General features: G+C 47.7%; 4 protein-coding genes and 1 pseudogene across 4 annotated transcripts; 1 reads left to right on the top strand and 4 right to left on the bottom strand.

Annotated features, from left to right (window-relative positions):
* Nucleotides 1-25,423: 25,423 nt before the first annotated feature.
* LOC121291794 (zinc finger protein 271-like) lies at nucleotides 25,424-33,407 on the bottom strand. The gene is made up of 2 exons (XM_041213367.1): nucleotides 33,373-33,407; nucleotides 25,424-29,267 (listed from the first exon to the last, which is right to left on the bottom strand). The coding sequence occupies exon 2, from the start codon at nucleotides 28,786-28,788 to the stop codon at nucleotides 28,021-28,023; it is 768 nt and encodes a 255-aa protein (XP_041069301.1). The 5' UTR covers nucleotides 28,789-29,267; nucleotides 33,373-33,407; the 3' UTR covers nucleotides 25,424-28,020.
* Nucleotides 33,408-48,408: 15,001 nt separating this feature from the next.
* On the bottom strand, nucleotides 48,409-105,091 carry LOC121291242 (annotated as a pseudogene).
* LOC121291786 (zinc finger protein 271-like) lies at nucleotides 57,245-64,253 on the top strand. The gene is made up of 2 exons (XM_041213349.1): nucleotides 57,245-57,288; nucleotides 60,548-64,253. Exon 2 carries the CDS (start codon nucleotides 60,640-60,642, stop codon nucleotides 61,573-61,575), a length of 936 nt encoding a protein of 311 aa, XP_041069283.1. The 5' UTR covers nucleotides 57,245-57,288; nucleotides 60,548-60,639; the 3' UTR covers nucleotides 61,576-64,253.
* LOC121291793 (zinc finger protein 235-like) lies at nucleotides 104,774-106,245 on the bottom strand. The gene has a single exon (XM_041213365.1). The coding sequence runs from the start codon at nucleotides 105,899-105,901 to the stop codon at nucleotides 105,104-105,106; it is 798 nt and encodes a 265-aa protein (XP_041069299.1). The 5' UTR covers nucleotides 105,902-106,245; the 3' UTR covers nucleotides 104,774-105,103.
* Nucleotides 106,246-122,651: 16,406 nt separating this feature from the next.
* Nucleotides 122,652-127,457, bottom strand: LOC121291779 (zinc finger protein 271-like). Its single transcript, XM_041213328.1, has 2 exons — nucleotides 127,303-127,457; nucleotides 122,652-125,218 (listed from the first exon to the last, which is right to left on the bottom strand). The coding sequence occupies exon 2, from the start codon at nucleotides 124,745-124,747 to the stop codon at nucleotides 123,392-123,394; it is 1,356 nt and encodes a 451-aa protein (XP_041069262.1). The 5' UTR covers nucleotides 124,748-125,218; nucleotides 127,303-127,457; the 3' UTR covers nucleotides 122,652-123,391.
* Between the last annotated feature and the right edge of the window lie 16,274 nt (nucleotides 127,458-143,731).

Raw genomic sequence — 143,731 nt, 5'->3', positions numbered from 1 at the left:
TTCTTTCCTGCTGTTCCCGTTTGTGAGCTACTTCCTCCTGCAAGCGAGAGTGAAGTGTGTCAGTCAGTGACCTGAAATACATTAGGGTGATGAGGCCATCATGGTTGAATAGTTGCCATTGTGTGATTTGTGGCTATGTGGCTTGCAACAACGCTAAGTGTGTGAGTTTAAGGTTATGAATGATAGGATTGAGTAGTGATTGATAGAAATTGTTGGCCAGTGGATGATGGGTGTATATCTTATACTTTATTTGAATCTATATGGATCATTAGTCGTGAGCAGTAACTGTAAATGGATGTTGTGGCGTTGGTCACCTGCTATACACCCCTGCTTGATACTCAGGTCAAGTGATGCACCGCCCAAACTGAATTTCTACCCCAACCCTGCTTCCTCTGGTTTTTAACAATGAGAACTTGTGACTTGAACTGGAAAGTCCCAAGAAGTGAAACCAGGCATCAAGACATGGAAACCATTCACCACATGGAACACTTGCAGTCTCTCTGCCAATATTCATCCAATCACACACTGAGTCTCTTGGGTATCATCAGTCGCCGGGTGAACAGAGCTGGTCCAGAGTGGAAAATTCTCAGTTGATGTAGAGTGACCCCTATAGGGTTGTGGTGCGACTGCAGAAAATCCCTCACTCCCTTATCCAAGTTGATTCAATCACTTGCTCTGTGCATATGGTGCAATGGATAGAGCACAGCTCGATGTGGCGGATAATTCAGTGACTTAATATATTTTATTTTAATTCATCCACAGATTATGTATAAGTACACTGAAAAGAACATAACACCATAAGAAATAGAAGCAGAATGGACCATCTGGCCCGTCATACCTGCCCCACCATCAATATGATCCTGTTCCACTCCTCCGCCAGCAATTCAAACCATAACCTGACCATTCCCAACAGTCCCTTTCTAACATATTATGGCTTGTCCGGCAGTCAACAGTGAGTGACATCAGATACAAACCTAGACTGGAGAAACTGGCACTTTCCCCGTAGAGGAGGCTGAGAGGGGATTTGATTGAGGTACTCAAAATCATGAGGGGTCTAGACAGAGTAGATAGAGAGGGATTGTTCCCAATGGTGGAAGGTTTGGAGAACCAGAGGACACTGATTTACAGTGACTGTCAAAAGAAATAATATTGACATGAGGAAAATGTTTTTCACGCAGCAAGTGGTTCAGAAGTGGAATGCACTGCCTGACAGGCAGGAATTCACCGTGGCTCCTTCAGCAGCCCCTTCCAAACTCACAACCACTACCATCTAGAAGGACAAGGGCGGTAGACACATGGGAACACCACCGCCTGGAAGTTCCCCTCCAAGCCACTCACCATCCTGATTTGGAAATATATCACCATTCCTTCACAGTCGCTGGGTCAAAATCCTGGAGCTTCCTCCCTAACAGCACTGTGGGTGTACCTATACACATGGACTGCAGCGGTTGAAGAAGGCAGCTCACCACCCCCTTCTCAAGGGCAATTAGGGATGGGCAATAAATGCTGACCTAGCCAGCGAAACCCACATACATGAATGCATAAAAAAAAAGGGAAGATTAAGTTTGTTGGTAGCCTAAATTTCAATCTTCAGTGTTGCCATGGACCACTGCCCATCCCATAAGTCTTCTGCAGGCGGTGGGGCTAAAACATTTAGGCTGGTTTGTCCTCCTCCAGCTCTTTTCTGCTGTTCCCATTTGTGAGCTACTTCCTCCTGCAAGCGAGAGTGAAGTGTGTCAGTCAGTGTCCTGAAATATGTTAGGGTGATGAGGCCATCATGGTTGAATAGTTGCCATTGTGTGATTTGTGGCTATGTGGCTTGCAACAACACTAAGTGTGTGAGTTAAAGATTATGAATGATAGGAGTGAGTAGTGATTGATAGAAATTGTTGGCCAGTGGGTGATGGGTGTATATCTTATACTTTATTTGAATCTATATGGATCATTAGTCGTGAGCAATAACTGTAAATGGATGTTGTGGCGTTGGTCACCTGCTATACACCCCTGCTTGATACTCAGGTCAAGTGATGCACCGCCCAAACTGAATTTCTACCCCAACCCTGCTTCCTCTGGTTTTTAACAATGAGAACTTGTGACTTGAACTGGAAAGTCCCAAGAAGTGAAACCAGGCACCGAGACATGGAAACCATTCACCACATGGAACACTTGCAGTCTCTCTGCCAATATTCATCCAATCACACTCTGAGTCTCTTGGGCATCATCAGTCGCCGGGTGAACAGAGCTGGTCTAAAGTGGAAAATTCTCAGTTGATGTAGAGTGACCCCTATAGGGTTGTGGTGCGACTGCAGAAAATCCCTCACTCCCCTATCCATGTTGATTCAATCACTCGCTCTGTGCATATGGTGCAATGGATAGGGCACAGCTCAATGTGGCGGATAATTCAGTGACCTAATATATTTTATTTTAATTCATCCACAGACTATGTATAAGCACATTGAAAAGAACATAACACCATAAGAAATAGGAGCAAAATGGACCATCTGGCACGTCATACCTGCCCCACCATCAATATGATCCTGTTCCACTCCTCCGCCAGCAATTCAAACCATAACCTGACCATTCCCAACAGTCCCTTTCTAACGTATTATGGCTTGTCCAGCAGTCAACAGTGAGTGACATCAGATACAAGCCTAGACTGGAGAAACTGGCACTGTCCTCCGTAGAGGAGGCTGAGAGGGGATTTGATTGAGGTACTCAAAATCATGAGGGGTCTAGACAGAGTAGATAGAGAGAGACTGTTCCCAATGGTGGAAGGTTTGGAGAACCAGAGGACACTGATTTACAGTGACTGTCAAAAGAAATAATATTGACATGAGGAAAATGTTTTTCACACAGCGAGTGGTTCAGATGTGGAATGCACTGCCTGACAGGCAGGAATTCACCGTGGCTCCTTCAGCAGCACCTTCCAAACTCACAACCACCAACATCTAGAAGGACAAGGGCAGCAGACACATGGAAACACCACCGCCTGGAAGTTCCCCTCCAAGCCACTCACCATTCCGATTTGGAAATATATCACCATTCCTTCACTGTCACTGTCAAAATCCTGGCACTCCGTCCCTAACAGCACTGTGGGTGTACCTACACACATGGACTGCAGCGGTTGAAGAAGGCAGCTCACCACCCCCTTCTCAAGGACAATTAGGGATGGGCAACAAATGCTGGCCAAGCCAGCGATACCCACATCTATGAAGGAATAAAAGAAAAGAGAGGAAGGATTAAGTATGTGGATACCCTAAATTTCAATCTTCAGTGTTGCCATGGACCACTGCCCGTCCCATAAGTCTTCTCCAGGGGGGTTAAAATATGTAGGCTGGTTTGTCCTCCTCCAGTTCTTTCCTGCTGTTCCCATTTGTGAGCTACTTCCTCCTGCAGGCGAGAGTGAAGTGTGTCAGTCAGTGTCCTGAAATACATTAGGGTGATGAGGCCATCATGGTTGAATAGTTGCCATTGTGTGAGTTGTGGCTGTGTGGCTTGCAACAACACTAAGTGTGTGAGTTAAAGATTATGAATGATAGGAGTGCGTAGTGATTGATAGAAATTGTTGGCCAGTGGGTGATGGGTGAATATCTTATACTTTATTTGAATCTATATGGATCATTAGCCTTGAGCAGTAACTGTAAATGGATAAAAGCAAAAAACTGCAGATGCTGGAAATCTAGAACAAAAACAAAAATACCTGGAAAAACTCAGCAGTTCTGACAGCATCTGCAAAGAGGAGCACAGTTAACGTTTCGAGTCTGTATGACTCTTCATCAGAACTAAGGAAACATAGAAGAGAGGTGAAATATAAGCTGGTTTAAGGGGGGGTGGGACAGGTAGAGCTGGATAGAGGGCCAGTGATGGGTGGAGATAGCCAAAAGATGTCACAGACAAAATGACAAAGGGGTGTTGATGGTGGTGATATTATCTAAGGAATGTGCTAATGGGGACATTAAGGGTAGAAAGCAGGACGAGCAAGGTAGGGGTGGGGTGGGGTGGCGGGGGAGGTGGGGGATCAAAATAGGCTAAAAGGTAGTGATAAAACAATGGTTAGAAATACATTTAAATCACTGACACTTCCCTTCCCTTCCTTGACCTCTCTGTCTCAATTTCTGGTAATAGACTGTCCACCGATATCCATTACAAGCCTACCGACTCCCACAGCTACCTTGATTACAGCTCCTCACACCCCGCTTCCTGTAAGGACTCCATCCCATTCTCTCAGTTCCTTCACCTCCGTCGCATCTGTTCTGATGATGCCACGTTCAAAAACAGTTCCTCTGACATGTCTTCCTTAAGTGAGAACACTTGAGTAAGAACCCTTAAGTGCATCGACGGGCAGAGGGATCTGGGTGTACAGGTCTACAGGTCACTGAAAGTGGCAATGCAGGTGGATAAGGTAGTCAGGAAGGCATATGGCATGCTTGCCTTCATTGGCAGGGGTATTGAGTATAAAAGCTAAGAAGTCATGCTGCAGCTGTATGGAACCTTGGCTAGGCCACACTTGGAATATTGCATGCAATTCTGGTCGCCACATTACCAGAAGGATATGGAGGCATTGGAGAGGGTGCAGAGGAGGTTTACCAGGATGCTGCCTGGTCTGGAGGGTATTAGCTATGAGGAGATTTTGCAGAAACTCGGATTTTCTCACTAGAGCGATGGAGATTGAGTTGATAGAAGTTTACAAAATTATGAGTGGCATGGACAGAGTAGATAGTCAGAAGCTTTTTCCCAGGGTGGAAGAGTCAATTACTAGGGGACATAGATTTAAGGTGAGAGGAGAAAACTATAGAGGAGATGTGCAGGGCAAGTTTTTTGCGCAAAGGGTGGTGAGTGTCTGGAATTCGCTGCCAGAGGAGGTGGTGGAAGCAGGTACGATAGTGGTGTTTAAGAGGCAGTTTGACAAATACATGAATAGGATGGAAATAGAGGGATATGGACACCGGAAGTGCAAAATGTTTTAGTTAACGGGCAATATGATCGGCGCAGGCTTGGAGGGCCGAAGGGCCTGTTCCTGTGCTGTACTTTACTTTGTTCTTTGTTCTTTCTTAGCCGAGGTTTTCCACCCACGGTAGTTGACAGGGCCCTCAACCATATCCTGCCCATCTCCCACGCATCCGCCCTCACACCTTCCTCTCCCTCCCAGAACCAATGATAGGGTCCCCCTTGTCCTCAATTATCACCCCACCAGCCTCTGCATTCAAAGGATCATCCTCCGCCATTTCTGCCAACTCCAGCATGATGCCTCCACCTAACACATCTTATTATCACCACCTCCCGACGGCATTCCGCAGGGATCGTTCCCTCTGGGACACCCTGGTTCACTCCTCCATCACCCTCTGCAGCTCAACCCCCTCCCACGGCACCTTCCCATACAACCGCAGAAGGTGCAACACCTGCCCCTTTACTTCCCCCCTCCTCGCATCCAAGGGCCCAACACTCCTTTCAAGTGTAGCAGCATTTCACTTACACTTCCCTCAATTTAGTCTACTGCATTCGCTGCTCCCAATGCAGTTTCCTCTACATTGGAAAGACCAAACGCAGACTGGGTGACCGCTTTGTGGAACACCTTCAGTCTGTCCGCAAGCATGACCCAGACCTCCCTGTCGCTTGCCATTTCAACACACCACCCTGCTCTCATGCCCACATGTCCATCCTTGGCCTGCTGCAATGTTCCAGTGAAGCTCAACGCAAACTGGAGGAACAGCACCTCATCTTCCGACTAGGCACTTTACAACCTTCCAGACTGAATATTGAGTTCAACAACTTCAGATCATGACATGTCTCCTCCATCCTCACCCCCATTCCAATATCTCTTTTTCCAATAATTAATATATATTTTTCTTTTCCTGCCTATTTCCATTATTTTTAAATGTATTTCCATCCATTGTTTTATCTCTACCTTTTAGCCTATTTCGATCCCCCACACCCCACCCCCACTTAGGGCTATCGTCCCTTGCTCGTCCTGCTTTCTATCCTTAATGTCACCAATTAGTACATTTTTTAGCTAATATCACCACTGTCAACATCCCTTTGTCCTTTTGTCTATGACATCTTTTGGCAATCTCCACCTATCACTGGCCCTCTATCCAGCTCTACCTGTCCCATCACCCCCCCCCCCACCCCCTTAACCCAGCTTCTATTTCACCTCTTTTCTATTTTTCCTTAGTTCTGATGAACTGTAAATGGATGTTGTGGCGTTGGTCACCTGCTATACACCCCTGCTTGATACTCAGATCAAGTGATGCACCGCCCAAACTGAATTTCTACCCCAACCCTGCTTCCTCTGGTTTTTAACAATGAGAACTTGTGACTTGAACTGGAAAGTCCCAAGAAGTGAAACCAGGCACCGAGACATGGAAACCATTCACCACATGGAACACTTGCAGTCTCTCTGCCAATATTCATCCAATCACATTCTGAGTCTCTTGGGCATCATCAGTCGCCGGGTGAACAGAGCTGGTCTAAAGTGGAAAATTCTCAGTTGATGTAGAGTGACCCCTATAGGGTTGTGGTGCGACTGCAGAAAATCCCTCACTCCCCTATCCATGTTGATTCAATCACTCGCTCTGTGCATATGGTGCAATGGATAGGGCACAGCTCAATGTGGCGGATAATTCAGTGACCTAAGATATTTTATTTTAATTCATCCACAGATTATGTATAAGTACACTGAAAAGAACATAACACCATAAGAAATAGGAGCAGAATGGACCATCTGGCACGTCATGCCTGCCCCACCATCAATATGATCCTGTTCCACTCCTCCGCCAGCAATTCAAACCATAACCTGACCATTCCCAACAGTCCCTTTCTAACATGTTATGGCTTGTCCGGCAGTCAACAGTGAGTGACATCAGATACAAGCCTAGACTGGAGAAACTGGCAAGAAGTGAATCCTCCGTAGAGGAGGCTGAGAGGGGATTTGATTGAGGTATTCAAAATCATGAGGGGTCTAGACAGAGTAGATAGAGAGAGACTGTTCCCAATGGTGGAAGGTTTGGAGAACCAGAGGACACTGATTTACAGTGACTGTCAAAAGAAATAATGTTGACATGAGGAAAATGTTTTTCACACAGCGAGTGGTTCAGATGTGGAATGCACTGCCTGACAGGCAGGAATTCACCGTGGCTCCTTCAGCAGCACCTTCCAAACTCACAACCACTACCATCTAGAAGGACAAGGGCAGCAGACACATGGGAACACCACCGCCTGGAAGTTCCTCTCCAAGCCACTCACTATCCTGATTTGGAAATATATCACCATTCCTTCACAGTCGCTGGGTCAAAATCCTGGAACTTCCTCCCTAACAGCACTGTGGGTGTACCTACACACATGGACTGCAGCGGTTGAAGAAGGCAGCTCACCACCCCCTTCTCAAGGGCAATTAGGGATGGGCAATAAATGCTGGCCAAGCCAGCGAAGCCCACATCCATGAAGGAATTTTTTTAAAAAGTGGAGGCAGATTGAGTCATTGCTTTCAAAAGAGAATTGGGTAATTATCAGTTCAGAAGAAATTTGCAGGGCCCTGGAAATGGTGGGGGAGTGGAATGGGGCATGCTGCTCTTCCAGAGAGCCAGCACGGGTACAACAGGCCACATGGTCTCCTGCATGCTGTAACTGTTCTATAATTCTATGAATTTAAAAGATAATGTGAAGAATCTCAGTGTTAAATTATATGGTAAATGGAAGAAATCCATGGACCAGCACTCCTGTGGCTATTGATTGTGGCCCAACCAACTGTGGTGTGTCAAGAGTGGGTAGAGAAGGTCAGTGTAACACAGTGCTAGAGCTAGCAGTGCTCCCTTTGACATTGTCTTACTGTCCCACCTTCACACTGTATCTGCAGGCCAGCATCACTCCATCTTCTATTGTCCATGTGTTTCTGCAGCCCCCAGACTGTGAGTGCACTTTACTCAAATTATCATAAAGAGGGAGTCCATTACTGTATGAATATTGACATATCAGTGTGAAACTGTGTATGGATTAGGTAGTAGAGTCACTGTGGGGAATAAAAGTGATCCTATATAAGCTCAACACATCATGTATAAAGTGAACCTTTAGGAAATGAAGAAAATTATCTCGTTACATTTTTGGGCTTTTTTTTACCATTTTAATAATATTTGCCATCCATTTTGCAGTCAACTCACCTAAATTTAACCATTGCTTCATACATCCTCCTAAGTCCTCTCATTTACCTTTATAACTCCCTACATTTGGCAACGTGCCCTTTGTGACTTTCTCCACGGTGTTTCAGATAGTTCACTATTCATGTGAAGGGTGTTCCAAGCAGTGGTTGGGAGCGGGGGTGCAACGTGGTGGGGATGAGGGTAGTGGTGGTTTGAACTGTGTGGGGGAAACCTGGAAGTCAAGTCAGCGGGTCAGAACCTGCAATCACAGCTTAATTGAAATATCTAATGCTGAATTCCTGTTTTGGCGTCTCCAAGCGACGCAGCAAGCCTGGTGCGTATCGGTATGACGAAACCTCTGTTGCATTTAAAGGGACAGTGCACGAATAGAAATTGGAGGTGTTTAGGATGAATGGTAGACATGGAGCAAGCACAATATCCAGATTTAATAATGCCTCAGTGGAACTGCTGCTGAGTGCAGTGAGGAGAAGGAGGAGGGACAAACCTTTCCCCAGGAATGGGAGAAAGAAAGCTGCTGCCCTCACCAAGAAGGTAGCTGAGGAGACGATCATCACAAGTTCTCTGCTACCCTGATCTTAGTTGCAGAGCAGGGGGTGGTTTAAGATCCTAACCAGGTCAGGTCTATTGAGTATGTGTGCTAATACAATATATCCTGTGGGCCAAGCTGTATCGCTGAGTCTTGCCAAGTGTTCACATCACATCACTCTTCACACCCACACAACTTTCAGCAGCTCCCAGACTCCACTGCCTGTATACTATGGGGGTAAAAACAGTAAAAACTGGGAAATAGGAGTACCGGCCCAAAGGGGTCTTGTGTATCTTAAAATGGAACACCAAATCCCTCCTCCTGTGTCCCATTCTCCTGTCCCCTCTCTTCTTTTCCCTCCCCACCTGTGTTGCTCTCCCCTGTGCCCCGCTCTCCTTGTCCCTCTCTCTTGTGTCCCATTCTCCTGTGTCCCCCTCTTCTTTTCCCTCCCCACCTGTGTTGCTCTCCCCTGTGCCCCACTCTCCTTGTCCCTCTCTCTTGTGTCCCTTTCTCCTGTGTCCCTCCCTTCTCTGTCTGGGACATTGTCTGTCAGATATGAATTTGTGGTTATGACTATGTCAATCTAGATTGACTGGGCAGAATATGCTACTGTCATAAGCATTATCTAGATCAAGGCTGAGTGGTCCATTCGCTTTTATTCTGATCTGACTTTCTGCCGTGGTCTGGAGTACTGGAGTAGGCCAGACCAGGTAAGGATGGCAGATTTCCTTCCTTTAAGGACATTAGTGAACCAGATGGGTTTTTATGACAATCCAAAAGTTTCACAATCACCATTTCTAAATTCTGGCATTTTATTCCAGGTGTAATAATTAAGTGAATTTAATCAGCTGTCATGGTGGGATTAGAACTCACATCTCCAGAACATTTATCCAGGCCACTGGATTACTATTTATTCTTGGGATGTGAGCATCAGTAGCAAGGCCAGCATTTATTGTTCTTCTCTACTTGCCCTTGCGAAGGTGGTGGTGAGCTGCCTTCTTGAACGGCTGCAGTTCATGTGGTGTAGGTACACACACAGTGCTGTTAGGGAGGGAGTTCCAGGATTTTGACCTAGCGACAGTGAATGAACAGCGATATATTTCCAAGTAAGGATGGTGAGTGACTTGGAGGGGAACATCCAGGTGTCTACTGCCCTTGTTCTTCCAGGTGGTAGAAGTCGTGGGTTATGGCTGTCGAAGGAGCTTTGGTGATTTGTTGCTGCAGTGCTTCTTATCGATAGTGCACATTGCTGCCACTACTCACTGATAGGAGAAGGAGTAAATGGTGGATGGAGTGTCGATCAAGGGGCTGCTTTGCCCTGGATTGTGTCAAGCTTGTTGAGTGTTGTTGGAGCCACACTTCCAGGGAATTTGAGAATTCCATGCATTCCTGACTTGTGTCTTTTGATGGTGGGCAGGCTTTGGGGAGTCAGGAGGTGAATTAATCACTGCAGAATTTCTAGCCTCTGACTTGCTCTTGTAGCCACAGAATTTATATGGCTAGTCCGGTTCAGTTTCTGGTCAATGGTAATCCCCAGGATAATGATAATGGGAGTTTCAGTGATGGTAATGCCACTGAATGTCAAGGGGCAATGGTTAGATCCTCACTTATTGGGGTTGGTCATTGTCTGGCATTTGTGTGGCTTGAATCTTCCTTTCCACTAATCAGCCCAAGTCTGAATAACGCCCAGGTCTTCCTGATACTGATTCAGTATCTAAGGAGTTTTGAATGGTGCTGGACATTGTGCAATCATCAGTGAACATCCCCACTTCTTACCATATGTTGGAAGGAAGCTGAAGTTGGTAGCACAATACCCAGCTCCACAGAGTACTGCTTGGAAGAGTGCTTAACTTGGGGAATTTGGTGAGTGTGGGAATTCTGTGCAGTGAGGGGAGAGGTGCTGTTCTGCTTTTTTTAGAATACAATAAGTGGACTATGTGAGGGTGTGGGACACAGTGTGAGACCTGAGAGCTGAAATCCAGAGGCATTAATAAGGTGAATAGAGGGTGTTTATCTATATTAGCGTCACATTGGAAGCAGCAGTGGCGGTGGAGTCTGAGCATTTAAGGAGTTAAAAGGGGAACTAAGGGGAACAGAGAGACAGCCCAGAGACTCACAGGCATCAGTGGACCTGGATAGAGACTGAGAGCAGTGATCAATGAGTTAAAACAGGGGAGCAAGCTTCCAGAGCAATCACCTAACGACAAAAGCAACAACTGTAAAACAGCTATAGTGATACCTCAAACATGGAAGGAGCCAATTGTTGAGTAGCTATGAAGTGTTTCTAGATAATAGTCTGGAAGGTAAAGGTATGGCAGGGTACCTCAGCCCCATGGAATGCACATCCTGTCCCATGTGAAAAATCCTGGATACTTTCCTTGGCATGGAAGCCCACATATCCAGGAGGTGTTGCCAGTTTGAGCAGCTCAAGCTCTAGGTTTCTGAGCTTGTGTCACCTGGAGTCATTAACGGCATCCACAAAGCTGAGAACTTTGCAGATAGTGAGTTTCTGGGATGGTCACTCTGCAGCTTAAACATTTGCAGGGGCAGTTAAATCATGAGGGTCTGGAGTCACATAAAAGCCAGACCAGGGTTTTAGTGACAATCCAGTAGCTTCATGACCATTGTGAATGACACTAGCTTTTTATTCCAGATTTATTAATTAATTGAATTTAAATTCCCTCGGCTGCCACGATGGGATTTGAACCCATGTCTTCAAGGCATTAGTCCAGTATAAATTACTCACCAGTAAGACTGGCGCTCTGCTACCATGCACAGCTTGTGGACTGAAGAGAATGTGTAATGAATTGGTAAGTAACGAGGAGGACGAGGTGCACGGATAGCCTGCAGTAAGTCACTGCCTGAGTGATGCCCCCTGCCCATAATGGCTGGCACTGTCTCCTCCAGAGATGCTAAAACACGCAAATGAGTTTGTCCTTCTCCAATTGTGAGCTACCTTGTCCTGCGAGTAAGAGTGAAATGTGTCATTGAGTGTCCTGAACTATGCTTCCATGATGTGGCTGTCATGGTTGAGTAGCTGCAATTGTTTGGGAGCTGTGAGTTGTGAGTGTGAGGGTTGCAACAATGCTGAATGTGTGAGTTAAAGCTTATAAATGATAGGCTTGAGTTGTGATTGTTGAGATTGACAGTAGGTTGGTGATGGGCGCATATTGAATTGAACAGTAGATGAAGCTGGTGGTGCAGTTAGATATGTCATTGAAAAATTGAGCTCATGCACTCAACTTGATAACTCATGTCAGATCATTAAACTTCTTCCTGCACTGCAGCCAGCAGCAATACTCCCAGCATTGACCTCCACTGCTTCCTCTCATTGCCTCCTGTGCATGCATTAGGAGTATCCCTTACCCACACCCCCCCCACCCCCTCCACTGCAGAATCAGGATATCACTCCTACTTTCCACCTCTTCTACTAAGTGCAGTGATCACAAACCTTAGTACACGCGGTCTCTAATTCTTCACTCATTTACAGAGCAGATTTGCTCCTGAAAGGATTCACATCAGGCCAGCAGCCACAAACTCCCCTTTAAGAGGTGCAGGCAGTCTTTAAGAAGCGCTGGACCCTCACAATCCCTGTTGATGTGTGCAGCCAATGAGCATCATGGCTCATGCTGATTGCACGCAGCAATCACTTAAATCTGGAGATAGCACAATGCAGTGAATTCTTATCCTTCTTCCCGTTTGAGATTTTGATTCAATTTAAACCTCACGGTCGTTTACTCATTTCGATAGGTCACTGTCTAAGACCTTTCTGCCATCGTGCACCGAGGGCTGGGAAGTGTATGGACGCCTCGGGCTTTATGACTCACATGGAATGTATACAGTGAATACTACATGTATCACAATTGCATTGAAGCACCTCAAGAGTGCAACATGATCTATGTCAATAACTGGAATACCATTGCACTGTATGACTGTCTGTAATGACCATATTGAAATGTCTGTAATATTCATTGATTATATCAAAGCACCTCATGATCTATGTGGAAAAGTTGAATACAATTATACTTTTTGTGATGGCCACTTTGAAATGTTTTGTAATGTTCTTTCAGATATTTTATGAATCCAGTATATTTTCCAATAAAAAAAAATTCGTAAATTTATTTTTTCTCCCCTCCCATTCCATTGTTGGGTGGTCTGTACAATAACTCAGTTAGTGTGATCATTCCCCTCGTGATCTTTATCTGAATCTTTATGGATCACTAGGGGAAGAAGCTTGGGCAGTAACCGTAAATAAATGTTATGGCATTGGCCTCCTGTTATACCCAACCACCCCCCCCCCCACCCCCCCACCCCTCCCCAATCAGCCTCTTGATATTCAGTTTGTGTGGAGTTAATTCAATTGCTTGACTGACTAATATGAATTTCTATCCCAACCATTTCCTCTCCAACTGGTTCCTCTGGTTTTTAACAATGAGAACTTGTGACTTGAGCTGGAAATTCCCGAGAAGTGAAACTAGGCACTGAGGCACAATAACCATTCACCACGTGGAATGTTTCAGTCTCTCTAGTTAATATTTACCAACCACACTCTGGTGTCTTTGAGCATCATCAGTCACTGGGTGAACTGAACTGCTCCAGTGCTGAAAAGTGTCAATAGATGCAGAGTGACCCCTAAAGGGCTGTGGTGGCACTGCGTAAAATTCCTCACATCCCTTCTCATGCCGATTCAATCACCCACTCTGTTTATGTGATGCATTGGACAGGACACAACACTAATGTGATGGATAATTCAATAGCCCACTATTTGTACCTACTATTTTATCTTAGCTCACCCACAGTCCATGTATAAACACCCTGACTGAAATCCAACAGGGTTTCAATGCTGTCGATCTGGTGCTCACTGTGTGAAGGGCCACTGGTCCCACTAGATGTCCAGAGGCTCTCACCAACAGAGCCTCAGTGTGGAGGAGAATATAAAGCTGGATCAATTTTTCACGTCTCAGCTTTTCAGGTTTCCAAATGCAGAGAAGTTACTCAGATGAGGATTCTCCATCTGCAGATTGAAAACCCCACATGGAATTTCAGGCAAGGTAGGAAGGGAGCGAATTAGGGCAGCCTTCCTTCTCAGCATATTTCCTAAAACACACTGATTTCAAAATCAACAGGTCCAAAACTTAAAGCGTGTCTCTATCATGTGATTTCCAGTAAATCACTAGCTTTTGCCTTTCCCAGTTTTTTCCCCATCAATTAAAGAGTTTGCCGTTCAAAACAAACAGCTCTTCCCCCTCAAATACCATGCTGGTCAGGTGATTTCTTGGCAAAAGGTAGGCTTGCTCCCCATCCAAAGGTGATCTTGTGACCCTTCTTTAAAGAAAACCAAGGATCCAAACAATACAATGTCTTGCCACATTTTAAAAGAAAATATAGTTTGTGAAGATACGGTTTTCCCAACAACTCTTTAAGCTATCAATCAAACTGTGAACTCAGAACCTCACCTGCTGACATAATTGTAGCTGATGAAACTCAGCCAAGCTTGCATAATGATATAATAATAGGCTTAAGGGAAATATTGCATGAACAGAAGCTACATCAACTGGCCTGTCAATGAAAGCAATCCAGCAGAGTATATTTTTAACAATCACTGACATCTGAAGCCAGTTTTATTTACTGTTTAAAGAGTAAGAATTTTTTTAAAGCTTTAGATCATGATAGTTAATCAGGCCTCATCCGCCCTTCAACAGTATTTACATTTAATCCATGAATACATAACTCCCACACTGTGGGTTAAGGCCTTGGCAACAACCAAAATGGGGTCTGCTTGAACTCAGCACTGAGTTCAAATGGCCCAGTTGAGTTTGGGTTTTACACCTGTATGGAACATGCCCCGCTCTCTTTCCCATGCCGACAAAAATGGGATCTGTCAGAAATTAAGATGGGATTTTTGCATTTGAGTCCCACCTACCATTTCTAAAGGTCTGTGGAGTCTTCCCAGAGGCAGTTATAGCCATCAGGTTAGATTTTCATATGTGTTCCATGGTCAGGGACAGGAGGGTGTGATTATAAGAGAGGCAGGTATGGAGGTTTAGAAGGTGGCAATGGAAGACCCGCAACTCTTCCACTTGTTGAGGTTCTTGCAGCCTGTGTGAACAAGAGCAAGGGCTGCACAGAAGGTGAACAAACTGACCACAGCACCGTGGTGCAGAGGGCCATTCAAGTGGGGGAGTAGAAAGGAACGTATACTGTAGTTGTGGTAGGGGACAGTATAGTTAGGGGAAGAGATACTGTTCTCTGCAGCCAAGAGCATAAATCATGAATGCTAAGTTGCCTGCCCCATGCAGGGTTAAGGACATCTTCTCTGGGCTGGAGAGGGTCATAGAGTGGACGGGGAAGGATCCTGTTGCCGTGGTCCCCATGGTATCAACGACATAGGTAGGACTAAGAAAGAGGTTCTACCGAGGGAGTATGAGCAGCTAGGGGCCAAATTAAAAAGCAGGACCACAAAGGTAATAATCTCTGGATTACCACCTGAGCCACAAGCAAATTAGCGTAAGGTAGGTAAGATCATAGAGCTGAATGCATGGCTCAAAGATTGGTGTGGGAGAAGTGGATTTTGGTTCAGTACTGGGGAAAGAGGAAGCTGTACCATTGGAACAGGTTTCAGTTGAACCACGCTGGGATGAGTGTCCTGGTGAATCAAATAATTAGGGCTGTAGATAGAGTTTTAAACTAAATAGTGAGAGGGAGATTTAGACTTTTAACAAGAACAGAACTTGAAGACCATGAGGAGGGTGAAAGTGAAAACAATTGATTATTTCAAAAGGAAATTGGATGGGCACTTGAAAGAAACAAACTTGCCAGGCTAGGGGATCAAGTGGGGCAGTGGGACTGACTGAGGATGAGACTGGGGAATTGATATAGAGAAACAAGGAAATGGCAGAGATTTCAACATGGTAGAAGACACAAAAAGATCCCAAGGATGGTAGAAAATCAAAGGGAAAAAGGAAGAGGAAGTTAAAACATTCACTATCATTGGAGAAAAATTGCTCGGGAAAATACCGGGATTAAAACGCTGAAACAGCTGCTGCACTTGATGGGCTAATCTCAAAGGAAGTGCCTGCAGAGATAATGGGCGCATAGGTTGGAATCTTCCAAAATTCTGGAAAGATCCTGGAAGATTGGAAAAATGAAAAATGTAACAACCCTATTCAAGAAAGGATGGAAACAGAAAGCAAGAAACTTGTCAGTTATCCTAACATCTGTCATTGGGAAAACTCTGGAATCCGTTATGAAGGATGTGGTAACAGGGCATTGAGAAAATTATTATAGCATCAAACAAAGAAGATCATACCACCTGTCAAGCCTGCTCTGCCATTCAATATGATCATGGTTGATCTTGAGCTTAAAACCATAAGAACATAAGAAAAAGGAGTAGGAATAGGTCATTCAGCCCCTTGAGCCTGCTCTGCCAGTCAATAAGATCATGGCTGATCTGATGTGGCCTTAACACCACTTCACTGTTTGTCCACTGTAACCCTTGATTCCCTTTACAATCTAAAATCTGTCTAACTCGGCCTTGAATATATTCAATGAGCCAGCTACCACTGCTCATTAGAGTAGGAAATTCCAAACACTAACAACCTGCTGAGATAAAAAAAATCCTCCTAACTTGGTCTTACACAAGAAGCCATGATTGTATTGAATACAGGCCAGGCTCCAGGACCACATGGCCTAAACCTACTCTTATTTCTTGTATTTGTGAAAATGTGCCCATAGTTCTACATTTCCCAACAAAGGGAAGCATCTGCCCTGTCAAACTCCCTCAGAATCTTACATGTTTCAATAAGGTCACCTCTCATTCTTCTAAACTCCAATGAGTCTAGGTCCAAGCTGCACAACTTTTCCTCATACTGTTAGAACTGTGCCTAAACAATAGAACTTTCATGAGTGAATGAAAGCAGAATGGTTAATCAGCAGTACTGATTGAAGACAATCCCTTCAGATGTCCATTCCAGCTGACACCAGGGACTTTACCACCTTTCATAGCTTCAGGAACCCAGACACAAAGACAACACTGACACCTGCAGCTCTAACTAGTTACCACTATAAATCAAATCAAACTTTCAGGCTGCCAGTTTAAAATATTCTACCATATAAAAACTGTGGCTACAAGAGCAGGTCAGAGGCTAGGAATCCTGCAGTGAGCACCTCACCTCAAAGCTCTCCAAAGCCTGTCCACAATCTACAAGTCAGAAGTGTGATGGAATACTCCCTCCTTGCCTGGATGAATGCAGCTCCAACAACACTCAAGAAGCTTGACACCATCCAGGACAAAGCAGCCCGCTTGATTGGCACCCAATCAACAAACATTCACTCCCTCCGCCACCGACGCACAGTAGCAGCAGTGAGCACCATCAACAAGATGCACTGCAGGAACTCACCAACGCTCCTTAGACAGCACCTTCCAAACAGAGGAGACGGAGGGGAGATTTAATAGAGGTATGCAAAATTATGAGGGGCCCTAGTTAGCCTGGATAGGAATGACTTATTTCACTGAGCAAAGAGTTCACTAATCAGGGAGTATATATTGAACGTAATTGGGTAAAGGGTTAGTAGAGAGTTAAGGAATGATTGTTTCACCCAGAGGCTGATGAGGGTCTGGAAATCACTGTCTGAAATGATGATCAAGGCAGAGACCCTCATCACATTTTTTAAAAAACCCTTTGTTATGTGCTTGAAGGGATAACCGCTCCACATTGACACTATACCAGAGAATTTACAGCATGGGTTAGATACAGAGTTAAACTATATCTGAACTATCCCTGGATTGTCAGATTTACCCAGGTCACTCAGATCAGGATCCAAACTCACCTGTCTCTGAGGTGCTCCTGTATCGCTTGACTTATTTTAATCATATGCAGTGTTTGGTAGCAGGCAGACACCAGGGACTGGGACAACTGTTCATATGGAGGATAACCACCAGAGATCTATTAGAGAATCAGAGCAGGCCAGGGAGGATCAAACAAGGAAACTAGTGTTAAATCTGTCAGCCTGCTTTGTGGAATCCTTTAGTCTTGGTTGAGAATGTTGACTCGGTGAACTTTTGTCCCTAAGGGATGACAGTTATCAGAATAGAAATTATAACATCTGGTATTCAACCAACCTGTGCTTGCAAAGCTCAGAACATAATGTCTAACATTAGATGTGAGTCCGTGATTGGATATTACTTGCCGAATAATCCCAAATGCGCTAAGAAATACACTGACGGCCAACTCAAGATTATCAGTCAGGCTTGCAATGTGACTCACTTACACTTGCTAGAAGCTACATATATTCATAAGCAAGAACTTGTCCTCTGTGGGCAAAAGGAATATGTCCAGGCATTGCACCTTTTTTGAATTAAACATTTTCCATGGCAATGCCACAACCAATCATTCAACTTGCTAACCAATCAGCACCCTTTTCTCATGCAGTATAAATTGTTGCGCTTTTTGAAATTTGGCATTTTGCATCTGTCCTGATGAGTACATGATGAAGAGATTTGACGGCATGTCTCTTTTTTCAGCAAAATAAATATTTTGACCTCTGTATGAAAGTGGCAAGTTTCTGCTGATTGCGCTTGTTTGAGGTGGCTCTTCAAATTACCCTGCAGATATTTAGGCACCAACAGTCAGTCATATTAATGACTCCAGTCTACATGCCCTGGTTATTTCAGGAAACTACAGGCACACAACTAGCAGTTTATCTCAGTTGTGTCACAAAAACAGAAGAAATAAGTTTAAAGAGTTTAATACCTTTAATACACAATTGAGGGGAGGTGATGGTGTAGTGGTATTGTTGCTAGTGATCCAGAGACCCAGGGTGATGATCTGAAGACCTGGGTTTGAATCTCACCATGGCAGATGGTGGAACTTGAATTCAATAAAAATCTGGAATTAAAAAGTCTAATGATGTTCATGAAACCATTGTAGATTGTTGTAAAAACCCATCTGGTTCACCAATGTCCTTTAGAGGAGGAAATCTGCTCTCCTTACCCGGTCTGGCCTACATGTGACTCCAGACCCACAGAAATGTGGTTGATGCTTACAATGCCCTCTGAACAAGGAGCAATTAGGGAATGGCAATAAATGCTGGCCTAGCCAATGTCCATATCCCATAAACGAATAAAAAAAATGACCTTAATATTATTGCATTAAGGTTCTACTTTGTTTTATCATCAATCATAAAGTTTAAAATGGTGCAGATTCACTCTATCCCTCTTACCTTTTATTGCTGGAGGAGGAAAGAGAGAAATAGGAGAAAGGATGAGGAGGAAAGGAAGAGAGGAGAGAGTTGAAGAGGAGAAAGGAGAATGGAAGAGGATGAAAACTGAGAGGTGGGAAGAAGAGAGAAGATTGAGGAGGAAGAAGTGGGAAAGAGGACGAGGAGGAAATGAGAGCGAGAAGGTAGATAGGGCGGAGAGGAATGAGAGAAAATTACTCCCTCCCTCCTGTGCCATTCTCTCCTGTATCCCTCTTTCCTGTGCAAGTGCTGATCCCACATCAGCGCTGCCTTGCATGATGTGGGTCTTCCTCTTCTGATCTGCTGTCAAACACATCCAAGGTTACACATCCCACATTGATGCTGTCAGTTTGAAAACCTCCGAGGATGAAGAATGCTATTCCCACGCTAGAAATCTCTGTCAAACGTTTATCAGGAGGAACTGAGACAGCAGCTGCAATAATTGAGGTTTTATTCAGCTGGGACAATGACAAGTTTAAATCCCCACCTGATCTGCTGCTCAAAGTCACCTCTGTTTCACTGGTCAGTTTCCCAAGCTTCAGGAAACTCATGTTACTCACATTTGGCACAATTTGAATTTTAAACAATATTTCAAGTGGCATGTAGAATGGTTACTGCCCTCAAGTCTTTATTTACATATTATGACAACAGAGATCTCATAAACGTGACAAACCACAATGTACAAAGGGATTTATCCAACATTGTATCTCCTGCCACCAACCCGAAAGGCATCAGGAACAGATACGCATACACACTCAGCTCACACTGTGACAAACGGCACAGGCACAACTGTTCCTGTTGCCTTTCAGGTTGGTGTCAGGAATTTTGAAAATATGTAACTGGCATTAATTTTACATTAATTTAGCAGAGAATAAAGAAAAACATACTTTGCTAGCAACAATTATAACATCTCTCCCTTTGTGGCTTGATCATTCGTCCTACTTCCCAATCTCTTAACTGGCAGGGGAGAGAACTTGATCGCGTTTCTGCCAGGGAAAGAGAAATGGCTATAACCAGTCGAACTCCTTACCATGGGGTACCTAACACCATCTGAGTCATGGCGAAGGGCAGCGAGCAAGGAACAGGAATGGATAGGACCTTCTTCACCAAGAGGATCCTATTCAAGCTGTATTCGAGGCTGCGGAGATCTACTGCCTACAGGATTTCCCCAGTGCTGGATTTTTTGATGTGACTTTCAAGCAAGTGGCAGCTTGTGTCAAATTCCTGAAGGTGTTTGAGGAAAAGAAAGACCTGCCAGAAATGAAGATCCTGACGGCGGAGCCGCTTTTTGCTCTGCCGTTGCAACGAGAACGGGTTGCGACAGTGCATCTTTACAACCCCTTCGTCCCTGTCGCTGACGTGCTCACCTTCCTCACCAGGTACTTCGATAAGGTTGGGAGCTGCACCGCGGTTAGAGATGATTTGGGGATCTGGACATGTAAACACCAGGTTAAGGTAACGCTCAAGACCGACAGTAAGGGAGCCGTCTTCCACCCCACTTCCAGATTCACTATCGGGGGAAGCCGTGGCTACCTTGTCTACGCTGGGCAACCCAAAATTTGTCGCTCATGCGGCAAGTCTGGTCATGTGGCAGCCAACTGCAGCGCCGTCCTCTGCAAGAACTGCAAACAGGAAGGGCACCAGACAAAAGACAGGCTAAGTGCTGCAACCTGTGTGGCGAGGCAAGTCACCTCTACAAGACCTGCTCCAAACGTTGCCGTACTTATGCACAGGCAGCCAAAGCCAACGAGGGGGAAGCAGAAGAAATCCCTCGTGTCACTCCAACCACCAAGGCCCCCAGGGAGAACAACAGGACAAAGGAGGACACAGAGAGAGACAAGGTGGAGGAAAAGATTGGAGCAACAGACGGCCAACCAACAGCACTGCCCCCTGAAACTCCCACTCCTCAGGAGAGCGAATCAACGGAGGAGGAGGAGGCAGCAGTGGGAAAGCAGCAGGGGGAGTGGCAGCTGGTGAAGAGAGCCAAAAGGAAGAAGGGGCTAAGAAGAAACCAAGCCACTTCAGACAAGAGGTAAGAGGCATCTCCTATCCGACACGGATAACAAGAGCAGCAGCTCTTCGGACGAAGAAGGGCCAGGGCGGCGCCAACAGAAGAAGTGGCAAAACGCTAGGGAGTTGGAGGATGAGACACCCGAGCTCCAGAACATTGGAGACAATGAAGAGACCTGCGCACCCCAACTTTGCCCACAACCCGAAGAGGCCAGTGCACCACAACCCGAGGAATCTGGGAACAGTGAGGCGCTCAGCGCACCCCAGCTCCGGGAAGCCGGGAGCAGCAACGCCCCAGAGGGGGAGAGGATTGGAGAAGCTTCTCCAACAGAGGACATTTCAAACCCCGCTCTCTGCACGGACCCCCAGATGCCACCCGAGCAGAACACCGCCATTGGGGAGGTTCAGGACACTTTCCTCAGCCCATCCAAAGTGAGACAATTTGTGAACACTACGGGCATGAAGGAGCAGACCAAAGGTCTGGAACTCTCAGAGACAACAGGTTTGGTAAGCGACTAACTGCTTTAAAATGGGTGTAAAGATTGTATCCATAAATATGCATAGCATTAAATCTACTACGCAATGTGTTGCGACCTTGGACTACCTTGCCAAGGTCAAAGCTGACCGGTTGTTTCTGCAGGAGTGTGCGATACCGCACCTCAGCTCCTACAGGCAATGGTCACGATGGTGGTCCCTTGCCATCGATCTAGTCGGGAGGAAACGACTCTTGTTCCTCCAGCCTGGATATTCTGCTGCGGGGAGGCAAGTTCACCGTCTCCCAGGTTAAGGAGGTGGTGGGCGGGGGCCTCCTCGTAGCAGACGTAATGTACAAGAATGCTCCACTCCAGGTAATTAACGTCTACGCCCCGTCACAAGGGGCTGAGCGGCTGGAGGTTTTTCAGCAGCTCCCACTGCTGCTGGCAACCTCCAGGCCGGTCATTCTGGGTGGTGACTTCAACTGCATCATCGATGTGGCTGGACAATCCGGCAGATCCGACAGCAGATTGGACGCTAAGTCCAGATCCCTGATGGAAACAGTAAAGGATGCCAAGCTGCATGACGTCTTCAGCAACCCTGCAGACGGAGTGCAGCGTAGATACACCTGGTCGCGGCCTGACGGGTCCGTCTGTTCCAGGATAGATTTCCTGTTTGTGTCCCGTGCATTCGCAGTCAGATCCACCGACGTCAAGCTGGTGTTCTTCTCTGACCACTGCCTCCTTCTGGCTGACTGTCACTTAGAGGAAGACCAGAGGGTTGGCAGGGGGGCATGGAAGCTAAACGTGAAACTGCTGACCCAGAGAACATTGAGGAGCTCAAGAGGGATTACAAAGGTTGGAGAACCATGAAACCCCACTTTGAGTCACTGACACACTGGTGGAAAGCGATCAAGGGAAACATCAAGAGGTTTTTCATCCTCAAAGGCACCCAGAAAGCTAGAAAGGAACAGAGGGAAATGTCCTGACTCCAGAAAAACATGCAGAATCTGCTCCAACTGCAGTCGAGGGGGGGTCGATGTCAAGGAGGAACTCCAAGAGGTGAAGAGCCAGCAAGCCTCGCTCTTTGCCTTGGAGGCCTCCAAGATCATTTTCCGTTCCAGAGTCCGCTCTGTGGAGCAGGACGAGACGTGCTCACGTTTCTTCTTCCAAAAGGTACACAGAGAGAGCTCTGTGATCAGCAGCCTGAAGGAAGAAGGCTCAGTAAAGTCATCACAGTCCGACATTTTGAGGATCAGCAAATCCTTTTATGCCGGATTGTATGACGTGAAGCCCACAGACAGCACGACCTCCCAGTCCTTCCTGTCCTCTATCACGGAGGTCTTAGACGACAGTACACGGCAGAGTCTGGACAAAGCGCCAACTCCTGACAAACTGACTGAGGCCCTTGAGTCCTTCGAGAAGAGTAGAACTCAGGGAAGCGACGGCTTGCCGGCGGGTTGTATTCGGCTCTGTGGGACTGGATCGGCCCGGACCTGCTAGAAGTGTACGAGAGTATGCTCCTGGCCGGCAGTATGTCAGAATCCATGAGGAAAGGCATTATCACCCTCATCTACAAGCACAAGGGGGAAAGGGAGGAAATTAGAAATTGACGACCCATTTCACTGTTGAATGTGGACTATAAGATTCTGTCCAAGGTCATCGCCAATCGGGTCAAATCCGCTCTGGAATTAGTGATTCACCCTGACCAGACCTGCACTGTGCCGGGCAGGAAGATCTCTGACAGCCTCGCGCTGCTCAGGGATACGATTGCCTACGTGCAGGACAGGGGTGTGGATACCTGCCTCATCAGCCTGGATCAGGAGAAGGCCTTTGACAGAATATCGCACACCTACATGGTGGACGTGCTCTCCAAAATGGGGTTTGGGAAGGGAATTCGCAATTGGATCCAACTGCTCTACACTAACATCAGTAGTGCAGTCTCAATCAATGGGTGGGAATCAGATAGCTTTCCTATTAAATTGGAGTCAGGCAGGGCTGCCCTCTCTCACCTGTTCTTTTCGTGTGTTGTATAGAACCCTTTGCTGAGTCCATCAGGAAGGATCCGGGCATAAGAGGAGTGACGATCCCAGGCAGTGGAGGCTCTCAGGTCAAAGCCTCCCTGTACATGGACGATGTCACCGTCTTCTGCTCGGATCAGCTGTTGGTGCGCAGACTGATCCACATCTGCGACCAGTTCGAACTGGCCTCGGGAGACAAGGTAAATCGTGGGAAGAGCGAGGCCATGTTCTTTGGGAACTGGGCTGACCGATCCTTTGTCCCCCTTCACTGTCAGGGCTGATGGCCTGAAGGTACTGGGGATATGGTTCGGAGGGACCAGGGCACGCGTTAGAAACTGGAAGGAGCGAGTGTCTATGGTGAAAAGGAAAATGGGCATGTGGGAGCGACGCTCCCTCTCCATTGCCGGTAAGAACCTGGTCATCGGGTGTGAGGCACTCTCGCTGTTGCTGTATGTGGCGCAGGTCTGGCCCATTCCTCAGTCCTGCGCAATGGCGATCATCCGAGCCATCTTCCGCTTTATCTGGAGGTCGAAAATGGATCATGTCCGCAGGGACGCAATGTACAAGCCTCTAGATAAAGGGGGAAAAAACGTGCCCAACATCGCCCTCATACTGATGGCCACCTTTGTGTGCGGCTGCATCAAGCAGTGCGTGGACACTCAGTATGCAAACACCAAGTGTCACTACATGCTGAGGTTCTACCTGTCACCGGTGTTGTGAAGGATGGGTCTGGCCACGCTGCCGCGGAACGCTCCAAGTAGTTGGACCGTGCCGTATCACCTGCCCCTCGTGGGAAAATTTATGCAGAGAAACACCTTTGAACACAAATCCATCAGGCAGTGGTCGGCACGTAATGTCTTAAAGGCCCTGAGGGAAAAGGAGAGGGTGGATCCTGTGGGATGGTTCCCTGAGCAGACCGACAAAGTCATTTGGCAGAATGCCTCATCGCCAGAACTTTCCAACAAGCACCAAGACATAGCTTGGCTGGTGGTGAGAAAGGCTCTCCCTGTCAGATCCTTCCTACACGCCAGGAGTCTCACCCCCTCTGCACGTTGCCCTCGAGGTGGCTGTGGTGGGGAAGAGACCATTGTTCACCTCCTTGTAGACTGTGTCTTTGCAAAGAAGGTCTGGAGAGAGATGCAGTGGTTTCTGTCGAGGTTCATCGCAAGCAATTCTGTGACACAGGACTCTGTGCTCTACGGGCTGTTCCCAGGGACACACACCGAGACAAACATCAACTGCAGCTGGAGGATCATCAACTCGGTGAAAGACGCTCTTTGTTCTGCCCGAAACTTGTTGGTTTTCCAGTGCAAAGAGTTGTCCCCGACCGAGTGTTGCACTCTGGCACATTCCAAGGTCCAGGACTACGTGCTGAGGGACACAGTTAAGCTTGGGGCAGCCGCCACAAAGGCGCAATGGGGAAGGGTCGCTGTCTAAGACCTTTCTGCCACAGTGCACTGAGGGACTGGGAACTGTAAAGAGCTCCTCAGGCTGTACAGCTTAAAATGAATGTCTGCCAATGATTGTAATATTCATTGTTTGTACTGATACACCTTGTGATTCATGTTGTAAAAGTTGAACCTGATTGTATTTTTGTAATGGTGATTTTGAAATGGTTCGAAATGTTTTTGAAGATTTATGAATAAAGAATATTTTTGCAAAAAAAAAATAGGATTTTTAATCCCAGATCTTGATTTAACATCCCCAATTGGTTAATTAAACTTTTCTTGAAGGTTTTATTCAAAATACTGCTTTAGTGAATTTTTAAACCAAAAGTGCCCTTAAGCTAAATATGACAATCAATTCTTCACAGTCTCTGAGTCAATTGGAGGTTGAGAATCTCATTTACTGAAATAGCCTGATAGCTTCATTATTTACTGAATCATCAGAAGCATGTTTTGGAGAGGGGACAGTTGATAAATGAAAGGTAGACTAGATACATGAACTTGCAATTGGTTAGGGACAACACAGGCCAAAAAATGGATAACTTGAACTTTAGTGTTTGCCTGTGTCTAGCCAACTTGTTTGTTTTAATGCAGGCAGCTGACATTGCATGTGTGCCTGCGCAGGACATGCTCCCCCTGGTGTTGCGGCACAATTAAACACAGCCTTTGTTCAAACATCACCCTTTTCATAACAGAAGAGAAAAAAATCCATGCAATGTCAAATGTAAGTTACTCCGCATACATAGTCCACAAAGAAAATTACCACAGGTGAACAAAATTCTTTCTAGTCTGTTCCAATTTTGTCTGGCCCATACATCCATTGCACACATAATTTTTAAAGTGTTCAGGTCATCTTCTGATATGCAAGTGAGTTGTTGTTGGCTGTTCATCTGGTGTTTGCTGGTTCCTGAGGTGATGTCTCTCTGGGGAATTTTGTTGCCATGTCGAGTGTTGTTGCTATGGTAATTGTTGCTGCTGATCCGCTGCATTTATAGGGGAACAGTTGACCTCTGGGACTGATGAGCGTTCAGTTCCTTGCTTAGTTGGTGAAATCAGATCTGCCTCATCAGCTGTCTGCTGTGAAGGAGCAGCTTCTCCGGTTGCACGTAGATGTCTGCAGTTGTGACGATAGATCTGGTCCCTCACTTTCACCACGTATGACCGAGGTGACAACTTCTCTACACAGGACCCAAGTTGCCAAGTGAGCTGACTTCTGTTGAGTGTGTTGAATGTTTTCACTCTGACCGGCTCTCCAACTCTCAGCTCTGGCAGTGATGTGGCAGCTTTTTCAAAGCGAAATTTGTCTTTCTGTCGTTTCACTTTGATCTTGTCACTCACTCCCTGTTACTGCTTCTGGACTCAGCAGTTTTTTAGCTGTTGGAAGAGTAGTCTGGGTGCAGCGTGACATTAGTCACTGGACTGGACAACTTTCCATGACTTCAGTAGATGTGTTTCTCCACTCTGCAAGATTGCTTTTACACATCTGTGATGGGTCTGGTCGATTTTTTGAGGATCCCTTTGGCAATTTTCATCACTACCTCAGCCTTTTCATTTGAGATGATGTGTGGAGATGATGTGTGGCGCTGAATTTCCCAATCATTCATCAAGTGTCTGAATTCTTCACTCGTGAATTGAGGGCCATTGTCACTCATCACAATGTCAGGAATGCCATGACGACTGAAGTGTGCTTTCAGGCATTCTACAATCTCACTGGTAGTTGTTGATATCAGCTGGTCTAACTCCCAGTAGTCTGAATAACAGTAGACTGTGACAAGATAATCAGTTCCAGTGAGAATGAAGAGGTCTACTCCAAACTTCATCCAGTCTGTCTGTGATGTCATGAGTCATGAGCAGTTCTTTATCTTGCTCAGCTTGATGTTCATTACAAACACTGCACTGGCTGATGTGGTCCTTAATCTCATTGCTCATGTTTGGCCAGTAGAGCTCTTCCCTCCCTCAGACTAGACTCGATTCCTTGATGGTTTGTGTGGATGTGCTTCAGCATCTCTTTTCTCATCTCATTAGGGATAATGGCCCTCGTCCCTTTGTACAAGATGCCATTTTGGGCGATCAGTTCATCTCTGACTGTCCAATACTCTCTTACAGCAACAGGTGTGTCCTTGATGGTTTCAGGCCTTCCTTTCATCACAACTTCCTGTAACATTTGAAGAGTTGTATCTCATCGTGCATTTTTCATGATCTGAGTAAGACTCTTATTTGTCAAATTCAATGTCTCTGCTGGGTTGATGACTTCCAGAGCATGTCGTGCTGTTGCTTCTTGTTGAATCTGGAAGATTTCACACTCTGTACCAGCATCATCATCGTTCCTCAAAGAGAGTGCCGCTCTCGACAGCATGTTGGTGATGTACATCTGTTTCCCTTGCTTGTACTCCACCTCCACACCTCCAAATGATATCTCTGCAAATGAAGTAAACATCCTTTGCAAAAGCTTTGGAGCAGATAGAAGTGGTTTGAAAAATATGCTTTGAAGTGACTTGTGGTCAGATTCTACCATCACTTTTTCTCTCCCAAACAATACTCTTTGAAATACACACAAGCAAAGACAATAGCCCGGCACTCTTTCTCAATTTGTGTCAATGTCATTCGGTTTGTATTAACACTCTGGATACAAACACAACTGGTTGTCCTTGCTGCATGAGGGTTGCTCCAAGTCCTGTTTCACTGGCATCTCACTGCAGGGTGACCTCACCAATGACCTCATCGTACCTCAGCACTGGCGTTGTTGTCACTAGTTGTTTGATGTGAGTGAAAGCTGCTCCTTGTTCTGTGCCCCAATATATCTGAACACCCTTTGCAGTGAGCTTGTGTACAGAGTCACACTCTGATGAATTAAATTGGACAAGAACTTGGAGAGGTAGTTCACAAAGCCAACAAATCGTTAAACTCCTTCTCATCAGTTGTCAGTTCCCACGTTTTGGGAGCTCCAACAACTGTGTGAAAGCTTGACTACAATATTCACACAAATAGGGATTCTCCTGTGTGAGTACCTTTATGGGCCAGGCGAGATGCTGACAGTAACAGCCTTGTCAGATTCCTCAAACACAAATGGGTTCTCCCTGTGTGAATCCTCTGATGTTCCAGGAGGGTTGAAGGCATCACAAAAGCTTTATAGTAAACATCACATTTGAAGCGTTACTCCGCTATATGGCTCCTCTGATGGAGTAGGAGGTTCGATGATTGTGGGAATGATTTGCCGCACATGTCACACGTGAACGGTTTCTCCCCTGTGTGAATGCATTGGTGTCTGCGGAGGTTCGATGAGCCCGAGAATGATTTGTCGCACACCTCACATGTGAATGGTTTCTCCCCTGTGTGAGTGCGTTGGTGTATGCGGAGGGTGGCTGACTCCGAGAATGATTTGTTGCACATCTTGCAGGTGAATGGTTTCTCCCCAGTGTGAATGCGTTGGTGTACACGTAGCGCTGATGACCACGAGAATGATTTGGTGCACACCACGCACGTGAATGGTTTCTCCCCTGTGTGGACTGGCTGATGGACCAAGAGTTTAGAAAATTTTGTGAAGGCTTTGTCACATACCTCACACTTGAACGGTTTTTCCCCTGTGTGAATGCGTTGGTGTACACGGAGGGTCGATGACTGCGAGAATGATTTGTCACACACCGCACATGTGAATGGTTTCTCCCCTGTGTGAATCCGTTGGTGTCTGCGGAGGCTCGATGCCTGTGAGAATGATTTGTCGCACATCTCACATGTGAACGGTTTCTCCCCTGTGTGAATTCTCTGGTGGGCAAGTAGATTGGAGGCCTGGGTGAAAGCCATCTCACAAACTTCACACCTGAAAGGCTTTTCCCCTGTGTGCTTCCGCTGGTGTCTCAGGAGGCTCGATGATGTCACAAAAGCTTTATCGCACATCTCACACTTGAAAGGTTTCTCTTCCATGTAGGTGCCCTTGTGTTAACAGTGTTTGTATCAGATGCACACTCCGTGTTAGGAAATCTTATGAGACTCCTCAATAATCTTACTTACAAAATCCTTATAAACCTCTCACTTGTTGGAATGAGTCAGTGAACCATGAGTCTTGATGAATGATTGAAGCTCTCACCACACTTAGAACCACTCACCCTTCTTCGTAGCCTCACCCTGACCAATCACCTATAGCCAAACCTTCGGAATGATTGGTTCTGATGGAAGGTTCCGCACCACTGACCAGTTTCAGATCTGATGATATGTCAAAGCTCCCCTGACCCAAACGATTTGCAGATGATGGTTTCACTGTCCAACCTTCTCTGTGATGAGCAATGCTGTGAAGGGACTGGATGTCTTCTCACAGTTGTGCAGTTGTTCCTTGGGCGATTGTCAGGCACTATCTGTGGTGTCTATCCTCTCTGTATTCTCTGGTGTAGGATGGTGCAGTCCTTCTGTAAAACAGGAAAAGGAAACATGATTTCCTTCAACTCCCTCTCATCCTTTGTTGAAGGGGCTAACTCCTCAGTTAGAGACTGTTCCGCACTGAGTGCCAGTCTACTATTCCCCTGTGTGTGGGATCAGATACAAGTCCTTTCTTATTCCACACCTTGACTATCACACACCCTCTGTTTCCAGCAGGGACACTGGATAGTGACCAGGAGCAGACAATGTGGCTACTTTCTTTTCTCTGCCCAGCCCTCATCTTCCCAGGCACCGTGAGGACAATGGAAAAGACAGTCGGGCGAAGTGTAAAACGGGCTATCAATTCATTGTGAACTCATGCTGGTGAAGACCAATTTAACCGTTAGAGTATGTGTTTAATAGAAAAAACACTCAGCAGAAATGTTAATTCAATGGAGATTATGAAATTTCTCCCCTTGTTTTCCAAAATTATTTGAAGAAAACACACTGGGCAGGAAGTACTAGGAGCTAAGGAAAATGTTGCTTCAGTGTAGCTGATTGAAGGGTTCTGGTTTATCCTGGGAAATTAGATACACCGCACTCGCTCAGACTGCACATCCCAAATTCAGCTATCAGCCACAGCACTGGGCAAAACTGTCAAATCCAAGCCCAGGCTTTTGGGAAAGGCCGAGGCCTTCAGGTAAAATTTTTTAAAAAGGCATTAAAAAACATTTCAATAAATGTGTCTCCAGGTACAGCAGCCGAATTGCTCTGGTGCTGGATTAACAATCCAGAGATTGAGAGTTCAAATCCAACCACAGAAAGTTACATACATAGAATTACAGTGCAGAAACAGGCCATTCAGCCCAATTGGTCCATGCTGGTGTTTATGCTTCACATGAGCCTCCTCTCACCCTCTTCATCTCACCCTATCAGCATTTCCTTCTGTTCCTTTCTCACTCGTGCTTATCTAGTTTCCCCGTAAAGACATCTATGCTGTTCACCTCAACCACTCCATGTTGTGAAACTGAATTTAATAAATTTTAGAATCTGTGGAATAGAATCAAAATAAAAGCATGAAAATGTTCAGGTTGCCCTAAAAATCCAAAATATTGTGCTTCAGGGAAGGGAACCTGCTACAACTGCCTGGTCTGGTCTACATGTGACTCCAGTCCCACACAACATGGTTGACTCTGAACTGCCCTCTGAAGTAGCCGAGCAAACAATGATAAACAATCACTACAAAGTCCAATAATTAGAGGAAAATCAGATACATCTGGACAATCCTGGCATTGTGTCAGAATAAGATTAAGGTGATCTCAGCCCAGTGAAATCTGTAAAGTCTCTCTTACCAAGGTCTGAGGACAATACCCAGGTGAGGAGAGCTGCCCCACAGACTGGTCAAGTAGCAGTGATACTCAGTGAATCATATCAATCTGGAACCATCCCAGACTCCTCCTTTACCATCTCTGGGTATGTCCCATCCCACTGGCAGGTGGGGAAGTCTTGGTATTAACTCCATGGAGTCTCACGGCTTCAGGTCAAACAAGTTCAAGAAAAACTACCTCTCCCCTCCCAACTGATGAGTATTTCACCATGTTAATCATCACTAGGGAAGTAGACTAAGGGCAGATCCCAAAACTGGGTATCCATGAGGTGCAGTGAGCCATCAGCAGCAGCAGGATTGTATTCCACCACAATCTTACAGCCTGGCACAGCCCTCATTCCATGATTACCATCAAACCAGTAGATAGACATGTCAGGAGCAGCATTTGCTCCCTCTCTGCCGCTTACCTCTCTGCCCACTGCCTCTCCTCTGTCTGGCCTGAGATCAAGAATTACTGCCAACCCCATCCTCCAACCCATCCATGCAGGGAGGGGGACTACAGTCTGAAGGTGCATCCTTCAGTGCTCCCTGACACACTGAGTTTGAACTAGTGTGCAGCCAGTCCTACCCTGCTCTGCTGCTAGTTTTAGGTTATAACCCTATCTCCCTTTACAATGCGTCTGCCCCCTGACTGGGAGACTGCTTCACAGCGAGGGTCAGTAGGATAGTGAACCATGAGGGGAATCACACTGCTCCTACTGAACTTTCTGACTTTTTACTCAGCAGCAATAAACAAGAACTTCCATTTATATAGCACCTTTGACACAGTTCAATGTCCCAACCTATTTGGCAAGTGTTAACAAAATTTGGGAGCTTGCTGTGCTCACACTGACTGCCAAGTTTCCTACATTACAACAGTGACCACACTTCAAAGTACTTCACTGGTTGTAAGGAGCTTTGAGATGTCTGGTGGTCGTGAAAGGCCCTCTATAAATGCAGGTCTTTCTTTTCTAATGAGGTTACAGAGGTGTTGGGAGGGGTTTTTTCTTTATTCGTTTACAGGATGTGGACATCACTGGCTGGGCCAGCATTTATTGCCCATCCCTAATCGCCCTTGAGAAGGTGGTGCTGAGCTGCCTTCTTGAACCACTGCAATCCATGTGGTGTAGGTACACCCACAGTGCTGTTAGGAAGGGAGTCCCAGGATTTTGACCCAGTGACAGTGAAGGAACAGCGATATACTTACAAGTCAATATGGCGAGTGGCTTGGAGGGGTACTTCCAGATGGTGGTGTTCCCATCTATCTGTTGTCATTGTCCTTCTATGTGGTAGTGGCCATGGGTTTGGTGAGTTCCTGCAATGCATCTTGTAGATGGTACACATTGCTACCACTGTACAGCGGTGGTGGAGGGAATGAATGTTTGTGGATGGGGTGCCAATCAAATGGGCTGCTTTGACCTGGGTGGTGTCGAACATCTTGAGTGTTCTCGGTGCTGCACTCATCCAGGCAAGTGGGGAGTATTGCATCACACTTCTCTTCAAGGAATGCCTACCTTGTATTGCTCTTCTCTCCGTCAGGATTTTCGTATCTCTCTTTTACCTTGTTCACCTACATTGCTTTCCATTTCTCTCCTGGTGTTTGACAAGGTGTTTAGTAAAACTCGCTTTCACAGCCATATTTCCTTCCTCAGTGACTGTCTCCGTCTCCGACTTACCCCACGTGGATTTCAACTGAAGTTCCATCCCTCATGTTTCGAACCCACCCACAGGTATCTCTGGGACATACAACGCTCCTCAGACTGCTGTTTTCGTTGCATCCTGAGATCCACACTCAGTGCAATGCACCACCATATGAACACACTCAACCTCTCCCTCCAGCAGCACCGACGCACCCTATTTCTAAGCCGCCCTTGCCCCCAGTTTCATTTTATTTTGGTCTCATCTGACACCTCAACAAGAAACTTTGTCTCTTTCTTTCAAGTGCAAAGGAACGCAAGCTCCAACAACTCATCGACACCAACACCCATCCAGGACCCTCCACCCCTGCCTGTTCCTCTGTCCCCATCCCGTCTTCCAATCCCAGCCCCAGCTGCGTATTCACTATACCCCCTGATCTTCCCCCCTCCGATGCTGAACGTTCAGTGCTCAGCGAAGGACTTAGTTTCATACCCTTACGCCCTCATCCCAATTAATTTCGGGCTCGGCTCATTAACTGTGTTCCTCTCCGCAGATGCTGCCAGACCTGCTGAGTTTTTCCAGGTATTTTTGTTTTTGTTTTGCATCACACTCCTGACTTGTGCCTTGTAGATGGTGGACAGGCTTAAAGGAGTCAGGAGGTGAGTTACTCGCTGCAGGATTCTAAGCCTATGATCTGCTCTTGTAGCCAGTTCAGTTTCTGAACTGAAAAGACAGGAAACATCCAGATCCCAACACACAGACAGAACTGACCATTCACAGTCCACAGGATAATAACCAGCTCCCAACACACACACAGAACTCAACAATAGGAAATCAGTAAGAATCCTCAGACACTCTGCATCTCCCAGATAATTACCTCAGCTTCTCTGATTCAGTAATGACCCATCAACAAAACTCAGCCTGTAAATCAGAAGGGAAATGCTTCCAATAAACACACTCAATATCCAACACACAGCTCCAGTCAAACAGCTCAGCACAAAGCACTGAGTAAACAGCTCTCTCAGCTGGATCTTCTCACACAGCATAAGGGGCATTTCCACACCTGATTCCCCACAGGATAGTCAGACTGCCTGAACATTAGTGTGGATATTATGTGATGTAATTATTATAAATTCTCTTCCTTCACTCACCAACTCCTCACTTGGTTTTCAGTCCCTACAGGAAGTGAACCAGCTGTGGGAGAGGAAGAGGAGAGAATGGGCAGAGTGGGTGGGCTCTCTGATTGACGTCTCTCACAGCCAATCCAAATATTTCCAGAGTAACATGAGTTTCCTGAAGTTTGGGAAACTGACCAGTGAAACAGGCGACTTTGAGCAGCAGATCAGGTGGAGATTTAAGCTTGTCATTGTCCCATCTGAATAAACCTCACTTATTGCAGCTGTTGTCTCAGTTTTCCTGGTAAACGTTTGACAGAGATTTCTAGTGTGGGAATAGCATTCCTCATCCTCAGAGGCTTTCAAACTGACAGCATCAATCTACAGCAGTGTAAGGGATCTGATGTAACATACCATAGGAGTTCTGTATGCTGGCAGCCTGAGAAAGAGATTTGTACCATGCAGACACATCTGTAAATGGCTAAATCAGTCTTGAATAAAGGATCCACATTATTGTGTTACTTATCCCATCCTGAGTGGTCAGTGCCTTTGTATGCATATAGCTATCACAGAGTTTAACATAACACAAGTTAGCCTCGGATGTTGACGTTTCGAGTCCTCATGACCCTTCGACAGTTCTGTCGAAGGGTCATGAGGACTCGAAACGTCAACTCTTTTCTTCTCCGCCGATGCTGCCAGACCTGCTGAGTTTTTCCAGGTAATTCTGTTTTTATTTTGGATTTCCAGCATCCGCAGTTTTTTTGTTTTTAGCCTCGGATGTGTTTGACAACAGATCAGAAGAGTAAGACCCATGGCATTTGAGGCAGTGATGACTGCAGTGGCTCGATTAGCACATGCACAGGACAGAGGCGCACAGGAAAGGAGGATTCGAGAGAGGGGCACAGGAGAGAAGATGCGGAAGGGAACACACAGGAGGGAGAGAGACAGGAAATTGACTCAGGGACTCAGGTGATTCTGTGACTTAGAGAGCTAGTCTCTGACACAGCATGTGAGGTGGGGCTCATTGTGTGACTATGTACCCCATGAGTTGACATCTGACAGCCCAGGGGTCACCTCCTGTGGAAGTTTAGCTCCCCTCAACTCAAATTTTAGGGACACTACATTCACCCCATCCAGTTCCTCTCCCGGGATGTCCCAGTCCAGAGTTGAGTACTTCAGGGACTTAAGCAGAGGAAGGGAAAGAGGTGTTTGGTTGCTTTTGCCTAAACTTTATCAGCCTGCAGGAATTTGATTCAGGAGAAGTTAGTTAATTGTTGAGTATCTCGTAAATGATTAAGGTTTATTCAATTCCTAAGGTTCAAAATAGTATGTTTTGAGCGGGAGAGGATAAAAGGTACAGATTGAGAGGCTTACCTGCAGTGAGACCTGTGGCAGTGTGACATCACAAATCAAAACATGACTCGAGTACAGGGAAAGCAGCTGATTGGTGAGTAGGATTGGTGAGTATTTCTAGTTTTTAAAGGAAAAGTAAGGTCTTTAGGTTGTGTTTAGGTCTCTCGTCTTTTTGTTCTCTATGTTTCTTAAATATAGCTTGTTAAGTATAAGATCAATACTGGTGTAAAAAAATTAATTATAATAAAGTGTAAAGAGCAGTGTTTCTTCAAGTATAAAGAGCATATAAAATCAATTAGAGCAATTAATTGATAAATTAAATAAAATACACTAGTGAGGGCATGACAGGTGACGTGTTGCTGCTGCAACATGTGGGAGCTGCTGGACACCAAAGTGATCCAAAGCAAACACATCTGTAGTAAGTGTTAGCTGCTTAAGGAACTTCGGATCCGAGTTGAGGAGCTGGAGTCTGAGCTGTAGACATTGCACCACATCAGGGAGGGGGAAAGTTACCTGGACACTTTGCTCCAGGAGGCAGTCATACCCAAAAATTAGATCATTCAAATTTCATCTGTGATTAGGACAGAAGGGTGTGACTGCAGGTGAGGCATATATGAAGACCCAGGGGGTGGTGTTCGAGGAGCCTTGGCCCCTGCAATTGTCCAACAGTTACGAGGTTCTTGCAAACTGTGTGGGCGAGAGCAGGACTGCAGGAAGGATGAACAAACTAACCACGGCACCATGGTACAGGGGACCATTCAAGTGGGGGGAGGAAATAGGGACGTAGTAGTGGTAGGGGACAGTATAATTAGAGGGATACTGTTCTCTACAGCCCTGAGCCTGAGTGCCAAAGGCTGTGTTGCCTGCCCGGTGCCAGGGCTAAGGACATCTCCTCAGGACTGGAGAGGAGCTTGGATTGGGAGGGGAGGGATCCACATTGTTGTCGTCCACATTGGTACCAATAACATTGATAGGACTAGAAAGGAAGTTCTGCTGAAAGAATTTGAACAGTTGGGAGCTAAGTTAAAAAACAAAACCTCTAAGGTAATAATCTCAGAATTGCTACCTGAGTCACGAGCAAACTGGATGGAGTAAATAAAGTCAAGGAGTTAAATGCTTTGCTCAGAGATTGGTGTGGGAGGAATGGGTTTCAGTTCATGGGGCACTGGCACCAGTACTGGGGTAGAAAGGAGCTGTCCCGGTGGGGCGGGCTTCACTTGAACCATGTTGGGACCAGTGTCCTGGCGAATTGAATAACTCGGGTTGTAGCGAGGGCTTTAAATTAAATGTCAGGGGGGTGGATTCTAGAGAGGGGATATGTAGACTTACAAAGCAAAAGGATTTGGCAACTATTCAGGTAATGATACCCAGAGTGTGACAGGAAGGAACAGAGTGTACAAACATTTTTAAAAAGCAGCAAATAGAGTCAAAGGGGGAAAAATGGTAAAAAGGCAAAATTAAAGGCTCTTTACTTAAATGCACGTAGTGTTCGGAACAAAATAAATGAATTAACAGCACAAATAGAGGTTAATGGGCATGAACTTATAGCCATTATGGAGGTGTGGTTACAAGGAGATCAAAGCTGGGTACGAAATATTCAGGGGTATGTGACTTTTCGAAAGGACGGTCAGGAAGGAAAGGGTGTTGGGGTAGCTTTGTTAGTACAAGATGGAATAAGTACAATAGCAAGAAATGATCTTGGACCGGAAGATATAGAATCCATATGGGTGGAGGTAAGAAATAGCAAGGGGAAGGAGGCACTGGTAGGAGTGGCCTGTGGGCCTCCTAGCAGTAGCTATACTGTAGGACAGAGAATAAAGCAGGAGATAATGAGGGCATATTAAAAAAAGCAGTACATTAAGGATGACTTTAATCTTCATGTAGATTGGGAAAATCAAATCGGCCGAGGTAGCCATGAGCAAGAATTCATAGAGTGCATTCGGGACAGTTTCATAGGACAATATGTTGTGGATCCAACCAGGGATCAAGCTATTTTGGATCTGCTAATGTGTAATGAGGTAGGTTTAATAAATGATCTCAGAGTAAAAGATCCCCTAGGAAACAGTGACCATAACATGGTAGAAATTAGCATTCAGTTTGAGACTGAGAAACTTGGGTCGGAAGCAACTGTGCTAAACTTAAATAAGCATAATTGCAAAGGAATGCAGAGTTGACTGGAGTGGACTAGGAAAGGAGTTTAGCAGAAAAGACAGTTGATGAACGATGGCAGACATTTAAGAAGATAGTTCATGACTCACAACAAGATATGTCCCAATGAGGAAGAAGGATTCTAGGAAGGGGATAAACCAACCAGGGTTAACCAAGGAAGTTAAGGATAGTATCAAATTGAAAGAAAAAACATACAATGTGGCAAAGATTAGTGGTAAGCCAGAGGATGGAAAGTTTTAAAAACCAATAGATGACCAAAAAAAAAGGCAGAAAATAAACTTTGAGGGTAAACTAGCAAGTAATATAAAAATGGACAGTAAGGACAGTAAGAGCTTCTTTAAATATATACAAAGAAAGAGAGAGTGTCACAACCCACTGGGGATGTCATAACAAGCCCCACTGTTCCCCAAGACACAACAAATGTTTGATCAAACCACTAAGTTGCTCCAATTCTACCTGTTTAATTTAACAGAACACCAGGTTTATAAACTTAAAAAGTAAATAACTGTTGATTCAACAAATCATCGTTAACCAGTGGCAAAAGAAGGAAATATGAACTGCTAATTTCTAACACTATAACTTAAACTCTACCCCTTTTTAAATCCCTATACACACACAAAAAAGACACATAAGGCACATAAAAACATGGATTTTAAGGGTGGGATAAAAGAGTTCAATAGCACCAATTCCACAGCACAGGATTTGATGGGTTGATTTTGATCGATGTCTTCCAAATTCCTTTCAGTTCTTGTTGATGATATAAGGTGGTCTCCCAGCACTTTCAGTATTTAGTTCATTGGTTGAGCAGTTGCCTTTCAATGTCTGTAACGGTAATTTTCGTCTTTGCCTCTTGCAGGGGTTTTCAGAGAGAGAGAGCAGGTTATAGAGATATGAGAAGTAAAGTCTGCAAGCTATTATTGTAGAATTACTGGAATCTTCCACAGACAGGAGAAAGGGGTTTTAGGTCTTGTTCCTTTCAGGCTAGGAGCTATTCTGCTGCACTGCTTCTCACATAATACCTGGTCATCTGGTCAGGAGCCAACTGAATGTTGTTGTCAGACAGCTCCCTTGGCCCAGGGTTTCTTTCTGGCATCATCCTGTCTTTAATGACACACTCTGTTCCAGGACTGCAACACTGTATATATCTCTCATCCTGTTCCAGTGGATATATCTTTCAACCTGCAGCCATAGTAATTTTAACCCACAGTCCAACAGAAAATAAAAATATATGTTCTTTACAACAGTCCAACAAAAATAAAAAGATATGCTTCTTGCAAGAGGCCAAAGTGAACATGGGCCCCTTAGAGACTGAGCCTGGAGAAATAATAATAGGGAACCAGGAAATGGCAGAGGAGTTGAATAAATGCTTTGGAGCAGTCTTCACAGTAGAAGACACGAATAGCATTCCAAAATGCTAAATAATCAAAAGGCCAATAAGTCCCCTGGACCTGATGGGTTGCATCCTAGGATATTAAGGAAAGTAGCTACAGAGATAGTGGATGCACTGGTAGTAATTTCCCAAGAATCCTTAGATTCTGGAAAAGTACCTGAGGATTGGAAACTGCCAATGTAGTGCCCTTATTGAAAATGGGAGGCAGCCAAAACAGGTAACTATAGGCCAGTTAGCTTAACATCTGTCATTGGGAAAATTTTACAGAGTCAATCATAAAGGATGTAATAGCAGAGCAATTAGAAATACATAATATAATCAAACAGAGTCAGCATGGCTTCATGAAAGGGAAATCATGCCTAACAAATTTATTAGAATTCTTTGAGGAGGTAACAAGAGGATAGATAAAGGGGAACCAGTAGATGTAATATATTTGGATTTCCAAAAGGTGTTTGATAAGGTACCACATAGATAGACAATTGGATAACTAATAGAAGACAGAGTTGGGATAAGGAGGGGCCTTTTCAGGATGGCAACCTGTAACTAGTGGAGTGCCACAAGGATCACTGCTGGGGCCACAATTATTTGCAATATATATTAATGACTTGGATGAGGGAAATGAATGTACTGTCACCAGGTTTGCAGATGACACAAAAATAGTTGGGAAGGCAAGTGGTGAGGATGACACAAAGAGTCTACAGAGGGATATAGACAGGATAAGTGAGTGGGCAAAAACTTAGCAGATGGAATATAATATGGAAAAAAGTGAGTGAAGCATTTTGGCAGGAAGAATAGAGGAGCTGAATATAATTTAAACAGAGAAAGACTGCAGAAAGCTGCAGCACAGAGGGATTTGGGAGTCCTTGCGCATGAATCACCAAAAACTAACATACAAGTTTAGCAGGTAATAGGGAAGGCAAAAGGAATGTTAGCCTTTATTTCAAATGGAATGAAGTATAAAAATAGGGAAGTCTTGATAAAACTGTACAAGGCACTAGTTAGACCACACCTAGAATACTGTGAACAGTTTTGGTCCCCTTATCTAAGGAAAGATATACTGGCATTGAAGGCAGTCCAGAGGAGGTTCATTAGGTTGATCCCAGGGATGGAGGGATTTTCTTATGAGGAGAGGCTGAGTAGGTTGGGCCTGTACTCATTGGAGTTTAGAAGAATGAGAGGCGACCTTATTGAAACATATAAAATTCTTAGGGGGTTTGACAGGGTAGATGCTGAGAGGCTGTTACCCCTTGTGAGAGAGTCTAGGACCAGAGGGCATAATCTCAGAGTAAAGCGTCACCCATTTAAGACAGAGATGAGGAAGGATTTCTTCTCTCAGAGGGTAGTTAATCTGTGGAATTTTTTACCGCAGAGGGCTGTAGAGACTGGATCATTAAATATATTCAAGGCTGAGAAAGACAGATTTTTAATCAGTAAGGGAATCAAGGGTTATGGGGAAAAGGCAGGAAAATGGAGTTGAGGATTATCAGATCAGCCATGATCTCATTGAATGGCAGAGCAGATTTGATGAGCCGAATAACTTACTTCTGCTCGTATATCTTATGGTCTCTCCTGGCATGTCCCAGTCCGTTCACCTATCCCAGTTCCTCTCTTGGGCTGTCCCAGTCTAGAACTTATTTGAGAGTGATATTGTTCAGCGTGCAGCATACTAGGATGATTGTGGCAATTCTCTCTCTCTCTGGGGAATACTGTGACCCATCCCCTGATGTAGGCAGTACCTGAAATAGTTCTTCAACATCCCACTAGCTTCTCTCTGTAAGCTGACTCAGAGAAACATGGGCATCAATAAACAACACCACCTCCTCAGTGTGCGGCGCATGAAATGGTAGCATCAGCCATGGAAGGAAGAGATGGACTTTGTTCCTAATCAGGTCACTCACCTTCCCCAAATATGGGTCTGATGTCCGGGTTCCTGACAATGAAACATTGTGGGATGATCCAGTGTGAGTGACGTTCACATGGAGTATTCTCAGACGGCCATTACACACTACGTGAAGGAGGGGAATAGCTTTCTGTTCAGATAGCTGAGTCTGCTCGGGTGACCTTCAATGCAATGTGAGTGTTGTCAATTGCTCCCAGCACCTTAGGGAAACAGCTATTCCATAAAACTCCAGTCACCTCTGCTGCTGCTGCTGTCTGACTGTTGCATTAAATTTGATAAGTTCATTTACTTTGCAGAGTAACTTATTCTCCTCTGCTCCTATCTCTCCTGTTCCTCTTTCCCCATCCTATTCTTTCTCTCTCCTCCTCTCCTTATCTCTCCACATTCACTGATACTCTCTCTCACCCTATCTCTATTCCTCCACCTCTCTCCCTGTTCCCCTGCCTTTCTCTCTCCCATTTTTCTCCTCTTCCAGCATTAGAAAGGTAAGAGATAGAGAGAAAGTTCACCATTTTAAATTCTATCACAAATGGAAAAAGCAAAGCAGAAACTCCATACAATATTGTTGATGTAATAATGTAATTATTATATTAAACAATTTTTAACTATTTTTCCCATTTATGTGACACAAACTATTATCTGTGGGCCTGTAGTTTGCTGAAATAATTGCTGACCACAGCATGTAGACTGGAGTAATGAAGTATGACTGACTGTTGGTGCCTGAATGCCCACAAACCCTGAGTGTAATTTGAAGGGCCGCCTCAAACAGGCGCAATCGGCAGAAACTCACCACTCTCATTATTCCCATCTAGGGCCATGGTCGTTTCTGTGGCTGGTACCAGCTTCCTGGGTGATGTTTCATAAACCAGAGTTAAAGATCGTAAAGATCATTAAAGCTCAATTTACACTTTGTGTAAATTACATTTAAAGTTCCTGATAAGGTTAGTGTTAAGACGGTTAAGCCGGATGATGCTGATAAGACTGACAGAAACTAAAGTAAACATTCAGCCACAACTAACATGTTAATTGTTGTTGCATGTTTGTCATGGGGTTTTACTAAAGCGGATATTTAAAAAAATTTCTGTGTGGCTAATTGAAGTAGTTTTTATTTAGGGACAGTACTGGAATAATCCATCTGGAGTTGGACTTGAACCCACAACCTTGTTCTCTGAGTCAGAGGGTTGTGGATTCAAGTCCCACTTGGGCACAAAAAAATCATGGCTGACTCTCCAGTGCAGGACTGAGGGGTGGAAGAGATTACAGAGATAGGGAGGGGAGAGGCCATGGATGGATTTGAAAACAAGCTCAAAAACCTCACTAAAACTAACACTGAGCATCCGCCCTCACGCCTTCTCCTCCCTCCCAGAAACATGATAGGGTCCCTCTTGTCCTCACTTATCACCCCACCAGCCTCCGCATTCAAAGGATCATCCTCCGCCATTTCCGCCAACTCCAGCATGATGCCACCACCAAACACATCTTCCCTTCACCTCCCTTATCGGCATTCCGTAGGGATCGCTCCCTCCGGGACACCCTGGTCCACTCCTCCATCACCCCTTACTCCTCAACCCCCTCCTATGGCACCACCCCATGCCCACGCAAAAGATGCAACACCTGCCCCTTCACTTCCTCTCTCTTCACCGTCCAAGGACCCAAACACTCCTTTCAAGTGAAGCAGCATTTCACTTGCATTTCCCCCAACTTAGTCTACTGCATTCGTTGCTCCCAATGTGGTCTCCCCTACATTGGAGAGACCAAACGTAAACTGGGCGACCGCTTTGCAGAACACCTGCGGTCTGTCCGCAAGAATGACCCAAACCTCCCTGTCGCTTGCCATTTTAACACTCCACCCTGCTCTCTTGCCCACATGTCTGTCCTTGGCTTGCTGCATTGTTCCAGTGAAGCCCAACGCAAACTGGAGGAACAACACCTCATCTTCCGACTAGGGACTTTACAGCCTTCCGGACTGAATATTGAATTCAACAACTTTAGATCGTGAGCTCCCTCCCCCATCCCCACCCCCTTTCTGTTTCCCCCTTCCCTTTTTTTTTCCAATAAATTATAAAGATTTTCCTTTTCCCACCTATTTCCATTATATAAAAAAAAACCCCCACTAGAGCTATACCTTGAGTGCCCTACCATCCATTCTTAATTAGCACATTCGTTTAGATAATATCACCAACTTTAACTTTAACACCTATGTGTTCTATTGTACTATTGTCGTTGACATCTTTTGATGATCTGCTTCTATCACTGCTTGTTTGTCCCTACAACCACACCACCCCCCCTCCACCTCTCTGTCTCTCTATCTCTCCGCCCCCCGCACACACACCTTAAACCAGCTTATATTTCAACTCTTTCTTGGACTCGAACTCAAGTTCTGTCAAAGGGTCATGAGGACTCGAAACGTCAACTCTTTTCTTCTCCGCCGATGCTGCCAGACCTGCTGAGTTTTTCCAGGTAATTCTGTTTTTGTTTTGGATTTCCAGCATCTGCAGTTTTTTTGTTTTTAACACTGAGCTTTCCTGGGAAGAGTGGGTTATTCCTTGAGTTTTATTCCTGACAGACAGTTAGAACTGTGCCTAAACAATAGAACCTTCATGAGTGAATGAAAGCAGAATGGTTAATCAGCAGTACTGATTGAAGACAATCCCTTAAGATGTCCATTCCAGCTGACACCAGGGACTTTACCTCCTTTCACAGCTTCAGGAACCCAGACACAAAGACAACACTGACACCTGCAGCTCTAACTAGTTACCACTTTAAATCAAATCAAACTTGCAGGCTGCCAGTTTACAGGGGGAAAAGCATTCTGTACACAGTCTTGGCACTTAACCCCTTAGAAACTGAATCTAATAGACCAGAAATGTTGAAGCTATTGTCAGTCATGGCTTAGTTAGCCCTCTCATCTCTGATTCAGAAGGTTGTGTATTCAAGACTTGCTCCAGAGACTTAAGCACTGAGGCTGACACTCCAGTGCAGTATTGAGGGAGTGCTGCACTGTCAACAGGTACCATCTTTTAGTTGAGTTAAACTAAGGTCTAGTTGGTCATCTCAAGCAAACGTAAAAGTCCCCATAGCACCACAGCATAGAAGAGCAGGAGAGTTATCCCTGATGTCCTGGTCCATATGAAATCTGCAATCACTATCACGAAAGATGGTCTGATGATTATCACATTGCTCTTTGTGGGAGCTTGCTGTGCACACACTGGCTACCAAGTGACTACACTTCAAAAGTACTTCATTGGCTGTAAAGGGCGCTCAGATGCCCCAAATTTATTGAAAGTTGATATATAAATGCAAGTCTTTCTTTCTTAGGGAAATGTTATACTTCCTGTGAAATGTAAACTATAAACCCATTGATGAAGAGAGTGTACCAGCTCAAAGTGACATTGACCAATATATTGTTTGTAGGACTCTAACTGTAGGCTCCTGAGTGTTTCAGTGAATAGGAATATACCGTGCTGACAAATCAGGTAGATTAGGTTAAATGTATACAGAAGATTGATAGAACAGCAGGCAAACAACACCACAATATTCAGCTCACAGAAAACTTTGAATCAAGCAAAATAACACAACATTTGAAGATGACTCAAGATCTTTCCCATAACATGAAATGAATCTTAGGAGAGTGTAAGGTGAACATATCACACAGTTATTACATTGAGGTATGATGGGCTGTGGGAACTCAGGTCTGTACAGATTCATCCCTACTCCCTCACCATACTCAGGATAGTCATAATCCCAGACAGGAGAGTACAAACATTACCATGGTATTAGTCAAACATCCGTCACCTGAAGAGGATCTGTCTATAATTCACATTACCAACTAATGCAGTGTCCAATTCTATCCCATACCACTCCTGAGAGCTGGCTCACTTTACTAACGCACACACACTCACATCAGGGAAACTCTCTCAGAATACTACAGACAGAAGTTTCTTTAAAATCCCTGTGCTTTAGTCTGGCTCCCAATTCCAACGGTCAGAAATGACCCCGAACTTTAGTGACACAGGATGGAACTAGTTTCCATCATACAAATCCACCAATGGTTACAGAGATCCAGTGGTCACATGGGTCCATGGATCAATCAATTTCCATTCCTGGAAGGCACTTTTCCCCCAAGTGAGTTGGACAGCGCTTTCTAATTCCCAACTCTCTGCCCTTTGGCCCTCCATTCACCACAATGCTCCTGTAGCAGTCAATCTGATTTAACCACTCCCTCATATCCACATCTTATAACCTTGTTCCCAAAATTACCTTTACTCCCTTCCTGGTCGATCTCCCTGCTTCTCAAGTCCAACTGGTTTAGCCATCCATCGCAACATCTGACTGGACCACATCAAGCATCAGTGATCCTGCTGTCCTCTGCCAAAACTGTTCATTACTCCAGGACCATCCTGAAGGGAAAATGTAACCCACAACTTCTCCTCCCCAAAACCAACCGTGTCCTTGTGGAAGTTACGTTCCAGCTGTACAGAGCTCTGTTTAGACCCTAACTCGAGAACTGTGTTCAGTTCTGGGCACCGCACCTCAGGAAGGATATATTGACCTTGGAGGGAGTGCAGCGTAGATTCACCAGAATGTTCCTGGGGGAAATCATGAGGACAGGTTGCACAGACTGAGCTTGCATTCCCTTGAATGTAGAAAATTAAGGGTTCATCTAATTGAGGTGTTTGAGATGATAAAACGAGTTGATAGAGCATTTAGAGAGAGACAATTCCTCTGGTGGGAGAATCCAGAACAAGGGGGCATCGCATTAAAGTTCGAGCCAGGCTGTTCAGGGGTGATGTCAGCAAACACTTCTTCACAAAAAGGGGACTGGAAATCTGGAACTCTCTCCCCACAAAAATCTGTTCAGGCTGGAGGTAAATTGAAAATTTCAAAACTGAGTTTGATAGGTTTATTGTTAGACAAGGGGGTTAAGGTTTACAGAGCCAAGGCAGATAGATAGAGTTAAGATATGGATCAGCCATGATCTAACTGAATGGTGTAACGGGCTCAAGGAATTACTCCAGTTCGTACATTCCTTAGATTCCTCTTGATTCCACTCTCATCTCCAACAACAATTGGTCAGTGTCATCCTCTTCAACCTCCAGCTGAACATCTGACCCCATAACCTCTCCCTCACAAAGATCGCCTACTCTCCACTCTGTGACATCGCGCATTTCCAACACCCTCTCCACTGACCTCCACATTAAACCATCTGCTGTTGAAAGCCTCATCCGTCTCTGAGCTCCCCCAATTCTGGCCTCTAGTGTATCGGCCCCAGTTCCTTCACTTCACCATTGACAACCGTGTCTTCAGCCATCTAGGTTCCATGCTCATGAATTTCCTCCTTAAACCTCTCTGCATCTTTATCTCTCTCTTCTCATTTCATGCCCTCCTTAAGTCTTTTCCCAAACTTTTGTTCATCCTTCCTCCTTGTCAGCCGTCCCTCGATTCAAGCATGACAACTACTCAGGGCCACAGATTCTGGCATGGGTCATCACGTGACTCATCGGGTCTTGGGGGTGACTGACAAGTTGTCACCATTCTGAAGAATTGAGAGCAAGCTCTTCCCAGTCATTAATGTCAACGAATGAGAGCTTCAGAGTGTCCTTGAGGTGATCTTTTTGCCTTCCTCTGGAATTTTGACAATTTGAGAATGGGAGAACAGTTGGGGCAAATGTTTTTTAGCCATCCAGGCACAGGCACCAATCCATCAAAGTTGATGTTGCAGGAGTTTTGTCTCAATGCTGGTGGACCTTGATTTGAGAAGAACACAAGCATTGTCATTGGTCCTTCCAGTCTATCTGGAGGATGCAGGGAACACATTGTTGATGGAATTTCTCTTGTGCTCTTCTGACGCGCTCTGCAGTCCATGTCTCGCTGTAGTACAGCAGCAGCAACAATAACTGCTCTGTACAGTAGGACTTGAGCTCATTTGTGAAAAGTCTTTTGTTTTTTTTAATTCATGGATTGTAATCCTCACTGGCAAGGCCAGCATTTACTACCCCTCCAGAATTTCCCTTGAGAAGATGGTGGTTAGCCACCTTCTTGAACCTCTGCAGTCCAAATTCCTGCAGTCAAACACTCTCTGCCTTAGTTTGTAGAAGGCTGAACTATCAAAGCTGATCCGCTGTTGGATCTCCTCGTCGATGGCAGCCTTTCGGGACAGGTGGCTGTTGAGGTTAGGGAATACACAATAACACTGTAGTCATCCACAAATTGTAGGTTCTGTGAGTTTATGGTGGTCAGTTTAGTTTTGGCACGGAGGCATCCAAGGTAAATGAGTTTCCCATCTAGATGGTATTTAATACTGACACCAGAGGGCAGTTGATCTTTGATGAGGTGAATAGTCACTGTCAGGTAGATTGTAAATAGAATGGGGGCTACCACACAGCTTTGCTTGACACCAGTCTGGATTTTGAAGGCTTCTGTTTCAGATCTCCCACTCAAGACAGCTGCAGTCATATCATCATGTAGCAATTGCAGGATTGTGATGAAGTTTCTTGGACATCCAAATCATTGCAGCACAATCCACAGAGCCTCACAATTTACTGAGTTAAATGCTTTGGTCACGTCGATGATGTAATGAAGAGTCCCTGGTGTTGTTCTCGATATTTTTCTAAGATTTGTCTGGCAACAAAGACCATGTCAGAGGTTCCTCTGGAAGGTCTAAAGCCAAGTCAAAGTTCTAAGTGATGTCTGTATCACTCAATCCATGTGGGGGACTGATGCCTGCTGGGCAGGTCATCGACTTGCTCGATCGGTGATGAACATCCACCCAGAACCAAGACATTACAAGGCCCAAAAGTCCAAGAGGAAGAAAATCAATGTCTCAGCCCTAAAACCGCCCAACCGAAGAGAGGAATTCCAGGTACAGATCATGACCAATCTGGAAAATCTTCACACATGCAACTCAGTTCCTGAACAGTGGGATCAAAATAAAGTCAGCTGTACTAAACTCCTGTGTCCAGACCATTGGGTTCGACGACTGGCTCGATGAACATGACACTCAAATATGTGACCTCTTGGAACAAAAACAATCAGTCTGAAAGTTTCGACAATATGCTGATCATGACAAATGAAGTTATTTTTGAAGTCACCTGGATAATCTATAGACCGAGGTCAAATGGACAAAATCCCCTTCGTTCAGAGGATGGTGTTTCTCTTCTTAAAGATGACAGTCCCATCTTAATACTGGAAAGAACATTGTGAACAACTCCTCAACCATGAATCCACAGTGGCAGCTTATACCCTCCAGTCTATCCCCCAGTGCTAGTGGTAGAATCTATGGGTGAGTCACCATCGATGGGAGAGCTGCAACAAACAATCAAACAGATGAGAAACAACAAAGCCTGTGGCCCAGTTGGTATTCCAGCTGAGGTTTTCCAAGCTGGTGGATGTTTGATTACATGAAGACTCCATGCACTCATCCTAAGGATTTGGGAGGAAAAGGGAACTCCCTGAACTTCAGGAACGTGACTATTGTAACCATCTTATCCAACGCAGGGAAAACCTTGACACACATTCTCCTGAATCACCTACTTCCTGTGACTGAGGAAATCCTCCCAGAGACACAGTGACATCTGTGGATAAGCAGGATTCCCAAAACATATGGATGTCTTCTTTTGGTGATGTTTGGCGATCTAGTCAAAGTTTAAATTGATCTTCTTGAAACAATTGGACTGACGGTGGGAGAGGTTCGAGACAGACACTGCGGAGACAGACAGTGCTTTGGAACGACAGCTCCCCTGTGTGAGTACTGGAGAGTAAACAACACAGACAACTCTCAGTGTAAAGGAAGCAGGTGACCCAGCTCCATGTCCATGTGGAGACATTGGTGTATGGTGAGAGAAGAGGAGAAGGTGAAACAATCCTGGCACACGTCACACTGGAAGGCTTTGTCTCCTGTGTGGGTTCACTGACATTTCAGGTGGTCTGACAACTGTGTGAAGGCTTTCTTACAGAACTCACACCAATAGGATTTCTCCCTTGTGTTTGAAACATTAATGGACCAGGAGATACACTAACTGTGTGAAAGCCTTGTCACACACCTCACACCTGAATGGTTTCTCACCAGTGTGGATCCACTGGTGCTTCAGGAGATCGGAGGTGTGGGTGAAAACCTTGTCACAAACATTTCACCTGAAGAGTTTCTCCCCTATGTGAATCCTCTGGTGTCCCAGAAGGATCAAAGATGTCACAAAAGCTTCATCACAAAGGTCACACTCCCATGTGTGGATCCTCTGATGGAGTAGGAGTTTCGATGATCTCAAGAACGATTTGTTGCACACCTCATTAATGGTTTCTCACTTCTACGAGTGCGTTGGTGTGTGCAAAGGTTAGCCGACTGTGAGAATGATCTGCCACAGTCCTTGCACATGAATGTGTGAATGCAATGGTGTCTGTGGAGGGTCGATGACTGCGAGAATGATCTGTTGCACACCTCACACGTGAATGGTTGCTCCCCTGTGTGAATGCGTTGGTGTCTGCGGAGGGTCGATGACTGCGAGAATGATCTGTTGCACACCTCACATGTGAATGGTTTCTCCCCAGTGTGAATGTGTTGGTGTACAAGGAGATGCGATGATTGCAAGAATGATTTGTTACACACCTTGCATGTGAATGGTTTCTCCCCAGTGTGCATGCATTGATGTGTCACGAGCGTCGATGACTATGTGAATGCTTGGTCACACACCTCACACTTGAATGGCTTCTCCCCAGTGTGGATGCGTCGGTGTTTCACGAGCGTCGATGACACTTTGAAGGCTTGGTCGTACACCTCACATCTGAAGGGTTTCTCACCTGTGTGATTCCTCTGGTGGCTCAGGAGCTTCGTAGATGTCGGAAAAACTTCATCACAAATCTCACAGTTGTAGGGCTTCTCCCCTATGTGTATTGTCTGATGGAAAAGGAGGCTTGTTGACTGTGTGAATGCTTTGTCACACACCTCACCTGTGAACAGCTTTTCCCCAGTGTGAATGCACCTGTGCTTCACGACCGTCATTGACTGTGTGAAGTCTTGGTCAAATACCTCACACTTGAAGGATTTCTCTTCCATTTGGCTGTTCAAGAGATGCACCTTGCATATTAGCAGATCTTATGAGCCTGTGGAGATCTCCTCACACAGACCTCCTCATACACCTCACAGTTCAACAGTTTCCCACCTATAGGAATGAGTTAGTGGTTCATGAGGCTCGATGAATGATTGAAGCTCTCACCACACTTGGAGCCACTCACACTTCTTCCCAGCCTCACCCTGACTGATCACCCACAGCCAAACCTTTGGAAAGGTTGGTTCTGATGGAAGGTTCCACACCACTGACCAGTTTCAGATCTGATGATATGTCAAAGCTCCCCTGACACAACCGATTTCCAGATGATGGTTTCACTGTCCAACCTTCTCTGTGTTGAGCAATGCTGTGAAGGGACTGGATGTCTTCCCACAGTTGTGTAGTTGTTCCTTGGGTGATGGTCAGGATCTATCTGCGGTGTCTATCCTCTCTGTATTCTCTGGTGTAGTACGGTGCAATCCTTCTGTAAAACAGGAAAAGGAAACATGATTTCCACCAACTCATTTGCTGAAGGACTGGCTCCCTCAGTTAGAGACTGTTCTACAGTGAGTGCTAGTCTGCTATTCCCCTGTGTGTGGGATCAGATACAAGTCCTTTCTTTTTCCTCACTTGACTGTCACACACCCTCTGTTCCCAGCAGGGACACTGAATAGTGACCAGAAGCAGACAATGTGGCTACTTTCTTTCCTCCACCCAGTCGCCCATCTTCCCAGGCACCGTGAGGGCAATGGAAAAGACAGTTGGATGGAGTGTAAAACGGGCTATCAATTCACTATGAATACAAGAGACAAGAATTTGGAGCAGGAGTCGACCATATAGCCCGTCAAGCCTGCTCCACAATTCAATACGATCCTGACTAATCCTGGGCTTCAACTTCATTTTCCTGCCCACTCCCCATATTCCTGAATTCCCTGAGAGACCAAAGCTCTGTCTATCCCAGCTGTAAATGTATGCAACGATGGAGCATCCACAACACTCTGGGGTACAGAATTTCAAAGACACACAACTCTTTGAATGAAGAAATTTATCCTCATCTCAGTCCTAAAAGATCGGCCCCTTATCCTGAGAATGTGCCCCCGTGTTTTAGACTCCCCAATCAATGGAAACAATCTCTCAATGTCTACCCTATCAGGCCCCTTTAGAAATTTGTACATTTCAATAATATGGCCACTCATTCTTCTGAACTCAAAGAATATAGGCCCAATTTACACAGCCACTCATCATTGGGCAGCACCCTTAGCTGAGGGACCAATCTAGTGAACATTCAGTGTACCATCTCGACTGCAAGTATATCCTTTCCTAAATGTGAAGACCAAAACTGCACACGGTATTCCAGATATGGTCTCACCAAAACCCTGTTCAATTGTAGCAAAACTTCTCTAGCCCTGTACTCCAATCCCCCTTGCAATAAAGGCCAACATGCCATTTATGTTTCCAATTGCTTGCTGCACCTGTATTCTTTCTGCATTCCTTGTACAAGTACACCCAAGTCTCTTTCAACATCAACACAAGTTTCTTACTTTTGAAAAAATATACTGCCATTCTATCCTTATGAGCAAGGTGAATAACTTTATTGTTCCTATATTATACTCCATCTGCCATGTTGTTGGCCACTCATCTAACCTGTCTATATTTCTTTGCAGCCTCTCTATATCCTCCCCACAACTTAACTTTCACCCAGCTTGCTATCAGGAAACTTAGATAAATTATTCTCTATCCCGATGAGCTCATGTTGTGCTGGTGAAAACCAGTTTTTCCCTTAGAGTATGTGCTTAATATAAAAAACACTCAGCAGAAATGTTAATTCAATGGAGGTTTTGAAATTTCTCCCCTTGTTTTCCAAAATTATTTGAAGAAAACACACTGATCAGGAAGTGCTAGAAACTAAGGAAAATATTGCTTCAGTGTAGCTGATTGAAGGGTTCTGGTTTATCCTGGGAAATTAGATACACTGCACTCGCTCAGACTGCACATCCCAAATTCAGCTATCAGCCACAGCACTGGGCAAAACTATCAAATCCAAGCCCAGGCTTTTGGGAAAGGCCGATGCCTTCAGATAAAATCTTTAAAGAAGGCATTAAAAGACATTTCAATAAATGTGTCTCCAGGTATGGCAGACAAATTGCTCTGGTGCTGGATTAACAATCCAGAGATTAAGAGTTCAAATCCAATCACAGAAAGTTACATACATAGAATTACAGTGCAGAAACAGGCCATTCAGCCCAGTTGGTCAATGCTGGTGTTTGTGCTTCACACAAGCCTCCCTCTTCATCTCACCCTATCAGCATATCCTTCTGTTCCTTTCTCCCTCATGTGCTTATCTAGTTTCCCCTTTAAGACATCTATGCTATTCACCTCAACTACTCAACATCCAAATGTGTCTGCTAACCAAGTTGCACACCAGTTGCACCTAAATGGAAAAATTAACAAGAAACAACCAAGAGCACAACTAGACAGGAAGAAGTACAGTGATGACTGTGGCTTCACTGGACCATTCACCATGGAAGAGCTGGAAACTGGTATATCTAGTCTAAAACACGGGAAAGCAATTGGTCTTGACAACAGAGCAACGGAGCAGATAAAGCATTTTGGACAGCAAGCAAAGAAATGGCTCCTACAATTGCTCAACCACTGCCTGGCAACACACAAGCTACACAATGTTTGGCAGAAGGCACATGTAATAACACTATTAAAGCCCGGAAAAGATCCCTCAGATCCTAAGAGTTTTCGGCCAATTTCACTGCTTTGCTACACCAATAAGCTGTTTGAACGCCTGATACTCAATAGGATAGCACCAACTGTAGCTGCGAAGATCATTCCAGAGCAAACAGGTTTCCGCCCCGGCAAATCAACAACAAGCCAACTGCTCAAACTCACACAACATATCGAAGATGGTTTTGAGCAAGGGATGGTAACAGGTGCTGTTTTTGTAGACCTGTCAGCAGCATACGATACAGTGAACCATAGACGTCTCCTCTGCAAGATCCTAGAGATGACAAAAGATAACAGAGCTGTTAGAAATCATGCTTCAGAATCTCTGGTTCTATGTTGAACTAGGTGGGAAGTGCAGCAGTGGCGTATTCAGAAGAATGGTCTTCCTCAGGGAAGCGTGCTTGCACCGCTGCTGTACAACATCTACATGAATGACCAACCTATAGACGGTGTCACATGCCGTTTTATATATGCTGATGACTTATATGTCACTGCCCAAAGCATTGATTTTAACACCGTGGAGAAAACGCTTTCTGAGGCTTTGGAGGGACTAACATCCTACTATGAAGAAAACCAACTTCGCGCAAACCATCAAAGACGCAAGTTTGTGCATTCCACCTCAGAAACCGTGAAGCCAAACGCCAGCTTATAGTAACCTGGTGTAGAGCAATACTGACGCATTGCGAGCACCCTATCTACTTAGGAGTCACCCTTGACAGATGCCTCACCTTCAAGAACCACATCGAAAAGACAAAGGCAAAAGTGAGCGCACAAAACAACATCCTGAATAAGGTCAATAACACAAAATGGGGAGCAAGCTCGAAAACATTGCGAACCAGTGCACTTGCTCTTTGCTATTCCACTGCCGAATACGCCTGCCCTGCATGGGAAAGATCTACTCATGCTAACAAGATGGATGCCATTCTGAATGCAAGCTGCAGACTTATCACAGGTTGTTTAAAACCAACAAACACCAACAGCCTCCATATCCTGGCGGGTATCGCTCCCCCGATATAAGAAGAACGGTAGCCAGCAAAAAAGAGCGACTCCATCAAACATCAGATGAGAGGCACCCTCTACATGGTCATACACCTACACCCAGTCGCCTAAAGTCAAGGAAGAGCTTCATGAACAGTGTTGTTCCATTACAATCAACCCCATCTGAAGCCTGCATTGCCTTGTGGAAAGACCGGCTCACCATTCTTGAACAACCCCCAGTGATGGAAATTCTACCGGATGAAAGCCTTCCCCCAGGAGCTAATTGCAACTGGGCAACCTGGAAGTGCCTTAACAGACTTAGAACTGGTGTAGGTCATTCAAAGGTGTCACTAAGCAAATGGGGATATACAACCAGCCCGACAACTTGTGAATGTGGAACTGAGCCACAGACCATGCAACATGTCCTGCAACGCCTATTGCTAGAGGAACCCTGCACTGTTGCAGATCTTGCCGAATACAACAACAAGGCGCAAAAATGCGTCCAGTTCTGGCTGGGCCATGTATAGACTGTCCGTGGACACAATAAGAAGACGACCTCAACTACTCCAAGTTGTGAAGCTGAATATAATTAATTTTGGAATTTGTGGAATCGAATCAAAATAAAAGCATGAAAACTTTCAGGTTGGTAAAAACCTTGTTCAAATATTGTGCTTCAGGAAAGGGAACCAACAACTATGTGGCCTGGTCTACATGTGACTCCAATCCCTCACAACATGGTTGACTCTGAACTGCCCTCTGAAGTGGCCAAGCAAACAATGATAAACAATCACTATAAAGTCCAATTATAAGAGGAAAATCAGATAGATCTGGACAATCCTGGCATTGTGTCAGAATAAGATTAAAGTGATCTCAGCCCAGTGAAATCTGTAAAGTCTCTCTTACCAAGGTCTGAGGACAAGTGACCAAGTGAGGAGAGCTGCCCCACAGACTGGTCAAGTAGCAGTGATACTCACTGAATAGTATCAATCTGGAAACATCCCAGACTCCTTCATCACCACTGAAAAGCAGAATACTGTGGATGCTGGAAATCTAAAATAAATATCGAAAACACTGAAAAAACTCAGCAGATAAGGTAGCACCTGTGTGGCAGGGAAACAGAATTCACATTTCAGATCTGAGATCTTTCATCAGAACTGGGACAAGTCAAAGATGTAACAGGTTTTGAGCAACGGGTGGGTGGGACAAGGACAAAAAGGAAGGTCTGTGTTAGGGAGGACGACAGGAGAGATTGGGTGACAGAAAAGTTAGACTTCCAGGGCCAAAGAGAATGGTGATGGGATAAGAAAAGACACAAAGGAACAAAAGATGTCCCTAGAGCTGGTGTGTTGCTACATGAAAGAAAACATGTGAAACAAGCAAAGGCAAGGAAACAAAATGAGGATCAGAGTTTACAGTTGAGTCCAGAAGACTGTAAAGTGCCTAATCGAAACATGAGATGCTGTTCCTCAAGCTTAAGTTGAGCCTCACTGGAACAGTGCAGCCGGCCAAGAGCAGAAACGTCAGTGTGAGAGCAAGGTGGAGAATTAAAATGACAGATCACCAGGAGCTCAGGGTCATGTTTTGAGACTGAGTGGAAGTGTTCCATAAACTGATCACACAATCTGCGTTTGATCTCCCCAATGTCGAGGACACCACATTGTGAGCAGCAAATGCAGTAGGCTAAATCGGAAAAAGTAGAAAAATTGCAGCTTCATCTGGAAGGAGTGTTTGTGGCCTTGGTCGGTGAGGAGAGAGGAGGAATACAAGCAGGTGTTACACCTCCTGTGATGGCATGGAAAGGGGGTGTTGGGGGTGATTGAGGAGTGGAGCAGGGTGCCACGGAGGAAATGGTCTTTCCGGAATGTTAAAAAGGGGAGGAAGTGGAAAATATGTTTGGTGGCGCAATCATGCCTGAGGTGGCGGAAATGGCAGCTAATGATCCATTGAATATGGAGGAAAGGTAAGGACAAGGGGACCTTATTGTGGTGCGGGGTTGGGGGAGGAGGGGCGAGATCAGAAGTGTGAGAAACATGGCAGACATGGTCCAGATCTGTGTCAACCATGGGTTAGTTGGAGGGTGGCAGGGGGGAATCCTCGGTTGAGGGAAAAAAAGGTATCTCAGAAGCGTTGTTGTGGAAGGTTGTATCGTGAGAACGGATGCAAAAGAAATGGGGGAATTTGACTATTCCAGTGAAACTCTTTCCGATAAGCACTTTACAGCTTTGCAGACTCAACATTGAGTTTAACTGTTTCATACCGTAAACTCTGGCCCCCATTTTGTTTCCTTTTTTTTTGCTTGTTTCAGTTTTTTTTTCTTTCAGTTGGCAACACACCTGCTTTAGGTACATCTTTTCTTTCTTTTCTTATCCCATCACCATTCCATTGACTCTGGAAGACTAACTTTACTGTCATTCATTCTCTCCTGTCTTTCACCCTATCACAAACATTCCTTTCCTCCTTGTCCCAGCCACCCCTCGCTCAAAACCCATTACATCTCCAACTTTTTTTTCACACTTCTAATGAAAGGTCACAGATGTGAAACATTTACTCCTTCTCTCCACAAATGCTGTCTGACATGTTGAATTTTCCCAGCATTTTCTGTTTTTATTCCTTGCAAAGCCACAATGGAACTCAGCACACGAGTGCAAGGTACAATGTTAAAGTACCTTCAGCGAAAAATGGTGAGCAGATGATCAAACCCGGCCTCCTCATAAGGTGCTGGGAGACCCTTCCAAACCACTCAAATCCTCCCCACTATTGAGAAGGCTCAAGTCAGGAGTGTGATGGAATATTCAACACTCACATGGATGGGAACATCTACAACACTGAAGAGTCCCGACAGAATCAAGAACGCAGCCAGTCTCCTAATCAGAGCCGCTACCATTAGACTCAGTATTCACTCACTCCACCACCAGGACTATTTCAAAAGAATCATCCTTTACATTGGATATTCAGCTCCCCTAATTGGATAGCTTAGGGAGGACCAAAGATCATATTTGCAAGTTGCGCAAGGGCAGAAATACAGGTTCATCAATCATTACAAGTAGCAAGGCAGGTCAACAAGGCCATTTTTTAAAAAATCAAACAATATCTTGGGGTAAATTTTCGAGGAATAAAATTGAAAAACTGGGAAGTTATGTTGAACTTGTTTGGAACATTGCTTAAATCACACTTGGAGAGCTGAGCACAGTTCTGATCTCCATACTGAAAAAGGACATAAAGGAACTGGAGAAGGTGCAAAAAACATGCATAAGGATGATATTGAGAATTGAAAGATTGTAACTATCAGGAAAGACTAAACAGGCTAGCACTATTTTCCCTAGAAAAGATAAGGGTAACATGATTGAAATCTTTAAAATCATGAGTTATAAAATTAAGAATTTGGGGGTAAATGGAGAAGATGTTTCCACTTGTGTGGGGAAATCCAAAACTAGGGGCCAGAAATATAAGATGGTCAATAATAAATCCAGTGAGGAATTCAGGAGAAACTTCTTCATCAAGAGAATGATTAGAATGTGGAACTTGCTACCACAGGAAATGGTTGAGATAAATAATTTTGATGTTTTTAATGGGAAGCCAGGTAAGTACATGAGGGAGACAGGAATAGAAGGATCTGCTGATAGGGTGAAATAAAATAGGGAGAAAGCTCATGTGGAGAATAAACAGCGGTAGAAAACAGATGGGCTAATCGGTCTGTTTCTGTGCTTTAAAAACTAGAATACAAACAAAAAGTTGCATGCCCCCTCTCCAGGTCAAAGTGTCCCTTATTTTGTTCCCTCAGAGTTGGTCACCCTGGAGTAAATCTGAGGCACAGTCACTCCCGGGTTCCAGAGTTACTCCTCAAGCATTGGTCAATCTCATCCGCCACTTTCTCTTCTCTGTTCCTCCATCTCATGCCTCTCCTCCGGTGTCTGTCCCTCCCATGTTTCTCTCTCCTGTGCATGTGCTGATCCCACCACTGCACGTTATCACTGCCTTGGCTGCTGTGGGTCTTCCTCTTCTGATCTGCTGTCAAACACATCCGAGGCTACACATCCCACACTGATATTGTCAGTTTGAAAGCCTCTGAGGATGAAGAATGCTGTTCTCATACTAGAAATCTCTGTCAAACATTTACCGGGGGAACTGAGACAACAGCTACAATAACTGAGGTTTTATTCAGATGGGACAATGACAAGTTTAAATCCCCACCTGATCTGCTGCTCAAAGTCGCCTCCGTTTCACTGGTCAGTTTCCCAAACTTCAGGAAACTCATGTTACTCTGGAAATATTTGGATTGGCTGTGAGAGACGTCAATCAGAGACCCCACCCACTCTGCCTATTCTCTCCTCTTCCTCTTCCACAGCTGGTTCACTTCCTGTAGGGACTGAAAACCAAGTGAGGAGATGGTGAGTGAAGGAAGAGAATTTATAATAATTACATCACATAATATCCACACTAATGTTCAGGCAGTCTGACTATCCTGTGGGGAATCAGGTGTGGAAATGCCCCTTATGCTGTGTGAGAAGATCCAGCTGAGAGAGCTGTTTACTGGGTGCTTTGTGCTGAACTGTTTGCCTGGAGCTGTGTGTTGGATATTGAGTGTGTTTATTGGAAGCATTTCCCTTCTGATTTACAGGCTGAGTTTTGTTGATGGGTCATTACTGAATATGAGAAGGTGAGGTGTAATTATCTGGGAGGTGCAGAGTGTCTGAGGATTCTTACTGATTTCCTATTACTGAGTTCTGTGTGTGTGTGTTGGGAGCTGGTTATTATCCTGTGAACTGTGAATGGTCAGTTCTGTGTGTGTGTTGGGTTCTGAATGTTTCCTGTCTTTTCAAATCTCCCCAAGACCTCTCACCCTCCTATCTCTGTAACCTCCTCAGAAAAGAAAAAAAGAAAGACTTGCATTTATATGGAGTCATTCACAGCCACCAGATGTCTCAAAGAGATTTATACCCAATGAATTTCTTTTGAAGTGTGGTCACTCTTGCAATGTAGGAAACACGGCAGCCAATGTGTGCACAGCAAGCTCCCACAAACAGCAATGTGATAATGACCAGATAACTTGTTTTTTAGCGAGTGATGATTGAGGGATCAATTTTGGTCAGGACACCAGGGATAATTCCCCTGTTCTTCAAAACAGTGCCATGGGATCTTTTACACCCACCTTAGAGAGAGAGCAGAAGGGGCCTCAGTTTAAGATCTTATCTGAAAGACAGCACTTCTGACAATGCAGCACACCCTCAGTATAGCACTGGAGGTTCAGCTTCAGTGCCCAAGTCCTGGAGTGGGACTTGAACCCACATTCTTCTGACTCAGAGGTGACAGTGCTACCTCCTGAGCCCAGGTTGACAGTCACCTCAGCTCTACAACTCTCTAAGACCTCTGCACTCCTCCAATTTTGGTCTCTTGAGCGATTTTAACCATTCCACCATTGGTGGGCGTGCCTTCCACTGCCTGGGCCCTAAGCTCTGGAATTCCCTCCCTAAACCTCCCCATCTCTCTCCCCTTCTTTAAGATACTTCTTCAAACCTTGTTTGATCAAGCATTTGACCATCTCTTCTAAAATCTCCGTAAGTGACTTGCTGTCAAATGTTAAAAACAAAAAACTGCGGATGCTGGAAATCCAAAACAAAAACAGAATTACCTGGAAAAACTCAGCAGGTCTGGCAAGCAGGTTTCTCCCAGTTCTGTGGAAGGGTCATGAGGACTTGAAACGTCAACTCTTTTCTCCGCCGATGCTGCCAGACCTGCTGAGTTTTTCCAGGTAATTCTGTTTTTGTTTTGCTGTCAAATGTTGTCTGATAATGCACCTTGAAGTGCTTTGGGACCTTTTACAATGTTAAAGGTACTGTAGAAATCCAGGATGTTGTTGTTGCTGGACAGCACGGTGGCCAGCTTCCTGATTCAGGATTATATTGAGCTTCATGTGTTTAACTCGACCGTCCTTACTTCAGGTTTTACAGCCAGCTGTTCCGGAGGTTAATACTGAAGTTTATTGTGACCAACTGAAGAGCTGGGTGAGTGCTCGGAAGTGAGGTTATGCTTTGAAATCGATGTGTAGGGAGGGGGTGAATGGAATCTGATTTGATGTGGAGAAATGTATGATGCCCTGCTTTGTACTGTTTCCTGATCATTCAGCTGTCTTGTGTAACTGAAAACAGTTGGTTGGTTTGTAGACTGCATCTTGCTGATTAAGACTGTCTATTCAGTCTGTCTGTTAGAGGGAGGCCGAGGTGGTCTGGGGTATGTTCAGTGAAGAATTCTGGAGAGGGTACAGAAGAAATTTACTAGAATGTTCCAGGGTTGAGGGATTACAGTTACGTGGATAGACTGGAGAAGCTGGGATTGTTTCCCTTACAGCAGAGAAGGCTAAGAGGAGATTTGTTAGAGACATTTAAAATCATGAAGCATTTAGACAGAGAGAAAGAGAAAGCTGTTTCCATTGGCAGAAGGGTCAATAACTAGAGGTTACAGATAAAAGATGATTGGCAAAAGAATCAGAGGCGACTTGAGGAAAACCTCGTGGTTAGCATTTAGGATGCACTGTCTGTAAGACAGTGGATGCAAATTCAATAATAACCTTCAGGAGGGAATTGGATAAATACTTGAAAGAGGGAAAATGATAGGGATTCAGGGGAGGAGTGGCGAAGTGAGACAAACTGGATTGTTCTTCAAAAGAGCCAGCCCAGACTTGAAGGGTCAAATAGACACCTTTTGTGCTGTACTCTTCTATGAGTCTATATGATTCTATGAAGGGTTCTCCATTACCATTCCTGGCTCTCACTGTCATTTCACTGTGTTGGTCAGGAACAGGGACACCGTACATAGGAAGAGGTACAAGCTCCACTCTCGGGAGAGACCAGTCACGCCCTGTCTCAGCTCATCTGCTGCTGAAACCTTGTAGACTCCAGACTCAACTATTCCAATGCTCTCCTGGCTGCTCTCGCATCTTGCACTGTAAACTTGAGCTCCTCCAAAACTCTGCAGCCCATGTCCTAACTGACACCAAGACCCATTCCCCAATCACCCCTGTGCTCACTAATCTACATTGGCTTCTGGTCCAGCAGCACCTTGATCTTAAAATTCTTATCCTTATTTTCAGATCTTTCCAGCTTGCCCCTCCCTATCAGAGCAATTTGTCTGCTGTACCTGGAGACACATTTATTGAAATGTCTTTTAACGCTGCCTTTAAAGATTTTACCTGAAGGCCTCGGCCTTTCCTAAAAGCCTGGGCTTGGATTTGATAGTTTTGCCCTGTACTGTGGCTAATAGCTGAATTTCGGATGTGCAGTCTGAGCGAGTGCAGTGTATCTAATTTCCCAGGATAAACCAGAACCCTTCAATCAGCTACACTGAAGCTATATTTTCCTTAGCTTCTAGCACTTCAAAGGCTCTACTGAATTATCATTTCTTCGGAATCGTTTTCATCTTAAACTCATACACTAATGTATGCATTAACTGCACCAACGACACGAGCTCAAAGTGAATTGATAGACTCTTTTATACTCCATCCCCCAACTGTCTATTGCACTGCCATTATGGTACCTGGGAAGACAGGTGATGCTGGGCAGAGGAAAGAAGGTTGCCACTGAGGAGTCAGCCTCTTCAACAAAGGAGGAGAGGGAGTTGGAGTAAATCATGTTTCCTTTTCCTGTTTTACAGAAGGATTGCCCCGTACTACACCAGAGAATACAGAGAGGATAGACACTGCAGATAGATCCTGACTGCCTTCTGAGGAGCAACTGCAAAAGTACATGGAAGAGAAATCATTCGAGAGTGAGGTTTGCAACCAAGCATGTATACAGTCATCGATGCTCTTGAATCAACAACACATTCACACAGACGAAAAACTGTTCAGGTGCGAGGTGTGTGACAAGTCATTCTCAAAGTCATGGAACCTTCACAGGCACCGACGAATGCACACTGGGGAGAAACCATTCAAATGTGAGGTGTGTGACAAATCATTCTCACAATTATCGACACTCCGCACACACCAACGGATTCACACAGGGGAGAAACCATTCACATGTGAGGTGTGCAACAAATCATTCTCACATTCATCAACCTTCCGCGAACACCAACGTATTCACACAGGGGAGAAACCATTCAAGTGTGAGGTGTGCAACAAATCATTCTCGGACTCATCGACCCTCCGCGTACACCAACGCATCCACACAGGGGAGAAACCATTTACGTGTGAGGTGTGTGACAAATCATTCGCACAGTTATCGACCCTCCGTGCACACCAACGCATTCACACTGGGGAGAAACCGGTCAAGTGTGAGGTGTGTGACAAAGCCTTCTCACAGTTAGGGAGCCTCCTGGTCCATCAGAAGATCCACACAGGGGAGAAACCCTTCAAGTGTAGCGTTTGCGATAAAGCTTTTGTAAGGTCTTCAAGCCTCCTGATACACCAGATGATTCATACAGGGGAGAAGCCCTTCAGATGTGAATTTTGTGAGATGGCTTTCATCCAATCCTCTGATCTCCTGAGGCACCAGAGGATTCACACAGGGGAGAAACCCTTCAAGTGTGAGGTGTGTAACCAAGCCTTCACGCAGTTATCGACACTTGTGGAACACCGACGCATTCACACTGGGGAGAAACCATTCCCATGTGATGTGTGCAACAAATCCTTCTCAAGGTCATCGTACCTGTTGCTCCATCGGAGGATTCACACAGGGGAGTAACTCTTCAGGTACGATGTTTGTGAAAAGGCTTTCACCCACTCCTCCTGAAGCATCAGCAGATCCACACAGATGTGAAACCATTGATGTGAGGTGTCTGATAATGTTTTCAAACAGGCAGCATATCTCCTGATCCATCAAGGCACTCACACGGGAGAAACACTATTGGTGCGAGTTCTGTAATAAAATCTTACTCAATTCTCCGTCGACCTGAAACAACAGTGAACCCACAAGGGAGACAAACTCTTCCAATGTGACATGTTAGGATTGTTTCACCATCTTCTTTCTCACTATACACTAACATCTCCACACGGACTCGGAGCTGGATCACCTGCTTCTGTTGCACTCTGTCACGTCGTCCCTGAACAGACTTGCTCTAATGCTATGCCCCCTTGATCTGGACTCTCCCACCAGAGGAATAGTTCTGCTGTAATTATTCTATCAACTTGTTTAATCATCAATTAAATAGCTCAATTAAATTACCCCTTAATTTTCTACATTCAAGGGAATACAAGCTCAGTCTGTGCAACCTGTCCTCAAAATTTAACTCTTTTAGCCCCGGGAACATTCTGCTGAATCTACACTGCTCTCCCTCCAAGGCCAATATATCCTTCCTGAGATGCGGTGCTCAGAACTGAACACAGTTCTCCAGATAGGGTCTAAACAGAGCTCTGTACAGCTGGAACATAACTTCCACAAGGACACAGTTGTTTTGGGGAGATGTTGTTGGTTATCTTTTCTCTTAAGGATGGTCCCGGAGTAATGAGCAGTTTTGGCAGAGGAAAGCAGGACCACTTTTACTTGATGTAGTCCAGTCAGATCTGGTGATGGATGACAAAACCAACTGTGTACCAGATACACTCAAATTTTCACCCCCTGGATGTGTGAAGAAGGGAGACGGACCAGGAAGGAAGAAAATAAAGGTAATTTGGGAAACAAGGGTGTAGAAGTTGAATATGACTTGGAAATATATCACCGTTCCTTCACTGTCACTGGGTCAAAATCCTGGAACTCTCTTCCAAATAGCACTGTGGGTGTACCTACACCACATGGACTGCAGCAGTTCCTGAAGGCAGCTCAGCACCACCTTCTCAAGGGCAACTGGGGATGGGCAATAAATGCTGGCCCAGCCAGCGAAACCCACATCCCCTGAATGAATAAAAAAATAGTTAAACCAAATTGATGGCTGCAGAAAATTATGGTGAATGGGAGGAGACCAAAGAGCAGAGTTTTGCAAATTAGTTAGTGCTGTCCAGGAATATGGAAACTTCCTATGAACTCACATGAGCACTGGATCTCTGTAACCATTGGTGGGTTTGTATGATGGAAACGAGCTCCATCCTCTGCCACTAAACTTTGGTGTCATTTCTGACCACTGGAATTGGAATTTTAGAGATACTTCTGTCTGTAGTATTCTGAGAGAGTTTCCCCTGATGTGAGTATTTGTGTGTTAGTAAAGTGAGCCAGCTCTCAGGAGTGGGTATGGGGTAGAATCAGTCCCTGCTTTAGTTGGTGATGTGAATTATAGACAGATCCTCTTCAGGTGATGGGTGCTTGACTAATACCATGGGGAATGTTTGTACTCTCCTGTCTGGGAGGACTACTATCCTGAGTATGGTGAAAAAGTTGGGGGTGAGTCTCGACAGACCTGAGTTCCTTCAGTTCATCATATCGCAATGTAATAGTGGCGTGATATGTTCGCCTTACACTCTTTCAAGCCTCATTTCAGTTCTGGGAAAGATCTTGAGGCATTTTCAAATGCTTTGATTCAAAGTTTGGTGTAAGCTGAAGATTGTGTTGTATTTGTTTTCTATTTTATCAATTTTCTGTGTAGATTTATAAATCACAATAAATTCACATTCTAGCTAAATCCAGCCAAATCCTCTTCAGGTGACAGGTGTTTGACTAATACCATAGGTAATGTTTGTACTCTCCTGTCTGGAAGGACTGCAATCCTGAGCATGATGATGGAGAGGAGGTGATTTAAATTGAATAGGTTAGAAAGATTAAATAGACTGGGTGTTATTCCCTGGAGTTTAAAAGAATGAGAGGTGATCTTATTCAAACATACAAAATTCTTACAGGGCTTGACAGGGAGATGCAGAAAGGTAGTTTCCACTGGCTGGGGAGGGGTGGTGGGGTGGTCTAGAACCTGAGGACACAGTCTCAGAATAAGGGCCATGTCATTTAGGACCAGGATGAGGAGGAATTTGGTGGTGAATCTTTGGAATTCTCTGCCCCAGAGGGATGTGGAGGCTTAATCGTTGAGTATGTTCAAGACTGAGATCAAAGTTATCAGATATGCTTTCTAGATATCAAAAGCATCAAGGGATACAGGATAGTGCAGGAAAATGGTGTGTAGAAGGTCATCCTTGATCTCATTGAATGGTGCAGTGGGCTTGAGGTGCTGAATGGTCTACTCCTGCTCCAATGTCTTATGTCCTTGTGAGTCTCTACAGACCTGAGTTCCCTCAGCCCATCGTATCTCGATGTAATAACGTCCACCTTACTCTCTTCCAAGATTCATTTCATGTTCTGGGAAAGATCTTGAGTCATTTTCAAATGCTTTATTATTTTGGTTGATTCAAAGTTTGATGTAAGCTGAATATTGTGTTGTTTGTCTGCTGTTTTATCAATCTTCTGTGTAGATTTATAACTCACAATAAATTCACTTTTTAGCTCAACCCAAACGACCTGATTTGTCAGCATGGTGTGTTCCTATTGATTGAAACACTCAGACGCCTACCGTATGAGTTCTGTACACAATATATTGGTCAATGTCACTGTGGAATGATACACTTTCTCCATCAATGGGTTTCCTGTTCATTTGAAGCATAACATTTCCCTAAGGAAGAAACAAAGACTTGCATTTATATATCACCTTTCACAATATCAGGGTATCTAAAGGCGCTTTACAGCTAATGAAATTCTTTTTGAAATGTAGTCACTGTTGTAATATAAAAAACGTGACAGCCAATTTGCACGCAGCAAGCTCCCACAAAGAGGAATGTGATAATGAGCAGATAATCTATTTTGTGACATTGATTGTGGGATCCACATTGACCTGCACATGAGGGATAACTCCCCTGATCTTCTACAATGTAGTGTCATGGGATACTTTCACTTGAGAAGCAGACAGGTTTAACTCTTCTGAAAAATGGTACCTCTGACAGTGCAGCATTCCCTTAGTATTGTACCAGAGTGTCAGGCTCAGTGCTTAGGTCTTTGGAGCGAGACTTGAACCCACAACCTTCTGACTCAGAGATGAGAGTGCTAACTAAGCCACAACTGACAGCTTATAATATTTCTGTTACATTAGATTCAGTTTCAAAGGGGATAAATCTCAAGGCTGGAAAATTGAAGCTAACATAATTTAATCTTTTAAAATCCCTTTTCAGTGTGTGTTTTATATTGAGGGGGTAGGGGCTGATTCTGGCAGCTGCCGGCGAGGATGCACTGAGGTGAATCTTTTTAATTGTTCATAAATAAACAGTCCCCTCCCCAACCCTCTCCCAGTTACAACGACCCTCCTATTTCAATAGAAAAGAAAAAGAGAATTGGGATCTCAGCACCACCATTGGCGGATTTGGAGGAGAGAGTGAGGACAAGATGGTGGAGGATCCAGTGAAGGTAAAGCAGCTCCAGCTATGACTGTGAGAGAAAGGGAATGTGAGAGGGAGGAAGAGAGAGAGAGAAGGGGGGAATGTGAGAGGGAGAGAGAGGGAATGACAGAAACAGAGTGTGAGAGAGAGAGAGCTAGAGAGGGGGTAAAAAAAACAATAAGGAGAGAGGGAATTGGGAGGAGGCAACAGGCAAAATGGTCTCTTTCACACTTACAGCTTATTTTATTTATTCATTTATATGATTTACCAACTCTGTAAAACAATTTTAATTTTTCCTTCTAAAACCCTTCTGGGCCTGGCTTTCAAGTTTATACAAACTACTGCTGGAACAATAATCATTATTATCATCATGTATGTGCTCTGCCTGAATGCAGGTCCATGACTCATGTCTTTCCATGTCTCTCTATCCTGTGTCAGTCTTTTCATTTGCCAATAATTTCAATTTTCAAGCCATCCGAGATTCATATTCTCTTCCTTGTTCTTCATCTTTTCCCTTGAAATCTTCCTTCCATGACGTCTCTTACTGATCTATTTCTCCTTAAGATGTACCCTGCCCAGTCTCTCTGCTTTTTCCTAATTACATTCAGCAAATTTATTTGTTCAGTCACTCTCCTCAACACAGCTTCCAACCTGATAGTTGCCCAACCTCTTCTACCTCCTACCCAAAATCCACAAACAGGACTGTCCCAGCAGACCGATCATGTCAGCCTGTTCCTGCCCCACGGAACTCATGTCTCGCTATCTTGGCTCCCTTCTCCCTCCCCTTGTCCAGTCCCTTCCCACCTACATCCGTGATTCCTCTGACACCCTACATCACATCAACAATTTCCCGTTCCCTGGCCCCAACCGCCTCCAATTCTTCGACACCTCCATCCCCCACCGGGATGGTCTGGTGGCTCTCCGCTTCTTCCTCGAACAGAGGCCCGAACAATCCCCATCCACCACTACTCTCCTCTGTCTGGTTGAACTTGTTCTCACACTGAACAATTTCTCCTTAAACTCCTCTCACTTCCTCCAAATAAAAGCTGTGGCTATGGGTACCCGCATGGGCCCCAGCTATGCCTGACTCGTTATGGGGTATGTGGAACATTCCTTGTTCCAGTCCTACTCTGGCCCCCTCCCATAACTCTTTTTCCAGTACATCGATGATTACTTCGGTGCTGCTTCATGCTCTCGTCGGGACCTGGAAAAATTTATTTATTTTGCTTCCAATTTCCACCCCTCCATCATTTTCACATGGTCCATCTCTGACACTTCCCTTCCCTTCCTTGATCCCTCTGTCTCAATTTCTGGTGATAGACTGTCTACCAATATCCATTACAAGCCTACCGACTCCCACAGCTACTTCGACTACAGCTCCTCACACCCCACTTCCTGTAAGGATTCCATCCCATTCTCTCAGTTCCTTCGCCTCCGTTGCATCTGTTCTGATGATGCCACTTTCAAAAACAGTTCCTCTGACATGTCCTCCTTCTTCCTTAACTGAGGTTTTCCACCCACGGTGGTTGACAGAGCCCTCAACCGTGTCCAGCCCATCTCCCGCGCATCCACCCTCACGCCTTCTCCTCCCTCCCAGAAACATGATAGGATCCCCCTTGTCCTCACTTATCACCCCACCAGCCTCCGCATTCAAAGGATCATCCTCTGCCATTTCCAGCATGATGCCACCACCAAACACATCTTCCCTTTACCCCCCCGGCAGCATTCCGTAGGGATCGTTCCCTCCGGGACACCCTAGTCCACTCCTCCATCACCCCCTACTCCTCAACACCCTCCCACGGCACCTTCCCATGCAACCACAGAAGATGCAACACCTGCCCCTTCACTTCCCCTCTCTTCATCGTCCAAGGGCCCAAACACTCCTTTCAAGTGAAGCAGCGTTTCACTTGTACTTCCCTCAACTTTGTCTACTGCATTTGTTGCTCCCAATGCGGTTTCCTCTACATTGGAGAGACCAAACGCAGACTGAGTGACCGCTTTGCAGAACACCTTCGGTCTGTCCGCGAGCATTACCCAGACCTCCCTGTCTCTTGCCATTTCAACACTCCACCTTGTTCTCATGCCCACATGTCCGTCCTTGGCTTGCTGCATTGTTCCAGTGAAGCTCAACGCAAACTGGAGGAACAGCACCTCATCTTCCGACTAGGCACTTTACAGCCTTCTGGACTGAATATTGAGTTCAACAATTTTAGATCATGAACTCCCTCCTCCATCCCCACCCCCTTTCCGTTTTTCCCCCTCCTTTTTGTTCTATCCAATAATTTATATAGATTTTTCTTTTCCTACCTATTTCCATTATTTTTAAATGTATTTCCATCCATTGTTTTACCTCTACCTTTTAGCCTTTTTAGATTCCTTCACCCCACCCCACCCCCACTAGGGCTATCTGTACCTTGCTTGTCCTGCTTTCTACCCTTAATTAGCACATTTCTTTAGATAATATCACCACCTTCAACACCTCTTTGTCCTTTTGTCTGTGACATCTTTTGGTTATCTCCACTTATCACTGGCCCTCCACCTAGCTCTTCTTGTCCCAAACCCCCACTCCCCTTAAAGCAGCTTATATTTCACCCATATTCTATTTTTACTCAGTTCTGTTGAAGGGTCATGAGGACTCGAAACGTCAACTGTGCTCCTCTCCACCGAAGCTGCCAGACCTGCTGAGTTTTTCCAGGTATTTTTGTTTTTGTTTTTGTTTTGGATTTCCAGCATCCGCAGTTCTTTGCTTTTATAACTTTATCTTTCATTACTTGTTCTGTCCAGCTGATCCTTTCCTCTCTCATCCAAACCCACATTTCAAAGCTATTTAGTAAGTTGGTCTCCTCTTTCTGTAAGGTCCAAGTCTCACATCCATACAAAACAACACTGCAAATCAAGCTAAAGTGAAAACAGAAAATGCTGATAAAACTCAGCAGGTCTGACAGAGTCTGTGAAGAAAGAAACAGAGTTAACGTTTCGAGTCCATATGACCCTTCTTCAGGGCTAAAGCTTTTATACTCCAAATCAAGCCCTTTACAAGTTGCTTCTTGAGTTGTTTATTGAGTTTTCTGGTGAGCAAGCATCTCTTACCAAATATGATATTTTCATAATATTTGCATAAAGCAGCAGAATGTGACAGGAGGATTGCAGAGTTTCAGTTATGAGAGTACTTCCTGAAACTCAGTCTATAAAAAGAAAGAGCTGACATTGATACAGAACAAAACAAAGACGGTGAGTGGGATGTCTAGGACAAACTGTTGACGACTCATTCAATAATGTTTGGGAATGTGAACTGATAGTCAATAAACAAGGGAGCAATAACCCTGTATTGGTCCACTCTGATTTTTCTCTGTAAAGACCTGGAGAGACTTGAACCAGGTGGGGTCCAGCAAAGGGGCTTCCACTTCCTCCACTGTGGAGCTCATGTCTGTGGGTTACTTGGGTGGAAGCAGCAGTCATTGTGCAGGGGGAATGGTCAACGGCAGCAGCAGAACAGGCCATGGGATCTCACAGTGTTCACACACTGCTCACTGCCTTTAGTATGAAGGATTCTGTAAATCCTTGTGTTCCCAATCCACACTGGATCCTTACCCTCCAATGTGAACAGCAGCATCTCTGCTGGACTAACAAACCCAGAATTGCATCTCAGAAACAAATATTTGCACCACACAACTCACTGTCTCGCAGATGCTGCTTACTGGTTCACTGCGAGTCAGACAAACTTCCCCAGGACTAGAATATAAAAGCAGGGATGTGCTGCTGAGGCTTTATAAGGCTCTGGTCAGACCACATTTAGAATATTGTGAGCAATCTTGGGTCCCATATCTCAGGAAGGATGTGCTGGCCCTGGAGAGGGTCCAGAGGAGGTTCACGAGAACGATCCCAGGAATGAAAGGCTTAACGTATGAGGAACATTTGAGGACTCTGGGTCTATACTCAATGGAGTTTAGAAGGACGAGGGGGGGATCTGATTGAAACTTACAGAATATTGAAAGGCCTGGATAGAGTGGACGTGGGGAAGATGTTTCCATTATTGGAGAGACTAGGACCCGAGGGCACAGCCTCAGAGTAAAGGGAAGACCTTTTAGAACAGAGATGAGTAGAAATTTCTTTAGCCAGAGAGTGGTGAATCCACGGAATTCATTGCCACAGAAGGCTGTAGAGGCCAGGTCACTGAGTGTATTTAAGACCGAGATAGAGAGGTTCTTGATTGGTAAGGGGATCAAAGGTTACGGGGAGAGGGTGGGAGAATGGGGTTGAGAAACTTATCAGCCATGATTGAATGGCGGAGCAGACTCGATGGGCCGAATGGCCTAATTTCTGCTCCTATGTCTTATGGTCTTAAGGTCTCCAATGACGGCTCCTTTTCTCCACATTCTCCCACTCCCCAAGTGCTCTCTCTTCCTGCACTATCACTGGACGAGCTGCCAGCCAATCAGGTGTTCCCACATGGTTTGGCCACATCGAGTGGGATCAGGCACCAGTGGAAATGCAGCCATGTGCGGTATCACATCTCCATGAAGCAACAACTGCTTGAGTAGCAGAACACTGTCCACATGCCATGTGAGCACTGTTAATAATCAAATATGCGGCAGCTGATTGGTGTTCAGCAGCACAGGCGCACAGAAATTGTTCCCATTGGTTGAAGGATTAAGAACGAGAGGGTGCAGATTTAAGAAGGAGGGAGATGGGTTGGGGATATGAAGGGGGCGTTTTGGGGGAGTGAGGGAAGGGGGAGTTATGGGGGAGTGAGGGGAGGGGTGTTATGGAGGAGTAAGGGAAGGGGGGAATTATGGAGGAGTGAGGGAAGGGGGTGGGGGAGTGAGGGAAGGGGGGTGGGGGGGAGTGAGGGAAGGGGGGTGGGGGGGAGTGAGGGAAGGGGGGTGGGGGAAAGTGAGGGAAGGGGGGATGGAGAGAGTGAGGGAAGGGGGGTGGGGGAAAGTGAGGGAAGGGGGGATGGAGAGAGTGAGGGAAGTGGGGATGGGGGAGAGTGAGGGAAGGGGAGGATGGGGGAGAGTGAGGGAAGGGGAGGATGGGGGAGAGTGAGGGAAGGGGAGGATGGGGGAGAGTGAGGGAAGGGGAGGATGGGGGAGAGTGAGGGAAGGGGAGGATGGGGGAGAGTGAGGGAAGGGGAGGATGGGGGAGAGTGAGGGAAGGGGAGGATGGGGGAGAGTGAGGGAAGGGGAGGATGGGGGAGAGTGAGGGAAGGGGAGGATGGGGGAGAGTGAGGGAAGGGGAGGATGGGGGAGAGTGAGGGAAGGGGAGGATCGGGGAGAGAGAGGGAAGGGGAGGATGGGGGAGAGTGAGGGAAGGGGAGGATGGGGGAGAGTGAGGGAAGGGGAGGATGGGGGAGAGTGAGGGAAGGGGAGGATGGGGGAGAGTGAGGGAAGGGGAGGATGGGGGAGAGTGAGGGAAGGGGAGGATGGGGGAGAGTGAGGGAAGGGGAGGATGGGGGAGAGTGAGGGAAGGGGAGGATGGGGGAGAGAGAGGGAAGGGGGATGGGGGAGAGAGGGAAGGGGGGTGGGGGGGAGAGAGGGAAGGGGGGTGGGGGAAAGTGAGGGAAGGGGGCATGGGGAGAGTGAGGGAAGGGGAGGATGGGGGAGAGTGAGGGAAGGGGAGGATGGGGGAGAGTGAGGGAAGGGGGGATGGGGGAGAGTGAGGGAAAGTGAGGCGGGAGAGAGTGAGGGAAGGTGGGGCAGGGGGAGTGAGGGAAGGTGAGGCGGGAGAGAGTGAGGGAAGGTGGGGTGGGGGGAGTGAGGGAAGGGGGGTGGGGGGAGTGAGGGAAGGGGGGTGGGGGAGTGAGGGAAGGGGGGTGGGGGAGTGAGGGAAGGGGGGTGGGGGGAGTGAGGGAAGGGGGGTGGGGGGAGTGAGGGGAAGGGGGGTGGGGGGAGTGAGGGAAGGGGGTGGGGGGGAGTGAGGGAAGGGGGGTGGGGGGAGTGAGGGAAGGGGGTGGGGGGGAGTGAGGGAAGGGGGTGGGGGGAGTGAGGGGAAGGGGGGGTGGGGGGAGTGAGGGGAAGCGGGGTGGGGGAGTGAGGGAAGGGGGTGGGGGGAGTGAGGGAAGGGGGGATGGGGAGAGTGAGGGAAGGAGGCGGGGGAAGTGAGGAAAGGGGTGGGGAGTGAGGGAAGGGGGGTGGGGGGAGTGAGGGAAGGGGGTGGGGGAGTGAGGGGAAGGGGGGGTGGGGGAGTGAGGGAAGGGGGTGGAGAGAGTGAGGGAAGGAGGTGGGGGGAGTGAGGGAAGGAGGTGGGGGGAGTGAGGGAAGGAGGTGGGGGAGTGAGGGAAGGGGGGGTGGGGGGAGTGAGGGAAGGGAGAGTGAGGGAAGGGAGATTGAGGGAAGGGAGATTGAGGGAAGGGGGAGTGAGGGAAGAGGGGTGGGGAAGTGAGGGAAGGGGGGTGGGGGAGTGAGGGATGGGGGAGTGAGTGAAGGGGGAGTGAGGGAAGGGGGAGTGAGGGAAGGGGTGGGGGAGTGAAGGAAGGAGGTGGGGGGAGTGTGGGAAGGGGGTGGAGAGAGTGAGGGAAGGAGGTGGGGGGAGTGAGGGAAGGAGGTGGGGGGAGTGAGGGAAGGAGGTGGGGGGAGTGAGGGAAGGGGGGGTGGGGGAGTGAGGGAAGGAGGTGGGGGGAGTGAGGGAAGGGGGGTGGGGGAGTGAGGGAAGGAGGTGGGGGGAGTGAGGGAAGGGGGGGGTGGGGGAGTGAGGGAAGGGGGTGGAGAGAGTGAGGGAAGGAGCTGGGGGGAGTGAGGGAAGGAGGTGGGGGGAGTGAGGGAAGGAGGTGGGGGGAGTGAGGGAAGGAGGTGGGGGGAGTGAGGGAAGGAGGTGGGGAAGTGAGGGAAGGAGGTGGGGGGAGTGAGGGAAGGGGGGTGGGGGAGTGAGGGAAGGGGGTGGAGAGAGTGAGGGAAGGGAGAGTGAGGGAAGGGAGAGTGAGGGAAGGGAGAGTGAGGGAAGGGAGAGTGAGGGAAGGGAGAGTGAGGGAAGGGAGAGTGAGGGAAGGGGGTGGGGAAGTGAGGGAAGGGGGTGGGGGAGTGAGGGAAGGGGAGTGGGGGAGTGAGTGAAGGGGTGGAGAGAGTGAGGGAAGGGAGAGTGAGGGAAGGGAGAGTGAGGGAAGGGAGAGTGAGGGAAGGGAGAGTGAGGGAAGGGAGAGTGAATGAAGTGAGGGAAGGGGGTGGTCGAGTGAGGGAAGGGGAGTGGGGGAGTGAGTGAAGGGGTGGGGAGAGTGAGAGAAGGGGGAGTGAGGGAAGTGAGAGTGAGGGAAGGGGCAGTGAGGGAAGGGGTGGGGGAGTGAGGGGAGAGGGTGTGGGAGTGAGGGAAGGGGGTGGGGGAGTGAGGGAAGGGGGTGGGGGTAGTGAGGGAAGGGGGGTTGGGGGTAGTGAGGGAAGGGGGTTGGGAGAGTGAGAGAAGGGGGAGTGAGGGAAGTGAGAGTGAGGGAAGGGGCAGTGAGGGAAGGGGTGGGGGAGTGAGGGAAGGGGGTGGGGGGAGTGAGGGAAGGGAGAGTGAGGGAAGGGAGAATGAGGAAAGGGGGAGTGAGGGAAGGGGGAGTGAGGGAAGGCGTGGGGGAGTGAGGGGAAAGGGTGTGGGGTAGTGAGGGAACAGGGTGGGAGAGTGAGGGAAGGGGTGTGTGGAGTGAGGGGAAAGGGGTGTGTGGAGTGAGGGGTAAGGGGTGGGGGAGTGAGGGGAAGGGGTGGGGGGAGTGAGGGGTAGGGGTGGGGGGAGTGAGGGAAGGGGAGAGTAAGGGAAGGGGGTTTGAGGGAAGGGAGGAGTGAGGTAATGGGGTTGGTGGAATGAGGGAAAGGGGAGTGAGGAAGTGGGGGAATGGGAGGGGCGGGGGGAGTGGTGAAATCAGGGTGTGAGGGGAATGGGGGGGAGTGAGGGAAGGGTGGGGAGTGAGGGAAGGGGCGGAGTGAGGAATGGGGTGGGGGTGAGGGAAGGGGTTGGGGGAGTGAGGGGAAGAGAGTGGGGGGATTGAGGGAAGGGGGTGGGGGGAATGAGGGAAGGGGAGAGTGAGGGAAGGGGGAGTGAGGGAAGGGGAGAGTGAGGGAAGGGGGTTTGAGGGAAGGGAGGAGTGAGGGAAGGGGGTTGGTGGAATGAGGGAAAGGGGAGTGAGGAAGTGGGGGAATGGGAGGGGCGGGGGGAGCGGTGGAATTGGGGTGTGGGGGGAATGGGGGGGAGTGAGGGAAGTGGGGATGGGGGAGTGAGGGAAGGGGTTGTGAGTGAAGGTTGGGGAGTGAGGGAAGGTTGGGGAGTGAGGGAAGGTTGGGGAGTGAGGGAAGGTTGGGGAGTGAGGGAAGGGGTTGTGAGGGAAGGTTGGGGAGTGAGGGAAGGTTGGGGAGTGAGGGAAGGTTGGGGAGTGAGGGAAGGTTGGAGAGTGAGGGAAGGTTGGGGAGTGAGGGAAGGTTGGGGAGTGAGGGAAGGTTGAGGAGTGAGGGAAGGTTGGGGAGTGAGGGAAGGTTGGGGAGTGAGGGAAGGTTGGAGAGTGAGGGAAGGTTGGGGAGTGAGGGAAGGGGTTGTGAGGGAAGGTTGGGGAGTGAGGGAAGGTTGGGGAGTGAGGGAAGGTTGGGGAGTGAGGGAAGGGGGTGAGGAAAGGGGAGGAATGAGGGAAGGGGAAGTGAGGGAAGGGGATTGAGGGAAGGGGTAGTGGGGAAAGGGGTAGTGAGGGAAGGGTGTGTGAGGGAAGGTTGGGGAGTGCGGGAAGGTTGGAGAGTGAGGGAAGGTTGGGGAGTGAGGGAAGGTTGGGGAGGGAAGGTTGGGGAGTGAGGGAAGGTTGAGGAGTGAGGGAAGGTTGGGGAGGGAAGGTTGGAGAGTGAGGGAAGGTTGGGGAGTGAGGGAAGGTTGGGGAGGGAAGGTTGGGGAGTGAGGGAAGGTTGGGGAGTGAGGGAAGGTTGGGGAGGGAAGGTTGGAGAGTGAGGGAAGGTTGGGGAGTGAGGGAAGGTTGAGGAGTGAGGGAAGGTTGGGGAGTGAGGGAAGGTTGGGGAGTGAGGGAAGGTTGGGGAGTGAGGGAAGGTTGGGGAGTGAGGGAAGGTTGGGGAGTGAGGGAAGGGGTTGTGAGGGAAGGTTGGGGAGTGAGGGAAGGTTGGGGAGTGAGGGAAGGTTGGGGAGTGAGGGAAGGTTGGAGAGTGAGGGAAGGTTGGAGAGTGAGGGAAGGTTGGGGAGTGAGGGAAGGTTGGGGAGTGAGGGAAGGTTGGGGAGTGAGGGAAGGTTGGGGAGTGAGGGAAGGTTGGGGAGTGAGGGAAGGTTGGGGAGTGAGGGAAGGTTGGAGAGTGAGGGAAGGTTGGGGAGTGAGGGAAGGTTGGAGAGTGAGGGAAGGTTGGGGAGTGAGGGAAGGGGGTGAGGAAAGGGGAGGAATGAGGGAAGGGGAAGTGAGGGAAGGGGATTGAGGGAAGGGGTAGTGGGGAAAGGGGTAGTGAGGGAAGGGTGTGTGAGGGAAGGGGGTTGGGGGAGCGAGGTAAGGGGTAGTGAGGTCAGGGGGAGTGAGGGAAGGGGTGAGTGAGGGAACGGGGGAATTAGGGAGGGTGTTAGGGGAGTGAGGGAATTAGGGAGGGTGTTAGGGGAGTGAGGGAAGGCAGGTGGGGGATGGGGCAGTGAGGGAAGGTTGGGGAGTGAGGGAAGGGGTGAGTGAGGGAAGGCGGGTGGGGGATGGGGCAGTGAGGGAAGGGGATTGTGGGAGGTGGGAGTGAGGGAAGGGGTGTGGGGGAGGGAGGGTGGTGAAGTGGGGAACGGGTTTATGGGATTGGGGGAAGGGGTGTGGGAAGGGAGGATGGGGGAGTGGGAGGAAGGTGAGGTGGGGGAGTGGGTGAAGTGGGAGTGGGGGAAGAGGGGAGTGGGAAAGGGGGAGTGGGAAAGGATGGAGTGAGGGAAGGAGGGAGTGAGGGAAGAAGGGGGACTGAGGGAAGGGGGACTGAGGGAAGGAGGTGGGGGAGTGAGGGAAAGGGGGTGGGTGAAGGGGGAATGCATGGTGGGGGAAGGGGGAGTGGGGGAAGGGGTCTGGGGGAGGGGGAAGGGGGAGTGGGGGCAGTGGGAGTGGATGAAGTGGGCAGAAGGAAATGGGGGATGGGAGAGTGAGGGAAGAGGGGGTGGATAAGTGAGGGAAGGGGGGTTGCTGAGTGAGGGAAGGGGGTCTGGGGGAGTGAGTGGGGTGTGGGAGTGAGGGTTGGAGGGGTGGGGGAGTGAGGGAAGTGAGGTGGAGGGTGGGGGATTGGGGTAAGGGAAGATGGGGGAAGGGTTTGGGGGTGGGCGAAGGGTGGTAGGGGATTGAGGGAAGTGGAGTGGGGAGCAGGGGAAGGAGAGGTAGGGGGAGACAGGGGAGGGGGGTTGTGGGAGAGTGTGGGAACAGGGGGTGGGGGAATGAGGGAAGGGGGGTTGCGGGAGTGAGGGAAGGGGGGTGGGGGAGTGAGGGTGGTGCTGTGGGGGAGTGAGGGTAGGGCCGTGGGGGAGTGAGGGAAGGGAGGCTTTTGGGAGGGGGGAGTGAGTGAGGGGAGGGGCAGGGAGGGACGGAAGGGTGTGAGTGAGGGAAGGGGGAGTGAGGAAGTGGGGGAATGGAGGGGTGGGGGGAGTGGTGAAATCGCAGTGTGAGGGAAGGGTGGGGGTGAGGTAAGGTTGGCGGGGGGAGTGAGGGAAGGAGGGTGGGGGAGTGAGAGAAGGGGTGGGGGAATGAGCGAAGGGGGAGGGACGGTGAGAGGGGTGGGGGAGTGAGGGAAGGGGGGCGAGGGAGTGAGGGAAGGGTGTGGGGGAGTGAGGGAAGGGGTTGGGGGGAGTGAGGGGAAGGGAGTGAGGGAAGGGGGTGTGGGGGGTGTGAGGGGAGGGGGAGTGAGGGAAGGGGGTGTGAGGGAAGGGGGAGTGAGGGAGGGGGAGTGAGGGAAGGGGGTTGGTGGAGGGAGGGAAGGGGGAGTGAGGAAGTGGGGGAATGGGGAGGTGGGGGGAGTGGTGAAATCGGGGAGTGAGGGAAGGGGCGGAGTGAGGGATGGGGTGGGAGTGAAGTAAGGGTGGCGGAGGAAGTGAGAGAAGGAGAGTGGGGGGATAAGGGAAGGGGGTGGGGGAATGAGGGAAGGGGTGGGGGAGTGAGGGAAGGGGGTGGGGGAGTGAGGGGAAGGGAGTTGGGGGAGTGAGCGATGGTGGGGTGAGGGAGTGAGGGAAGGGGAGAGTGAGGGAAGGGGGAGTGAATGAGGGGGAGTGAATGAGGGGGAGTGAGGGAAGGGGGTTGGCGGTGTGTGGGAATGGGTTGTGAGGGAAGGGGGAGTCAGGAAGTGGGGGAATGGGGGTGTGGGGGGAATGGGGGGAGTGAGGGAAGGTTGGGGAGTGAGGGAAGGGGTTGTGAGGGAAGGTTGGGGAGTGAGGGAAGGTTGGGGAGTGAGGGAAGGTTGGGGAGTGAGGGAAGGTTGGGGAGTGAGGGAAGGTTGGGGAGTGAGGGAAGGTTGGGGAGTGAGGGAAGGTTGGGGAGTGAGGGTAGGTTGGGGAGTGAGGGAAGGTTGGAGAGTGAGGGAAGGTTGGAGAGTGAGGGAAGGTTGGAGAGTGAGGGAAGGTTGGGGAGTGAGGGAAGGTTGGGGAGTGAGGGAAGGGGTTGTGAGGGAAGGTTGGGGAGTGAGGGAAGGTTGGAGAGTGAGGGAAGGTTGGGGAGTGAGGGAAGGTTGGAGAGTGAGGGAAGGTTGGGGAGTGAGGGAAGGTTGGGGAGTGAGGGAAGGTTGGGGAGTGAGGGAAGGGGTTGTGAGGGAAGGTTGGGGAGTGAGGGAAGGTTGGGGAGTGAGGGAAGGTTGGGGAGTGAGGGAAGGTTGGGGAGTGAGGGAAGGTTGGGGAGTGAGGGAAGGGGTTGTGAGGGAAGGTTGGGGAGTGAGGGAAGGTTGGGGAGTGAGGGAAGGTTGGAGAGTGAGGGAAGGTTGGGGAGTGAGGGAAGGTTGGGGAGTGAGGGAAGGTTGGGGAGTGAGGGAAGGTTGGGGAGTGAGGGAAGGTTGGGGAGTGAGGGAAGGTTGGGAAGTGAGGGGAGGGGAGAGTGAGGGAAGGGGAGGAGTGAGGGAAGGGGATTGAGGGAAGGGGGAGTGAGGGAAGGGGTAGTGAGGTCAGGGGGAGTGAGGGAAGGGAAGAGTGAGGGAACGGGGGAATTAGGGAGCGTGTTAGGGGAGTGAGGGAAGGCGGGTGGGGGATGGGGGAGTGAGGGAAGGGGATTGGGAGAGGGGGGAAGGTGAGGTGGGTGAGTGGGGGAAGTGAGAGTGGGAAAGCGGGGGGGAAAGGAGGGAGTGAAGGAAGGAGGGAGTGAGGGATGGGGGAGTGAGGGAAGGAGGGAGTGAGGGAAGGCAGACTGAGGGAAGGCAGACTGAGGGAAGGGGGACTGAGGGAAGGGGGTGGGGGAGTGAGAAAGGGTGTGAGGGAAGGGGTTTAGAGGAGTGAGGGAAGGGGGTGGTGGAGTGAGGGAAGGGGGTGGTGGAGTGAGGGTATGGGGGTGGGAGAGTGAGGGAAATGGGGTGGGTGAGTGAGGGAAGGTGGTGTAGGGGAAGGGAATGTGGGGGAGGGGGTGTGGGGGTAGGGGTGTGGGGGTGGAGGAAGTGGAGTGGGAAAATGGGGAATGGGGGAGTAGGAAAATGGGGAAGGGGGAGTGGGGGAAGGGGGAGTGGGGGAAGGGGGAGTTGGGGAAGGGGGAGTGGGGGAAGGGTTCTGGGGTGGTGGTGGAAGGTGTTGGGGGAGTGGGGGAAAGTGGGTGGGGGAAGGGGGGATGCATGGTAGGGAAAGGGGTGTTGCGTGATGGGGAAGGGGGTGTGGGGGAAGGGGTCTGGGGGAGGGGGAAGGGGGAGTGGGGGCAGTGGGAATGGATGAAGTGGGCAGAAGCAAATGGGGGATGGGAGAGTGAGGGAAGAGGGGGTGGATAAGTGAGGGAAGGGGGGTTGCTGAGTGAGGGAAGGGGGTCTGGGGGAGTGAGTGAGGGTGGGGAAGTGAGGGTTGGAGGGGTGGGGGAGTGAGGGCAGAGGGTGGGGTGAGTGAGGGAAGGGGTTGTGAGGGAAGGTTGGAGAGTGAGGGAAGGTTGGGGAGTGAGGGAAGGTTGAGGTGTGAGGGAAGGTTAGGGAGTGAGGGAAGGTTGGAGAGTGAGGGAAGGTTGAGGAGTGAGGGAAGGTTGTGGAGTGAGGGAAGGTTGGGGAGTGAGGGAAGGTTGGGGAATGAGGGAAGGTTGGGGAGTGAGGGAAGGTTGGGGAATGAGGGAAGGTTGGGGAGTGAGGGAAGGGGAGGAGTGAGGGAAGGGGATTGAGGGAAGGGGGAGTGAGGGAAGGGGTAGTGAGGTCTGGGGGAGTGAAGGAAGGGTAGATTGAGGGAACAGGGGAATTAGGGAGGGTGTTAGGGGAGTGAGGGAAGGTGGGTGGGGGATGGGGGAGTGAGGGAAGGGGATTGGGGGACGGGGGAAGGTGAGGTGTGGGAGTGGGGGAAGAGGGGAGTGAGAAAGGAGGGAGTGAGGGAAGGAGGGAGTGAGGGAAGGTGAGGGAAGGGGGACTGAGGGAAGGGGGTGGGGGAGTGAGAGAAAGGGTGTGAGGGAAGGGGGTTAGGGGAGTGAGGGAAGGGGGGCTGGGGGAGTGAGTGAGGGTGGGGTGTGAGGGTTGGAGGGCTGGGGGAGTGAGGGAAGGGGGGCTGGGGGAGTGAGTGAGGGTGGGGTGTGAGGGTTGGAGGGCTGGGGGAGTGAGGGAAGGGGGGCTGGGGGAGTGAGTGAGGGTGGGGTGTGAGGGTTGGAGGGGTGGGGGTTTGAGGGAAGTGGGGTGGAGAGCAGGGGAAGGAAGGGTGGGGGGAGAGAGGGGAGGGGGGTTGTGGGAGAGTGTGGGAACATGGAGTGGGGGAATGAGGGAAGGGGGGTGGGGGTGTGAGGGTGGGGCAGTGGAGGAGTGAGTAAAGTGGGGCTTTTGGGAGGGGGGAGTGAATGAGGGGAGGGGCAGGGAGGGACGGAAGGGTGTGAGTGAGGGAAGTGGGGTGGGGGAGTGAGGGAAGGGGAGTTGGGGAGGTGGGAGTGAGGGAAGGGGAGTGAGTGAGGGAGGGTGGTGGAGTGGGTGAAGGGGTTTGTGGGATTGGGGGATGGGGGAAGGGATGTGCGAAGGGAGGATGGGGGAGTTGGGGGAAGGGGAAGTGGGGGAAGAGGGGATTGGGAAAGGGGGAGTGAGGGAAGGGGGAGTGAGGGACGGGGAGTGAGGGAAGGTGGAGTAAGGAAAGGGGGACTGAAGGAAGGGGGTGGGGGAAAGGGTCTGGGGGGAGTGGGGGTCAAGGGGTGGGGGTGTGGGGGAAGGGGTGTTGCATGGTGGGGAAGGGGGAGTGGGGGAAGGGAGTAGAGGAAGAGGGGAGGGGGAAGGGGGAGTGGGGGCAGTGCGAGTGGATGAAGTGGGCAGAGGGAAATGGGGGATGGGAGAGTGAGGGAAGGGGGAGTTGGGGAGTGAGGGAAGGGGGGCTGAGGGAGTGAGGGGGTGGGGGAGTGAGGGAAGGAGGGGTGGGGGAGTGAGGGAAGGGGGGCTGAGGGAGTGAGGGGGTGGGGGAGTGAGGGAAGGAGGGGTGGGGGAGTGAGGGAAGGGGGGCTGAGGGAGTGAGGGGGTGGGGGAGTGAGGGAAGGAGGGGTGGGGGAGTGAGGGAAGGGGGGTGCGGGAGTGAGAGAAGAGGGGTGGAGCGTTGGGGGATGGGGCGGCAGGGGAAGATGGGGGAAGGGGGTTGGGGGATGTGGGGAGAGGGTGGGGGAAGCGGGGACTGGGGGAGGGGCGGTGGGGTATTGAGGGAGACGGGGTGGGGAGCAGGGGAAGGAGGGGTGGGGGGAGAGAGGGGAGGGGTGTTTGGGGTAGAGTGTGGGGACAGGGCGGTGGGGGAATGAGGGAAGGGGGGTTCGGGCAGTGAGGGAAGGGGGCTGGGGGAGTGAGGGTGGGATGGTGGGGGAGTGAGTGTAGGGCAGTGGGGGAGTGAGGGAATAGGGGGTTTTGGGAGGGGGGAGTGAGAGAGGGGAGGAGGAAGGGAGGGACGGAAGGGGGTGAGTGAGGGAAGGGGGTAGTGATGGAAGGTTGTGGTGTGAGGTAAGGGTGGGGAAGTGAGGGAAGTGGGGTGGGGAAGTGAGGGAAGAGTGGTGGGGGAGTGAGGGAAGAGTGGTGGGGGAGTGAGGGAAGAGTGGTGGGGAAGTGAGGGAAGAGTGGTGGGGGAGTGAGGGAAGGGGGTGGGGGAGTGAGGGAAGAAGCGTGGAGGAGTGAGGGCAGGGGGGTGGGGGAGTGAGGGAAGGGGGTAGTGATGGAAGGGGGTAGTGATGGAAGGTTGTGGAGTGAGGTAAGGGTGGGGAAGTGAGGGAAGTGGGGGTGGGGGAGTGAGCGAAGTGGGGGAGTGGGAGTAAGGGAAGGGGCGAGCGAGGGAAAGGGGCAGTGAGGGAAGAGTGGTGGGGGAGTGAGGGAAGGGGGTGGGGGAGTGAGGGAAGGGGGTGGTGTGAGTGAGGGAAGGTGTTGTGAGGGAAGGTGTTGTGAGGGAAGGGGGTGGGGAAGTGAGCAAAGGGTGTGGGGAGAGGGAAGCAGGTGGGGGAGTGAGGGAAGGGAGGTGGGGGAGTGAGGGAAGGGAGGTGGGGGAGTGAGGGAAGGGGGGTGAGGGAGTGAGGGAAGGGGGTGGGGGAGTGAGGGAAGAAGCGTGGAGGAGTGAGGGAAGGGGGTTGGGGGATTGAGGGGTGGTGGGGAAGTGAGTGTAGGGGGTGGTGTGAGTGAGGGAAGGTGTTGTGAGGGAAGGGGGATTGAGGGAAGGTGGTGGGGAAGTGAGTGTAGGGGGTGGTGTGAGTGAGGGAAGGTGTTGTGAGGGAAGGGGGATTGAGGGAAGGTGGTGGGGAAGTGAGTGTAGGGGGTGGTGTGAGTGAGGGAAGGTGTTGTGAGGGAAGGTGTTGTGAGGGAAGGTGTTGTGAGGGAAGGGGGATTGAGGGAAGGGGGTGGGGAAGTGAGGGAAGGGGGATTGAGGGAAGGTGGTGGGGAAGTGAGTGTAGGGGGTGGTGTGAGTGAGGGAAGGTGTTGTGAGGGAAGGTGTTGTGAGGGAAGGGGGTGGGGAAGTGAGCAAAGGGTGTGGGGAGAGGGAAGCAGGTGGGGGAGTGAGGGAAGGGAGGTGGGGGAGTGAGGGAAGGGAGGTGGGGGAGTGAGGGAAGGGGGGTGAGGGAGTGAGGGAAGGGGGGTGCGGGAGTGCGGAAAGAGGGTGCGGGAGTGAGGGAAGGGGGTGGAGGGTTGCAGGATGGGGGTGGGGGAAGATGGGGGAAGGGGGTACTGGGGGAATGGTTTTGGGGGAGTGAAGGTGGGGCAGTGGGGGAGTGAGCGAAGGGGGTGGTTTTGGGAGGGGAGACTGAGTGAGTGGAGCTGCACGGAGGGACAAAAGGGAGTGAGGGAAGGGGGTAGTGATGGAAGGTTGGGGAGTGAGGGAAGGGTGGGGATTGAGGGAAGTAGGGGTGAGGGACTGAGGGAAGTAGGGGTGAGGGACTGAGGGAAGTTGGGGTGGGGGACTGAGGGAAGGGGGGGTGAAGGAGTGAGGCAAGGGAGGTGGGGGAGTGCGGGAAGGGGGGTGTGGGAGTGAGGGAAGTGGATGGAGGGTTGCGGGATGGGGTTAGGGGAAGATGGGGGAAGGGTGTTGGTGGGTGGGGGAAGGGGGGAGCAGGGGTATGAGGGGTGGGGGGAGAGAGTGGAGGGGGTGTGGGGGAATGAGGGAAGGGGGGCTGGGGGAGTGAGGGAATGGCAGGTGGGGGAGTGAGGGTGGGGCAGTGGGGGAGTGAGGGAAGCGGGTGGTTTTGTGAGGGGGGAGTGAGTGAGGGGAGGTGCCGGGCAGGACGGAAGGGGGGAGTAAGGGAAGGGGTTAGTTATGGAAGGTTGGGGAGTGAGGGAAGAGGAGGAGTGAGGGAAGGGGATTGAGGGAAGGGGGAGTGAGGGAAGAGGGAGTGAGGGAAGAGGGGAGAGAGGGAAGGGGATAGTGAAGGAAGGGTGTGTGAGGGAAGAGGGTGTGAGGGAAGGGGTTGTCAGAGTGAGGGAAGGGGGTGTGAGGTCAGGGGGAGTGACGGAAGGGAGAGAGTGAGGAAACGGGGGAATTAGGGAGGGGGTTTTAGGGTAGAGAGGGAAGGCGGGTGGGGGAGGAAGGAGTGAGGGAAGGGCAGTGAGTGAGGTAGGGTGGTGGAGTGGGGGAAGGGGTTTGTGGGTGTGGGGGACGGGGAGAAGGGATGTGGGAAGAGAAGATTGGGGAGTTGGGGGAAGGGGAAGGGGGGCAGGGGAGGGGGGAAGGTGAGGTGGTGGAGTGGGGCAAGTGGGAATGGGGGAAGAGGGGAGTAGGAAAGGGGGAGTGGGAAAGGGTGGAGTGAGGGAAGGGGGAGTGAGGGAAGGGGGAGTGAGGGAAGGAGAGAGTGAGGGACGGGGAGTGAGGGAAGGAGAGAGTGAGGGAAGGGGGAGTGAGGGAAGGGGGACTGAGGGAAGGGGGTGGGGGAGTGAGGGAAGGGGCGTGGGGGAGTGAGGGAAGGGGCGTGGGGGAGTGAGGGAAGGGGCGTGGGGGAGTGAGGGAAGGGGATGGGGGAGTGGGGGAAGGGGGGTGGGGAATGAGGGTATGGGGTGGTGGCAGAGTGAGGGTATGGGGTGGTGGCAGAGTGAGGGAAGAGAGGTGGGTGAGTAAGGGAAGGGGGTGTGGGGGAAGGGGATGTGGTGGAAGGGGGTGTGGAGGTAGGGGTGTGGGGGGTGGTGGAAGGGGAGTGGGAAAATGGGGAATGGGGAAGGGGGATGGGGCAAGGGGGAGTGGGAGAAGGGGTCTGGCGGCAGTGGGGGAAGGGGTTGCTGGAGTGCGGGAAAGGGGGTGGGGGGTGTTGGAAGGGGGGATGCGTGGTGGGGAAAGGGGTGTTGTTTGGTGGGGGAAGGGGGTAGGGGAAGGGGGGAGTGGGGGAAGGTGTTAAGGGAGGGGGAAGGGGAGTGGGGGCAGTGGGAGTGAAAGAAGTGGGCAGAGGGAAATGGGGGATGGGAGAGTGAGGGAAGGGGGGTTGGGGCAGTGAGGGAAGTGGGGGTGGGGCAGTGAGGGAAGGGGGGTGGGGGCAGTGAGGGAAGGGGAGGTGGGGGAGTGAGGGAAGGGGAGGTGGGGGAGTGAGGGAAGGGGAGGTGGGGGAGTGAGGGAAGGGGGTGGGGTGTTAGGGAAGGGGGGTGGGGGGTTGCGGGATGGGGGTTAGGGGAAGATGGGGGAAGGGTGTTGGCTGGGGGAAGGGGGAGCAGGGGTATGAGGGGTGGGGGGAGAGAGTGGAGGGGGTGTGGGGGAATGAGGGAAGGGGGGCTGGGGGAGTGAGGGAATGGCAGGTGGGGGAGTGAGGGTGGGGCAGTGGGGGAGTGAGGGAAGCAGGTGGTTTTGTGAGGGGGGAGTGAGTGAGGGAGGTGCCGGGCGGGACGGAAGGGGGGAGTGAGGGAAGGGGGTAGTTATGGAAGGTTGGGGAGTGAGGGAAGGTTGGGGAGTAAGGGAAGGGGAGGAGTGAGGGAAGGGGGATTGAGGGAAGGGGGAATGAGGGAAGGGGGAATGAGGGAACGGGGGAGTGAGGCAAGGGGGTTTGGCGTAGTGAGGTTAGGGCATTGTGGGGGGGGTGGGAAAGGGGGTGTGAGGGAAGTGGTGTGGGGGAGTGAGGGAAGGGGGGTGGGAGTCGGGGTGGGAGGGAAGGGGGAGTGAGGGATGGGGGAGTGTGGGAAGGGGGTGGGGGGGAGTGTGGGAAGCGGGTGGGGGGAGTGAGGGAAGGCGGAGTGTGGTAAGGGGAGATGGGGGAGTGTGGGAAAGGGGGTGGGGGGATTGAGGGAAGGGGATGTGAGTGAAGGTGGGGAGTGAGGGAACCGGGGAGTGAGGCAATGGGGGTTGGCGGAGTGAGGGTAGGGCGGTGTGGGAGGGGGGAAGGGGGAGTGAGGGAAGTGATGTGAGGGAAGGGGGGTGGGGGAGTGAGGGAAGGGGGTGGGACGAGAGAGGAAAAAGAGGTGGGGGAGTGAGGGAAGTTGGCCAGTGAAGTCACGGATGCGCGGCTGGGGGAGTGAGGGATGGGGGAGTGGGGAACAGGGAGTGGGGGAAGGTGTGTGGGGGGGTGGGGTAATGGTGGTGGGGGGGTGGGGGAAGGGGGGGAGGGGAAGGAGGAAAGGGGGTGGGGGAGCGGTGGACAGGGGAGTGGGGGAGCGGTGGAAGGGGGTAGGGGAGGTGGGTAAGGGGGAGGGGGAGTGGGGAAAGAGGGTGGAGGAAGTGGGGTGGTGGAATGGGGGAAAGGGGGGTTGGAGTTTGGGGGGGGAAGGAGGCGAGGGGTGAGGGAAGGTGGGTAGGGGGTGGGGGAATGGTGGTGGGGGAAGGGGGGAGGAGAAGGAGGAAAGGGGGTAGGGGAGAGGCGGAAGGGGGAGTGGGGGAGTGGCGGAAGGGGGTAGGGGAGGTGGGTAAGGGGGTTGGGGGAGTGACGGAAGGGAGCGTGAGGGAAGGGGGGTGGGGGAGTGAGGGGAAGGGCTGGGTGAGTGAGGGAAGGGATGTGGGAGGAGTGAGGGAAGGGAAGAAGTGAGGGAAGGGGAGGATTGAGGGACGGTGAGGACTGAGGGAAGGGAGGATGAGTGAACGGGGGTGGGGGAGTGAGGGAAGGGCGTGTGAGGGAAGGGGGAGTGAGGGAAGGGGGGACGGGGGTGGGGCGTGTGGGGGAAGAGGTTGGGGGGCGCGGGGGTAGGGCAGTGGGAGATTGGGGGAAGGGCGGTGTGGAGTGGTGTAAGGGGATGGGGGGAGTTGGGGAATGGGGATGGGGGTGTGAGAGAAGGGGGGTGGGGGAGTGAGGGAAGGGGATGGGGGTGGGAGCGAAGGGGATGTGAGGGAAGGGGGGGAGTGTGGGAATGGTGTGGTAGGAGTGTAGGAAGGGGTGGTGGGATTTTTGAAAGGGGGTGGGGTGAGTGAGGGAAGGGGGTGTGAGCGAAGGGGGGACTGAGGGAAGGGAGGGTGGGGGAGTGAGGGGAGGGTGAGGGGAGGGTGGGGGAGTGAGGGAAGGGAGGGTGGGGGAGTGAGAGAAGGGAGGCTGAGGGAGTGAGGGGAGGGAGGGGGAGTGAGGGATGGGGTTGGGGAGTGGGTGAAGGGGGAGTGGGGAGAGGGAGAGTTGGGGGGAAGGGGGAGTGGGGGGGAAGGGGTGGGGAGGTGTGGGAAGTGGGGGCTGTGGGAAGGGGGTGGGGGAAGGGGTGTGGGGGAAGGGGGTTGGGTGGGTGGGGGAAGAGAGGTGGGGGAAGGGGGTTGGGTGGGTGGGGGAAGGGGTTTGAGGGGTGGGGGAAGGGGGAAGCGGGAGTGGGGGAAGGGGTGGGGTGGGGGAGTAGGGGAAGGAGGGGTGGGGGAGTGGGGTGGTGGGGAACTGGGGGAAGTGGTGGTAGGAGAGTGTGGGGGAATAGGGCGGGGGAGTGGGGGAAGGTGGGTGGGGGTGTGGTGGATGGGGGTTGGGGGAGTGAGAAAAGGGAGGGTGGGGTAGTGAGGGAAGGGAGGGTGGGGTAGTGAGTGAAGTGGGTGTGTGGCAGTGAGGGAAGGAGGTGGGGGAGTGAGGAAAGGAGGTGTGGGGAAGTATGAGCAGGGCTGGTGGGGGAGTGAGGAAAGGGAGGGTGGGGGAGTGAGGAAAGGGAGGGTGGGATAGTGAGGGAAGGAGTGGGGAGTGAGGGAAGGGAGGGTGGGATAGTGAGGGAAGGGGTGGGGGAGTGAGGGAAGGGGGGAATGTGGGAGTGAGGGGAGGGTGAGGAAAGGGGGGTGGGGGAGTGAGCAAAGGGAGGGAGGTGGAGTGAGGGAAGGGAGGGTGGGGGAGTGAGAGAAGGGAGGTTGGGGAAGTGAGGGAAGGGAGGGAGAGGGAGTGAGGGATGTGGGAGTGGGTGAAGGGGGAGTGGGGGATGGGGGAGCGGGGGGAGGGAGAGTGGGGGGAAGGGGGAGTGGGGGATGTGGGGGCTGTGGGAAAGGGGATGGGTGAAGGGGGTTTGGGGGGTGGGGGAATTGGCAGAAGGGGTGGGGGGAAGTGGGAGTGGGGGAAGGGGGTGGGGGAGTAGGGGAAGGGGGGGTGGGGAGTGGGGCGGTGGGGGAGTGGGGGTGGGGGAAGGGGGCAGGGCAGTGGGGGAAGGTGGGTGGGGGGTGGTGGAAGGGGGTTGGGGGAGTGAGAAAAGGGAGGGTGGGGTAGTGAGGGAAGGGAGGGTGGGGTAGTGAGGGAAGTGGGTGTGTGGGAGTGAGGGAAGGGGGTGGGGGAGTGAGGGAAGTGGGTGTGGGGAGTATGGGCAGGGCTGGTGGGGGAGTGAGGGAATTGCGTATGTGGTAGTGAGTAAAGGGAGGGTGGGGGAGGGAGGGTGGGGGAGTGTGGAAAGGGAGGGTGGGTACGTGAGGGAAGAGGGGATGGGGAAGTGAGAGAAGAGTGGGTGGGTACGTGAGGGAAGAGGGGATGGGGAAGTGAGAGAAGAGTGGGTGGGGGAGTGAGGGTGGTGAGGGAAGGGGGGTGTTCAGGAGGGAGGATGGGGGTGGGGTCTGAAGTAAATCTATTGGAGGTAAAACAATTAAACTAAATTAATAAAATAAGGAATAAATCAAGCACAGCCCCTAAATCAGGACAGCCGTAAAACTAAGGACAAAGTTTAAAGGAAACTTAAAAACATTAAACCAAAATGTGATTAAGAGGGTCAATAAAAGACCCCAGTTCCCGTGGTGCCCACCGAGCACGGAGGCCTCAAGAGTGCATGCCTCCAGGGACATGCGGCCGCGAACGTAGCCGCGGAAGAGGGACAAACAATCGGGCGGGACGACCCCCTCGATCGCCCGCTGCCTGGACCTGTTAATGGCCAACTTGGCCAGACCCAGGAGCAGGTTCACAAGGAGGTCCTCCTCCTTCCCGACCCCCCTCCGCACCGGGTGTCCGTAGATCAGGAACGTGAGGCTGAAGTGCAAACAAAACATTAATAAAAGGTTTTTTAAATAACTGAAAAGGGAGTGCAGCCTACCACACCCTATATAAGCGTGGTCCACGGACTCCACAAGACCACACAAAGGGCAGGTGTCCCGGGAGTCCGCGAACCTACACATTTTCGATTATAGGGGACTGCTGCATGCAACACCCTCCACCCCAGGTCCCTGATGGAAAGCAGGAGGACACCTCCGTAGAGGGTCTCCCATTGGGGACCTCCACCTCCAGACTGCAACAAGGCACGCCAGGGCGTGTCCGGGCAGCGGACGAGGGCGAGAAATTGAAAGGTGTGCAGCAGCAGTCCGTACAGAAAGCTCCTCCGCGCCGTGCCAAATGGCACAGAGGGCATGTCCCCGAGGCAGCTCATATTGCGGGGCACTGGCACCCGAGGGAGGGTTCGGGGCTTGGGGCCAACGTGGAATTCTGTCCGAACAGGGGAATGTTCAGACGGAAGACCACCGCGCACCTGGGCCACCTCGAGACCTAAAATAACATTAGGTCCGAGCACAACCGTCCTTAGGTCTTGGATGGCATCGGCTGCGAGCTGGACACTCACAGATGCGCGACGCGCCAACTCCTGTGAGAGCATCCAGCCCAATCCTCCGCCACCCAGCACGTCCCCAATCCTTATCACCCCGGCAGCCACAGCCCTCCTCTCCGCCAGCCATTGAAAAGGACGGAGGGGCGGATTCCTGAGCAGCGGCTCTCTGACGATAGCCACTACTCCTGACGGGGGAGAGCTGCATCGCGAGGCGACCATGTTCCAGACTTTGATCAGGTCCTGGTAAAAGAAGGGCAACGCCTGCAAGGAGCCACTGAGGCCCAGCTGTTCTATAAACAGGAGCTGCACGTCATAATTCAGGCCGTGCACCTGACGGAAGAAACACATCGCCAGGGCACACCATCACGAGGAGGCTCAACGTAAAGGTATCGCTGCAGGGTCTGAAGGCGGAAAGTCGCCACCTGTGTGCGTAGGCACACCAGCGCCTGACCGCCCTCCCTAAGCCGAAGACTCAGAACCTCAGCTGCGACCCAGTGCAATCTTTTGTCCCAGAAGAAGTTGACTAGCGTTCTCTGAATTTTTGCGACAAATTCCAGGGGAGGGGTCAAAGTGACCAGCCGATACCACAACATGGCGGCGATCGGCTGGTTTATGACCAGAACTCAACCCCGGTAAGACAGCACTCGGAGTAGTCCTGTCCAGCGCCGCGGGCGAGCAGTGACTTTCGTCTCTAGTTCCTGCCAGTTCGCTGGCCAGGATTCCTCAGCAGGGCAGAGATGGACCCCCAGGTAGAGGAGGCTGGTCCTGCTCCAGGTGAAAGGCCTGAACTCCTCGGGTAGGGGATCCATCTGCCACGGGCCGACCAGGTGTCCAGAACATTTACCCAAGTTGATCCTGGCAGAATACACGGCAGAGTAGACCTCCTGGCACTCGCGCATCCTCCGCAGGTCAGATGGGTCACTAAACATAAGGAGCACGTCATCGGCGTGAGCTGAAATGACCACCCCGATTTCCAGCCCACACAGAACCAATCCCGACAGCCTCCTCTGCAAGAGGCGCAGGAAAGGCTCCACGCAAATAGAATAAAACTGGCCAGACAGGGGGCAGCCCTGACGTACCCCTCTCCCAAAGCGAAGGGGCGCCGTCAGGGACCCGTTAACCTTCATTAGACACTCCGCGGCGGTGTACAGAAGTCGGATCCGGGCGACAAAGTGCATCCTGAACCCAAACGCTCGCAGAGTTCTGAATAAATATTCGTGATCCACTCTGTCAAACACCTTCTCCTGGACAAGGGACAGGAAGGCGCTCGACAGACCAGCCCTCTGGGAATAATGAATAATGTCCCGGACCAGATGAATATTGTGGTAGATGGTACGGCCCAGGACGGTGTAAGACTGGTCAGGGGGGATCATGTGGTGCAGCACGGTGCCGAGCCGAGAAGCCATGGCCCTGGCAAAGATGTTGTCATCCGTGCTGAGGAGGGAGACTGGGCGCCAGTTTTTGAGAAGGCGGAGATCCCCCTTTCTTAGGCAGCAGGGTAATCACGGCCCTGCGCCACCAAAGGGGCATCTCCCCAGTTGCAATACTCTCCCCCAGGACCCCCGCGAAGTCGCTCCCCAGGACGTCCCAGAATGCCCTGAAGAACTCCACGGTCAGCCCGTCCAGCCCCAGGGCTTTGACCCTTGAGGGCGCCGGTCAGCTCCCACAGACTTATAGGGGAGTCTGAAGTTAACTGGGAGTTAAGGAGTGTGAATGAGGGGCTATGGGGGTAATAGATGGGGAATGAGGGTGAAGAAGGAACAGTTGAAGGAGGGTCGATGGGCGGCTAAGGGGGTAGAGGGGTGTTAAACAGCTGGGTTCCTGGTTCCCGCCACAGGGGCTTGGATTTACAGGTGCAGCACCTCCAATTGCAGCCCCGCCCACATGAGGTTGCCACGGGCTCGCGCTTTCTCAGATTCGAACTCCCGAACATGGACGCCAACTGCCGCTGTGCAAGTCAGAACTACGACCCCCATCAGGCATCGCGGTCCAGATTCTCCTCCTTCCAAACTGCCGCTCCTCAGTGCGCAGATGCAGAGCCACCTGTGGCATTGGCAAAACAAAAACAGAATTACCTGGAAAAACTCAGCAGGTCTGGCAGCGTCGGCGGAGAAGAAAAGAGTTGACGTTTCGAGTCCTCATGACCCTTCAACAGAACTTGCGTGTTCTGTCGAAGGGTCATGAGGACTCGAAACGTCAACTCTTTTCTTCTCCGCCGATGCTGCCAGACCTGCTGAGTTTTTCCAGGTAATTCTGTTTTTGTTTTGGATTTCCAGCATCCGCAGTTTTTTTGTTTTTATCTCTGTGGCATTGGCAATGTCGTTCCCAATGTGAGAGTCTTTCTCCAGAGCGCCTGCGCAGAATCGGGAGGGAATCAGGAAAGTTCCGCCTTCTCCTCTCCGATTGGCTGAGCTGGGTAATTGACAAGTTAACAGTGGCTGGCAGCTCAACGTATTTCTGTAGATAAAATTAAAATACTGCAGATGCTGGAAATCCGAAACAAACACAGAAAATGCTGGAAAAACTCAGCAAGTGTGACAGTATCTGTGGAGACAAACAAAGTTTACGTTTGGAGTCCGTATGATTTCTTCGGAGCTGAGTTTTTCCAGCGTGTTTTGCTTTCATGACTGTGACTAGTTCACTTCCTGTAGGGACTGAAAACCAAGTGAGGAGACGGTGAGTGAAGGAACAGAATTTATAATAATCACATCACATAATATCCACACTAATATTCAGGACTGAATATCCAGTGAGTGAAGGAGCAGAGTTTATACAGATTGTATCCCATAATATCCACACTAATGTTCAGGGTTGAATATCCAGGGTGATGGAAGATTCTTGTGATGTATCGTCCCTGGATAGTGTCCTGGTGGTGGAGGGAGTGGGTACTGAGTCTAATGGTAGTGGCTCTGATTAGGGGACCGGCTGTGTTCCTGATCCTGTCCGGACTCTTCAGTGTTGTAGATGTTCCCATCCATGTGAATGGTGAATATTCCATCACACTCCTGACTTGAGCCTTCTCGACAGTGGGGAGGATTTGAGTGGTCTGGAGGGGAGTTCTCCCAGCACCTCAGGAGAAGGCTGGGTTTGATCATCCACTCAATTTTTTGGGTTGAAGGCACTTCAGTGTTGTGTCCTGCACTCGTATCCAGGGTCCAACATAGTTAAGAATGGACTACAGAGTTTTACTCTGATCTGTTGGTTGTGGGGCTCTTCAGATCTAGTTAATACCTGTTACTGTTGGTACTTATCCTGTAGTATGTTAACTCAGTTCAAAAGTGGACCTAGTATACCCAATGCTGCTCCTGCATGCCTGCTTCGTGATAATCATGGAATGAGGGCTGTTCCAGGCTGAGATTGTGGTGGAATACAATCCTGCTGCTGCTGATGGCTCACTGCACCTCATGAATACCCAGTTTTGGGGTCTGTCCTTCATCTATTTCCCTAGTGATGATTAACATGGTGAAGTACTCATTCATCAGTTGGGAGGGAAGAGGTAGTTTTCCTTGAACTTGTTTGACTTGAAGCCATGAGACTCCATGGAGTCAGTATTGAGTCAATTGTGGCCAGCCAGCATGAAATGTGCGCTGAGAGGCTCAGTGCTCCTGGGATGGAAGTTTGTGCATGCCCGGGGGTACGCTCATTGAAAGCTCCCTAAAGGCTCAGCGCTGCCTCAGGGAGCTGAAGGATGTAAAAGTTAAAAATAAAATTTGAAAAATAAGGGAAACATGCGAATAGGGACATGGTAAAAATGATTTTAAAATATTTTTACTGTTTTCTTATTCACTGTTGGAAAACTCATCCCGCCCATGGATGAGGTTTCGCAAAAAATGCAAAGCCCGTCTGGCCTATTCTCCCTCCCACCAACTGTAAGGTTGGATGGGCAGTGAAAAATTCAAATTAATGAATTGATTAATGGCCTTAATAGCCCTCTTAATTGTCAGTGGGGTGCTGCCGCGCCCGCCAATCAAAATATCACGCAGGTGCGCGATGACATCGGGACACTTGCCCTACATCATCAAGCACTATTTCACACTTGGGCATGTCGGGTGTGCACCCTCACGCCAAGCTGAAAATCCTGCCCTACGTATGCAATGCTGTGTAGGGAAAGACAAAACTGGAACAGACTAGAAAGAACAAAGAGTTTTTTGTTCACTTGTGATAATTTTCTGTATGGACTAAGTATGTGGAGTAACTTGCAAACGATAATGCATGTAATTTTTTTCTCTTTATGAACAGGGGAATGTCTGGATAAAGACCTCTACCTCGCGGAGGCTGAACGTCAACTCACAGACACTTCTTCCTACCTCTCCCTGGACCATGACCCCACCATTGAACATCAAGCCATTGTTTCCAGGACTGTCACTGACCTCATCTCCTCTGGGGATCTTCCTCCCACAGCTTCCAACCTGATAGTCGCCCAACCTCGGACGGCCCGCTTCTACCTCCTACCCAAAATCCACAAACAGAACTGTCCCGGTAGACCGATCGTGTCAGCTTGCTCCTGCCCCACAGAACTCATTTCTCGTTATCTTGACTCCCTTCTCTCTCCCCTTGTCCAGGCCCTCCCCACCTACATCCGTGATTCCTCTGATACCTTACATCACATCAACAATTTCCAGTTCCCTGGCCCCAACCGCTTCCTCTTCACCATGGACGTCCAATCCCTCTACACCTCCATCCCCCACCAGGATGGTCTGAGGGCCCTTAGCTTCTTCCTCGAACAGAGGCCCAAACAATCCCCATTCACCACTACTCTCCTCCGTCTGGCTGAACTTGTTCTCACACTGAACAATTTCTCCTTCAACTCCTCTCACTTCCTCCAAATAAAAGCTGTGGCTATGGGTACCCGCATGGGCCCCAGCTAGGCCTGTCTCTTTATGGGGTATGTGGAACATTCCTTGTTCCAGTCCTACTCCGGCCCCCTTCCACAACTCTTTCTCCGGTACATCGATGATTACTTCGGTGCTACTTCGTGCTCTCATCGGGACTAGGAAAAATTTATTAATTTTGCTTCCAAACTCCACCCCTCCATCATTTTCACATGGTCCATCTCTGACACTTCCCTTCCCTTCCTTGACCTCGCTGTCTCAATCTCTGGTGATAGACTGTCCACCAATATCCATTTCAAGCCTACTGACTCCCACAGCTACCTTGACTACAACTCCTCACACCCTGCTTCCTGTAAGGACTCCATCCCATTCTCTCAGTTCCTTCGCCTCCGTCGCATCTGTTCCGATGATGCTACCTTCAAAAACAGTTCCTCTGACATGTCCTCCTTCTTCGTTAACCAAGGTTTTCCACCCACGGTCGTTGACAGGGCCCTCAACCGTGTCCGGCCCATCTCCTGCGCATCCGCCCTCACGCCTTCTCCTCCCTCCCAGAAACATGATAGGGTCCCCCTTGTCCTCACTTATCACCCCACCAGCCTCCACATTCAAAGGATCATCCTCTGCCATTTCCGCCAACTCCAGCATGATGCCACTACCAAACACATCTTCCCTTCACCCCTCCTATCGGCATTCCGTAGGGATTGTTCCCTCCGGGACACCCTGGTCCACTCCTCCATCACCCCCTACTCCCCAACCCCCACCTATGGCACCACCCCATGCCCAAGCAAAAGATGTAACACCTGTCCCTTCACTTCCTCTCTCCTCACCATCCAAGGACCCAAACACTCCTTTCAAGTGAAGCAGCATTTCACTTGCATTTCCCCCAACTTAGTCTACTGCATTCGTTGCTCCCAACGCGGTCTCCTCTACATTGGAGAGACCAAACGTAAACTGGGCGACCACTTTGCAGAACACCTGCGGTCTGTCCGTAAGAATGACCCAAACCTCCCTGTCGCTTGCCATTTCAACACACCACCCTGCTCTCTTGCCCACATGTCTGTCCTTGGCTTGCTGCATTGTTCCAGTGAAGCCCAACGCAAACTGGAGGAACAACACCTCATCTTCCGACTAGGCACTTTACAGCCTTCCAGACTGAATATTGAATTCAACAACTTTAGGTCTTGATCTCCCTCCTCCATCCCCAACCCCTTTCTGTTTCTTCCCCTTTCCTTTTGTTTTTTTTCCAATAAATTATATAGATTTTTCTTTTTCCCACCTATTTCCATTATTTTAAAATATTTTTAAATCTTTTATGCTCCCCCCACCCCAACTAGAGCTATACCTTGAGTGCCCTACCATCCATTCTTAATTAGCACATTCGTTTAGATAATATCACCAACTTTGACACCTATGTGTTCTTTTGTTCTGCTGTCTGTGACATCTTTTGATGATCTGCTTCTATCACTGCTTTTGCCTACAACCACACCATCCCCCTCCACTTCTCTCTTCTCTCCCCCCACCCAACCCCCCCACCCCCACCCCCCACCACCTTAAACCAGCTTATATTTCACCCTTTCCTGGGATTTACCTAGTTCTGTCGAAGGGTCATGAGGACTCAAAACGTCAACTCTTTTCTTCTCCGCCGATGCTGCCAGACCTGCTGAGTTTTTCCAGGTAATTCTGTTTTTGTTTTGGATGCTGGATAAATCCCCTTTTACACTGTGGCTTCCCATATCAATGTGACCTCTGATGTCATCATATGTAAATAAAAGTTTGAGGGCAGTAGCCATTTTACACGCCACATGGAACATTTGTTCCAAGTATTTCTGGAGCAACATGAGTTTCCTGAAGCTTGGGAAACTGGACGATGAAATGGAGGCGACTTTGAGCAGCAGATCAGGTGGGGATTTAAACTTGTCATTGTCCCATCTGAATAAAACCTCACTTATTACAGCTGCTGTCTCAGTTCCCCCTCGTAAATGTTTGACAGAGATTTCTAGTGTAGGAATAGCATTCTTCATCCTCGAAGGATTTCAAACTGACACGGATACAAAATTGGCCAAGGTATAGGAAACAGAGAGTAATGGTTAATGGGTATTTTTTAGGCTGGAAAAAAGTTTGTAGTGGAGTTCCCCAGTGGACGGTATTGGGACCCTTGCTTTTCCGAATATATAAATGGTCTAGATCTTGATGTGTAGGGGACAATTTCAAAGTTTGCGGACAACACAAAACTTGGAAGAATTGTAAACTGTGAGGACGGTGTAGAACTTCAAAAGGACATTGACATATTGGTGGAGTGGGCAGATAGGTGGAGAAGTGTGAGGTGATACACTTTGGTACAATGAACATGTACAGACAGTATAAAATAAAGGGTACTATTCTAAAGAATGTGCAGGAGCAGAGAGACCTGGGTGTATATGTACATAATTCATTAAAGGTGGCAGGACAGGTAGAGAGAGCTGTTTCTAAAGCATACTGTATTCTAGGCTTCATTAATAGGGGTATAGGGTACAAGAACAGGGAGGCTATGATGAACTTATATAAGACACCGGTTACACCTCAGCTAGAATACTGTATACAGGATGTGAACACATTGGAGTGAGTGCAGAAGAGGTTTATGAGAATGGTTCCAGTGATGAGACAGTTCAGTTATGAGAAAAGATTGGGGAAGTTGGGACTGTTTTCCTTGGAGAGGAGAAGGCTAAGAGGAGACTTGATAGAAGTTTTCAAAATCATGAGGGGTCTGGACAGAGTAGACAGGGAGAAACAGTTCCCGCTCATAAACAGATCGAGAACCAGTGGACATAGTTTTAAAATGTTTTGCAAAAGAAGCAGATGTGAGGTAAGAAAAAGTATTTTCACACGGTAGGGTTTGGAATGCACTGCGGAACATGGTGGAGGTAGGTCCAATTGAGGCATTCAAGAGGGCATTGGATGATTATCTAAATAGAAATAATGTGCAGAGGTATGGGGAACAGGCAAGAGATTGGCAATAAGTTAAAATGCTCAGAGAGGTAGTGCAGACATGATGGGCCAAATGGCCTCCTTCTACACCATAACATTCTGCAATATGAACTTGAAGGAATAACTTCTCCACATTTAAAATGGGGATGGAATAACTTCTCCATGTTGACACTGTCCCATCAATCACTCACAGAGAAGGTACAGCACAGGTTAGATACAGAGTCAAGCTCCAACTAAACTGTCCCTGAAGTGTCAGATTAACTCGGGTCACTCACACACCCGGATCATGATCAAGACTCATCTGCCTTAGTCACTCAGATGCTCCTGGATTACTGACTTTAATGGCATCAGATGCTGTATTTTGAAGGAGTACCCGGGCAAATAGGGGGAGAGGGTCCTCCAGACAGCACCATCTAGTGGCGGGAGTGCTGGCATTTTTGCTACATTACAGTGATGACACTTCAAAAAGCACTTCATGGGCTTTAATATGCTCTTCGATGCCCTGAGATTGTGAAAGTTGATATATAAATACAAGTCTTGCTTTCTTCAGGAAAGACTATGCTTCCTGTGAACTGGAAATTATAAACCCATTGATGGAGAACATATAACAGTTCACAATGATATTGACCAAAACAGTAAAGTCCCACCTTTCGTGACTTCCTTGTTCCCGTATACGCTTGTACACTGCATCACCCATCACATGAGCAATGTTTATTTCTCCATGTCTTCTTTCCCCTCTCCTTTCCCCTAGGAGACGGTAGCCATGATGCAGCATAGACTGGAATGGTTGCAGCTGAAGTGCAGCCCGAAGGGGAAATTAACCTGAAAATGTCCAAATCACTCAGTCCAGAGCTGCAATAATGACTCAGTTCAATTTTGAAATGTTCACCGAGTTTGTCTGCCAGTTTTGAGGGATTCATTTCTTTCCTAAGAGAGCATCGCCCTTTTTTAAAAATGTCAATGTCTTGTATTGCTCGGAGGCTCCCCCGTCTGTCGTATACAGCATCACAGTTTGCTGTAGAGTAACTGCACAAACTAATACTGCCCTTGCATTACTGGAACCTATCTCATTGAGTTCCATTGAAAAGCATGTTCATCGTTCAGGATTTTGCTGTTTCTGAGGTTTTGCAGGAATGTAACTCCTGCAGACGGTGGGACTTTATACTGTGTACAGGACTCTTACTGTAGGCTCCTGAGTGTTTCAGTGAATAGGAACACACCATGCTGATAAATCAGGTAGTTTCCGTTAAGCTAAAAAAATTAATTTATTGTGAGTTACAAATCTGTACAAAAGATTGATAAAACAGCAGACAAGTTACAAAACAATATTCAGCTTACATCAGACTTCAATCAAAAAAAAACAAAGCATTTGAAAATTTCTCAAGATCTTTCCCAGAACATGAAATGAATCTTGGAAGAGTGTAAGGTGAACATATCACACCATTATTACATTGAGGTATGAAGGGCTGAGGGAACTCAGGTCTGCAGAGACTCACTCCCACTCCCTCACCATACTCAGGATAGTAGTCCTCCCAGACAGGAGAGTACAAACTCAGAATACTACAGGCAGAAATTTCTTTAAAATCCCTGTGCTTTAGTCTAGCTCCCAATTCCAATCATCAGAAATGACACCGAACTTTAGTGACACAGGATGGAGCTCATTTCCCTCATACAAACCCACCAATGGTTAGAGAGATCCAGTGGTCACATGGGTGCATGGACCAATCAGATTCCATCCCAGGAAGACACTCCCCCCCCCCCCCCCCCCCCCCCCCCCCCCCCCCCCCAGGTGAATTGGACAGTGCTTTTTAATTCCCAACTCTCTGCCATTTGACCATCCATTCATCACAATACTTCTGTAGCCATCAATCTGGTTTAAACACTCCCTCAAATCCACCTTCTACACCCTTGTTCCCCAAAATTGCCTTTAATCTCTTCCCTCCTGGCCAATCTCCCTGCTTTTCAAGTCCAAGGGATGAATATTTGAGCGTATCGGGTTCACAGCTGGTTTAGCCATCTATCACCAGATCTGATTGGACCACATCAAGCACTAGTGGTCCTGCTTTCCTCTGCCAAAACTGCTCATTACTCCAGGACCACCCTGAAGAGAAAAGATAACCCACAACTTCTCCTCCCTAAAACCAACTGTGTCCTTGTGAAAATTATGTTCCAGCTGTACAGAGCTCTGTTTAGACCCTATCTGGAGAATTGTGTTCAGTTCTGGGCACCGCACCTCAGGAAGGATATATTGGCCTTGGAGGGAGCGTAGCATAGATTCACCAGAATGTTCCTGGGGCTAAAAGGGTTAAATTATGAGGTCAGGTTGCGCAGACTGAGCTTGCATTCCCTTGAATGTAGAAAATTAAGGCGTAACCTAATTGGGACATTTAAATTGATTAAATTAGTTGATAGAGTAGTTAGAGAGAAACTATTCCTCTGGTGGGAGAGTCCAGAACAAGGGAACTTAGTATTAAAATTTGAGCCAGGGTTTTCAGGGAAGATGTCAGGAAGGCAGGTAGTGCAGGAGTCCCTGAATTTATCTCACTCTCCAACCAGTATTTAGTTCTGAATAATGAAGGAGGTGATGGTTGATCTGGGGAATGCAGCCAGAGCCAAGTCCATGGCACCACAGCTGGTTTAGCTGTACAGGGGGCACAAAGGAGATGGAAGAGCAAAAGTGGTTGGAGATTCAATAGTTAGGGGAACAGACAGACATTTCTGCGACCAGAGACATGAATCCAGGATGGTGTATTGCCTCTCTGGTGCCAGGGTCAAGGATGTCACTGAACGGCTTAAGAGCACCCTGAGGGGCTGAAGTGTGAACAGCCAGGGGTCATGATGCACATTGGTACCAATGATGCAGGTATAAAGAGCGATATGGTCTTGCTGTGATAATTTAGGGAGCTAAGTAGGAAATCAGCAGGCAGGACCTCAAATCTGGTAATCCCTGGATTAATCTCAGTACAAGATAGAGTGAGTATAGAAATAAGAGGATAAACCAAATGAATGTGTGGCTGGATAGATGGAGCAGGATGGAGGGCTTTAGATTCTGGAATATTGGGATCAGTTCTGGGATAGATGGGACCTGTACCAGCCGAGTGAGTAACACATAAACAGAGCCAGGACTAATTTCTTTACAGGACGATTTGCTGGTCTCATTGGGGACGGGGTTTAATCTAACATGGCAGAGATGTGGGATCCAGGAGGTCACACTCGAGAGGAACATCAAGGTGCAGAGAGTGTTTGGAGAGACAAATAGAACTAGAGTAGGAAATAGTAAGTTATTAGGTGAGGTTAAAGTAAGAGGGAAAGTGATAAAGGCCAGGATTTTCCAGCTCCGCCAGAAATTCCTGCTCGAAGTCAACGGATGTTTTGCTGGTTCACCAATTTTTCTGACCTGCTAGCGATGATTCCTTCAGTAAGTAGGACTGGAAAATCCCAGCCCAAGTCTAAATTAGGATTACAGTGCAGGTATGAGAATGCACACAGTGTATTAAATAAGATTGGTGAGTTGCCAGCGGTGAGTTGCCAGCACAGATTGCCATGTGGAAATATGATGTGCCTCAAAGGAGGGAGGGACTGGGTATTAAGTATTCCTGGATATAAGGTGTTCAGGAAAGATAGGGAAGGAAGGGAAGTTGGAGGGCTGGCAGTATTGATAAAGGAGAACATTGCAGTTCTGGAGAAAGAGGATGTTCCAGAGGGGTCAAGGACAGAATCCATTTGGCTAGAGGTAAGGAAAAAAAAGGTGCAATTACATTGCTCAGTGTAGTCCATAGGCCACAAACTAGAGAGAAAGATGTAGAGGAACAAATTTGCAAGGAAATTACTGAGATCAAGAATTATATAGTAATTATAATGTGAGACTTTAATTATCTGAATACAGATTGGGATAGTAGTGGTGTAATGGGCAGAGAAAGGCAACAGTTCCTAGAGTATGTTCAGGAGAATTTTCCATTGCAGTATGATTCCACTCCAATGAGAAAGGAGGCATTCCTGGACCTGGTTCTTGAGAATGAGAGGATCAAGTGGATGAAGTGTCTGTAGGGGTACATTTAGGAGACAGTGATCGTTTAGGTTTAGGCCATGGAAAAGGACAAGGAACAATCCAGAGTAAGAATAGTTAACTGGAGGAAAGCCAACTTCAATGGTGTGAGAATGGATCTGACCCAGATTAATTGGAATCAAAGCAAATACAGGCCTGTCAGTTTAATCTCGGTGTCGGGGAAGCTCCAGAAAAGATAAACAAAAACAGAAATACCTGGAAAAACTCAGCAGGTCTGGCAGCATCGACGGAGAAGAGCAGTTGACGTTTCGAGTCCTCATGACCCTTCAACAGAACTAAGTAAAAGTAGAAAAGGGGTGAAATTTAAACTGGTTTAAGGGGGGTGGGGGGGTAGTTGTTGGGACAAGCAGCCAGTGATAGGTGGAGATAACCAAAAGCTGACACAGCCAAAAGAACAAAGAGGTGTTGAAGGTGGTGATATTATCTAAAGGAATGTGCTAATTAAGAGCAGAAGACAGGAGAGATAAGGTCCCTCCGTCCCCAACCCATCTTCCAATCCCAGCCCCGGCCATGTATTCACTATACCCCCTGACCTTCCCCGCTCCGATCCTGAATGTTCAGTGCTCAGCAAAGAATTTAGTTTCATACCCTTACGCCCTCATCTCAATGAATTTCGGGCTCAGCATGATGCTGAACTCTTCTTCCGCCGTCTTCGTCTCCGTGCTCACTTCTTTGGGCAGGAGTCCTCTCCCCTTTTACCCACCTCCAATATTCTCCCTTCACCTGGACCCCTCCCTCTGAATTCTTACCTTCTCTTGATCTTTTCATTGAGAACTGTCGGCATGACATTAGTCGTCTCAATTTCTCTGCTCCTCTCACCCATTCTAACCTGTCTCTCTCTCAACTTACTGCACTCCGTTCTCTCAGGTCCAACCCTAACATCGTCATCAAACCCGCTGACAAGGGTGGTGCTGTTGTTGTCTGGTGCACTGACCTCTACATCGCGGAGGCTGAGCATCAACTCGCAGACACTTCCTCCTACCTCTCCCTGGACCATGACCCCACCACTGAACATCAAGCCATTGTTTCACTGACCTCACCTCCTCTGGAGATCTTCCTCCCACAGCTTCCAACCTGATAGTCGCCCAACCTCAGACGGCCCACTTCTACCTCCTACCCAAAATCCACAAACATGACTGTCCCAGCAGACTGATTGAGTCAGCCTGTTCCTGCCCCACGGAACTGATTTCTCGTTATCTTGACTCCCTTCTCTCTCCCCTTGTCCAGCCCCTTCCAACCTACATCTGTGATTCCTCTGACATCTTACGTCACATCAACAATTTCCAGTTCCCTGAACCAAACACCTCCTCTTCACCATGGACGTCCAATCCCTCTACACCTCCATCCCCCACCAGGATGGTGTGAGGGCTCTCAGCTTCTTCCTCGAACAGGGGCCCGAACAATCCCCATCCACCACTACTCTCCTCCGTCTGGCTGAACTTGTTCTCACACTGAACAATTTCTCCTTTAACTCCTCTCACTTCCTCCAAATAAAAGGTGTGGCTATGGGTACCCGCATGGGCCCCAGCTATGCCTGTCTCTATATGGGGTATGTGGAACATTCCTTGTTCCAGTCCTACTCCGGCCCCCTCCCGCAACTCTTTTTCCAGTACATCAATGATTATTTCGGTGCTGCTTCATGCTCTCGTCTGGACCTGGAAAAATTTATTAATTTTGCTTCCAATCTCCACCCCTCCATCATTTTCACATGGTCCATCTCTGACACTTCCCTTCCCTTCCTTGACCTGTCTCAATTCCTGTTGATAGACTGTCCACCAATATCCATTACAACCCCACTGACTCCCACAGCTACCTCGACTACAGCTCCTCACATCCCTCTTCCTGTAAGGACTCCATCCCATTCTCTCAGTTCCTTCGCCTCCGTTGCATCTGTTCTGATGATGCTACCTTCAAAAACAATTCCTCTGACATGTCCTCCTTCTTCCTTAACCGAGGTTTTCCACCCATGGTAGTTGCCAGGGCCCTCAACTGTGTCCAGCCCATCTCCCACGTATCCGCCCTCACGCATTCTCCTCCTTCCCAGAAACATGATAGGGTCCCCCTTGTTCTTACTTACCACCCCACCAGCTTCCGCATTCAAAGGATCATCCTCCGCCATTTCCGCCAACTCCAGCATGATGCCACCACCAAACACATCTTCCCTTCACCCCCCCGGCGGCATTCCGTAGGGATAGTTCCCTCCAGTCCACTCCTCCATCACCCCTTACTCCTCAACCCCCACCTACGGCACCTCCCCATGCATACGCAAAATATGCAACACCTGCCCCTTCACTTCCTCTCTCCTCACCATCCAAGGGCCCAAACACTCCTTTCAAGTGAAGCAGCATTTCACTTGCATTTCCCCCAACTTAGTCTACTGCATTCGTTGCTCCCAATGCGGTTTCCTCTACATCGGAGAGACTAAACGCAGACTGGGCGACCGCTTTGAAGAACAGCTTCGGTCTGTCCCCAAGAATGACCCAGACCTCCCTGTTGCTTGCCATTTCAACACTCCACCCTGCTCTCTTGCCCACATGTCTGTCCTTGGCTTGCTGCATTTTTCCATTGAAGCTCAACGCAAACTGGAGGAACAGCACCTCATCTTCCGACTAGGCACTTTACAGCCCTCCGGACTGAATATTGAGTTCAACAACTTTAGATCTTGAACTCTCTCCTCCATCCCCACCCCCTTTCCGTTTCTTCCCCCTCCCTTTTGTTTTTTTCAATAATTTATATAGATTTTTCTTTTCCCACCTATTTCCATTATTTTAATATCTATACCTTTTATGCCCTTTGAATCTTATTTCACCCCACCCCCACTAGAGCTATCTGTACCTTGCATGTCCTGCTATCCATTCTTAATTAGCACATTCTTTTAGATAATATCACCACCTTCAACACCACTGTGTTTTGTTCTTTTGTCTGTGACATCTTTTGGTTATCTGCTCCTATCACTTCTTGCTTGTCTCTATGACCACATACCCCCCCCACTTCTCCCCCCAACCCCCCACCTTAAACCAGCTTATATTTCACCCCTCTCCTATTTTTAATTAGTTCTGTTGAAGGGTCATGAGGACTCGAAACGTCAACTTTGTTCTTCTCTGCCGACGCTGCCAGACCTGCTGAGTTTTTCCAGGTATTTCTGTTTCTGTTTTGGATTTCCAGCATCCGCAGTTTTTTGTTTTTATCTCTAGAAATGATAATTCAGAGTAAAATTAATAATCGCCTGGGCAAATATGGGGTTTATTAAGGAAAGGCAGCACAAATTTGTAATTCAAATTGTGTGTAACTCAGTTGTTTGAGTGTTTTTATGAGGTAACAGAGAGGGCTGATGAGTGTCATTCTGTTGATGTGGTGTACATGGATTTCTAAAAGCGTTTGATACAGTGCCACACAACAGATTTGTAACAAAGTTAGAGCTCATGGAATAAAGGGGACAATAGCAACGTGAATACAAAATTGGCTGAGTGACAGGAAACAGTCATGGATAATGGATGTTTTTCGGACTGGAGGAAGGTTTGTAGTGGAATTCTCCATGGGTCAGTGTTAGACCCCCAGGTCTTCTTTATATATTATAATGTCAAAGACCTTGGTTTACAGGGCACAATATCAAAATTTGCAACCATGTAAAACTTGGAAATATCGTGAACGTTAGGGAGGATGGTGAGGAACTTCAAAAGGACATGGACAAGTCGGTAGAATGGGAGATGAAATTTAATGCAGAGAAGTTTGAAATGATTAATTTTGACAGGAAGAATGCAGAGAGACAATATAAAAGGGTACAATTCTAAAGGGGGTGCAGGAGCAGAGGGACCTGGCTGTATTAATAAAACATATGGCATCCTGGGCTTTTTGAATAGGAGCACAGAGTGCAAAAGCAAGGAAGTTATGTTAAACCCATACAAAACACTGGTTCAGACTCAACTGGGGAATTGTGTCCAGTTCTGGGCACTGCACTTTAGGAAGGATGTGAAGGCAATAGAGAGAGTGCAGAAAAGATTCACAAGAATGGTTCCAGGGATGAGGAACTTCAGTCACGTAGATAGAAGGGAGAAATGGGGACTTATCTCCTTGAAGAGAAGGTTGAAAGGATATTTGGTAGAGGTATTCAAAACCAAGAGGGTAGATAGGTGAAAGCTGTTAATGTGCAATGGAGAGAATGCTGGGAAGTGGTACTAGATATGAAGACTCAGTCACATTCCCCACTCCTGAAAGATTCCTCCCATGTGATTCCTCTGATATCTCAGGAGGCTTGAAGTCACCACGAAAGCTTTAACACAAATCTCACACTTGAAGGGTTTCTCTTCCATGTAACTGTCCTTGTGTTAACAGAGCTGGTAACATGGCACTTGGGTATGAAGAGATGTTTCGAATTCCCTCCTTAAACCTCTCTGCATCTTTATCTCTCTCCCCTCCTTTAGGACCTTCCTTAAATGCCACCTCTTTGACCATGTTTTTGGTCATCCCTTTCTAATATCTCCTTTTTGTCTCAATGTTAATTTTTCTCTAATTACGTCTCTATAAAACACTTTGGGATTTTTGACTATGTTAAAGTGCTCTATAAATACAAGCTGCTGTCCTCTCACATTCCCTCCATCCTCAAGGTATCAACCTGGAGTACAGACTGTGGGCATTGATTGGCCTCTAGTGCTCTGTTCGAGTGGCCATTCAGCATGTGTAGACCCAGACAGTGAATGTTGTGAGACAATGGAGACTGTCACAGCCGAGACACATCCTGCCCTCCCCAACTTCCCAGCTGGGGTCACCGATGAGGAACGGGATTCCTGGCTGATTCTCCCCCTCCATAGACCAGAGATGCTAAGGCTAACTGAAGTCCCTCCATTACTACCCCAGGAATGGCTCCTTCCCCGGGTGCTTGTGCTGGTAGATCAGAAGCTGAAGCCTTTCTAACCACTGAGTATCTGATTGGTCAGAGTGAGTAAGTGACTTGTACCTGATGCTGTACTGAAAGGATGCTGAGTTTATACAGGAGCTTCTATACATATTGATGTCTTCATTTGGTGATATTTGGTGATCTGGTCAAACAGTAAATTGGCCTTCTTGAAACGATTGGACAGACGATGGGGGAGGTTTGAGACAGACACTGCTGAGACGGACAGTGTTTTGGAACGACAGCTCCCCTGTGTGAGCACTGGAGGATAAAGAACACATACAACTCTTAATGTAACGGAAGCAGGTGACCCGGCTCCAAGTCTGTGTGGAGACATTGGTGTATGGTGAGAGAGGAGGACTAGGTGAAACAATCCTGGCGCACATCACATTGGAAGGGTTTGCTCGTATTCCAGGAGGTCCAACAACTGTGAGAAGGCTTTATTTCAGAACTCAAACCAATAGGGTTTCTCCCCTGTGTGAGTATGTTGGTGGACCAGGGGATATACTGACTGTGTAAAAGGCTTGTCACACACCTCACATCTGAATGGTTTCTCTCCTGTGTGAATCCACTGCTGTTCAGGAGGTGCGAAGATGTCAGGAGAACTTCCTCGTAAATCTCACAATTGAAGGGCTACCCCCCACTGAAGGGATCCTCTAATGGACCCAGAGCATCAACAAGTGTGTGAAGGCTTTGTCACAAAACTTGCACGTGAACAGCTTCTCACCTATGTGAATAAATTGGTGGTCTTGGAGGGTCATTGACTGCAAGAATCATTTGTCATGCACTTTGTACATGAATGACTTCTCCCGTATGTGAATGCGTTGGTGTGCACGGAGGTTTGATATCTGTGAGAATGATTTGTCACACACATCACATGTGAATGGTTTCTCGCCTGTGTGAATGCGTCGGTGTGCGCGGAGGGTCGATGAATCTGAGAATGATTTCTCACACACCTCGCATGTGAATGGTTTCTCCCCTGTGTGAATGCGCCGGTGTTGCACGAGTGTTGATGGATGTGTGAAGGCTCGGTCACACACCTCACACTTGAAAGGTTTCTCCCCTGTGTGAATCCTCTGGTGACACAAGAGATGGCAGTATTGGGTGAACGTCATTTCACAAACCTCACACCTGAAGGGTTTCTCCCCGGTGTGAATGCTCTGGTGTATCAGGAGCCTTGTAGATGTTGCAAAAGCTTTATCACAAACCTCACACTTGAAGGGTTTCACCCCTGTGTGGACTGTCTGATGTCTCAGGAGGCTTGATGACAATGTGAAGGCTTTGTCACACAAGTTGCATGTGAACAGCTTCTCCCCTGTGTGAATGCGTTGGTGCGCGCGTAGAATCGATGACTGTGAGAATGATTTGTCACACACCTCACATTTGAACGGTTTCTCCCCTGTATGAGTGCGTTGGTGTGCACAGAGAACCGATGACCGCGTGAATGATTTGTCACATACCTCGCACTTGAATGGTTTCTCCCCAGTATGAATGCGTTGGTGTTGCAGGAGAGTCGATGACCGAGTGAAGGCTTGGTCACACACCTCACACGTGAATGGTTTCTCTTCCATGTTGCCAGACAGCTCAGGTACAACACATGCACCCTGTGTGTTAGGGGATTTTATGAGCTTGTGGATCCCTCCTCACACACCTCACACTTGAACAGCCTCTCACCTGTAGGAATGAGTCAGTGGTTCATGAGGTTTGATGAATGACTGAAGCTCTCACCAACCTTGGAGCCACTCACACTTCTTCCCAGTCTCACCCTGACCGATCACCCACAGCCGAACCTTTGGAAAGATTGGTTCTGATGGAAGGTTCCACACCACTGACCAGTTTCAGATCTGATGATATGTCAAAGCTCCCCTGACCCGACCGATTTCCAGATGATGGTTTCACTGTCCAACCTTCTCTGTGTTGAGCAATGCTGTGAAGGGTCTGGATGTCTTCCCACAGTTGTGCAGTTGTTCCTTAGGTGATGGTCAGGATCTATCTGTGGCGTCTATCCTCTCTGTATTCTCTGGTGTAGTACGGTGCAATCCTTCTGTAAAACAGGAAAAGGAAACATGATTTCCTCCAACTCCCTATCCTCCTTTGCTGAAGAGGCTGACTCCTCAGTTAGAGACTGTCCAACAGTGAGTGCCAGTCTGCTATTCCCCTGGGTGGGGGAATCAGATGTAAATCCTTTCTTTTTCCTCACTTGACTGTCACACACTCTTTGTTTCCAGCAGGGACACTGGATAGTGACCAGGAGCAGACAACGTGGCTACTTTCTTTCCTCCGCCCAGCTCCCCATCTTCTCAGGTGCCATGATGGCAATGGAATGGACATTTGGGCAAAGTGTAAGCCGGACTATCAATTCACTGAGTTCATGTCATTCTGGCAAAGACCAGTTTTACCCTTAAGAGTATGTGTTTGATATGTACATATGAATTAGGAGCAAGAGTAGGCCACTCGGCCCCTCGAGCCTGTTCCACCAAAATTTTTATTCATTAACGGGATGTGGGCTTTGCTGGCTGGGCCAGCATTTATTGCTCATCCCTAGTTGCCCTTGACAAGGTGGTAGTGAGCTGCCTTCTTGAACTGCTGCAGTCCTCACAATAAATGATAACATTCTATTGGCTTTCCTAATTACTTGCTGTACCTGTATACTAGACTTTTGTGATTCATGCACTAGGACAACCAGATCCCTCTGAGTCTCAGAACTCTGCAATCTCTCACCGTTTAGATAAATGCTTCATTTTTATTCTTTCTGCCAAAATGGACAATTTCACATTTGCCCACATTATACTCCATTTGCCAGATCTTTGCCCATTCATTTAACGTATCTATGTCCTGTTTGCAATTTACTTTCCTACCAATCTTTGTGTCATCAGCAAATTTAGCAACCATTCCTTCGGTCCCTTCATCCAAGTCATATATACAAATCGTAAAAAGTTGTGGTCCCAGCACTGATTCCTGTGGCACACCATTCGTCACATCCTGCCTTGAAAAAGACACATTTATGTCAACTTTCTGCTTCCTGTTAGCTAGCCAATCTTCTATCCTTGCCAATACCCTCTACACCATGAGCTTTTATTTTCCACAATAACCTTTGATGTGGCACTTTATCAAATGCCTTCTGGAAATCTAAGTACAGGACATCAACTGGTTCCTCTTTATCCACAGCACACGTGGCTCCTTCAAAGAACTCTAATAAATCGGTTAAACATGATTTCCCTTTCACAAAACCATGCTGACTCTGCCTGATTGCCTTGAATTTTTCTTCAGTGCCCTGCTATAACATCTTTAATAATAGCTTGGAACATTTTCCCTATGACAAGTATTAGGCTAACTGGCTTGCAGTTTCCTGCTTTCTGTCTCTTTCTTCCCTTTTTGAGTAAAGAAGTATATTTGCTGTTTTCTAATTTAATGGAACCTTCCCCAAATCTCAGGAGTTTTGGAAAATTAAAACTAATGCATCAAATATCTCACTAGCCACTTCTTTCAAGGCCTTAGGGTGAAATCCATCCAGACCTAAGGATTTGTCAGCCCACAGCCCCACCAATTTGATCCATACCACTTCCCTGGTGATTGTAATTTTCTCAAGTTCCTCCGTCCCTTCCATTTCCTGAATTATAGCTATTTCCAGGATGTCACTTGTGTCCTTTATGGTGAATAATGAAACAAAATACCTTCTTAGTTCATCTGCCATCTCCCCACTTTCCATTATCAATTCCCCAGACACACTATGTGACCAACTCTCACTTTGTTAACTCTTTTCTTATTTAAGTATCTATAGACACTCTTATTATCAATCTTTATATTACTAGCTAGCTTTCTCTCATACTCTAATTTTTCCCTTCTTATTAATCCTTTTGTTACTCTTTGCTGTTCTTTATATTCTTTCCAATCTTCTGACCTGCCACCCGCCTTTGTGTAATTATATGCTTTTTCTATAAGTTTGATACTATCTTTAAGGTGCTAATACCATCATGAACTAACAGAGCCACCCTCCACTTTTCCTAACTTCCTGTCCTTCCTAAATGTCATGCACCCTTCAATATTCAGGTCCCAATCTATGTCATCCTGGAGGCATTTAATTGCTATCAGATCGTACTTATTTATTTCTACTTGCGTTATCAGTTCATTTGTTTTGTTTCAAATGCTAAGTGCATTTAGATACAGAGCCTTTGGTTTTGTCCTTTTATTTTTGTAGCGTCGAGCCTTATCTCCTGATTTACTCTTAGATGTCCCTTCCTGTCATGGTCTGTTTATCATTTTCCATATTAATACCTTTCTCTCTTGCCTTGTCTCTACTCTTTGGTTTACCACATCTTCCCAAATTTGATCCCTTTCCCTACTATTCAGTTTAAAACCCTCTCTACTTCCCTAGTTATGCGGCTCGCGAGGACACCAGCCCCTGCACAGTTCAGGTGTAGACCGTCCCAACAGTACAGATCCCACTTTCCCCAATACTGATGCCAGTGCCCCACAAACTGGAACCCACTTCACCCATACCAATCTTTAAGCCATGCATTCATTTCTCTAATCTTGTTTGCCCTGTGCCAATTTACATGTGGCTCAAGTAATAATCCATAAGTTATTATCTTTGAGGTTCTGCTTCTTAATTTGGTGCCTAGTTTCTCATACTGACTACGTAGAGCCTCCTTCCTCATCCTGCCTAGGGGTTGTTGGTACTTACATGGACCACAACCACTGGATTGTCCCCCTCCCACTGTAAGTTCCTCTCCAGCCCTGAGCAAATGTCCTGAACCCTGACACCGGGCAGGCAACATAGCCACCTGGACTCTCACTCCTTGTTACAGAGAACAGTGTCAATCCCCCTCACTACCACTACATTCCTTTGTGCTGTCCCCACTTGAATGGCTTCCTATACCACAGTGCCATGGTCAGTTTGCTCATCCACCCTGCAGCCCCCACTCTCATCCAAACTAGCTGAGAGAAACCTCAAATCCATTGGACAATTGCAGAGACTCACACTCTTGCACTCTGGCCCTCTGGGTCCCCTTACCTGCCATAGCTATAGCCATGCTCTCCTGTCCCTGGCCACCTTCCAAATCAGAAGATCTTAACAGGTGTGACCGCCTCCAGGTACAAAGCGTCCAGGTAACTTCCCCTCCCTGAGGCGTCGCAGTGTCTACAGCTCAGTCTCCAGCTCAATGACTCTGAGTCGAATCTCCTCAAGCCGCAGACACTGCAGATGTACTTGCCCTGGATAACACTGGTATCCAGTGCACCCACATGCTGCAGCTGTGACACATCACCTGTCTTGCCATATCTATGGGCTTTAATTAATTACTTAATTATTTTATTCAGTTATTTATTTTCTTTTATATATTTATTAATCTTATCACAAATTCCTGTACTATTTTGAACTTTAGGAATATAATAGACCTTGACCACTTTCCAGATACTCACCAAACAGCTAGCTTCTCCCCCTGTAGTAGAGCAAGAACCAGTTCCTACAAGGTGAAAAAATTGCGAAAAGCAAAGGAGTAAAATACTCATCAACCAATCACTTACCTGGTTCCCTGCATCATCATACTTGATTTTCTCCAAATCAGATCAGTCCACAGACCAAAATCCAGCAGCACCACCTAGCTATTTTAACTCACCAGCTCCACTCTCAGACTCGCCCCTTCTCACGCTCTTTTAACTCTCCAGCCCTGCACTTCTGTGTTTTTTTTTATTCATTCATGGAATGTGGGCTTCGCTGGCTGGGCCAGCATTTATTGCCAATCCCTAGTTGCCCATGAGAAGGTGATAGTGAGCTGCCTTCTTGAACCGCTGCAGTCCATGTAGTGTAGGTACACTCACAGTGCTGTTAGGAAGGGAGTTCCAGGATTTTGACCCAGCAACAGTGAAGGAATGGCAATATATTTCCAAGACAGGATGGTGAGCAGCTTGGAGGGGAACTTCCAGATGGTGGTTTTCCCATCTAACTGCTGCCCTTGTCCTTCTACTTGGTAATGGTCATGGGTTTGGAAGGTGCTGTCTAAGGAGCCTTCATGAATTCCTGCTGTGCATCTTGTAGATGGTACACATTGCTACTACTGTGCCTCAGTGGTGGGGGGAGTGAATGTTTGTGGATATGGTACCAATCAAGCAGGTTGCTTTGTCCTGGATGATGAAAAGCTTCTTTAGTATTGTGGGAGCTGCACTCATCTAGGCAAGTGGGGAGTATTCCATCACACTCCTGACATGTGCCTTGTAGATTGTGGACAGGCTTTGGGGATTCAAGTGAGTTACTTGTCGCACGATTCCTAGCCTCTGACCTGCTCTTGTAACCACAGTATTTATATGGCTAGTCCAGTTCAATTTCTGGTCAATGGTAACCCCCAGATCGTTGATAGTGGGGGATTCAGTGATGCTAATATCATTGAACATCAAGGGGTGATGGGTAGATTCTCTCTTGTTGGAGATGGTCATTGCCTGGCACTTGTGTGGCACGAATATTACTTGCCACTTGTCAGCCCAAGCCTGGATATTGTCCAAGTCTTGCTGCATTTGGACATGGACTGCTTCCATTTCTGAGAAGTAGTGAATGGTTCTGAACGTTGTGCAATCATCAGCGAACATCCCCACTTCTGACGTTATGATGGAAGGAATGTCATTGATGAAGCAGCTGAGGATCATTGGGCCTAGGACACTACCCTGAGGAACTTCTGCAATGATGTCCTGGAGCTGAGATGACTGACCTCCAAAAACCAAAATCATCTTCCTTTGTGCTAGGTATGACTCTAACCAGTGGAGAGTTTTCCCCCTGATTCCCACTGACTCCAATTTCACAAGGGCTCCTTGACGCCACACTCGATCAAATGTGGTCTTGATTTCACCTCACCTTGGGAGTTCAACTCTTTTGTCCATGTCTGAACCAAAGCTGTAATGAGATCAGGAGATGAGTGATCCTGGCAGAACCCAAACTCAGCGTCAATAAGCAGTTAATTGCTGAGCAAGTGCTGCTTGATAGCACTGTTGATGAGTCCTTCCTTAACTTAACTGATGATGGAGAGTAGACTGATGGGGCACTAATTGGCCGGGTTGGATTTGTCCTGCTTTTTGTGTACAGGACATACCTGGGCAATTTTCCACATAGCTGAGTAAATGCCAGTGTTGTAACTCTTTTGAGTACAAACCCGTTTCCATCTGTTTCAGATGAAGTTACATAGTTTCATAGTTTGCCATGGTGAGATTTGAACTCTTGATCTTAGGGTTACAAACCCAGTACCATAACCACTTGGCTATTTAGGCCAAGCAATGCCAGTGTTGTATCTGTACTGGAACAGCTTGGGGTATTAACTATCCTAGTTAATATTTGGGTAATTAGTATTTTAACTACCCAAATATTAACTGGGATAGTTTTAGTGTGCAAGGTAGAGAGGAAGCAAACTTCTTAAGTTGCAGCCAGGAAAACTTTTTTAGCCAGTGTTGTAGAAAACCCAACAAGGGAGGGGGCAGTTCTGGACCTCACATTCAGAAATGAGCCTAGGCAGGTGGAAGGCCAATCAGTAGAGGAGCATTTTGAAGACAGTGACCATAACTCAGTTAGATTTAGGATGGTTATGGAAAAGGAAAAAGTTGGGCCGGGAATAAAAGTTCTAAACTGGGGAAAGGCTAATATTACTAAGATGAGATACGGTTTGGCCCAGGTGGAAAGGGAGCAGCTACTTGCAGATAAAACTGTGAAAGAGCAGTGGGAGGCATTCAAGCAGGAAATGGCAAGAGCACAGGGCAAATATGTTCCCATAAAGACAAAGGTGGGGACCAAGTCCGAAGAACCCTGGATGTCAAGAGTCATAAAGGTTAGGATTAAAAAAATGAGAAGGCTGTGGCAGATACCGAGGGCTCAATACGGCAGAGTCCCTAAAGTATAAAAAGTGCAGGGGAAACCTAAAAAGGAATTAGGAAAGGTAGGAGAGTGCATGAGAAAGCATTAGTGGGTCAAATAAAGGAAAACCCAAAGGGGGTTTCTTAAATATATAAAGAGCAGTAGAATAACTAGGGAAAGAATAGGCCAATCGGGGCTATAGAAATAACTTGTGTGTGGACCCGGAAGACGTGGGTACAGTCCTCAATGAATACTTTGTGTCAGTCTTCACAATGGAAAAAGGACAACGCAGGTGGGGAAGTTACTAGAAAGAATTCTGAGGGACAGAATATATCTGCACTTGGAGAGACACGGGATTAATCAGGGATAGTCAGCATGGATTTATTAAGGGAAGGTCATGTTTGACAAATTTGATCCAATTTTTTGAGGAGGTCACCAGAAGTGTTGATGAGGGTAATGTATTTGATGTTGTCTACATGGACTTTAGTAAGGCTTTTGATAAGGTCCCTCATGGCAGACTGGTCAAGAAAGTAATCTCATCGGATCTAAGGCAAAGTGGCATGTTGAATCCAAATTTGGCTGAGAGGTAGGAAGCAAAGGGTGATGTTACAGGGACATTTCTGTGACTGGAAGTCTGTTTCCAGTGGGGTTCTGCAGGGCTCGGTGCTGGGGCCCTTGCTGTTTGTGGTGTACAGAAATGATTTGGGCTTAAATGTAGGGAGTATAATCAAGAAGTCACAGATGACACGAAAGTTGTTAGGGTGGTAAATAGTGAGGAGGATAGCATAAACTGAAGAGGATATCAACAGACTGGTCAGGTGGGCCGAGCAATGCCCCAGAAAAGTGTGAGGTAATGTACTTGGGGAGGGCTAACAAAGCAAGGGATTACATTATGAATGGTAGGACCCTGGAAAATACTGAAGATCAAAGGGACCTTGATGTACATATCCACAGATCCTTGAAGGTAGCAGGGTAGGTAGATAAGACAGTTAAGAAGGCATATGCAATACTTGCCTTTATGGGCCGAGGCGTAGAATACAAAAGCAGGGAGGTTATACTGGAACTGTATAAAACGCTGGTTAGGCCACAACTGGAGTACTGTGTGCAGTTCTGGTCACCACGTTATAGGAAGGATGTGATTGCATCGGAGAAGGTGCAGAGAAGATTTGCCAGGATGCTGCCTGGGCTGGAGGGTCTGAGCTATGAGGAAAGATTGGATAGGCTGGGGTTTTCCTTGGAGCAGTGAAGGTTGAGAGGGGACCTGATAGAGGCGTGTAAGATTATGAGGGGCAAAGATAGGGTGGATAGGAAGGCACTTTTTCCATTAGTAGAGGGGTCAATAACCAGGGAACATAGATTTAAGTTATGAGGTGAAGGCTAAGAGGGGAGTTGAGGAGAAATCTTTTCACCCAGAGGGTGGTGGGAGTCTGGAACTCACTGCCTGAAAGGGAGGTTGAGTCAGAAACTCTCATAACATTTAAGACGTATTTAGATATTCACTTGTGTTGCCAAAGTCTCCAGGGCTATGGGCCAAGTGCTGGAAAATGGGATTAGTGTAGTCAGATCTTTGTTGACAGGCATGGACACAATGGGCCAAATGGCCTCTTTCTGTGCTGTAAATGTCTATGAGAAACAAAATGAAAACTTTCAAGTTGTCCAAAAAACCCAAATATTATTATTCAGGGAAGGGAACCTGCTACAACTGCCTGGTCTGGTCTACATGTGACTCCAGTCCCACACAACATGGCTGACTCTGAACTGCCCTCTGAAGTGGCCCAGCAAACAATGATAAACAATCACTACAAAGTCCAATAATAAGAGGAAAATCAGATAGATCTGGACAATCCTGACATTGTGTCAGAATAAGATTAAAGTGATCTCAGCCCAGTGAAATCTGTAAAATTTCTCTTGCCAAGGTCTGAGGACAAGTACCCAAGTGAGGAGAGCTGCCCCATAGACTGGTCAAGTAGCTGTGATACTCACTGAATCGTATCAATCTGGAAACATCCCAGACTCCTCCGTCACCATCCCCGGGTAAGGACAGATCCCAAAACTGGGTATCCATGAGGTGCAGTGAGTCATCAGCAGCAGCAGGATTGTATTCCACCACAATCTCACAGCCCTCATTCTGTGATTATCATCAAACCAGTAGGTAGACATGTCAGGAGCAGCTTTGGGTATACTTTAGAGTCAAGGTTTGAACCGAGTGAATGTGCAGCGAGCTACATGCAGGCTAAACATCAAGAGTAGCAGGTAATAAACAGAGCTAAACAGTACCACAACTAGAAGATTACAGCAAATCTCTGTAGCCCTGCCACATTGTGTTGAGGATTGTGGACAACCAGTCAAGTAACCTCCATTCTCAACCATGTTGCAGCCCGGCACACAAGTGCAAGACACAATGTTGAAGTGTCTTCAGCCAAAAATATGGGGTAGATAATCAAACCATAAAACATAGGAGCAGAAATTAGGCCATTCGGCCCATCGAGTCTGCTCCGCCATTCAATCATGGCTGATAAGTTTTTCAACCCCATTCTCCCGCCTTCTCCCCGTAACCTTTGATCCCCTTACCAATCAAGAACCTATCTATCTCGGTCTTAAATACACTCAATGACCTGGCCTCTACAGCCTTCTGTGGCAATGAATTCCGTGGATTCATCACTCTCTGGCTAAAGAAATTTCTACTCATCTCTGTTCTAAAAGGTCTTCCCTTTACTCTGAGGCTGTGCCCTCGGGTCCTAGTCTCTCCAATAATGGAAACATCTTCCCCACGTCCACTCTATCCAGGCCTTTCAGTATTCTGTAGGTTTCAATCAGATCCCCCCCCTCATCCTTCTAAACTCCATCGAATATAGACCCAGAGTCCTCAAACGTTCCTCATATGTTAAGCATTTCATTCCTGGGATCATTCTCGTGAACCTCCTCTGGGCTCTCTCCAGGGCCAGCACATCCTTCCTGAGATACGGGGCCCAAAATTGCTCACAATATTCTAAATGTGGTCTGACCAGAGCCTTATAAAGCCTCAGCAGCACATCCCTGTTTTTATATTCTAGTCCTCTCGAAATAAATGCCAACATTGCATTTGCCTTCCTAACTACCAAATCAACCTGCAAGTTAACCTTAAGAGAATCCTGGACTAGGACTCCCAAGTCCCTTTGCACTCCAGATTTCTGAATTCTTTCCCCATTTAGAAAATAGTCTATGCCTCTATTCTTCCTACCAAAGTGCATGACCTCACACTTCCCCACGTTGTATTCCATCTGCCACTTCTTTGCCCATTCTCCTAACCTGTCCAAATCCTTCTGCAGCCTCCCTGCCTCCTCAATACTACCTGTCCCTCCACCTATCTTTGTATCATCTGCAAACTTAGCCAGGATGCCCTCAGTTCCTTCATCTAGATCATTAATGTATAAAGTGAAAAGTTGTGGTCCCAACACTGACCCCTGCGGAACTCCAATAGTCACCGGCTGCCATCCTGAGAAGGACCCCCTTATCCCCACTCTCTGCCTCCTGCCAGACAGCCAATCTTCTATCCATGCTAGTACCTTGTCTCTAACACCACGGGCTCTTATCTTACTGAGCAGCCTCCTGTGCGGCATCTTGTCAAAGGCCTTCTGGAAGTCCAAGTAGATAACATCCATTGGCTCTCCTTTGTCTAACCTACTCGTTACCTCCTCAAAGAATTTTAACAGATTTGTCAGGCATAACCTCCCCTTGATGAAACCATGCTGACTTTGCCCTATTTTATCATGCACTTCCAAATATTCTGAAATCTCATCCTTAATAATGGACTCTAAAATCTTACCAACGACCGAGGTCAGGCTAATCGGTCTGTAATTTCCTGTCTTTTGCCTCACTCCCTTCTTAAACAGGGGCGTTACATTAGCGATTTTCCAGTCCTCTGGGACCCTCCCTGACTCCAGTGATTCCTGAAAGATCACCACTAATTCCTCCACTATCTCTTCAGCTATCTCCTTCAGAACTCTGGGGTGTAATCTATCTGGTCCAAGTGATTTATCCACCTTCAGACCTTTCAGTTTTCCAAGCACCTTCTCCTTGGTAATGGCCACCATACTTGCCTCTGCCCCCCGACTCTCTTGAACTTTGGGGATGTTACTCATGTCTTCCACTGTGAAAACTGACACAAAGTACCTATTCAGTTCCTCCGCCATTTCTTTGTTCCCCACTACTACTTCTCCAGCGTCATTTTCCAGCAGCCCAGTGTCCACTTTTGCCTCTCTCTTACCCTTTATATATCTAAAAAAAACTTTTGCAATCTTCTTTTATATTACTGGCTAGTTTACCCTCATATTTAATCTTCTAGCCTCATCCTGAGGTGCTGGGAGAACTCACGTCCAGATCACTCAAATCCTTACTGTCAAGGTTCAAGTTGGGAGTATGTCATGAAAGCTAAGTTTGTAAGATTGTTATCTTTTAAAACATTTTTGTAATTTAAGATAAAACAGAATACCCTGGAAATAGGGTTTGGTAGGAGGTTGTATAACTCTGCAGGGCAACAGGCCAGATGTCTTAATTACCATGGAGGCAGATGGAACATGCTGAGCAAGAGTTATCAGACCTGAAAACAAAGGCAGGAGCAGCTTGGGCTGACAAGACAGACTTTCTGTCTCTGAAATTTGGAACAGAAAGGGAGAGGTCTGACAGAGATCAAAAACTGCAGGCAGTGTGGTCAATGGATAGTAGAGAGCCTCCTTTCTGTGAGTTGACAAGGAGAATGCGGGAGGGAACACGGTCTCTGGTTGAAGAGAGGCTTCCCGTGGCAATCTAAAGACCCCTGGAAGATTCATCCTGGTTTAGCCGGAGAAGGAATCACCGAAGGGGCCTCAGTTTTCTCTGTCAGCTCAGAACTTCTCTGGCAACTCAGACAAATGCCTTTTGACGGTCACTCAAAGTTATGATTCAGAGAAAGTGGGAGAAACAAACCCATTGGAAGCTGAGGGTGATGTTGGAATAGGTCCTGTTAAAAACTGTGATTCTGCAGAGAGCAGGCGTGAAGTATAACTGTGGTGTAGGACAGGTTCAGGCGTTTAAAAGTTAAAGGGGGGATATCTTTTCTGTAGGTTATTAGTTGCCTATGAGGCATTGTTGAGTCAGTAATACTTTTAGTTGGTTTGTTAGAGTAAAATTCTTAAAATTTGAAATCTTGTTGTGCAATTCCTTTCAGCTGGTCACTGGTAATTAAAAACTCTTCTAAATGTTATCAGTCTCTATGGGGATCTTAACAATCCCTCAAACAACACCACTAAAAAACAGATTATCTGGTCATTATCACATTGCTGTTTGTGGGAGCTTGCTGTGCGCACACTGGTTACCGTACTTCTGACATTAGAACAGTGACCACACTTCAAAAGTATTTCATTGACTATAAATCGCTTTGGGACATCTGGTGGTCATGAAAGGCTATATATAAATGCAAGTCTATATCTGTTTTCTCTTTTTTAAGCGGGTTACAGAGATAAGGTGGTGGAAGGTCTTGAGGGATTTGAAAAGACAGGAAACATCCAAATCCCAACACAGACAGAACTGACCATTCACAGTCCACAGGATAATAACCAGCTCCCAACACACACACACACAACTCAACAATAGGAAATCAGTAAGAATCCTCAGACACTCTGCACCTCCCAGATAATTACACCTCACCTTCTCATATTCAGTAATGACCCATCAACAAAACTCAGCCTGTAAATCAGAAGGGAAATGCTTCCAATAAACACACTCAATATCCAACACACAGCTCCAGTCAAACAGTTCAGCACAAAGCACTGAGTAAACAGCTCTCTCAGTTGGATCTTCTCACACAGCATAAGGGGCATTTCCACACCTGATTCCCCACAGGATAGTCAGACTGCCTGAACATTAGTGTGGATATTATGTGATGTAATTATTATAAATTCTGTTCCTTCACTCACCATCTCCTCACTTGGTTTTCAGTCCCTACAGGAAGTGAACCAGTTGTGGAAGAGGAAGAGGAGAGAATGGGCAGAGTGGGTGGGCTCTCTGATTGACGTCTCTCACAGCCAATCCAAATATTTCTGGAGTAACATGAGTTTCCTGAAGCTTGGGAAACTGACTAGTGAAATGGAGGTGACTTTGAGCAGCAGATCAGGTGGGAATTTAAACTTGTCATTGTCCCATCTGAATAAAACCTCACTTATTGCAGCTGTTGTCTCAGTTCCCCTGGTAAATGTTTGACAGAGATTTCTAGTGTGGGAATAGCATTCTTCATCCTCGGAGGCTTTCAAACTGACAACATCAGTGTGGGATGTGTAGCCTCGGATGTGTTTGACAGCAGATCAGAAGAGGAAGACCCACAGCGTCCAAGGCAGCAATGACGTGCAGTGGTGGGATCAGCACATGCACAGGAGAGGAGTAATTTATTCTCCTCTTTTCTCCTCCACTGTTCCTCCACCTCCTATCTCTCCTGCCAACCTCCCCCCTCTCTTCTTTGCTCCTCATCCTGTTTCCTACCTTTTCCTCCTCAATCCTAATTCTCTCTCCTTCCCCATCTCTCTCCTTTCTCACCCTCCAGCAATCAGCAGACACTCATCACTCTCGTTATTCCCATCTGTGACCGTGGTCAGAGCTCCCTGGGTAATGTTTAATAAACCAACATTAAAGTTCAATTTACGTTTGAAGTAACTTAAATTTAAACATCCTGATATGGTCAGTTTCAACCAGATTACACTGATAAAACTGACACAAACTAGTTCAAACTCTTGGCCACAACCTGTGTGCTTGTGGATGCTTTATATTTGTCAAGGAGTTTTACTAAAGTGAAACCTTTTTCAAACTTGTATGACCAATTGAAGCAGTTCTATTTAAGGATGGTACATTGTGATCTGATTGATCATGAAGTCAATGCAGTGTGTAAACATCTAAAGGATAATTTCTTCACTCATTTTACAACATGTTTGTGTTTAATAAATGATGGGTGGGGTTGTACAGAGAGCTGAGTGTTGGAGGAATTATTTGTGTGACCCTCACAACAACTTTAATCCATCTTCATGGAATAATCCATCAGGAGTGGGACTTGATCCCACAACTTTGCTCTCTGAGTCAGAGGGTTGTGGGTTCAAGTCCCACTCCAGGAATTGAGCACAAAAAAATCATGGCTGACACTCCAGTGCAGGACTGAGGGGTGGAAGAGATTACAGAGATAGGGAGGGGAGAGGCCATGGAGGGATTTGAAAACAAGCTCAAAAACCTCACTAAATCTAACACTGAGCTTTCCTGGGAAGAGTGGGTTATTCCTCAAGTTTTATTGCTGACAGACTGTTAGAACTGTGCCTAAACAATGGAACTTTCATGAGTGAATGAAAGCAGAATGGTTAATCAGCAGTACTGATTGAAGACAATCCCTTAAGATGTCCATTCCAGCTGACACCAGGGACTTTACCACCTTTCACAGCTTCAGGAACCCAGATATAAAGACAACACTGACACCTGTAGCTCTAATTAGTTACCACTTTAAATCAAATCAAACTTTCAGGCTGCCAGTTTACAGGAGGAAAAGCATTCTGTACACAGCCTTGGCACTTAACCCCTTAGAAACTGAATCTAACACAACAGAAATATTATAAGTTATTGTCAGCCATAGATTAGTTAGCACTCTCATCTCTGAGTCAGAAGGTTGTGGGTTCAAGTCTCACTCCAGAGACTTGAGCTCTGAGGCTGACACTCCAGTTCAGTACTGAGGGAGCGTTGTACTGTCAGGGGTACCATCTTTCAGAAGAGTTAAAACAAGGCCCTGTCTGCCCTGTCAGGTGAATGTAAAAGATCCCATGACACTACGTCGTAGAAGAGCAGGGGAGTATACCTTGATGTCCTGGTCAATATGGATCCCACAACCAGCATGACAAAAAAGTCGACGTCTCGAGTCCTCATGACCCTTCGACAGAACTTTCTGTTGAAGGATCATGAGGACTCGAAACGTCAACTGTTTTCTTCTCCGCCGATGCTGCCAGACCTGCTGAGTTTTTCCAGGTAATTCTGTTTTTGTTTTTGTTTTGGATTTCCAGCATCCGCAGTTTTTTTGTTTTTATGACAAAAAAGTCAGTATCACAATGCTGTTTGTGGGAGCTTGCTGTGTGCAAATTAGCTGCTACGCTTCCTACATTGTAACAGTGGTCACACTTCAAAAGCTATGAAGTGGTATTGCATGTCCTATTTTAGTGAAAGTTGATATATAAATGCAAGTCTTTCTTCCTTAGGGAAACGTTATACTTCCTGTGAACTGGAAATTATAAACCCATTGATGGAGAAAGTAAACCAGTCCACAGTGTCATTGACCAATATATTGTGTACAAGACTCTTACTGTAGGCTCCTGAATGTTTCAGTAAATAGGAACACACCATGTTGACGAATCAGGTAATTTGGGTTCAGTTAAAAATTATATTTATTGTGAGTTATAAATTTACACAGAAGATTGATAACACAACAGATAAACAGCAATACAATATTCAGCTTACACCAAACTTTAAATCAACCAAAATAACAAACCATTTGAAAATGACTCAAGATAATTCCCAGAACATGAAATGAATCTTGGAAGAGTGTAAGGTGAACATATCACACCATTATTACATTGAGGTATGAAGGGCTGAGGGAACTCAGGTCTGTAGAGACTCACTCCCACTCCCTCACCATACTCAGGATAGTAGTCCTCCCAGACAGGAGAGTACAAACATTACCCATGGTATTAGTCAAACACCCGTCACCAAAAGAGGATCTGTCTATAATTCACATCGCCAACTCAAGCAGGGTCTGACTGAACCCCATACCCATTCCTGAGAGCTGGCTCACTTTACTAACACACACATCAGGGGAAACTCTCTCAGAATACTACAGACAGAAGTTTATTTAAAATCCCTGTGCTTTAGTCTGGCTCCCAATTCTGATGGTCAGAAATGGCACCAAACTTTACTGACATGGGATGACACCAAGACTGGTTCGACCAAATGTGATGCTGAAATATGTGACCAAAAACGATCAGCCTTTATTGCCTGGCAGAACAGCCCAAGGTTATAATCATGAAGACAGCATTTCAACAGCTCAAGACTGACGCCCAAAGACAATTCTGGAAGATAAAGGACATGTGGTGCGAAGAGAAAGCCTACATGATTTAACAATATGCAGATCATCATGACATGTGAATCTTTTCTGAAGTCACCAAGGTCACCTTTAGACTCAGGTCAAATGAACAAAATCCCCTTCATTCACAGAATGGTGGTTCTCTTCTTAAGGATGACAATGCCATCTGTTAACACTGAAAAGAACATTTTGAATAACTCCTTAACCATGAATCCACAGTGACAGCTGATATCCTCCAGTCTATTCCCCAGTGCCTGGGGTAGAATCCATGGGTGAGTCACCATCGATGGGAGAGCTGCAACAAACAATCAAACAGATGAAAAATAATAAAGCCTGTGGCCCCGATGGTTCCAGCTGAGTCTTCAAAGCTGGTGGACTTCTGCTCACATCAAGATTCCATGAACTCACCCTATGGATTTGGGAGGAAAAAGAACTCCCCCAACTACAGGAATGTGACAATCTTCAAGAAGGGAGATAAATCACACTGTGGAAACTATTGAGATATTTCCCTCTTGTCCAGAGCAGGGAGAATCCTGACACACATTCTCCTGGATCACCTACTTCCTGTGACTGAGGAAATCCTCCCAGAGACACAGTGACATCTGTGCATAAACAGGAGCTTCTATACATATTGATGTCTTCATCTGGTGACGTTTGGTGATCTGGTCAAAGGTTAAATTGGCCTTCTTGAAACTTATGGACTGATGGTGGGAGAGGTTCGAGACAGACACTGCTGAAACAGACAGTGCTTTGGAACGACGGCTCCCCTGTGTGAGCACTGGAGGGTAAACAACACAGACAACTCTCAGTGTAAAGGAAGCAGGTGACCCGGCTCCAAGTCCATGTCGGTGTATGGTGAGAGAGGAGGAGTCGGTGAAACAATCCTATCACAGGTCACACTGGAAGAATTTGTCTCCCATATGTGTTTCCTGATGTTCCAGAAGGTCTAACAACTGTGTGAAGGCTGTATTACAGAACACGCACCGATAGGGTTTCTCCCCTGTGTGAGTGCATTAATAGTCCAGGTGATAGGCTGTGTGAAAGCCTTATCATACACCTCAGACCTGAATGATTTCTCTCCTGTGTAGATCTACTGGTGCTTTGGGAGACATTGGCATAGTGGTAATGTTACTGAACTACTAATCCAGAGTCGTAGACTAATCCTCGTGGGAGGCACAGGTTCAGATCCCACCATGGTAGCTGGTGGAATTTAAATTCAAAAAGCTAGTCACAGTGATGGTGACCATGAAATATCATTGATTGTCGTAAAAACCCATCAGGTTCACTAATGTCCTTTAGGGAAGGAAATCTGCCGTCCTTAACTGGTCTGGCCTACATGTGACTCCAGTACCAAAGCAATGTGGTTAACTTTTAACTGCCCTCTGAAATGGCCTAGCAAACAACTCAGTTCAAGGGTAATTAGGGATAGGCAGCAAATGCTGGCCTTGCCAGCAACGTCCATACCCCACAAAAGAATAAAAATAAGAAGGGAGGACTGGGCAAAAGGCTTGTTACAAACATTGCTCCTGAAAAGTTTGCCCCGGTGTGAATCCACTCTTGTATCAGGCACAGGAAAGCTTTATCGCAAGCCTCACACTTGAAGGGTTACTTGCTGATGTGGATACTCTGATGGAGCAGGAAGTATGATGACTTTCTGAAAGCTTTGTCACACATCTCACACTTGAATAGATTCTTACTTGTGTTAATGTGTCAGTGTAAATGGAGGGTTGATGACTCAGGGAATGAATTGTCGCACCCTCGCATGTGAATGGTTTTGTCTCCTGTGTGAATGTGCTGGTGATTCACCAGGGCCAATGACTGCCGAAAGCCCTTGTTACACACCTCACACTTGAGCGGCTTCTCCCCAGTGTGAATGCATTGGTGACTTATGAGTGCTGCTGACTGTGTGAAAGCTCAGACGCACACCTCATACTTGAAGGGCCTCTGCCCTCTGTGGATCCTCTAGCCGTCTAGTGTGACAGGAGTTCAGAAGATTGGTGAAAGCTGTCTCACAACCTCACAGCTGAATGGCCTGTCCCCAGTGTGAATGTGCCAGTGTCTCACGAGCATTGATAATTGTGTGAAGGTTTGGTCACACACCTCACACTTGAAGGGTTACTCCCCTGTGTGGATCCTCTGATGGAGCAGGAGGTACGATGACCTCGAGAAGGATTTGTCACACACCTTGCACGTGAACAGCTTCTCACCTGTGTGAATGCGTTGATGGGCGTGGAGGTTCCATGACTCCGCAAATGATTGGTCACACGCCTCACATGAGAATGGCTTCTCCCCAGTGTGTTTGTGTCGGTGTGCGCGGAAAGCTGATGACCACGAGAATGATTTGTCGCACACCTCGCACTTGAATGGTTTTTCCCCGGTGTGAATGCGTTGGTGTACACGGAGGCTCGATGACTCTGAGAATGATTTATAGCACACCTCACACCTAAAGGGTTTCTCCCCTGTGTGAATTCTCTGGTGTCTCAGGAGGGCTGAAGATTTCACAAAAGCTTTATTGCAAACCTCACACTTGAAGGGTTTTTCCCCTGTGTGAATGCTCTGGTGTCTCAGGAGATCGAAGGAGTGGGTGAAAGCCAGGTCACAAACATCACACTTGAAGGGTTTCTCCCCTGTGTGAATCCTCTGGTGTACCAGGAGGTTTGAAGAAGTTACAAAAGCTTTATCGCATACCTCACACTTGAAGGGTTTCTCACCTGTGTGAATCCTCTGGTGCGTCAGGAGATCAGAGGAGCGGGAAAAAGCCATCTCACAAACCTCACAGCTGAAGGGTCTCACCCCCGTGTGAATCCTCTGGTGTACCAGGAGGGTTGAAGACTTTACAAAAGCTTTATCACAAACATCACACTTGAAGGGTTTCTCCCCTGTGTGAATACGTTGGTGTGCATGGAGTGTTGATGAGTCAGAGAATGATTTATCACACACCTCACATGTGAATGGTTTCTCCCTGGTGTGAAGGTTTTGGTGTGCACGGAGGTTCGATGACTGTGAGAATGATTTAGCACACACCTCACACATGAATGGTTTCTCGCCTGTGTGAATACGTTGGTGTACACGGAGGTTTGATGAGTTCGAGAATGATTTGTTGCACACTTCACACATGAATGCTTTCTCCCCTCTGTGGATGCATTGGTGTACACGGAGGGATGAGGAATGCATGAATGATTTGTCACACACCTCGCAAGTGAATGGTTTCTCCCCTGTGTGAATGCGTTGATGTTCAAGGAGGGATGATGACTGCAAGAATGATTTACCACACACCTGACATGTAAATGGTTTCTCCCCAGTGTGAATTCGTTGGTGCATGTGGAGGTTTGATGACTTTGAGAAGGATTTATCACACACCTCACATTTGAATGCCTTCTCCCCAGTGTGGATGTGTCGGTGATTCAGAAGCATCAATGACTGTGTGAAAGCTTGGTCACACACCTTACACTTGAATGGCTTCTCTTCCATGTTACTGTCCTTGAGTTAACAGTTTTACAACAGACGCAACTGGTGTGCCAATGAGCTTGTGGAGCCTGCCTCACACACCTTAAAACTGAACAGCCTCTCACCTGTAGAAATGAGTCAGTGGTTCATGAGGCTCAATGAATGATTGAAGCTCTCACCACACTTGGAGCCACTCGCACTTCTTCCCAGCCTCACCCTGACCAATCACCCACAGCCGAATTTTCAGAAAGGTTGGTTCTGACGGAAGGTTCCACACCACTGACCAGTTTCAGATCTGATGATATGTCAAAGCTCCCCTGACTCGCCCAATTTCCAGATGATGGTTTCACTGTCCAACCTTCTCTGTGTTGAGCAATGCTGTGAAGGGACTGGATGTTTTCCCACAGTTATACAGTTGTTCCTTGGGTAATGGTCAGGATCTATCTGCGGTGTCTATCCTCTCTGTATTCTCTGGTGTAGTACGGTTCAATCCTTCTGTAAAACAGGAAAAGGAAACATGATTTCCTCCAACTCCCTCTCCTCCTTTGCTGAAGGAGATAACACTTGAAATCCAAGTTCAGGCTTTTGGAAAAGGCTGAGGCTACCTTAAATGTCGGCATTCAAAGACATTAAGTATGTCTCCAGGTATGACAGCCGAATTCTGAGGTGCTGGATGAACAATCCAGGGATAGAGAGTTCAAATCCAAACATGGAAATTACCCACATAGAATTACAGTGCATAAACAGGCCATTCAGCCCAATTTGTCAATGCTGGTCTTTATGCTTCACATGAGCTTCCACTCAACCCTCTTCATCTCACCCTATCCACATATCCTTCTGTTCCTTTCTCCCTCATGTGCTTATCTAGTTTCCCCTTACAGGTGTCTATGCTGTTCACCTCAACCACTCCATGTTGTGAAACTATATTTAATAAACTTTTAAATTTGCAGACTAGTATCAAAATAAAAACCATTATTATCTCCATCAGCAATATACCATCCAGCAACATTACATCACAAGAATGTTCCTTCACACTGGATATTAATCCTGAAATTAGTGTGCATATTATGGGATATAATCTGTATTGTCAAGTGTAGATTAATGAGAACCAATGAAAATAATCTCTTCCCCCTAATATCTTGAAAACTCCGATCAGATTCACCCTTCACCTTCTAAAGTCTGATGAATATAACCCTGTGTTTAATCCCTCCTCACAGCTTAACCCTTGCAGTCCAGGCATCATTCTCATCAATCTACACTGCCCTCCCGCCAAGGTCAATACATCCTTCCTATGGTGAGGGGCCCAGATCTGCTCCCAGTATTCAGGTGTGGTCAAACAGGGCTTTGTAAAGCTGAAACATGACCTCTACCTCCTCATCTTTCTGATTGTTTTCTCTACTTGTTCATGATATTTTAATTATCTCTGTACCTGGCTCCCAAAGTCACTTTGAACCTCCACTGTTTCTAGTTTTTCCCAATTTAGAATCCCTGTTCTACCCTTTGTAGGTTCAAAGTGCTGACATTGAAATCCATTTACCACAGTTTTATCCTCTGATTTAATCTATCAATATCTCTTTGTAATTTGATATTTCCATGTACAATGTTTACACAAATGCCTATCTTGCATCATCAGTGATTTGAAAATGTGTTTTTTTCATCCATCATTTAAATCATTAATAAATATGGGGAATAGTTGAGGACTAGGGGCGCCCATCTAAAAGTGAGAGCCAGAGCTTTCAGGAGTGAAATTAGGAAACGTTTGAATACACAAAGGTAGAATTTGGAACTCAACAAAATGCGATGGTAAATCAATTGTTAATATTAAATCTGAATTGATTGGTTTTCGTTCACCAAAGGTTTGAATGGATATGGGGAAAGGGCAGGAATATGGAATCAAATCACAGATACACCATGCTCTCACTGAATGGTGGGACACGCTTGAGACATGAAATGGCCTAAACTCCTACTCCTATATCCTAAGGAGGCAGCTCTCCCTCAGTACTGCCCCTCCACTGAGGTAACACTCCCTCAGAACTGCCCCTCCAAGGAGGCAGCTCTCCCTCAGTACTGTCCCTCCAAGGAGGCAGCTCTACCTCAGTACTGCCCCTCCAAGGAGGCAGCTCTCTCTCAGTACTGCCACACCAACAGAGCAACATTCCCTCAGAAGAACTGTATAAATTACAGTCCACAGGATAATAACCAGCTCCCAACACACACACACACACACACACACACACACACAGAACTCAACAACAGGAAATCAGTAAGAATCCTCAGACACTCTGCACCTCCCAGATAATTACACCTCACCTTCTCATATTCAGTAATGACCCATCAACAAAACTCAGCCTGTAAATCAGAAGGGAAATGCTTCCAATAAACACACTCAATATCCAACACACAGCTCCAGTCAAACAGTTCAGCACAAAGCACCCAGAAAACAGCTCTCTCAGCTGGATCTTCTCACACAGCATAAGGGGCATTTCCACACCTGATTCCCCACAGGATAGTCAGACTGCCTGAACATTAGTGTGGATATTATGTGATGTAATTATTATAAATTCTGTTCCTTCACTCACCATCTCCTCACTTGGTTTTCAGTCCCTACAGGAAGTGAACCAGCTGTGGAAGAGGAAGAGGAGAGAATGGGCAGAGTGGGTGGGCTCTCTGATTGACGTCTCTCACAGCCAATCCAAATATTTCTGGAGTAACATGAGTTTTCTGAAGCTTGGGAAACTGACCAGTGAAACAGAGGCGACTTTGAGCAGCAGATCAGGTGGGGATTTAAACTTGTCATTGTCCCATCAGAATGAAACCTCACTTATTGCAGCTGCTGTCTCAGTTCCCCCGGTAAACATTTGAGAGATTTCTAGTGTGGGAATAGCATTCTTCATCCTCGGAGGCTTTCAACCTGACAACATCAGTGTGGGGTGTGTAGCCTCGGATGTGTTTGACAGCAGATCAGAAGAGGAAATCCCACAGATCCAAGGGAAGGATGATGTGTGGTGCTGGGATCAGCACATGGACAGGAGAGAGGGGCACAGGAGAGATGGAGTAATTTATTCTCATCTGCTATCCTCCATTCTTCCACCTCCTACCTCTCTTACCCACCTACCCTCTTTCTATTCTTTGCTCCTCTTCCTCTTTCTGACCTCTCCTTCCCCTCAACCCTCTCTCTATCTCTCTCTCTTCTCCTGTCTCTCCTCCTCGATCTCTCTCCTATCTATCTCACCCTCTAGCAATCAGCAGAAACTCGCCACTCATTATTCTCTTGTGTGATCGTGGTCAGAGCTTTAATAAACCAACATTAAAGTTCAATTTGTGCTTGACATAACTTACATTTAAACTTCCTGATACAGTCAATTTCAACCAGATTACACTGATAAAACCAATACAAACTAGTGCAAACTCTTAGCAATGACCTGTGTCCTTGTGGATTGTGAATATTTGTCAAGGAGTTTAACTAAAGCAAAACTTTCTTCAAAATTGTGTGAGACCAATTGAAGCAGTTTTATTTAAGGATGGTACATTGTGATCTGATTGGCTTCATGATCAATGCAGTGCATAACCATAGAATCACAGAGATCTACAGCACAGAAAAAGCCCATTGAGTCTGCGCCAGTCAAACAAGTACCTAACTATTCTAATCCCATTTTCAAGCACTAGGCCCATAGCCTTGTATGCCTTGGCATCGCAAGTCAACATCCAAATACTACTTAAGTGTTATGAGGGTTTCTGCCTCTACCACCCTTTCACACAGTGAGTTCCAGATTCCCACCACCCTCTGGGTGAAAAAATTCTTCCCCTCATCCCCTCTAACCTTTCTGCCCCTTACCTTAAATCTATGCCCCCTGGTTATTGATCCCTCCACCAAGGGGAAAAGTTCCTTCCTGTTTAGTCTATCTATGCCCCTCATAATTTTATACACCTCAATCATGACCCCCCTCAATCTCCTCTGCTCCAGGGAAAATAACCCCAGTCTATCCTATCTCTCCTCATAACTAAAACTCTCCAGCCCAGGCAACATCCTGGTAAATCTCCTCTGGACTCTCTCCAGTGCAATCACATCCTTCCTATAATGCGGATTCCAGAACTGCACAAAATACTCTAGCTGTGGCCGAACCAGTGTTTTATACGGTTCCAGCATAACCTCCCTGCTCTTATATTCTATGCCTTGGCTAATAAAGGCAACTATGCCATATGCCTTCTTAACCACCTTATCTACCTGTCCCACTATCTTAAGGGACCAGTGGACATACACACCAAGGTCCCTCTGGTCCTCGGTACTTCCCAGGGTCCTACCGTTCATCGTGTACTCCCGTGCCTTGTTTGTTCTGCCCAAGTGCAACACCTCACACTTATCCGGATTAAATTCCATTTGCCACTGATCAGCCCATCTGACCAGCCCGTCTATATCCTCCTGTAATCTAAGGCTATCCTCCTCACTATTAACCACCCCACCAATTTTCGTGTCACCCGCGATCTTACTGATCAACCCTCCAACATTCAAATCTAAATCGTTTATATATATACTACAAACGGCAAGGGACCCAACATCAATCCATGTGGAATCCCACTGGACACAGACATCCAGTCACAAAAACACCCCTCGACCATCACCCTCTGCTTCCTGCCACTCAGCCAATTCTGGATCCAGTTTGCCAAATTGCCTTGGATTCTCTACAACAATTTCTTCACTCATTTTACAACATGTTTGTGTTTCAATAAACGTTGGGTGGGGTTTGTAGGGAGCCCAGAGCCTGAGGAATTATTTGTGTGGTCTTGACAACAACTTTAATCCATGTTCATGGAATAATCCATCTGGAGTTGGACTTGAACCCACAACCTTGTTCTCCAAGTCAGGGGGTTGAGGGATCAAGTTCCACTCCAGGGGTAGAATCTCTCCCTCCTTCCATCGGTGGGATTTGTGCCAGGTGGCATTGTGGTATTGTCAATAGACTAGTAATCCAGAGACCCAGGGTAGTGCTCTGGGGATCCAGGTTCAAATCCCACCATGGCAGATGGTGGAATTTGAATCCAATAAAAATCTGGAATTAAAAGTCTAATGATGACCATGAAACCATTGCCAATTGTTATAAAAACTCATCGGATTCGCTAACACCCATTAAGGAAAGAAATCTGCTGTCCTTAGCCGGTCTGGCCTACATGTGACTCCAGACCTACAGCAATATGGTTGAATCTTAAATGGCCCCTGAACAAGGGCAATTGAGGATCGGCAATAAATGCTGGCCGAGGATATGGGTGGGGGTAGAGGACACGAGAGGGATGTGGAGGACACGAGGGGATGGGTGGCGGATAAGAAGGGGGGTGTGGGTGGAGGCCATGAGAGGGGTGGGTGGAGAACACAACGGGAGTGGAGGACAAGAGGAGGGGCGGAGGATGTGAGGGTGGGTGGGGACATGGGGGGTGGTTGAGAACGCGAGGTGTGGTTGAGGACACGGCGGGGGGGTGGAGGACACAACGGGAGTGGAGGACAAGAGGAGGGGCGGAGGATGTGAGGGTGGGTGGGGACATGGGGGGTGGTTGAGAATGCGAGGTGTGGTTGAGGACACGGCGGGGGGGTGGAGGACACAAGGTGGGGAAGGAAAGCATGAAGGGGAAGTTGGGGCAGTGTGTTTCAGAGGGAAGGATCAGTTGAGTCAATGTTGGAATCCAAGGGTAGAAATGAGGGTGCTGATTGTAGGAATGGAAATTGATTGTGAGAAGGGTAAGTGGTAGGATGGTAGGGTCAGAGTTCATCTGTGGCAGGTGTAGTTTTCATCTGGAGGTCATCGAGAGACAGAAGAATGGTGGCACAGATTACAGAAGTGGGCAGGATCAAGGTGGGCATCAGCATGGTGACTGGTGTGGGTGGATCTGAGAGGGAAGGCATGCCGAGGTTGACAGTGATAGGGTCCAGGGTGATGGGGGGAGGTTGGCAGGATGGAGAGAGAATGTGAGATGGGGGGAGTTGATGGGTGACAGGAGGAGGGTAAAAGGTGGATACGGTCTCAAACGTTACACACACCATCCTGAGATACAGGCAGCTCACCTTGGTGTCCAGCTGCAAAATATCGAGGTAGGAAGTGGTTCTTCTCTGGAGCCAAAGGTTAGCGTAACTGGACAACCATAGGGAAACCCTAATAATCAGGTAGAGACTGTGTGGGAGCTTTGTGCTTTTGAAATCCCCACTGTCTGGCTCAGAGGGCTCTAATTACAACGAGATTCCACAAGGAATCTTGTTTCCTAACAGCGCTGTGGACTTCAGCGGCTCAAGAAGACAGCTCACCACATCCTTCTCAAGGGCAATTAGGGATGGGCAATAAATGCTGGCCCAGCCAGTGAAACCCACATCCAGCAAATGAATAAAAAAATGTGTGGAGCTGCTGTTCACTCTGAGCCATTGGTCATTGGCTCCAACCAGAGTTAAGGAAGAAGGGAGAGAGGGGGAGGATGTACAAGGACAAACAGGTGAATGGCAGCCAACTCGCGACTGCAGAGGTAATGGTCATGCCTGACAAGGGCTCCTGTGGTTAGTCTTTCTATGATGACAAGGCAAAGGTCTCTTTATAGACTCTCAAGGGCAGTGAAAGCACAAGGAATGTGGGAGGTTTCTTGCACATGGCTCCAATTACCTTCGTCAAAGAGGATGAACACTCATCCGTGGTCCCCCAGGATGTCCTTCACCTTGAAGGGGTAGAGTGTACATGACCAGTACAACAACTAGCAGCAAGAGTGGATCTAGGGGACTTCCAAACAGTGCATGTGAACATATGTTCCCAAACTATATATAATGATTGCACATCAGGGCTCGTTAAAAGCTTCTTAACTTTTCTAATTCTACCAGTTTGTCTCTGTGCTTTCCCGACATCTGTAGCAGAGATGGAGGCAGCCTGCTGACGACAATGCCCTCTTGTCTGTGATGACTCTGGAGGTCCGAGGTATGGAGGGCCCCAGCCTTCTTTGAGTCTCCTGCTCAGGGGAAGGTGCACCCTCCAGGGCCTGAGCAGCTGGAGCTGATGGGGTCACAGGCAGAGGGGATTAGGAATGCCTGGACACCCTTGGAGTGACCGGGGTGGATACCCCAGGGTGTCCGCCTGTCATTCCTTTTCCCTTTGGGTACCCGGGGGCCCCTGCTTGGCTTCTCAAAGAGAAGGGGCGTCAGGAGGGAGGTCAAGGTGTCTTGCTCCCTTCTATCGCCTAGCCACTGCTAGAATGCAGTGATGGTGGACAGGTCTTAGTGTATATCCCACAGAATAGCCGGACCTCGGTATCCATTGCGCCTGCCATCCTCCCCATGGAGACTTCCATGCACTCACATGCCGGAGCTAAAACATCAGACAGCAGGTGGACAGACTTCTCAATCTCCTTTAGCACTCTGTTGAGGGCCTTTGACACTTCTGATTGAGGTTCCCATGCATCTCGCTGATATTCCAGCATCTTTTCTATGGCTGCTTCCAGAGGCTCATCATATGAATCTAACTTAGCAGGGGTCTCTTTCCCAGCAGTCCTCCGAGTAGACCTTGGCTGTATGCGGTGACCACCAGAGTGTGACCCTGAGCCTAAACTAGATCTATAATCCACTGTTCTGCATATCCCTGGGCTGCTGAAGAGTGCAGGTGAACGCTGTGATGGCTCGAAAGGTGTGAAGTCTGCATACTCTTCCTCTGAGGTTTCCTCGGCCCTGGGGCTTATTTCTACGATGGGGGCTGGCCTCCCCCTTTTCCTGCAGGAATTTAGAATGGAGAAAAGAGAGAATGAGTGATCACCTGGGTCGCTCAAACATCGCACACATCAACCACCTTGATTTTCCAAGGTTCTCGGAATTATACATGCTTCCTCAGTAGTTTCTAGGAGAGCCTAACCTTGCCGTTGGCATAGACATGGCCTCAATCCTCACCTGCCAGCTTGGCAGCCTGCTGGTCAAATTGAGGGAGAAACCTGAGGTCTGGCATCCCCCGTCCCATGTATTCTCCCTTCCTCCTGTTGTGGGTTGTTTTCTCCTGCATGAAGACGGATAGCTGGATTGTGAGCACACTTGATGAAAGAGCGGGTTGTAGACTGCTAATGCTGTGGCTAATAACTCACCTCCTCACTCCCCAAAGCCTGTCCACCATCTACAAGGCACAAGTCAGAAGTGTGATTGAATCCTCCCCACTTGCCTGAATGAGTACAGCTCCCACAACACTCAAGAAGCTCGTCACCAACCAGGATAAAGCAGCCCACTTGACTGGCACCACATCCACAAACATTCACTCCCTCCACCACCGACATACAGCAGCAGCAGTATGTACCATCTACAAGATACACTGCAGAAACTCACCAAGAGCAGCAGATGCATGGGCACCACCACCTGGAAGTTCCCTCTACTCCACACTTCATGGCTTCACTGTGGCTGTAAAAGTCCTGCAGTTGCCTCCCTAACAGCACCCCAAATGGACTGCAGTAGTTCAATGAGGCAGCACACCGTCACTTTCTCAAGGGCATTTAGGGATGGGCACAAAAATATTGGCCTAGACAGTGACACTCACATCCCATGACAGAATCACAAAATGAGTGGTGATGTTGAATTTGGAGTGAGTTGATGGTTCACTTACCCTAACAGCACGGATAAGATCATTCATCTGTTCCCTGCACTGTTAGATGGCCCTCCTATGGACCCCAAGGTCGCTGACCACCCTGGCGCCCTCCTCCCTGGCCGCCATAGTCAGACAAGCGGGCCCCCTGCTGCCATCCCTTGGAAAGAGGGCATCCCACTTTTCCTCGATGGCCTAAAGGAGATGCTGCAGGAGGGTATCACCGAAGCGTGGGGCCAGAGCTCGCTGCCTTCTCAAAGACATTTCCTGCCTCCTAAAACATTGGCACGATGAACGCGTGGCTGTCTGGATGCCCTTTAAATATGACGCCTGGTCACAATGGCAGGGCGTGCAACTTCCTGCCTGCCTGCCACATGACTCAACATAAAACACGCGGCTGCATAATTAATGAGGGGAACAGCGCACGATTCGATGTCTTCTCCTGCTTCTCTTTACAGCAGAAGTCACTGCAACTTCCCACGACAGCCATGGGACTTGGGCTCGGAGCAGAAGATTCTGCCCCATCACAAAAAACCCTGGCTGACACTCCAGTGCAGTACTGAGGGGTGGAAAAGATTACAGAGATAGGGAGGGCAGAGGTCATGGAGCGATTTGAAAGCAAACTCAAAAACTTCACCAAAACTAACTTTCTAACAGCTTTATAATGTCTCCACACAGACTTGAATCCAATTCTTCAAACTCTTCAGGAGTAATGTTTGTAACAAGCCTTTTGCCCAGTCCTCCCTTCTTATTTTTATTCTTTTGTGGGGTATGGACATTGCTGGCAAGGCCAGCATTTGTTGCCTATCCCTAATTACCCTTGAACTGAGTGGTTTGCTAGGCCATTTCAGAGGGCAGTTAAAAGTTAACCACATTGCTTTGGGACTGGAGTCACATGTAGGCCAGACCAGTTAAAGAGGGCAGATTTCCTTCCCTAAAGGACATTAGTGAACCTGATGGGTTTTTACGACAATCGATGATATTTCATGGTCACCATCACTGTGACTAGCTTTTTGAATTTAAATTCCACCAGCTACCATGGTGGGATCTGAACCTGTGCCTCCCCCGAGGATTAGTCTACGACTCTGGATTAGTAGTTCAGTAACATTACCACTATGCCAATGTCTCCCAAAGCACCAGTAGATCTACACAGGAGAGAAATCATTCAGGTCTGAGGTGTATGATAAGGCTTTCACACAGCCTATCACCTGGACTATTAATGCACTCACACAGGGGAGAAACCCTATTGGTGCGTGTTCTGTAATACAGCCTTCACACAGTTGTCAGACCTTCTGGAACATCAGGAAATACATATGGGAGACAAATTCTTCCAGTGTGACCTGTGATAGGATTGTTTCACCGACTCCTCCTCTCTCACCATACACCAACGGCTCCACATGGACTTGGCGCTGGGTCACCTGCTTTCTTTACACTGAGAGTTGTCTGTGTTGTTTACCCTCCAGTGCTCACACAGAAGAGCTGTCATTTCAAAGCACTGTCTGTCTCAGCAGTGACTATCACAAACCTCTCCCACCATCAGTCCAGTCATTTCAAGAAGATCAATTTAAACTTTGACTAGATCATCAAACATCACCAAAAGAAGACATCCATATGTATAGGGACTCCTGCTTATCCACAGATGTCACTGTGTCTCTGGGAGGATTTCCTCAGTCACAGGAAGTAGGTGATTCAGGAGAATGTGTGTCAGGACTTTCCCTGCTCTGGGCAAGAGGAAAATACCTCAATTGTTTCCTACTACCTCAATATTATCCTGAGTATGGTGAGGGAGTGGTGGTGAATCTGTACAGATCCGAATCCCCTCAGCCCATCATACCTCAATGCAATAACGGTGTGATATATTCGCCTTACACTTTTTCAAGATTCATTTCATGTTCTGGGAAAGATCTTGAGTCATTTTCAAATACTTTGTTATTTTGGTTGATTCAAAGTTTGGTGTGAGCTAAATATTGTGTTGTTGTTTGTCTACTGTTTTATCAATCTTCTGTATAGATTTATAACTCACAATAAATTCATTCTTGTAGCCAAATCCAAACCATCTGATTTGTCAGCATGGTGTGTTCCTATTCGCTGAAACACTCAGGAGCCTACAGTAAGAGTCCTGTACACAATATATTGGTTAATGTCATCAATGGGTTTATAATTTCCAGTTCACAGGAAGCACAATGTTTCCCTAAGAAAGAAAGACTTGTATTTATATATCAACTTTCATGAACACGGGGCATCTGAAAGCACTTTACAGCCAATGAACCATGTTTTAAAGTGTGTCCCTTTTCATACTTTACGAATCATGGCAGCCAAAATGCACACAGCAAGCTCCCACAAACAACAATGTGATAATGAATAGATAATTGGCTGTAACTACTGATGGAGTGGTAATTGAGTTGGATTGCCACTCCACTCAAAATTACTTACCTGGAAATCCAGGCTGTCCTATCTCGCCCAACCTTCTGACTCCACCAGGCAAAATCTGCGTAGTGCAGCTCGCTCCCAGGGCCTATCGTTGAGGGCAGCTCAGTTGCAGGTAAGTAAGGCATGTTCAATTTTTACTGCACTGTCAGCCCTGGAGTGGGTGGGGAGACAAGAGTCTGGCCTGAGGTTATTAGTAAGCTCTGGAAAAAATAAACTCATTGTTTGGCTTCTTCTGGCTAGGTATAATATTTCACCCATTCTTTTGAATGGCTTATTTAAGAATGCAAATTGCCCCCTTTACACTTCACCTTCTACTTCCCCGTGTTTACCTAATTAACATTTCAAACCTACTTCTCTTCTATACATCAAAGCCTTTAGACCAGGTGGCTTTGATCCAATTAAGACGCACACAAATATAGACACATATGCACAAACACCATTAAACTCTATTTTAAAATAATTTTCAATAACATTATAGACATTATTATATGTTCTTGACAGTGTATAAACAATGCTCCCCCCCACGCCCGTAAACTGGCAGCCTGAAAATTTGATTTGGTTTAAGGTGGTAACTAGTTAGAGCTGCAGGTGTCAGTGTTGTCTTTGTGTCTGGGTTCCTGAAGCTGTGAAAGGTGGTAAAGTTATAAAAAGAAAAAAACTGCGGATGCTGGAAATCCAAAACAAAAACAGGATTACCTGGAAAAACTCAGCAGGTCTGGCAGCATCGGCAGAGAAGAAAAGAGTTGACGTTTCGAGTCCTCATGACCCTTCAACAGAACTAGGTAAATCCAAAGAAGGGGTGAAATATAAGCTGGTTTAAGGTGTGTGGAGTGGGGGGGGGGGGGGGGGGGGCGGGTGTGGGCAGAGAGAAGTGGAGGGAGGGTGTGGTTGTAGGGACAAACAAGCAGTGATAGAAGCAGATCATCAAAAGATGTCACAGACAAAAGAACAAAAGAACACAGAGGTGTTGAAGTTGGTGATATTATCTAAACCGAATGTGCTAATTAAGAATGGATGGTAGGGCACTCAAGGTACAACTCTAGTCGGGGTGGGGGGGCATAAAAGATTTAAAAATGTTTAAAAATAATGGAAATAGGTGGGAGAAGAAAAATCTATATAATTTATTGGGAAAAACAAAAGGAAGGGGGAAGAAACAGAAAGGGGGTGGGGATGGAGGAGGGAGGTCAAGACCTAAAGTTGTTGAATTCAATATTCAGTCTGGAAGGCTGTAAAGTGCCTAGTCAGAAGATGAGGTGTTGTTCCTCCAGTTTGCGTTGGGCTTCACTGGAACAATGCAGCAAGCCAAGGACAGACATGTGGGCAAGAGAGCAGGGTGGAGTGTTAAAATGGCAAGCGACAGGGAGGTTTGGGTCATTCTTGCGGACAGACCGCAAGTGTTCTGCAAAGCGGTCGCTCAGTTTACGTTTGGTCTCTCCAATGTAGAGGAGATCACATTGGGAGCAATGAATGCAGTAGACTAAGTTGGGGGAAATGCAAGTGAAGTGCTGCTTCACTTGAAAGGAGTGTTTGGGCCCTTGGACGGTGAGGAGAGAGGAAGTGAAGGGGCAGGTGTTACATCTTTTGCGTGGGCATGGGGTGGTGCCATAGGAGGGGGTTGAGGAGTAGGGGGTGATGGAGGAGTGGACCAGGGTGTTCCGGAGGGAACGATCCCTACGGAATGCCGACGGGGGGGGTGAAGGGAAGATGTGCTTGATGGTGGCATCATGCTGGAGTTGGCGGAAATGACGGAGGATGATCCTTTGAATGCAGAGGCTGGTGGGGTGATAAGTGAGGACAAGGGGGACCCTATCATGTTTCTGGGAGGGAGAAGAAGGCGTGAGGGCGGATGCGCGGGAGATGGGCCGGACACGGTTGAGGGCCCTGTCAACGACCGTGGGTGGAAAACCTCGGTTAAGGAAGAAGGAGGACATGTCAGAGGAACTGTTTTTGAAGGTGGCATCATCGGAACAGATGCGACAGAGGCAAAGTAACTGAGAGAATGGGATGGAGTCCTTACAGGAAGCGGGGTGTGAGGAGCTGTAGTCGAGGTAGCTGTGGGAGTCGGTTGGTTTGTAATGGATATTGGTGGACTATCACCAGAAATTGAGACAGAGAGGTCAAGGAAGGGAAGGGAAGTGTCAGAGATGGACCACGTGAAAATGATGGAGGGGTGGAGATTGGAAGCAAAATTAATAAATTTTTCCAAGTGCCGACGAGAGCATGAAGCAGCACCGAAGTAATCATCGATGTACTGGAGAAAGAGTTGTGGCATGGGGCCGGAGTAGGACTGGAACAAGGAATAAAGAGACAGGCATAACTGGGGCCCATGCGGGTACCCATAGCCACACCTTTTATTTGGAGAAGTGAGAGGAGTTGAAGGAGAAATTGTTCAGCGTGAGAACAAGTTCAGCCAGACGGAGGAGAGTAGTGGTGGATGGGGATTGTTCAGACCTCTGTTCGAGGAAGAAGCTAAGGGCCCTCAGACCATCCTGGTGGGGGATGGAGTTGTAGAGGGATTGGACGTCCATGGTGAAGAGGAAGCGGTTAGGCCCAGGGAACTGGAAATTGTTGATGTGACGTAAGATGTCAGAGGAATCACGGATGGGAAGGGACTGGACAAGGGGAGAGAAAAGGGAGTCAAGATAACGAGAAATGAGTTCTGTGCGGCAGGAGCAAGCTGACACGATCGATCTACCGGGACAGTTCTATTTGTGGATTTTGGGTAGGAGATAGAAGCGGGCCGTCCGAGGTTGGGCGATTATGAGGTTGGAAGCTGCGGGTGGAAGATCTCCAGAGGAGATGAGGTCAGTGACCGTCCTGGAAACAATTGCTTGATGTTCAGTGGTGGGGTCATGGCCCAGGGAGAAACAGCTACCCACAGCTACCTCGACTACAGCTCCTCACACCCCGCTTCCTGTAAGGACTCCATCCCATTCTCTCAGTTCCTTCGCCTCCGTCGCATCTGTTCCGATGATGCTACCTTCAAAAACAGTTCCTCTGACATGTCCTCCTTCTTCCTTAACCGAGGTTTTCCACCCACGGTCGTTGACAGGGCCCTCAACCGTGTCCGGCCCATCTCCCGCGCACCCGCCCTCACGCCTGCTCCTCCCTCCCAGAAACATGATAGGGTCCCCCTTGTCCTCACTTATCACCCCACCAGCCTTCGCCTTCAAAGGATCATCCTCCGCCATTTCTGCCAACTCCAGCATGATGCCAACACCAAACACATCTTCCCTTCACCCCCCCTGTCGGCATTCCATAGGGATCGTTCCCTCCGGGACACCCTGGTCCACTCCTCCATCACCCCCTACTCCTCAACCCCCTCCTATGGCACCACCCCATGCCCACGCAAAAGATGTAACACCTGCCCCTTCACTTCCTCTCTCCTCACCGTCCAAGGGCCCAAACACTCCTTTCAATTGAAACAGCATTTCACTTGCATTTCCCCCAACTTAGTCTACTGCATTCATTGCTCCCAATGTGGTCTCCTCTACATTGGAGAGACCAAACGTAAACTGAGCGACCGCTTTGCAGAACATCTGCGGTCTGTCCGCAAGAATGACCCAAACCTCCTTGTCGCTTCCCATTTTAACACTCCACCCTGCTCTCTTGCCCACATGTCTGTCCTTGGCTTGCTGCATTGTTCCAGTGAAGACCAACGCAAACTGGAGGAACAACACCTCATCTTCCGACTAAGCACTTTACAGCCTTCCAGACTGAATATTGAATTCAACAACTTTAGGTCTTGACCTCCCTCCTCCAACCCCAGCCCCTTTCTGTTTCTTCCCCCTTCCTTTTGTTTTTTCCAATAAATTATATAGATTTTTCTTTTCCCACCTATTTCCATTATTTTTAAATATTTTTAAATCTTTTATGCCCCCCCCACCCCCACTAGAGTTGTACCTTGAGTGCCCTACCATCCATTCTTAATTAGCACATTCGTTTAGATAATATCACCAACTTCAACACCTCTGTGTTCTTTTGTTCTGTTTTCTGTGACATCTTTTGATGATCTGCTTCTATCACTGCTCGTTTGTCCCTACAACCACACCACCCTCCTCCACTTCTCTCCCCCCACCCAAACCACCATCCCCCTCACCCCCAACACATACCTTAAACCAGCTTATATTTCACCCCTTCCTTGGATTCACCTAGTTCTGTTGAAGGGTCATGAGGACTCGAAACGTCAACCCTTTTCTTCTCCGCCGATGCTGCCAAAGGTGATAAAGTCCCTGGTGTTAGCTAGAATGGACATCTTAAGGGATTGTCTTCAATCAGTACTGCTGATATACATTCTGCTTTCATTCACTCATGAAAGTTCTATTGTTTAGGCACAGTTCTAACTGTATGTTGGGAATAAAAGTCAAGGATTTTTTTTTATTATTCATTCATGGGATATGGGCTTCACTGGCTAGGCCAGCATTTATTGCCCATCCCTAGTTGCCCTTGAGAAGGTGGCGGTGAGCTGCCTTCTTGAACTGCTGCAGTCTATGTGGTGTAGGTACATCCACAGTGCTGTTAGGAAGGGACTTCCAGGATTTTGGCCCAGCGACAGTGACAGTGTATGAATGTTGGTGTGCAAAGTTGATCCTCTGATGGAACAGGAGTTTGGGTGACCTCGAGAATGGATTGTCACACAGCCTCGCATGGGAATAGTTTCTTGCCTGTATGGGTGCATTGCTGTATGCAAAGGTGAGATGACTGTGAGAATGAATTGTTTTACAGCTCATATGTGAATGGTTTTTGCCCCGTGTGAATGTGTTGGTGTATGCAGAGGGTCAATGTGTCCGAGAATGATTTGTCGCACATCTCACATGTGAATGTGAGTGTGATTGTGTTAGTGTAAGAGTAGGGACTGTGTTTGTGAGAACCATCTGGCACACATCTCACAGTTGAACAGCTTCTTCCTCATGTGGCGATTCAACAGATGCACCTTGTGTGTTACGGGATTTTATATGCCTGTGGAGGCCTCCTCACACACTTCACACTTCACACTTGAACAGCCTCTCACCTATAGGAATGAGTCAGTGGTTCATGAGGCTTGATGAATGATAGAAGCTCTCACCACACTTATAGCCACTCACACTTCTTTCCAGTATCACGAGATTAAGATCTCACACCCTATATTGCAGATATCTTCATAGCTACTTCTTTTAAATTTTAAAACTTGACAGTGACTTTTAAAATGACGGAAGCTATGTCTGGCTCTGACCCTCAAACAATAAGAGCTATTTCATGGTATCACAGCACCTTGCACCTCGTTATCTCTGAACTGACGCTAACGACCCATGTAGGGGTAAAAAGGGGTTAATTTGGTATCTAGCCCTTTTTTAACCCTTTTTTCGAAATTCATTTTTATTTTTTAGTTTTTATCCACTTATTTTTACTTCTATTTATTGTCATTTTTATTCATTTACTTGTTGTTTTACCCTGTCCTATTTTCGATCTTTTTTCCCACCACCATCCCCTCCCGCCACCCCACCCCCACAAGGGCTATCTGTCACTTGTTCATGTTGTCCTTTTCAGAGTGCTTACCCTTGTCCTGCCATTAACGCATTCTGTTTTCTTATCTTAATGCCACCATCAGCACCTCCTTTAGCCCTTTGTCTACCATTAACATCCCCTTTGTCTGTTTGTTCTTGACATCTTTCCTTTGCCCCCAGCTATTGCTGGCCTTCTATTCAGTTCAACTGCTCCACCCCTCTTAAACAATATAAATTTCATCACATTTTTACCTCTCTTTAGCTCTGAAGAAGAGACTTATGGACTTGAAACATTAACTCTGTTTTTCTCTCCGCAGATGCTGTTAGACCTGCTGAGTTTTTCCAGCATTTTCTGTTTTTGCATCAACTATCTCACTAGCCATTTCTTTTAAGACTCTAGGATGAAGTCCATCAGGACCCAGGCATTTGTCAGCTCACAGCTCCAACAATTTGTTCAGTATCACTTCCCTGGTTATTGTAATTTTCTTGATTACTCCCTACTTCTAAATGGCTTACAGCTATTTCTGAAATCTTACTTGTATACTCTGTAATGAAGACCGATGTAAAATACCTGTTCAATTCATCTGCCACCTCCTTATTTTCCATTATTAATTCCCCAGATTTAATTTCTGTAGGGTCAACACTCGCTTTGTCAACTCTTTTTTTTAAATCTGCAGGAACTCATACAATCTGTTTTTATATTTCTAGCTAGCTTTCTCTCATACTCTAATATTTCCATTCTTACTAACCTTTAAGTTATTCTTTGCTGTTTTATAGATTCTGCCCAATCTTCTGACCTGCCACCCATCCTTGAGTAATTATATGATTTTTCTTTACGTTTGATACTTTCTTTAACTTTTCTAGTTAACCAAAGATGGTGGGTCCTCCCCTTGGAATTTTCTTTCTCATTGGAATATTTCTATTCGGTGTATTCTGAAATGTCCCCTTAAATGTCTGCCACTGCATTTCCATTGACCTATCCTTTAACCTAATTTGCCAGTTCACTTTCTAGCTCTGCTTTTATGTCCTCACAAGTGCCCTTATTTAAGTCTAAAATACCAGTCTTAGATCCACTGATCTCTCCCTCAAAATTCAGTAGTATTATGATTGTTACTACCTAGGGGTGCCTTCACTATCAGGTCATTAATTAATCCTATCTTGTTGCACAATACCAGGTCTGGTATAGCCTGCTCTCTGGTTGGTTGCAGAATATATTGCTCTAAGAAGCTATCCAAAAATATTCCATGAACTCTTCATCTACACTATCTTTGCCCATCTGATTTTTCTATATGTAGATTAAAATGCCCCATGATTATTGCCATACCTTTTTGACAAGCTCCCATTATTTCTTCCTTTATACTCAGTCTTACCACATGGGTACAGCTAGGGGACTTGTACACGACTCCCACAAGTGACTTCTTGCCTTTATCATTTCCCATCTCTATCCAAACCGCCTCTACATCCTGGTTTCCTGAAATTAGGTCATCCTCTCTATTTTGCTTATGCCATCATTAATTAAGAGTCACCCCTCCATCTTTTCCTTGCTTTCAGTTCTTCCTAAATGTCATATACCCTTCTATAGTCAGATCCCGATCTATGTCATCCTGCAGCTCTGTCTCTGCAATGGCGATCAGATTGTATTTATTTATTTCTGTTTGAGCTATCAGTGCATCTGTTTGGTTTTGAATACTATATGTATTCAGATGCAGAGCTTTTAGTTTTATTCTTTTATTATTTTTGTAGTGTCTAGCCTTATCTGCTGATTTACTCTTCAGTTTGTGCTCTCTATCCCTTCCTGTCATGGTCTGCTTATCATTTCCCACATTAATACCTTTCTCTCTTGCCTTGTCTCTACTTTTTGATTCAGCACATCTTCCCACATTTGATCTTTTGCTCCCTCTATTCAGCTTAAAACCCTCTCTACTTCCCTGGTTGGGCAGCTCATGAGGACACCAGCCCCAGCACGGTTCAGTTGTAGACTGTTCCAACGGTACAGATCCCACTTTCCCCAATACTGGTGCCAGTGCCCCACGAACTGGAACCCACATCTCCCAAACCAATCTTTGAGCCGCATATTCATTTCTCTAATCTTATTTGTCCTGTGCCAATTTGCACGTAGCTCAGGTAATAATCAAGAGGTTATTACCTTTGAGGTTCTGCTTCTTAACTTGGTGCCTAGCTCATCATACTGACTATGCAGAATCTCTTTCCTTGTCCTGCCTATGCTGTTGGTACCTACATGGACAATGACAGCTGCATCTTCCCCCTCCCACTTCAAGTTCCCCTCCAGCCCTGAGCAGATGTCCCAAACCTTTGCACCAGGCAGGCAATACAGCCGTCTGGACTCCCACTATTTAATGCAGAGAACAGTGTCAATCTCTCTCGCTATCCTGTCCCCTGGATGTTTTCATAATTTTATTTTGATTCTATTCCACAAATTCAAAGTTTATTAAGTTCAGTTTCACAACATGGTGCGGTTGCCGGGGCTGAGCTAATTTCAGAGCTGATGTGTTTCACAG

The sequence above is a fragment of the Carcharodon carcharias genome, chromosome 19, assembly GCF_017639515.1.
Source record: "Carcharodon carcharias isolate sCarCar2 chromosome 19, sCarCar2.pri, whole genome shotgun sequence".
Lineage (NCBI taxonomy): Eukaryota > Metazoa > Chordata > Chondrichthyes > Lamniformes > Lamnidae > Carcharodon > Carcharodon carcharias.
This window is presented reverse-complemented; position numbering and strand designations above follow the sequence as displayed.

What these genes read in the sequence shown, in the direction of transcription:
- LOC121291786 (XM_041213349.1), top strand. Translation starts at nt 60,640, where the DNA reads ATGGAAGAGAAATCATTCGAGAGTGAGGTTTGCAACCAAGCATGTATA.
- LOC121291793 (XM_041213365.1), bottom strand. Translation starts at nt 105,901, where the DNA reads ATGGAAGAGAAACCATTCACGTGTGAGGTGTGTGACCAAGCCTTCACT.
- LOC121291794 (XM_041213367.1), bottom strand. Translation starts at nt 28,788, where the DNA reads ATGGAAGAGAAACCTTTCAAGTGTGAGATGTGCGATAAAGCTTTTGTG.
- LOC121291779 (XM_041213328.1), bottom strand. Translation starts at nt 124,747, where the DNA reads ATGGAAGAGAAGCCATTCAAGTGTAAGGTGTGTGACCAAGCTTTCACA.